Below are 101,359 nucleotides of genomic sequence, written 5' to 3' on the forward strand. Positions count from 1 at the left end.
CTTTTTTATCTTGTTACCGAAATTATAAATATTTTGGTATTTTATTATATTTATAAAAATTATTTTTTAAAATATAATAGTAGTAATAAAAAAAAAGTGCACTAAGGAAAACAAAAATCTAAAAAAAATAGGGGAAGCTATGAATGGGTGAAAATAATAGAAAAATTGAATACCTAATTTTGAGGGTGAAAATTATAGAGTTGTTGAGTGGAGAGTATATGGCTGGCGGCAGTGCCGCACGCACCGACGCAGTTTGGGGCGCGCACTAAAAGCTGTGCGTGGCGCCTTTTGGATGAGTTTTTATGAGGAAAAAAAAAAGAAAGAACCTTTTTCTTTGTCTTCTTTTGTTTTTTGTTGGGATGAGTGGACTCATTATTAAGTACTCCTACACTTCAACTTAAAAACACCCCTTTCGTGGGGGGATGACGATCTACCAATATCTTCAAACTATTATTCCAACTTTTCCTTTTTTTTTTAAAAAAAAAAACAAAATCCCATAAATATTTTACATTACCCTTTTTTAATCTTTTTAAATTTTAAACTAATACTTGTATCTATTTTTTACATTCTTGTCTTTAATTTAATTTGAATATACTCACATTTTTTTTCTTACATTTCATTTCAATACAGTGGATAACATGTCGACGTTTCAATTAATTTTCTAAATTAATTGTTATAAGTGAATCAATTTTGACAAAGTATTAAAATTGTATTTGAAAATTGTTGTTACGATCGGTTAGAACTTTGGGGTTGACTATATATATATATATATATATATTTTGTATGTGTGATTATTTGTGGTTGTTTGCTAACCTTGTTAATTTGTCCTATCTCACGAGATGGTTGTCATCTTGTTCCACTTTGAAAAAATAAAGTAGGTGGTCTAACACTGAATATAAATAATGTCAAGCATGTTGTCATACAATATGTATGGCAAGAGGCTAATAGAGAAGCAAACATAAATGTAAAGACACAAAGATTGATAATCCAGTTTGTTTGCAATATCACCTACGTCTTAAGCTTCCCCCACTTCCATAATAATTCTTCTCCAAGCTTTGTATGAGATCATCAATACTATAAATTTAGACTGTTCTAAATGGGAGATCTTCTCTCTTTCATCGTACTTAGACTCCCATTAAATACAATATAAAAGAAAAAACTTCATCCAGAGTTCTAAAAAGACTGTAAAAAAATAAAATTGCTCAACGAGAACAAATATTTTAATGACAGAACATGACAAAGGTTGAGGCTTTAAACAAACTCTAAGCTCAAAACGATTAATGTACACATACACTTTTCTAACAAGGAGACTAACTCTAAAACTGAATAAGTACATCATATAAATATGACTAGCTTTGAGAAGATATTCAAGGAGAAACTAAATCATCTCTGTAGAACAATAAACATTTAGAACACGAAATTTGCAAAATCACACTAACAAAAAAGGAAAAAAAAAATCCATATAATTCATTGTCCGTCATGTAATGATGTTATTGACAATATCTATACATGATATGTTGCTCAAGCTTTGCCTGTAATAAATCCAATGAATTACTATAGTAACGAATTTTCAATGTAACTATTTTTTAAGGTAAAACAAACCAACCAGTAATGCAGAACGGCAAAAGCTAACCAAAATAGACTAGAGCAATGATCACAAACCATCAAACAAAGAAATCAAACCAAATTAGAACAACCACACTCATTCTCCTATTTTGTTTGACTTAACAAAAATAACCAACCATCTTCATTGTGTTCAACCTTGGTGTCAAGTAAAACTTGATTGATTTAGTCATATGTCCAAATATGTTAATATATAAAATAACAATTTAATGTGTATATAGTTAACAATCTATTTTAACATTTTTTTTAGTGAAAAGGTTGCTTGAGAGAGTATTTTTATTAGAATAACTATAAGGGATAGAATTGAAAATTTTGAAATATTAAGGGCAAGATTGGGAAATACATAAATGATTGGGAGCTACTTTGATATATATACATAATCTAATACTTTTATGATGGGGTGGTGAAGTAGAACATTGGTGATTTAGTGGGATTAATTTGAAGGTGGACATTATCATAAGTTTTGTGGTTCCATTGGAATGATGAATGATATTTGTAAAAAAGAAAGAAGTAAAATGCAAGAAAATTAATTAGGTGATACCCATTAATTAAAAAGCTTAAAGAAACATATGAGTGCAAAACAAAATTGCAATTAAGTGAATCCACAAGTTATTGCATTCTTTTCTTGTACTATAATGAACTTTGGATCAGTCCTTGAAGAGTAAGTTTCCCTTTAGAAGAGTTAGCCTTGAAGGATGATTTGATGGACTTCAAAAAAAAGTTAAAAGAGCTCCAACTATTTTCTACTGTTTATTTGTTAAAATATTGAAAAATGTAGGATGATGTATAATTAAATTTGTATTTTTGCACGTCAATTTAAACTTTTGGATCAATTGATAATTTAAAATGAGTGTCGAAACATATAGTTCATAGAGATCTTGTGTTCTAACTTTTCAGTGCTATTTTTTCTCCAATTAAATAAAGATCAATCGAAGGTTTAAGACAAAGTTCTATAACTTTATTATTATTATTATTATTATTTTATCATTCATTTTCATTTTTTGATGATCAGTTTGAGTTTGAAACATATGCTCATAGTCTCTCTAGTCAATCAACACGAGTACTTGGTATGAATCTTGCAACATCAAATCGTTAATTGTATTTTATTTAATAATTTCGACATAATTTTAGTATTACTTAATTTTATTCTTTTTATGACATATTAAGTAGATTTATTTCATCATTTTAATATGATTAATGATGTGGTATTAGAGTTTTCTTGGGAGGTGATCTAAAATCCTTCCTTCAAATTGTTTAAGACATGTGAGATAGTTGTACCCTAATTTTTTTTATGGAAACTTCTTTTGTGTCCATATTTAACACATATATTTAATTTTGGTTATTTTTTTAAAAAGGAAACTTGTGTTATAAAAGATAAAAATAGCAACCATAGCACCTATTTTATTACATAAAAGTAGTTGCAAAGGCTGAGGATAAAGCTTAGAACAAAAAGCTTTAATATTTAAAGAGATTGTGGTTTAGCTATAATCCTTGAAGAGTTTGCTTCTTGAAGACCAAATACCTATTAGATTACAGATGTTTTCCCACGTATTCTCCAGGCTCAAGCTTTTTTGTCCTTTGAAAATTTGGTTGTTCCTATTTGTCCATATTGTCCACATTGTAGCCATAGTTGTATTAAACTTTATAATGTTTTTTGCATTATTGCTTTGAAGCCCACATAGAGTTAGACAGAGATCTTTGACACTAGATCTAATCAAGTTGGAACCTGCTTCCCATTGAAAATTGTTCCATAATCCTTGTGACTTGGGACAATCTATGAACAAGTGATTTAAGTCTTCATCAGAGGCCTTGAAAGATATACACCAATTTGGATTGAGGTAGATATTTGAATTACCCTTCTGAAAGGTGTCTATTGTATTGATTCGTTGGTGTAAGATCGTCCAGATGAAAAATTTGCACTTACGAGGAATAAAAGGTTTCCAAAGGTTTTTTAGCTCTTGTGAAGGAAGACTAACTATATTGCTTCTTGAGTCATTGATGTAAGCTCTTTTCACATATGCAATTGAGAATAGCCCTTTACCATTTAGTTTCCAGCAAGATTTGTTATGCCCCTTGTCAGTTGCGATCTTTGGGAGGGAAACTTTTATAGCCTGCCACAATTGGAGCTCTCTGTCATTGAAAGGTCTCATCGGTAACAAATTCCAATAATCAATACTCTAATCCCAAGCTTTCTTTACTGATGCATCCTGGAGATTAGATAATGCATAGAGTCTTGGAACCTTGTGGATAAGAGGAACATCGTTACACCACTTGCTGTGCCAAAAAGACAAAGAATCACCATTATTTAGAATCCAATAAAATTTTGTATCAAACCAATCATTCAATTTAATAATAGCTCGCCAAGGAGTTTTTGCACTGTTAAACTTCCCTTCAGTTGGAATGTCACCATGAAACTCTTTTTTATTTTTTTCATCAATACATCTTTTCTATAAAGAACCATGCTCTGAGTGGTACCTCCAAAACCATTTGCTAAGGAAAGCTTGGTTTGTATCTTTAACCTTAGTTATGCCTAATCCTTCCAGATCTTTAGGAGAAATACATATGATCCGATTCACCAAATGAGATTTATGTTCATTAATGGTCACTTTCCATAGAAAGTTTCTCCAATGTCTCTCAATTTCCTTGTAGACATAGGTTGTAGCTTTGAAAGTTGATAGTTGGTAAGTAGGCTGGCTTACTAAAGAGGATTTTATGAAAGTGAGCTTTTCTCCTTTAGAAATCTAGCTGTACTTCCACCCATTTAGTTTCTTGTGAATACTATTAATGGTTTGGTTCCAAAAGGATTTGAAGTTCAGCTTGCCTCCTAGAGGAACCCCCAGGTAGTTGACAGAGAGAAATTGAGTTGTTAAGCTACAAAGATTTACAACACTGTCAGCTCTATCAGCAAAAACGTTGACTGAACTTATTATGGATTTTGACATGTTGAATTTAAGCCCCGAAGCTAATTCAAAGAAAGTAAGAGCCACTAGGAGATTTTTGATATAAGTGTCATTGTCTTCCACAAAAATGAGGATGTCATTAGCGATAAGAAGGTGGGAGATGTTGCAATTGTTATCTAAATGTACACCTTTGATGGCATTTCTCTCTTCAAGATGCAGCAACAATCTACTTAAGTAATCAATGGCTAGCACAAAAATGAAAGGGGAGATCGGGTCTTCCTATCTAATGCCTCTTTGTGAGTTAATTCTGCCATTTAGTTTGCCATTGATAAGAATGGAATATTGACCACTACATATGCACGTGTTTATCCATCTCTTCCATTTGATTGAGAATTTTTTATTCTGAAGCATATAGTCAATAAAGCCCCATATGATTTTGTCCAAAGCTTTTTCTATATCCAACTTAAGGACAAAACTTTTGATTTTTTTGGTTCTTTAAAAGTTGATAGCCTCATTTACAATGAGAATTGCATCAATTATTATCAATTATTGTCTGCCCTTTATGAAAGCCATTTGATCCTCTGTAACCGTGTTGGGGAGAGTGATTTTGAGCCTATTTGTAAGGGTCTTGGCAATGATCTTGTATAGGGAAGTTGTGAGATTGATTGGTCTGTAATTTGAAGGTGACAAACATCTATCTTTTTTTTTGCCAATGAGAGCAATGTAAGTGTTGTTGACATTGTTGTTGATGATACCATTTCTGTAGAAGTTTTGAAGCATTGTCATTAGGTACTCCTTTAATAGATGCCATTGTTTTTTTGTAAAAAAGAAAGGTGAATCCATCAGGCCCCCGTGCTTTACCATTGTTGAAGGACATAATGGTGTTTTTTATTTCACTCTCCTCAAAAGGATTACATAACTGAGAGTGAAGGGAAGTAGAAATCGACTTCCAATTTAGATTTTGAATCAAGACTTTCCCTGAAGTTTTCTTTGTGAAATGATTTTGAAAATGATCAGAAAAACTTTTGTAATGGAATCACTTGAGTTTTGCATAGAGCCATTTGGGTCTTTGATTTTTTTGATTCGATTCTTTCTTTGATTGATAGAACACATTCTATGAAAGAACGCATTGTTTTCGTCCCCAAAGAAGTTCCAGTTCTGTCTTGACCTTTGATGCCAAATATGTGCTTGTTTATTCTCAATGTTATGAAGGTCCGATTTGAGGGAGATCCTCTTTGAGTGATGAATTTCTGTCATTGTGCTATGAAATTCCAACTTGCCTATGATGTCTATTTCCTTTAGAATTTTATTTTTAATGACTTCATAACGGTTCACTTTGTTGACTTGCCATGTTTTGATGTAATTAGCCAAAATTTTTAGCCTTTGAATGAAGGAGTATCCAGGATGACCACTCTGTATTGAATTAAGCCACCAACCTTGGATATTATCCATAAACTTCTTTTGTTTTAGAGAGGCATTATTAAGCCTAAAAGGACAAGAGCCCCATTTGATTTGAGGAGAATCCAAGACAACTCGAAAATGGTCATAGACCGTTCTTTGAAGAGTTTTAGAAAAATGAGGCTTGAAAGCTAATTCCCAATCATTTGTATATAAGAATCTATCCAAGCGAGAGAATGTTGGATTCACTCTAAGGTTGGACCAAGTAAATCTGTTGTTTGTTAGAGGAGGATTAAGTAGGCCATTGTCTTGGATGAAACTATTAAAATTTGAGCTATTTCTGTTGTCAAATTTTTTACATTAGTCTCTGATCCCCATCTAACAATGTTGGAATCCCCTATTAGTAGCCAATTTGGAAGACAAAAGCTTGAAGCTGATGCAACTCATTCCAAAAGTCAATTAAGTCATTACTATTTGTAGGTCCATAGACAAAGGTTAACCATCAACACAAACCATCAGAATTGCTAAAATCTATAGAAAGGGAGAAAGTTCCTTTGCTGAAACCACCAACATAAACCATCATTCCACATAACCAGAATGCCACCCCTAGCAGCCAATTGAGTTTAGAATTTGCCAATTAACATAATTTTTGCCCTAGAGAGATTTGAAATTAAAGGAGTTCAAACTGTGTAGTTTTGTTTTAGTTAGGATAGTATTATCAAGATCATAGGAGGAAATAAAAGTTTTTATTTGGGCTCTTTTAGAGGGAGAGCCTAACTCTCTTACATTCCAGCATTAGAGCTTCATGTGTTACCCTTTTCCTCTAAAGGATCGTGGCCAAAACCATCCACATTTTCCATATTAACAATTACAGGAGTGTTAGAAGTACTAGGAAAGTCTAAAGAGTGTTTTGGTTACAACTTGAGTTCATTATCCTTTAACCAAACTACAAGTTTTTCTTTGAATGTCTTTTCTTCCTTTTGCTTTAAATCAACATTGGCTTTATCTTTGTCATCATTTGACTTGCAATCTATATGTTGGTCTTCTTCCCTTGATTTTCTTTCATCACACCGTTTTCTGTGTGTTCTGCATAGTTAATCAACTTGTTATCAATGCTTATGTCGAGGATTTTTTTTGTTTTTTTTTTTCGTAAGTTGGTTTCCCTCATAACTAAATATGGAATCCATTGGAGATAATAGCCCAAGTTCCACGATGAGATTCAAGGGCTTGTTCCATTTTTCGTTATCAACCAATGATTGCTCTTGATCTTCATTAAAAGCTTGAGGTTTTCTTTTGATTTTATAATATTTCTTTAGAGGAGGTTTGATTTGGGAATCCTTTTTGGCAGCATTAACTTCTTTATTCTCCAAGATCTCCAAAGATTTGCTTTTAATGCTAATAATATTTTTTTAGCTATACCCGAGCTGTGAGAGGTGTTGCAACTTGGAGACATAAATGAAACCTTTCTCTTTGTGGATCTCTTTGACTTTTTGGAATAATGGGAAATGTCTTGTTCATTTATGATCATTACTACTTTTCCTTTCTCTTTTCTTCTATCATAGATTTGTTGATCAAAAGGGTTATATTCGGAATCAGATGAGCTGTCTTTCTTGGCTTGTGTGGAATTTGATTCAGATGGCCTGTCAGAATTAACTGACTTGATTCTTGTTTGTGATTTGGTAGTTTTCAGTGGCACAACATGAATTACGACAAAGAAAAAGGCTTCTGCTTAAGGATCGTGTTCATCAAATTCATCAGCTGCTTCAATTTGGAACGATCCATGGAATCTAACATTCCTTTCCACAAACCATCTACCATCAGGTGGTGGAACTGTGTAAATAACATCATCCATTCCTTGATCATTAAAGATGAGATCGATGCTGGGACAAATCTTGTGTAGTTGTACCTTACCTTAACCTTTGCTTCAATAAAATTTTTTATCTCCATTGTCTCTCTTGCAATGACCAAAAAACCATCACAAGCCCTACCAATATGAACAAAAGTGTTGTAGTTGCAGCAGTGAAGTGGTATCCCGCTGAAACGTAACCAGCCTCCATAACTTGAAATCAATGAATGAAAAGCATGTAATTTAGGATCTCACTGTTCAAACCGTACATAGTAGTTCCCCATTGTCGTCCACCCATTTGTACAATTGTTGCTACAAAGCAACTTTGCATGTTATGTTGTAAGAGAGAGGATTGTTTTATCAGCTTGAAAAGGTTGGTAGTAGAATTCCAGTTCAGATTGTCTCTTTTAAGGTTAACATAATTCTACTCCAGTCGTCATGAAAACATCTTCTTGTAAAAATGACTATTTTTTCTTTGTCAAAAGCTTGACCTGTCATAGAAAGCTTTCTAAATTCAGTGGTATAACTTTTCCTGCTTGTGCTTTAATCCAAGTGAGCTTTATATCTTTTCTTGTTCTCATAATCACTACTATCAGATAAAACTTTTAGTTATGTGATATATCTGAATCATCCTCGCGAAACATAATTCTTTCTAAATTTCAGAGAAAAGTCTTTTGAAGGGTTGTCTTTTTTGAATATGATCATAGCAAGGAAAGACTTCCAGCCAAATTTGTCAGGACCTTCAGGGACTAAAATGCTGCATTTCCTTCCTTTGTTGTCTATTCTGAATATCTCAATCGTAATGCCTGTTTTGCTCTTGTTTTTTTTTTCTTTCTTTTTTTTTTGTATTTCTCACCCACATACAATTATCTTCTTGTCTTCTTTCGGAGAAAAAAATGTCTTGAAGGGGAAGTATCAAGCAGAGCTTTGAAACAGTTTCTAACCCATTCTAATGTGTCTGGAGTGATGTCCATCGAGAAAGATTTGTGTTGACAAACCTCAGTCAAACCACATACGGATAAAACTTGTCTTATTATCCAACAAGAGGATAAATTCCTTTTTCTCAATTTGGAAGGTCTTAGGAAGTTGCTTTAGAAAAGACATATTGTTTCAAAATAGAAAGATCAAAGGTTGGAAAGAGATTAGTAGGTTACCTTTTTTGAAGAGCAACTGTCACTTTAAAAGGAGAGACGAACGTGAATTGAATGAAAATTGATGGAAGTAGGTGTGGTAAGTTGCCTCAATGAACTCCCAGCTGAAAGTAAACTAAAAACTCCAAGTGTTATTGTTGCAAACTTCGAAAGTTGAGAGAAAAAATTATTGTAGCAACAATCGCCATTTTCTATCTTATAACTTGATTAACTTTGGTTATTATATTGTTCTTCTCTCATTTCGAAATTGTAGAACAGGTCTACGATTTCTAGGTCAATTTTGCCAATATTACATGTTTGATCAGAACTTGTGAGCATGGTCTACAATTTTACGGGCCATGTGAGCTAATTCTATAAAATTGTGGACTAGTTTAGAATTTTTCCATCTATTTTTTAAAATTAATTTTTACTGATTTATCATATTTTTTCCTTATTTATTAAAATAAAATTACTTTTTTTAAAAAATATTAAAATTAAATGAACTCATGTTTTCACTAAAAACATATTCATTTTTTTTTAAAATTTTTTTTCCAATAACGACGATTTTAATTTGGTTTTCTTTTTTTGAAAAGGTTTCATATAATAGAGTGGATGAATTTGAATCCAAGACCTTTTGTCTACAAATACAAACAGGTGTTGATTAAATTTGGTTTTCGAAAGGAGTAACATTCACCATTTTTTAGAAAAAATTGTATCAAATGACAAAAAAATGTAACAAATTTAGAAAAAAGTAGCTCATGGTACATTTTTTTTATATATATTACAAATATGACAAGTAATTAAATGAGATAGTTGCAAATGTAGTAATTAATTTAAAATAATTAAGTATATAACAACATTTTAAAAAAATTGCAAATATAGCAAAATCTGTCAAAATCGTTCAATGATAGGAGTCTGTCATTGATAGACCATGTAGCAAATATTGGTCTATTACTGATAAATCATAAGTGTCTATCAATAATAGAAGTTTATCACTGATAGACTTTGCTATATTTGCAATTTTTTTTTTAAAATATTGCTACATACTTAATAATTATTCTAAAAATTGCTACTTTTTATAATTACCCTAATTAAATATATCATACCACTATTAGAGAGTTATTAAAGGATTATCAGAGGGCTACTTTTACAATTTAAAAATGCTGTGACATGAATTCTATTATCATAAATTTTTGCAAATGACCTTTTTTTTTTATAGGTTAGTTTAAAGGGGGAAATGATCAAAAGGAAGATAATAATAATACATTTAAATTTTATTTGATTATAGAATTCTATTGAATTCTTTTTACTAATACATAGATGACCGAGTATATTATTTATTTGATTTTCTCAGATTATGCTATATAGTCTAGAGAAAATAAAATCACAATTATTGATATGAACTTAATTAATGTTATCATTAATTATTTCCATGGTTTATCACCACATTGCCATGGAGGACAACTCTCTTTAGCAATGTCGTTGATCTGAACTCCAGTATCGTAAATGGCTCCACTTTTCCAATCAGCAGGAAGTACGGACTTTGCCCAAACCCATTTTCCATCATATCCAGAAGTCACAACCATCCTCAATTGTAATGAACCTTCAGGTATGTTGTTTATTTCCCAAACAGCTCCATAACTTCTCTTCATATGGCTCCACTCTGAGGTACCTACTTGAGCTATATCCACAGCTACCATGTCTGTTTGGCCACCTTGGTACAAGAATTTAATTGCCAAGTAAAATGGATTGTAGCTAAATTCTTCCACTTGCACTAACAAATTCTTATGTTTGTATTCACAAGCCACCCTGCAAAAAAGACAGAAATCAAGTCCTTAATTATAATGATTAATTTTAACTCATATATATAGGATTGATTATATATATATATGTAAGAAAATATTGTAAAATTCTACCTCTTGTATTCAACATCAACAACTCCAAGATTCAAGAGGTCTGCACCTTTGCCATTTAGAGCCATTGTAAAGAAAGCTCTTTTACTAAGAACAAGATCTGTCGCATTATCATTATTTTGATCCGTCAACACCACTTTAGTCCCTATGGTGTTACAAAGCCTTCTGTTTTTGCATCTCACCTAAAACAAAATTAACAAGATTTAATTTCCACGAATGAAAATTTAAAATACAATAATATCGATATCTCGATGGTTATTTTCGAAAATAAAATTAAGTAACAAATAAACGTTTCATATGTCAATTTATGTATTAAGAAATGCTATGTTTCATTTATTTATTTTTTAACAATATAATAAGAAAAAATGTCAATGTCAAGTGAGTATCAAACTTAAATGGAAATTTAATACCCTTTCTAGTATTAGGGCATATATATAGCGGAGTGATTTAAAACAATAGTTCAAATCATAGTTGTTATGAATTAAAACATGGTTGAAATAAAAAAAAGGGTTAAAATTACTTTTGACAATATGAAGAATTGCATTAAAAAAATATTATTAAATCAAACACTAAATTGATTTTGAGTGAATAAACGAACACATAATTGGTACCGACGACCTATTCAAGTTTTAACTATTTTTAAATCATTTTTAAAGACACGTGTAGGACTTCGTACTAGTAGCTAGTTGCTCAGCTTATGATCATACAAAAAACATATATATGAAAAGGAAAGAAAAAATGAAAGACCTGATAGCAAGCACCACAACCAACTCCTTGTCTGTAAAGGGAAGGGACAGCAGCTGCAAAGTAGCCATTAGAGAACTGCAAGGCCACATTGCCATAACCACATGCTCCTCCATCTGTTCCAAATGGATAAATTAATATAAGAGAAACCAATATTAATCCTATGACAAAATACTTTCATGCAATTATTATTATTCTAAAAAAAGGTAAAAAAATAATAGAAAAAAATTATTATTATTATTTTTACATGTAGTAGGTGAATCATAAAGGTGGCTAGCTTTGGATTGATAAACACAACGATCGCAAGCATTAGCAGAAGAAATGAAATAGAGGAAGAGAAAACCAAGAAACCAAGCCATTCTTTTCCTAAGGAAATTGAATATTGATCGAGTATGATTGTGAGGAAGAAGGCATGAGGATGATCATATACTTATACAGGGTGCCTCCAATTTGGGAATTGGCCTAATTATAAGATAAAATATAAATATATGGGACTTGCCTGATCTTTAATTTTGTGTAAATGGGTTTTTGAAGTGCTCATTTGTAGATTATTATTTTTTAAATGGATGTGAGGATCGAAGAAGATGGACCATTGGCTAGATATTGTGCATAGAAAAGAAAAATAGGAAAAATAATCTTTAACTGATCCTCTCTATCAGTCTATGAAATCCATTGTGTTTTGTTTGGGAAAAACTTCGTGTAAAAGTCATTATTATATATTTATATCAGTTAAAACCCTAAGCCTTCCTAAATGAATTCGTTTAAATCTTAGCCAAAATTTCATTTGAAATTTGTTCATGCAATATCATATTACTCAAATTGTTCCTTCTGTTAAAAGAAGAGATAATATATAGATATTTTCATATAGTAATCCTAATAAAAGATTTAAATTGATTAGTTTTTTTTAAAGAAATTAATATTTATGAAAGTTTTGGAATTTAAATTGATATAATAATTAAAAAAAATTGTTTTAAATGACAAATTTTTTAAATAAAACGTTAGTGAGAGATAATATGTAGTAGTTTATTATCAATAACTATTAATAATCAATTTGGTTCATTTTGTTAGATTGTCGATACAAACTCCAAAATTTAGGACATAAATTGATATTTACAAAACAAATTAAGAAAAGAAAAAAAAAAAAAGAGTCAGATGGTGTCTCTACACCTAATCAGATTTGCTTGGGACTTAGAAGTAAGAATCCATAATCTTGAGCCATCAGATTTACTAAAGTTCTGATGTTTAATTGCATTTCCTCCTACCTTTAATTTTAAATTGGCTTTCAACTTTCTTTCTATGGTTGTATATATTTACTTAATCATAAATTTATGATATGAAATCATATATTTATCAAATTATTTAGTTTATATGATTAATTTTAAAATTTAAAATTTAAAAACACTCAAAAGGTAAAGAGAAAAAGAAAAAAAAAAAAGAAGGAAGAAGGCATTTTCAAGATTTTAAATATTTGAGAAAATATAAGTCACCAAAATAGATATTCCATTAAATCTGAAAATAAGACAAACTGATTTGACAAAAAACAAAAAGGTAATTTGTGAAAGAAAAAAGAGAATATAATAATTGATAATGGTATGTTAGGCTGTCACATATTGTCGATCATAGTTTGACAATACCATGGTCTCATCAGTTTGTTTGTTTATTATTATTACTCTACTTTTTGGTTTCAAAATCATATAATATTCATATTTTAATTATCACATTCATGAATTTAATGTTAAAGTATAACTAATTGGAAAAATATGGGTCTCTTTATTTTTTTTTTTTTTGTTCAAGAGGTCATTTTTTATTTTAACACTTGCCACATAAAGCTTTTATAAGAGTTTGTTCGGTTTGTTACATAGTGGAAATGTTTCAATGGTTGAGTAGCTCCTTTTTATTTTTACATTTTTCCTAGCATATGATTAATGGATCAGGTTGGTCATTAGAGTCGTTGGATGACACAATTGGTTGATTGAATTGGTCGCTGGACAATTAAAAGGTGGCTGTTGAACTAGATGATCGATAGAGTTGGCCATTGGAGTTGTTCGCTAAAGATTGGTCACCATCAGTAATTGACTAGTGGTACTTGTCATTGTTGAAATGTTGAGAATTCCACATTAGGAAAATTGTAGAAAAGTGACAAATATTTAAGTAGGTTTAAAATGTGTTTTTTAAGTTAAGGGCAGAATGCTAATTATGACTCAATGACATTTTTGTAAATATTCTTATCTTCTTCGTTTAAGTTATTAAAAAGAAAAGAAAAAGAAGATTCGGTAAGATAGAGGCAGCCGAAAATACACAGTAGAGAAATGGAGAGGGAGGGTAGCCACATGACGAAAAGAAAAAGAGAGAGTGAGAGACTTGTGGCAACGATTGACAGTGGGCTTTTTTCCGTTTGTCGTCCGACATTTTCAGGTGAGGAGAGAGCAGTAGTGTTCTGTGGTGGTTGGGTCATGTTTTCTGGCGAAGAGACAGAGTTTTCGGGCATTGGTTATCGACGAATTTTGTGTAACGTTTGTTCTGGTTTTCACGGGCAAAGTCGACGAGCTTTGACGTGAGATCTGATGGATTTGAGCTTGTTTTAGGTTGGGGTTTCAACAGCGTTCTTCCGCATTTTCGACGCTTCTTGCCGACGGTTTTAGGTCATGGGTTCTTTAGTTGTGCGGTGCTTATTTGACACATGAATCTCCTGTCAAAAGAGGCAGTTTTCAGTGGGTTTTGAGTCTCGGTATCAAAGGAAACATCCGACGCGTGGTTCTCTCAGTGTCTTGGTGTTTGGTTGACAGTAAAGTCGGGTACGATGCTAATATTACAAATTGCATATTACTTCGTTGATATCTGTAGTTTGTATCTTGAATTTACTCTTAATAAAATCCCTTCAAGCTGGTTCTCAAAGTGAATGTGGACCGACTTGGTCGAACCACTATATATTTTTGTGTCGTTTATTCTTTTATCGCTTTCTTTGTGATTATCTGCTATTGCGTTCTTGTTAGTTTGGTGCGACATACTCTAATTTATTGTAGGAATTTGTAACAAAAATGAAGCCTTACACTACAAGAAGTGGGGAGATTCTTGACGCACAAAAACGCCGACGGAAGTAGAAAAGACGTCAGGAAACAAATTCTTGACGCAAAAAGGAACGTCGGGAGACCTTTTCTTGACGTGTCACCAACAAGGCTTCGGGAATAACCTTCTCTCGACGTTTTCTTCACTGACATTCTTGATGCGTCGGGAGTAAGTAATCCCCGACATCGACATTTCTGATGTCATTGGTGCGTCGGGAATAACTACTTCCAACGTGTATATATCTGATGTTGTCTATGCATCGAAAAAACTATTCTCGATGCGACATTTGTAGCATGTTCCCACGTTTGTAATGCGTCAGAAAATATTTTTAATATGTAACTTTTATTTTTTCCTAAAATATTTTTCTGTAATTGAAGCTCTACTGTGGATTGTGGACAGGACGTCGTGGAACTGCTCGCACTCGTCGTCTTGCGGGCCTTCAGATTGGGTCCCCAACCAAGGCCTTTTGTCCTAGAGAGTGGCTGATTACCCTCTGAGGTAGGCTGAGACTGGAGCTCTAGTATTTGATGCTGTAACAAATTTAGAAACTATCTTAATAAGTAAAAAATATAATATATATTAAAGAGGACAAATGAAAGCAGAAGTGTTGATTAGATAACTTAAATGTGCATCCTCTGAAGCCTGGGACACGAACGTTCCGTCTCGAATGTATGTTTGTCAGAATAACTCCACACGATTGACCGGATCCCCTCTTTGCTTAGAGAGCTCGTGCTATCGTTGTAGAAACGACTTTGATCTGCTACTATGATTATAAGGTTGCTTCTGTCTAGCAGCCTTGTTCGTCCATGATTGATCCTGCATGAAAACAATTATATTGTTTATTTCTTACACATATTAAAAGTTGAAATCATAATTAACCATAACAAAGAGTTCAATTGCTCACTGGAATGTACGACTTATGTAGTGGTCACAGAGGAAGTGTCAATTCTCATTAATGTCCCACCAATAGGTTTGGTGGGTTGGCACGAGCCTCCTCGGGGTTGTTGTACTTTTTGATGAAGTATCTGTGACAGTCGCCTCGAAACTCTTCAAACTCTTAGAAATACAAACAAATTCAAAATAAAAAATGCTACGATAACTGTAGGATAGTCATCCCTAATCAACAACAAAGTTATTCAAAACTACTAAAAAGTAAAGTATTAGAATTGAACTAAAGGCTACCATAATTGTAAGATAGCCAAAACGAATCCTAACACATATTACAAAATTTTTAACACAATAATAATTGTTGCCCTCCCCCCCACTTAAATTTTCAACCATAATCCCTCACTTCAAAATTTCAATTCAACATTCCCTCTTCAAAATTTCAATTCAACCCCCCTCAAAATTTCAATTCAAACCCCCATTCTCTTCAAAATTGCAATTCGACCCCTCATCCTCTTCAAAATTGAAATTCAACCCCTCCCCTTTAAAATTTCAACCCCCTCCCCCCTCCTCAAAATTTCAATCTAACCCCCTCCCCTCTAATTCTCAACCCACCCCCTTCAAATATTCAATTAAACCCCACTCCCCTTCTCAAATTCAACCCACACATTCAAAATTTCAATTCTCCAAATCATTTTCTCAAATACCCCCCCAACCCACATTCAAAATTCTCATTTCAAAAACCAAAATCTATTCCTAAACAATATCCTACAACTAATTCATCATTAAAATCCAAAAACTAATTTTCAAAAACAAAAACCTAAACTAAACTAACATTTTTTTTTAGATTTAGGATTTTAAACTTACCTCAACTAGGAATGTGTCGTGGCAGACGACGGGAGAGGGATGATGGCAGGCTCATGACGACGAAGGTAACGGCGGTGACAGCCAGATGCTTCTCTTCTCTTTGATTGTCGGCGAAATTGATCTCTCGTCGCTTCTCTTCTCTTTCATTTCTGTTATGTGTTTCACAGAACTGAAACATCAATTTATAAGGGAACTCCTGACACAACACGAAAATGTCGGGAGATCCCCTTACTCCTGACGCAATAACTAATGGCGTTGGAGATCTCGCCTTACTCCCAATGCACACAAATAGTGTTGGGAGATCCCCTTACTCCCGACGAAGTCCCCGACGCCATGCAGGATGTGTCGGAAATATCTGTCTAACACAATTAATGTTCGATAATTTCTGACTGATAGTTCTCGACGCTTGTATGCCGCATCGGGATAAGTTATTATTCCTGACATTTATATCACGATGTCGAAAAAATGGATCTTTCCCAACGTGTGTAAATTGGTGTTAGGATAATGGGCTTTCCTGATGTTTGTTCTTTCAACGTTTTTTTTTGCGTCGGGATAACCTCGATTGCTTGTAGTGTTATAAGATATATGTGCTACTCCTCTCATTTTTGATTGGTTTTGAGATGAAACTCCTATTAAATAAAAATGGTATCAAAGCCCATTAACCCTAAGAGGGTATTCGGTCCAGTAAAAAGAAATTGTGATACGATCAAGAATGGGTAAACCCAAAGAATCAACACTTAAGGGGGTATGTTGAGATGTTGACGGTTGAGAATTCTACATTGGAAAAACCAAGGGGACTAACTCAAAGTGTCTTTAATTATACAAGATAGATGAGCTATTTCTCTTACTGACAATTGGTTTTGAGATGAAATCCATACTATTTTATATGGTATTAGAGCCTATAAAGTCCAAATGGGTATTTGATCCAATAAAAAGAAATTGAGATTCGGTCAAGATGAGGAACCCAAGATAGACACTATCTTCAAGGAGAATATTCTATGATAAACACTTCCCATTTTCTCGATCAACATCTTCAAGGAGAATGTTGAGATATTAAGAATCACACACATTGGGAAGGCCAAGAGAACTCATACTCCTTATATGATTGATGGACTACTTCGTGAGGGAGCATGTTGAGATGTTGAGAATCCCGCATTGGAAAGACCAATGGGACTCATAGTATACTCCTTATAAGATATCGTACTAATTGTGATTCCTTATAAGATAGATGGGCTACTCTTCTCACTGTGAATTGGTTTTAAGAAGAGACCACATATTATCAAATATATATAGTGTCAGAGAAACACAAAAGCCTAAACGGGTATTCAGTTCAATAAAAAGAAATACAAGTTAGATCAAGATTGTTGAGCCAAAAGATGCATCATCTTGAGGGTGCATGTTGAGAATCCCACATTACACTACAAGAGACGTGGGTACTCCCGACGCACAAATACGTCGGCGAAAATGCAAAGTACGTCGGGAAAGGATATCCCGACGTACAAAATGGCGTCAGGAAGAACGTCGGGAGAAATGCGTCGCGAGAGGCTTTCCCGACGCCGTACCAAATCGGCGTCGGGAAAGCCTTTCCCGACGTCGGGAGATGCGTCGGCATCGACGGCGTCGGGAAAACCTATTTTTCGACGTTTTTTTCCCGACGTTCATTACGTCGGGAAATATTTTTATATCGACACTAAAGATGCTTTTAATGTTGTTTCTAAACCGACATTAAAGATCTCTTTAATGTCAGTTTAAAAACGACATCTTTGCCTTGTTCTGGGCCTATTTTTTTAATTTTATTTTTATTAAAATGTTTCATTATTGTCCATTTTTTATAAACCGACATTGAGTCCATGTAGATAAATATTTTTTTACCCCAATAAATCAATAAAATTAATATTATTTTAGAAACTATAATATTTGTCTTTTACATTTGTATACACAAAATGGAATCTTATATTATGTTTATATATTCGACAACGGTACATGAAACAAGATCCTAATACAAAACTTAAATAAGAAATCTTAAACGCCTTCTCAAACCTTCAACGATCGTCTGACTTTCTACACAATTGCTTAGCTTTCAGTTTGATATGACTTCAATCATTCTACAAGCAATATCAAGAACACCCAACACGTGGATTTTGAATCTTCAACTGGCGCAACTATGATCAGCCTTGTTGTGGAACTTGGTTCAGTTCGTAATAATTGCAATTTCCCCGACTACTGTATCAAACACCTACAACACCATTCAAACATTTTCTTTCACCAAACTGAATTCTCCTACTTAAACCATTAAAATCAGTTTGCATAAGTAAATCTCACCCTCTATCAAACACTTTTAACTTTACCCAATTGAATTCCACTTTCATTAGAGCCAAACACTTTACCTATGGGTGAAAATGTAATGATATTCCCATTTTCTTTTAGAAATTATTCACTGCCTTTCCAACAATCCATACTGAATCATAGCCAAAAATCAAGGCAAATATTTAAAATAATGCAAGGAAATAACAGGAACCTTAAATTTTGCAACAAACTTAATCCAAAAGAAGTAAAACTTGCAGAAACTATAATCGACAATGAAAAGAAAAGAAAGAAAGAAGAAATTGCTCACCACTCCAAGAACAAACCCAAGCAAACATAGAACCAGAACCAATATTTCCCGATACTTCATCTTCCTTTCCTATTTCTGCAATATTAACCACATAAATCTCAACCAGAAACAACATCCATGCAAACAATAAAATCATCAACAACGAAATAGAAAATCAAGCCAATTTTATAGCAATTGCAACAGAATAAAGAAGAGAAACTGCAGACCCTACTCACATTTTTTATTTGAACAATGTAAAACAGAGTTAATCCGATCATAGTATTTTTTGGTCAGCATGATCTAGCACACACCTAAACTAATTTTCATAAAAAAAAACCCTAAACTAATTTTTATCAAAAAAAAAACCCTAAAACATAAACTTAAACTAAATAAATTTACATATTTCACTTACCTAAAGTGGCAGACGGCGACGAGGAACAACGGCGAGGGCGGTCGGCGACGGACAGCGGCGGAACAAAAGGATTATGCACGGCGGCGACTTCTTCTTCTTCTCCTTTCTTTTTCTCCTCCTCTTGGTTTCGGTTCTGTGAATACAGAACTGAAACGAATTTAAAGGGGATTTCCCGACGCAGTGACGTGGCGTCGGGAAATCCCTCAAAATGCGTCGGGAAAAGGGGAATTCCCGACGCTCATTAAACCCCTTTTCCCGACGTTTCACGCGGCGTCGGGAAAAACCCCTATTCCCGACGCCTCTCCCGACGCACTGTTCACGGCGTCGGGAAAAGGGGTTTTTCCCGACGTATTCTTGCCGACGCCTTCGTGGTGCGTCGGGAAAGATGGTTTTCCCGGCGCAGCTCCCGACGCGTTGTTGAGGGAGTCGAGAAAGCCCTTATTCCCGACGTTCTTTATGCCGACGTGATTTTCGACGTCGGGAATGCTCCATTTTCTTGTAGTGTTAGAAAAACAAAGGTTGGACTCAAACTCTTTATAAGATCGATAGGTTACTCTCCTTATTGCCAATTGTTTTGAGATAAAATACCACGTTGAGAATCTTACACTTGAGAAAGCCCTTATAGGATAGAGGAAAACCGGAAAGACTCATACTCTTTATAGGATAGATATTTTACTCATTTCATTACCAATTAGTTTTGAGATGGATGAAACTCCATACCATCAAAAGGTTAATCGTCATTAATTGGAGGTGGCTAGAGGTAGCCTAGCTATGGTGTAATTGACGTGGAGGAGTAGTGAGAGTTAGTAGCTATATTTGGTGTAATTGAGGTTGAGAAGAAGTGAGGGTGTTTTTGGTGATTTAATATATTATAAAATTCGTATTTGATATATGTATTATTTAAGTGTATTTACGATTACGACTTTAAAGTTTAGAAAAATACACTATATAAACTTTCAAACCCTTGCAACACCACAACTTTGTATTCTGTAATAATATTCTCTCTAATAGAATCGTTATTTCTTTTGCTCTATGATTGTCATAGCTAACATATTGTTCATCAACCACATAAATCTATATGTCGATTCTTTTCCTTTTACCTTTTTTTTCTTTTTATTTTTTTGTGTATTCTTTATTTGCCGATCAATATTTTTTTATACAAATAGGTTTATAAATTCAAATTTATGTATAATGAATAGCAAATATGAAGCTCTACTTCAAGATCATTGACAAATAATCAGAGAAATAACTTACATTTATTTTATAGATTATCAAAACCGATTGACAAATAGAGAAGTAATCCATATATATCTTACCCCATATATATCCCATATATATCCTACGTATAAAATGTAAGAATCAATTTAAGATTAAACAATTTGGGTGAATAATAATAATGTAGGGTTAAAAAAGATCTATTATATTATTCACAAATTATTGATATTGCATTCCATTTATTTCATATTACAACAATTACATTAACATTCCACCAAACACCAATACACAAATAAAAGGGAAATATGCACACATTATCATATATTTGTAACTAAAACTTCAATTAATCATGAATCATATATATATATTTGATCATCGATTAATTCCATGGTTGGTCACCACATCTCCAAGGATTGCATGCTTCAGTAGCAATATCTTTGATTTGAATTCCAGTATCATAAATCTCTCCATTTTTCCAATCAGCAGGAAGTGCATAATTTATCATTATCCCTCTTCCATTCTTGTAACCTGAAACTACAATCACCACCATCTTTATCGCTCCTTCTGGCACTTTATTTGTATCCCAAATAGCTCCATAGTTTCTTTTCATGTACTGCCAATCTCCAGAACCATCCTATATATGTTTATATATACACAAAGTTTATCATTATTGCATACCAAAGTTACTAGATTTTAGCTAAATATTCTTTTAAGTTACGCAAATTAACTAAAACTCAAATTAAAATAAAATTTTAGCTAACCTGAGATGCTAGACTGACTGCAGTTATGTCTGTTTGGCCTCCTTGGTAAAGGAATTTAATAGCCAAATAATATGGATTGTGGCTCCATTCTACTACTTGTATTAATAAATTTTTATTGTATTCACAAGGTATCCTACAACCATTAAAATTAGTTAGCCCTTTTCAATGGTATAAAAATACCAATTATTAATTATATCTACACACACACACACACACTATATTATGATTCACCTTTTGTATTCAATATCAACAATTCCAGTTTTCAAAAGTTGTTGGCCTTTGCCATCTAAAGCCATAGCTGAAAATGCTTTTCTACTAACAACAAAATCTGTTCTGTTATCGGAATTTTGATCTGTCAAAACTACTTTGGTCCCAACTGTGTTACATAATGTTGCATTCTTGCATCTTATCTGCAAAAAGAAAAAAAGAAATGCTCATAGTTAATAAAACACATTTTCTTTTAAAACATTCAAATATATATATTTCTTTTGCTACACCTTTTGAAAGAATATGTACACAGGTACAAAGTTTTACTATAAATAATGTATAATATAAACTACAAAATTATAACGTTGGAAAGAAAAACTAAATATACTAATAACATTTTAAATTTAGATGAATATTTTTTAGAAGAATTATCAAACAAATAAACCTTTCTCGCTTTTAAACAAGTTAACATATATTTATTACTTGCATTGTAGTCATATTAGTAATATTTCATAGATTTTTTTACCATATATAATGGAAATGGTGTATATCACATCTATAAAAGTATAAAAATATTGATAGATCAACAATGTCAATATATGTATGAAATTTTACCTGGTAGCAAGCACCACAACCCATTCCTTCTCTATAGATAGAAGGGACAGCGGCTGCAAAATAGCCTTTAGACATTTCCAAGGCCAAATTTCCATACCCACATGCACCTCCATCTATAATAATATTTCATATAACTCAATCATACACATGATAAATTCATCATTTAAGTTACATTCGTCTTAGGACTAAAATTTTCTATGATATATATAAATGATTAATTTTGGATTAGCATAATTCAAAATGAAAAAAGCATAGAAGGTAAAAATAAAATTAATTAAAGACACATTTTTACATGAGGTTGGAGTATCCTCGTAGTAATGAGCTGCCTTAGATTGGGAAATACAACGATTACAAGCATTAGCGGAAGAGACAAGAAAGAAAAGAAGAAAGGTAAAAAACCAAGCCATTTTTACTCTCTTTGGTTGAGAAACTATGATAAGTTAAGTATTGAGATGATGGGTTATATATAGATTTGTCAAATTAATTGAAAGAAGCATATGAATGGACAATTTGATAACTACTAATTGGGTCAAATATATTTTCAAGAAGGCAAATCTGATTTGAATTCATTATATATATAATATTTGGTACATAGGATTTGAATTGATTTACTTTAATGGATAAGGAGGAAAAAAAGACAAAATGCTATACTGATAAGTAACTAAGGTTCTATGCTTTTCATTATTATACTTTTAATTCATTTAACGAATTTGATATATTTTAATTTTTGAACTTTTAAATATTATAACTATTTTGATGGAAAGGACAAAAATGATTATTTTTGAAAGTAGAAGAATAAAATGAAATATTTTATAAATATAAAGGCTAAAAGATCCAAATTATTATTGCATTAAGTAGACTGCTTATAATAATAATAATAAGATCATAATTAATAACAAAAGGGTCACCTTTTTTCTTTTCTAAATCCATGTCCATTGAATAAAAGTGAGAACCCATGGATTAGTATAACATGCATATGGTTTATATACATGCATGGCTTTCAAACAATTAAAGATTCAAAAACATTAACCAAACTTGTGCATGGGTTTTTCAGCCTTTTGGCATAAGATGATAAGCTTGAGAATGTGAGGTGTCATTATTATTATTTTATAAGATGGCTGATTTAAATACTCTTTTAGTTTTTATTTTTTATATATTATATATAAGTTTGTTATTTTTCTTTTATTAAAACACACTTAGTTTTAGGGCTAAACACATAGTCCAAAAGATAATGTAATTGGAATAATACCTTCCTTTAAAATAATACCATTTTTGTTCGGGAGAGCATGACTTAACTAGTATAATGCTAGTATTATTATAATTTAAAGTTAAAAGCTAGTTTTATTTAATTAATATGTTGAAGGTGTTAGAATAAATAATGCGTATAGGTAAAGTGTAAGCTATGTATGTATATTAATAATTTATCACATTAGGTTATTTTATTTAATTGGATTTACTATGTGATATATTTAATTAAGGCTTAGAATTCCTAATTGAGTATGAATTAAATGGATAGAAACTTATTCCTAGATTGATTAATCTATTATATAGATTTAAAGTATTTATTATAACAAGTGGTACCAGAGCATGAATTTCATGTTAAATTGTTGGAATTTGTTTGTTTTCTATTGAGTTCTTCATTCAAGATTTGATTAAACATATTGTGGTTTTAAGTTTAATTGATCTTGATTCAAGATTTGATTAATCATATTGTAATCATGTTGTAGTTTCAAAAATTTGATAAATCATATTATGCTTTTAAGTTTAATTATTTTAGATTCAATATTTGATTAATCATATTGAGTGTTTGAGTTTATTTATTCTAGATTGAAAGATTTGATTAATTAATCATGTTGTGAATTTAAGTTTAATTGATCATATTGTAGATTCAAGTTTGATTAATTAATATGTTGTGAAAACAAGTATAATTGATCATGTTGTTAATTCAAGATAAATTAATCATCTTGTGGATTAAACTTGAATGCTGAATTTTTTTTGGATATTAATTGTATTTTAATGTACCCAATTATTGGGTGAACACGGGTAAAAATTGTTTTGTATTCTTCCTCATTATTTTTTGCAATAATAAAATTATTATTGTTGTGTCTTATATTTTAGATTGAATTAGTCAAAATAACATGTTGCCAAAGTAGCATATGTTATCTAGATTAGTTTAATTCTAAAATATAGGATGTGCATATTCATTGATTTATGCAAATAATTATCAACCCAAAGGAAGATAATTATTTGGCCAAATTATGAATATGCGTGTGGCAATGAGTAGGTGACAGTTATAAGGATTGCTTATGTAAAAAATAGCTAGTGCAAAGAAAGGCTAATTTTTTGATAGAGTTTATCGTCAATACTTTGATTACTACATTGAGAGTACCGTTTACAGTTGATGTCTCTACCCAAAGGTTGAACATCAATGTTGTGTTAGGTATCTTGTAAAAGGGGTCCACCATATATGTTAAATTATTTTGTCATATTTTATTTTATGACACCTATTAATTGTGAGTATATAATTTATTTGCTTGTTCTTTATTTAGATACGTTGGTCTTGTGCAAATATCTGGTATCTGAATTCAATCCCTAAGTTGAATGGATCGAATTTCAAGATTTGGAAGGAAAGCCTAGAGATACTTCTCGGGTGTACGGATCTGGACTTTGCATTAAGGACCGATAAACTTGCTTCTAGTAGGGAACAACTGAATACGACTAATATTGAGAAGTGGGAACGGTCAAATCGCATGTGTCTGATAATTATTAGGCACTCAATTCTAGAGTCTTTTCGGGGTTCTATCACTGAAAGTGAAAATGACCAAAAAAAAGAAAAAGTTCCTCGCTGAAATTGAAAAATATTCTGCTAAAAATGAAAGAGGGGAAGTAAGTCGTAGTCTTTTGACTACTTTAACTTCCATGAGGTATAAGAAAAATGGAAACATCAAGGAGTACATTATGGAAATGTCCAATCTCGTTGGTAAACTAAAGGCACTTGATATCGAGATAAATGAAAATTTACTCGTACTTTTAGTACTTAACTCGCTTCCTGCACAATTCACTCAGTTTAAGATATGTTATAATACTCAGAAGGATAAATGGAGTACTAATGAGATTATCTCACAATGTGTGCAAGAAGAAGATAGGATTAAGAGAGAAAGGACATAAAGTGCTCACTTGACAACTAACTTTCATGGTAAGAAGAAAAGAAAACCTACGGATGTTGTAGAAGAGACATCTCAGTAGAGTAAGAAACAAGCTATAGAGAATCTTTGTTTCTTCTGCAAAAAGAAAAGTCATTTCAAGAAAGATTGTTCTAAGTACACCAAATGACGTGTAAAGAAGGGTAAACTTCTTACTTTGGTTTGTTCTGAAGTTAATTTAGCTTCTGTACCTACAGATACTTGGTGAGTAGGTTGTAGTGTTACTACTCACATAAGTATATCCATGCAGGGTTGCCTGTGGAGTTGACCGCCAAATGATGCTGAAAGATTCATCTATGTGGGAGATGGCAAAGCTGTTGAAGTTCAAGCTATTGGCAATTTTAGATTACTTTTAAAATTGGTTGCTTTTTAGATTTAAATGAGACTTTTATTGTATCGTCATTTAGACGAAACTTAGTTTCTATTTCCAATTTGGACAAAATTTGATTTTTCTTGTTCTTTTGGAAATAATAAAATCAGTCTTTTTCAAAACTCCAAGCTTATTGGTACCAGTTCTTTAATTGATAACCTATATATGCTTGATTCTTATGCTTCGTCTAACAAGTCCTTGTTGTCTAAATCATGTGGTATAAAACATAAATTAAATGAGAATTATGCCATGTTGTGGAACAAGCGTTTATGTCACATCTCTAAACAGAGAATTCAGAGACTTGTGTCAGAAGAAATTCTTGATTCCTTTCATTTAAGCAAATTTGAAGTCTGTGTGAAATGTATTAAGGGAAAACAAACAAACATAAGAAAATTAGGTGCCAACAGATGTTCAGACATTTTAGAACTAATACATGCAGACATTTGTGGCCCATTTCGTATGGCTTCTTGGAATGGACAACAATACTTTATTACATTCATAGACGATTATTCAAGATATGGGTACCTATATTTAATTCATAAGAAGTCTCAATCTTTGGAAGTTTTCAAGTGTTTTAAAGCTGAAGTTAAGATTCAACTTGGAAAGAAAATTAAGACTGTCAAGTTTGATCGTGGTGGTGAATACTACGGTAGATATGATGGATCAGGTGAACAACATCCAAGACCCTTTGTCAAATACCTAGAGGAATGTGGAATTGTCCCGCAATACACTATGCCAGGAAAACCCAACATGATCGCTGTAGCAAAAGGTCGAAATAGAACACTTGAGGATATGGTAAGAAGTATGATTAGTCATTCTTCTTTACCAAAATCCTTTTGGGGTGAGACACTAAAGACTGCAACATATATCCTCAATATGGTACCTACTAAAGCAATAGTTAAAACCCCTTATGAGTTGTGGACAGGAAAGAAGCCCAATATTAGGCATCTTCACGTCTGTGGTTGTCCAGCTGAGGATGTTAAGTATTAGCTGCTATTTTGTTGGGTATTTTGAGCATTCTCGCGGTTTCAAATTTTATGATCCCACTTCGAAATCGTTTTTTGAGATTGGAAATGCCAAATTTCTTGAGGATGTTGAGTTTGAAGGGGAAGATAACATAAAGAAAGTTGTCTTTGAACAGGAATTAATTTCTCTTCCTAATGTGGCCATAGATGATGTTCAGACTCCAATTTCTGAGTTCACTATGGAATCAATTATAGAACAAGACGACAATGGAGTCCCTAAAGTGCAAACTCAACAATCTTAAGAAGGGCCATTAAGGCGAGATCCACTCGAGAAAAGAGAAGTGCAATTTCAGATGATTATATTGTGTTTCTTCAAGAACATCAAGATGATATTGGCATAATGAAAGATGATCCAATCAACTTCCAACAAGTTCTACAAAGTTCTAACTCTCAAAAGTGGACAAATACTATGGAAGAGAAAATAAAATCCATGAAAGACAATGACGTGTGGGAACTTGTCGAATTGTCATCAGGAGTGAAACCCATAGGTTGTAAATGAACATTTAAAAACCAAAGGGATTCATAAGGAAAAATGGAAATATATGAAGTTCATATTGTCGCAAAGGGTTTTACTCAAAAGGAAGATATTGATTACAAAGAGACTTTCTTTCCGATTTCATTGAAAGACTCTTTTCGGGGTAATCGTGGCATTAGTAGCTCACTTAGATTTGAAGCTACATCAGGTGGATGTGAAAATTGTGTTTCTCAATGGAAACATTGTTGAGACGATTTATATGGTACAACAAAAAAGCTTTATAACTAATAATTTAAAGTCTATGGTGAGCAAATTTGAAGAAATCCATCTATAGTCTCAAACAAGCCTCTCAATAATGGTATCACAAATTTTATGAAGTAATTACCTCTTTTGGTTTTGAAGTGAATATAGTAGAAGATTCTGTAAATCACAAGTTCAGCGGGAGTAAATCTATTTTCCTGGTGTTATATGTTGATGACATACTCATAACAAGTAATGATGTAGGTTTATTGCATGACACTAAGAGATTTCTCAAAAGAAATTTTAAGATTAAGGATCTTGGTGATGCTTCTTTTGTATTATGAATAGAAATACTGTGAGATTGCTCAGGTATTTTGAGATTATCATAAAAGAACTACATTAAATTTTTTTAAGTAGATTTGACATGAAAGATTGTGCACCAGGAGATACTCCGTTGCTAAAGGTGATAAATTTCATTTAGGTCAATGCCCTGACGCCACACTTGAGATTAAGGAGATGCATAAGGTTCTTTATGCATTAGCTATTGGAAGCCTAATGTGTTCATTGTTGGAGTGTTAGATAGATATTTCAGCAACCCGAGGATGGATCATTAGAGAGCAGTCAATCGGGTTATAAGGTATTTACAAAGAACAAAAGGTTATATGCTCATTTATTGGAGATTATTGGCTATTCTGGTTCCGATTATGTTGGATGCCAATATAGTTTGTGATCCACTTCAGGCTATAACTTCATATTGGTTGAAGGAGTTATATTTTGGGAAAGTGTTAAACAAACACTTATGGCTTCTTCTACTATAGATGTGAAGTTTATAGCATGTTATGAGGCATCTAGTCATGGAATATGGTTGCTAAATTTTGTCACTAGGCTGCAAATAGTAGTTGACAAAGATCAACAAAATTATTTTGTGACAATAACTAGTAGTAATGTATTCTAATGACACTTGAAGCAATACAAAGTCGAAGCATGTAGACGTAAAGCTTCTAGATGTGAAAAAAAAAGTTCATAATGGTCAAATTTTTGATAGAACACATAAAGAACAAACTCGATGCTGACAAATCCATTGACTAAAAGTACACCACTAAAGTTTTCCTTGAGTATGTTGCTCATATTGGTGTTAGTCAATTTTCTGATTCCATGGTTTAGTGGGAGTTTATTATTAAGGATGTTTGACCTTAATTTGTTTATTTTCTATATAGAATAAAGTTGATGGTTTATGTTTTGTTATCTGAACTTGTTTATCATGCATGCAGTTTTGCGAATGTGGTTTAACATAAATTTTTCAAGAATGATCTCACTGAAGAATTTGTTGGATCAGTTGGAAACAAGCATGATCTAGATCACTTTGCATGTAATTTCCATGTTATCCATCCATACTTGATTTACATCATTGAATGTATTGGAATTGGTGATCAAGGAAGGTTTAGTCATTACAAGCAGAATGAAAAAGCCACCTTGGTTCCATGCTGATACAGAAGATGGACTAGATTGAACTAAAGAGGAATTCTATTAAAATAACATGTTTATGTGCGCTTAAGGTTTATGTGATTTAATTATATCAGAAATACAAACATAACCCAACTGAGAGATTGTTAGATGTATTTAAATAATATGTATAATTAAAGTGTGGGCTATGTATGTAAATTAATAATTTATCACATTGGGTTATTTTATTTAATTGGGTTTATTGTGATCTATTTAATTAATGCCTAGAATTCTTAATTGAGTATGGATTAAATGGGTAGAAGCCTATTCCTAGATTGCTTAGGATTTAATGGGCACCTAATTAAACTAGAATATAAAGAACCTTAAGGCTATGGTGATCCCTAATATACCAAAATAATAAACACTTTGTCTTTCTTTTATCCCATCAAGAGAAAGATCTCACTAAAAGCATTCAAGGTTTTGGTTGAGAAAGACAATAGGCATTTTACAGCTATCAGATTATAGCCATCATCACATCAAGGAGATGGATTCTAGTATGTAACTTATTCTTGACAATGAATGATCTTGGGTTAATCTATTATATAGATTTAAAATATTTATTCTAACAGAAGATATATATAAACTATGGTTTAGTTTTAATATAGATCCTCCTAAACTTGCCGTGATACTATATTATTTATCGGTGATTGATCACCCAAAAGCTTAAGTTGGCAATGAAGACATTTGGAATTATATCATTTAACACTTATTCCTGCTTATGGGCTTAAAAATGTGTAGAATACACATAATTAATTGGAGAGAAAATAATATTGCAAAAGTTTGTATTTATAAAATTTTAGCTATAAAAAGAAAATAATTCTTAATTTTTTTTAAAAAAATTTTAGTTGGGAAATTAAAATAGGTTAGCTTGAAGAGATAAAAACCATAGAATCATATAATGGGTAATTTTTGAAGTGATGAAAATAATGGTTAGGTTGTTATCAAACATTGTTCATACCTTGTAAATGTGGTAGGCAATCATGTGTGTTTGGAATAACTTTAGAAAATATAAAAGAAAGGAAAGGAGAAGGCCATTAGAATATATGTCATCTTATCCAAAACAATTGTCTCTTGATCAGGATTGTTAGGGTATTGATCTAACTAAATTTAGAAAAAAATATACTAATTAATTAATTACACTTTTGATAACCGAAATCTTTCTTGGTCAAATTTATTTTAATAGGAAATGAAGTGTTTGGTAGTACGTTCAGGAGTAGTCTCAATAAGAGACAACCTTAGATACTATAAAAACACTTAAGTTTAGAGCTAAGCCCATAAAGATAAACTGTTAGTTGATACAAACATTTAAGTTTAGAGCAATTGTGCAAGGCGTGTAGTTCTTAAACAGATGATGTGTCTACAGCACCACGTACCTATTAAGTTACAAATGTCTTCCCAAGTGTTCAAATCGCTCCTTCATTTATTATCGAAAATGCAGTTGTTTCTTTCTAACAAAACAGTTCATAGGAAGGCCGCTACTGCATTGAACATGATGATATTTCTCCTATTAGTAAGCTTGATTGAGCAAAGAGACAAACATGGAGATTTGGCCCTGTCTTCTGTAAGGTTTGCTCCAATTTGGTTGTGTAGTTTGTTCCAAAAAGACTAACAGAATTTTACTCATAAGGTTTGTTTTTGGTAGCACTACTTAATCCATTCTTTAGTTTTTCCATTAATTACTGACGGAAAGTTATCCTGACATGTTTTTTCACTAATATATAAAATGCAGACATTGAAAGGTAATTTAATTTAAAGTTATTGTGACACATAAAAATGATTAGAAAAAAATTATCTAAAACACATATACAACTTAAAATATTTTATTATTTATTTAATAAAAAGAGCGAATTCTATTGAATTCTTTTATTACGAAACAGACGAGTCATGATTTCTCTCGTCGTCAGTATTATTATACAAACATACACACATATAAATGTAAAAATTACTTAATCAGTACTGTTTATCATTTCCATGGATTGTCACCACATTGCCATGGAGGACAACTCTCTTTAGCAATGTCCTTGATTTGAACTCCAGTATCGTAAATCGCCCCAGCTCTCCAGTTAGCAGGAAGTACAGACTTTGCCCAAACCCATTTTCCATCATATCCAGAAGTCACAACCATCCTCAACTGCAATGCACCTTCAGGTACATTGTCTGTTTCCCAAACAGCTCCGTAACTTCTCTTCATATGGCTCCAATCTGATGTCCCAACCTGAGCTATATCGACAGCAACCATCTCTGTTTGCCCACCTTGGTACAAAAATTTTATTGCCAATTTGAATGGGTTGTAGCTTGATTCTTCCACTCTCACCAACAAATTCCTATAATTTGGATATTCACATGGCACCCTGCCAAACAACAACATACACAATATTTGTTTTTATTTCTTCTTATTCATTAAATTTATTTAGAGTATTTAATTAAAAATATTTGAAATTATATTATATACAGCTCATTAATTCAGTACCTCTTATATTCAACATCCACCACTCCAAGATTCAAAAGATCTGAACCTTTACCACTGAGAGCCATTGTAAAGAAAGCCTTTTGACTAAGAACAAGATCTGTTACATTGTCATTATTTTGATCTGTCAAGACCACCTTTGTTCCTACTGTATTGCAAAGCCTTCTATTTTTGCACCTTACCTACAAATATGTATATATATAATATAATGCACCATAATTATTACCCACACATATACAAGTCAACATGAAACTATATTTAATTAAAAGAACCGATTAACATAGATATATACTTGATAGCAAGCCCCACAACCAGCTCCTTGTTTATAAAGAGAAGGCACAGCAGCTGCAAAGAAGCCATTAGAGAACTGCAATGCCAAGTTCCCATAGCCACATGCTCCTCCATCTATGTCAAATAATAGTACAAATATTATATATGTATATTTTCACATTTTAATTCAAGAATTAACGAGAAATGAAAGGTGTAAAAGAAAGTTAATATCTGAATTATTCATCTTAGGCTACACCCATCCTTTTGTAACTCACCCAAACTACATTACACGCAGTAAAAAAAACTTCAAAATAGTAAAAATAAAAAATAAAAAAAATGATATGTAAGTTTCTTCCATTTAGATGCATCCTACTTCAAATAAAAAATAATAACACACAAAAAAAAAAAAAAAAGATCTAATTCTTTTGTAACATGACAAGTTTCGAAACACATGCACGCAAGGATTTTTGTCGAAAAACAAAGTTAATATTTTATTTACATGTAGTAGGGGATTCATAGAGATGACTAGCTTTAGATTGGAAAACACAACGATCACAAGCATGGGCAGAAGAGATGAAAAAGAGAAAGAGAAAGCTAAGAAACCAAGCCATTTTAGTTGATAAAGAAATTGTTTAGTAATGGTTTGTGTGAGGAAGAAGGGGATGAGGATGAAGATACTTATATAGGCGAATCAAATTAATAGTAGTGGATAACTACTAGGAACTGCCTAACTTAAGACCAAATTGAGGGTTGCTTTTGCCTTTTTGTGTAAATGGATTTTGAAGTGTTATTGATTTGGAGATTTAGATGAGAATTAATTAGGAAAAGACAAAGGATTATTGTTTATCATACAGTAATGTGAAGAAAAAAAAGGAACATTACAAATATATGCACCTAACCTAACTTAGCTAAAGAGAGTTGTTTATTGTTTGAACTTTGAAGTAAGAATCCGTCTTCTTTGAGTAAGCAGATTTCTGTAAAGTTCTACGGCTAGTTGATTTCAACATCACATTTCACATTAAATAAATAAATAACAAAAGTTTATATATATATATACACACACACACAGACACTAAAAGTTGTAATCTAATATCAGATGGTTTTCATTAATTAGATATTAATTAGTTTGTAATAATTTCTATTTGATTCGCAAGTGATTGTTATTATTTTTTTTATATATGATTATTATTTGTGAATATTATTTTATTGATATATTTTCATTTGATTGGTATGTGGTTGTTCATTAGATGTTAAGTACTTAATGATTTTTATTTAATGCATTGTGAGGGCTATCTACTACATTTAAATACCAGTTTCGCTACAGCACCTGCTGGTTTCTAGCTAATTGTCCCTCCTTCCCAAGTGTGATTTCTATGTTATGTATGGTCGTGCCTAAGGGCATATCGGTTGAAGTAGATTATTCTTTTTGATCAATCAAAACCCCTTCCCAAACTGTACAAGCTTCTTCCAAAGCATACGACTTTCTGGATGTAGATGATGATATCTATACATATGGATCTTATGTATATGGTACAATAAAGTACCAAATGAGTGGGATATATAGGAATATTCCGAATCTGCCGAATCACTCATGTTATGATCTTCTACATCCTAGGTCTTCCTATTCCTTCATCTGGCTTATGTTCTTCATGTAGCATTCGATCCAATTCAAATAAATAAATGATATATGTTTCCATCCATTACCAAATTGTTAATAAAAAATGTTAAAACAATTACTACAAAAAAAAAATTAGATGACAATGAGAAGGTAACTATTTCAAAAAGCTAACTAAAATTGGAAAAAGAAAAATTGATAATCAACAACAATCAAATATCAATTGGACAGTAATCATACAACAATCAAATAATAATTGACATCATTGATAATTAGTGGTAATCAGATGATAATCTAATAATAATCATATGATAATTGTAACACCCCGAGCTTAGGAGGGGAACATGAATGAACCGATATCACATCTGAATAAGAGGGATCCTTAGGACTTGAAAGCAAAGTTAAGAAAGACTTAAAAGAATTAAAAAGTTACTATTTATATCAATAAAGTACGTCTTTGTTTTCGGTGGCTTGATCATAGAAATTTCAAAGTTAAACATGCTTAGCTTGGAGCTATTCTATGTTAGATGACCTCCTGAGAATTTTCCTAACATGCATGTGAGTGGGGACAAAACATGTTGAAAGAACTCGAGTTAGTTTGTGGGGAGGACTTTCACTCTAATAAGCCTTTAAGACAAGTAAGGATAATATTGCCAGGTCGTAGGGGATGCAGGAGAATGTCGGGGATCCGAATTTCGAATCCTAATTAAAAATGGAGCGTTACAATAATCAAATGTAGTTCCACATTTGTAATTATAAGGACGTTTATTTTGGTCGTTGTTGTTGTTGAATCCCCTAAGTTTACAAATGGGGGAAAAAATCAAATACAAATTATGTTTTATGTAAAAATTAAGGGATTGAAAGGTTGGAATGAACCTAAGAAATGTCGGGACGAGTGGTTAGCAATTGCAGGTAGAACGAAAATAAGATCGTAAAGTGTAAAAGTGGTGAAAATTAAAATGTGTTGAGGTTGAAAATGTGGGATTGGGATGAGTTTCGTCGTACAAATCGAGGCTAAAACGCTCAATTTCAACATGAATTTTGGATTATATCTTTAAGTTCATTCCATTGTAAAGATTCAAATAACTCATAAAGGGAAAGGACAAAGATAGAATAATATAATAGTAATAATCAGCTAATACCATACTACCCATGGGAGCCGTGGTTTGGTAATTGTGAATACCATGCTCCATATCCTTTTTCTTTTTCTAATTATATTGTTTTTTAATGGTACTCTTATTTAATTAATTCTTTTGGGTTTAAGTTTTAACTTTTTCTGAAATTATTATTATTATAATTATTTGTTCAAAAAGTGGTTATAATTTAAATATAATTCATTTGTATTTTTTTTTCTTACTACAAAATATGCATACTAGTTAGTAAATTAAGTTATACTCAACTTTAACTCCATTATTTAAACTTAAAATCATAATTCAATCAGTTAAAGGTCAGACTTTCTTTTATCGTCGGTTGAAAATTAGAGGTTCAATTGTTCAAATCCGACCAAGTTAACAAAATAAGTAACACCTGTTTGAAAAAAAATTATACGAATCGTTAGATTACAATTCTTTTTTTTTTTAAAAAAATAATTTTAGGGTAATCTAATCAGATATAACAGATATGTTGAAATCTCAAATGATGAAATGATGAATTGAATGTTGTTGATGAAAAGTCATGAAGCAAAGTACAGCTCCTAAAGCCCATCCTTTGTGCGTAATTAATCTCATATTCCTTCCAAGAAATTGCAACAATCAATGCAAATTTTCTTTTACTATCTTACTCATGAGGAAAGATGCAAGTAATTGGTTAATTGTGTATGACCCTTTACACAATTTCCTTTTCCTTCCTTTATTATTTCCTTATTTGTAATTTCATCATTGTTTTGTAATAGACATAGTCGTTTGAGTTTAACATTCCATTATGTATAGATTATCATTCTAATCTTACTTGATCAATAATTTGGTGGAGGAGGAGGAGAAGAACGATTTTCAAAAAACCTGCTTAATATGTTTAGTATTTAGGTTGAACGAAATTTTAAATATGTAATTTCGTGAACTCCAAATCTTTTTGTGCGGTGCGGTTCTTTGTTTGAGAGACTTTAAGCATCCAATCTATATATTATTTTTGGGGATTTGAGTTTTCTGATCTTCTTCTGCTTTCTGTAAATTTTAGAAATTATAAATATAAGGACTAAAGGACTAATATTTTGATAGGAAAATTAACTGATTATGCTTCAACTTAAAAGAACCATACAAATATGTATTAAATAATTTATTTTATATAACTATTAAATTCTTTAAACACTCAATATATGTATATAAAAATTTAGAAAATAAACAAACAAGTTTTTAAGAAAATGCAGGGGAATTTCCAGTTTAGCTATGTGTTCTTTATTTCCATTGTCCATCACCACCACATTGCCAAGGAGGGCAATATTCATAAGCAATATCATTAATTTGAACTCCAGTATCATAAATTTCTCCATTTTTCCAACCAGATGGGAGCACAGAACCTGCCCAAATCCATTTTCCATTATCATATCTTGAAGTCACTACCATTCTCAATTGTAATCCTCCTTCAGGCACACCATTGATATCCCAAATAGCTCCATAGTTTCTTTTCATTGGGCGCCATTTCGGTAAACCCACCTACAAAAATCGACATCATGTACATACAGAATATCTAAATCAGCATTAATCGTAACTTGTTATATATATCAAGAGTCTAATTTGAACTGACTTTTTAAGTGTTTAAAGTGTAATTTTTAGTCCAACCTTAGCTATGTTGACCGCTTGTATGTCAGTTTGACCACCTTGATATAAGAATTTGATTGCCAAATAATATGGTTTGTGGCTCCATTCAACCACTTGTACCAATAGATTTTTATTCTTGTATTCACAAGGTATCCTGCAATTATTACACGAGTTGTAATTTTACAATCCAAAAAAAATCATCAGTTGATATTTTGTAATTAGTTTTATAATATATAACTAGTAATTAACCCATAGTTCAATAGAGATATTGTATTTGCGTCAGTTATTATAAGGTTTGTAGTTCAAATCCTCATACCTCTTGTATTCTACATCGACACGTCCCGTATTCAAGAGTCGTTGAGCTTTTCCTTTTAAAGCCATGGCAGAGAAAGCTTTCTTACTAAGAACAATATCTGTTGTATTATCATTATTTTGATCTGTCAAAACTATTTTAGTGCCTGCTGTATTACATAGATATTTGTCCTTGCATCTTACCTACAAAGAATTAAACAATTCTCTTACACAATCAATAATGTTTTAAAAGGGAGGAAAAAAACCACCAAAAGAAAGAAATTAAAACTATAGAAAAAAAAGAATACTTGATGCACTCATATTTTTTTAAGCACACTCAATGGTCCAAAACCACATTTTATCATGTGGTGAACATTTTTGTTTTATATAAATATTTTTGAGTTTTTTCTGCATTAGAGTTGGTTAGAAAAATATAATGAGTATAACTCAGAATGTGCACGTAAGTATCGTTAAAAAATTCATACCTGATAGCAAGCACCACAACCTGCTCCTCCCTTGTAAAGGGAAGGGACAGCAGCTGCAAAATACCCTTTAGAGATTTCCAATGCTAAATTTCCATAACCACAAGCACCTCCATCTACATCAAATCAAGCAAATCCAATAAATTCATTAGTTGCAAGAGTGAACTTAGTTATTAAACTTCCAAAAAGAATAATTAAAATGAGATAATGAAAACTAAAGCTTTTACATGAAGTAGGCGAATCTTCGTAGTAATAAGCAGCTGTGGATTGATGAACACAACGATTACAGGGTGGAAAAGAAGCTGTAGTCGAGGAGACGAGCAAAAAGAGGAAAATGAAAAACCAATACATTTTTCTTTGAGAAATGAGATGCATATGAATTGTGAGAAAGAAGCAAAAAAATGATGCTTATATAGATTTTTCAAGGATTTCTTTAAGAAAAGGTAGCCATAGATTATAAGTAATAATTAGTCAATGTTTTGAATAAGGCATGTAGGATTTGAATTGATAATAATATTTAATACCCAGGATTTGAATTTGCTAACGTATGCGTGTGGGAATAAAAATAAGTAAAAGACTAACAGATTAGAGAAACAATGTGTGTTTAACGTTCAACAACTGTACTCTGAAGCGTTTTCGTATCGATCCATATTCCATCGAGCAAAGTTCAACTACATAAACCATATACTTTTAACTAAAAATATTAGCTGAACTAAAAAACAAAAAAACTAGTTTGTTTCGTCTAGTAAACTTTCGTCACAGCCTACTATAACGTCTAGCAAAAAAAGCTCATTCTCGATCTCTTCTACGTATCGATATTTGTTTTTTGCACAATCTGTCCAAAGATGAACAATATCTACTCTGCTCGTAATCGTTGTCGTTTCTTGCTAAATTCTTCGGCTTTGATTCTTTTTTTTTTTTTTCCCTCGTTCTTTCTTTCAAATTCTGATCACTTCCATACGGAAAAATTTACACAGGTTGCTATAAGATATTATATCACTGGTGCAGCACGGGAAGAAAGTCGAGTCGTTCATACCTAATTATACTGTTGACGATTTTTTTGGAGGAGTTGGGGCCATTTTGCCAATTGAAAATTGACTGAGAAATTGAAAGGAAGAAAGAAGAAAAAAGAAAAGAACTCCCATAAATTGTTGAACATAATTACTAACGTCTAAATGTCGATGCCAACAAAAATTTTGGAAAAGTTGCACACATTTATCTTGAACGAGTTTTTAGAGTTCTTTTGAAATATTAAATGGGTAGGAGGCGATGGTTGATTTAAAAAAAAAAAATAACAAATAGAGAACTCCATCCCTTGTCGAAACATTAGAGGGGATTGATTGGTTTCACACAATAGTCTTCGGAAAATTAAACCACACACACGCACAACAACCACACATAGACAGATGTGATCAACGATTGCTTTGAACAAACTCTTCTCTTATCACAAAGATGAATAACAATTAAAAACATGCGGTAACCCCTAGCACATATAGACCACACCTTGAGCTTCAATAGCATGACCAAGGCATAGAAAGAATCCTCAAAAGAAATCGGCATAGAATAAAAAATGAAATAATCCATGCGGGAGTCAGTTAATTAGCAGAATATCGTAGATATGGAAAGAAATAATCTGCTTAATCCATAAACCTTTGAGACAACAACCGATGTTGAACCATCCTAAGACAACAACGAAACAACTAAAGACTAAAGGCTAGAGAACTTAAAAATATATTTAGCCAATAAAAATGGCACCAACAAACTTCTCTCCATATATATATCGAGGGTTTGAAAATCCTAAAATACAAAGGAAATATTCAAGAAGAAAAATACAGATGGTCCTTTTCTTGTAAATAAAGACTTTAATGAACTCATCTCACAAAGGAACTAAAGAACAAATGTTGTCGTTAATTACGTTATATTCCTCCATAAACCATCTAAGAATGACAAAAAAAATTCAATTGGAATGAACAAAACAAACAAAACACTACAAAAAAAGTCGAAGGTTTGCCGACGTCCAAAAAGGTATCGGGAAAAGTAATGTCATAAGTAGAACCTTTTCATGACGCCATGAAGAAAGCGACGTCAATATGGATCTTTGGCGACGTTGCATAAATAACGTCTACAGAGGGTGAGGCTTCCATGATGCCGCATGAGGAGATGTCGCAAAAACGTTTAATTTAAATAATAATATAGACTTCACGACGCCATATATGTATGTGTCATCGTTGCCTCAATTAGTGTCGACGTTGCATGCAAGGCGTCATGAGAGGTCGACCTTTTGCCGACGTTGCTTTGACGGTGTCAACAAACGTTGAACATTTAAAAAACTATGACAACCATATCATGACGTTCGATTGCATGGCGTCGTGAGAGGTCGAACCCTACCGATGAGAGGTAGGTAACATCGCGAGATGTGTGACATTTTGACTGCTTTTGATAGGATTCTCACGATGCCATGAATGATTGCGTTGCGAGCTGGGGATCCTATGCTGACGTCATAAGTGAAACGTTTGAAGTTTCTCTATAAAAAAACCAACTTCACGTTCTGTAATTCATAAAACTAAGAAGGAGAAGGTTGAGAGAGAGTTAATAGAAGCCAAGAGAGAGTTGAGAGAGGCCGAGAAGAAGAGCAATCGTCACTGCCCACTCCATTCCATTTGTCGCCATCTGCATCTGTCACTTTTCATTCCGGTAAGTGGTTTTGTAACGCCCCAAAAATTAAGAAAATTTTGGAGTTAGTTATCTTAATTTTGTTTAATTAAGATAATTTATTGGGCGTTATTTTGAATCCATTTAATGAGAATTATTTGATTTATGTGGGAATTAAAATTAATTAAATATTTCTTGGATGAATATTTAATTAATTAGAGGTTTTGACACGTGGTGTTTGTTGAGTTTTTATTAAATGATAGGTTAAGAGGATTAAGTAAAGTTGTGGATTTTTAGTGTTGTTGAACTTGAATTTAATTAAATAATTATGGATGTTATTTAATTAAATTGTCGGGTGAAAAGTTTGTTGGAGATTTGATAATTATAAGTATATGTGGAAATATATATATATATAATTATTATGTTAATGGAAAAGATAATTATATTTGTTGAAATATAATTATTTAAGGAAAAGATAGTTGTATTTTGGGGAAAGGATATTTATTAAAGAAGAAAAAGTAAAATAATTATATTTTGGGAAAATATAATTATTTGTAAAAGGATAATTAATTACTTTGGAGAAAGATAAACAATAATTAATTATTGTGGAAGATAATTAATTGTTTTGAAGAAAGATAAATAATAATTAGTTAATAATTAGTTATTGTGGAAGATAATTAATTATTATGTAGAAAGATAAATATTGTTTATGGAGTGAAGTTGTTACGGTTGAGTTAAGATAATTCATATTGGAAGTTATAAGTGATTTATTGGAAAAGATTTGATTGATTAAATTAATTGAGGACTTAAGTTAATTTGAGATTTTGGAGGGAAAAGTTAGTTTTGGTGGAATTGTAATTAATTGAGTATATATATATGGATATATATATTTAATTAATAATTTAGAAAAGTGTAGTTAATTATATTATGGAATATAATTATATTTATTTGGAAAAGAAAATAATCCATGAAGAGAAAGATGGTTGATTTTGATTGGACGAAAAAGATATATATTTATAAGAGAGAATAATGGTTTAAATAAATATATATTTATTGTAGATTTTGGTGAGAGAAAAATAATAATAATAAAGAAGTATTATTATTATTACTAATGGTTATAAATGTCTAAGATTAAGGCATTGATTTAGGAAAGATAATGGGAATAAAGATATATGTATATTTTTTTGGTATTATATATATATATCCTAAAAGGAAAAGGAAAAGGAAATAATAATAATAATAATAATTATTATTGTTATTATTTGGGTCTATAAATAGCATTGGAATGCTTAAGATGGAATTAAAGGAAAAAGAAAAAGGTTCTTTATCTTCTTCTCTAAGATAACCCTCTGCTGTCGCCGCCTCAGTTGAAGTTAAGATTGGTCTCTTTGGAAGCTTGAGGATTTAAAGTGATGAATTAAGAGGATTTTTCGACCTCCATTTGAGTAACCTTGGTAAGCAAATAAAATTAATTTAATATTTTATTAATTTAATTTTGGATTTATTTGAGGTTTCTTTAAAGGTTCAATTGGCTAAACTTTTTAAGATTTAAATCTTGGATTTTTCCCAATCAAGGTTGAATTGGTTTCAACCCTTTTTTTTTAGAAAGTTAATTAATTTGAGAGAATTTTTGGAGAATCAAGTTAATTGGAGAATTTTACTGTCAACTAGGGAGTACCTTTGTTTGGCTAAAATCTCCAGGTAAGAGATTCTCCTACTAGACCTTCGAACTGAATTCAAGAGACCGAATGTAATTATGATTATGAATTGATGGTAGCTAAAATGCATAATTTGATGATAATGATTATACTGAGATTATGATGATAGTTGATGTTGATGATGATGACTGAGATTATTATGTTGATGATTGATGATGATGACTGATGTTATGTTAATGACCGATAGTATGTTGTTGATGACTGTTGATGATTGTTAATGCATGATATATTAATCACATGATTAAGGACGTTAAGATTAATACTCATGCCATGTTATGATGTTATGTTATGCTACATGCTATGGATAGGGTGTTCTGTTAACTTTGTCTATTAGAGTCGTACCTGCATGGGTGTCATTCGGGATCACCATCTATTTAGGACTGTGTGGTCCGACGGGACGCCAGTCTAGCATGGATATAGATATGATTCGAGTGATTCGACGGGGTTCTCGCATCCCGATTGTCTTAGTGTTACCCCCAGGTTCACTACAGACCAGCATGTCCTAGGTGCTCCCTCGGGACACCGAAGACCAGATTTTCGTTCCTACGGGAGCGCATGTTGCACGTGTTCGGGAACGTGCCAGAGATTGGGTACCATTTTCAGGACTCTAATGGGAAGTTAACAGACACCTAGCGGGACTAGTAGTAGGTCCCTTACTGAGTATATGTTTATACTCACTCTTTCTATGTTTAACATTTCAGGCGAAGGTAAAGGTAGAGAAAAGCTGGCGAGCGACAGAGAAGGATCCGTGACATGCCATATGGGGACTCAGTTTTGCTTCCGCGTTTATGTTTCAGTGTTTTAATATTCCGTTTTTAATGAAAATTTATTCTTCCCTCGTTTCAAAAAGTGTCTTTTGTCATTGTTTCCTTTTAGTAACGACCTCAGCTTAGTATAAAGAGTTGGGTCGTTACAGGTTTACTTTATTTTACTTTTATTTTAGCTAATTAGTTTTAGTATTTATATTTCAAATTAGTTTTAGGTTTTAGATTTTAAATTAGTTTTAGGTTTTGGATTTTGATTTAGTTGTAGGTTTTAGTATTGAATTCGAATTTAGTGTTCTTAGGATGTAAGATTGAAGTTGGAGATTGAAGTTGCCAGTACCATATTCTGCCAGCCATGTATTTAGATTTTGATTAAAGTGATAGCCACATACATAATACTTATATGATTGCATGCTTAGGTGAATAACGGTAAAGTTACTGATTGTAAAGAAGAAACAATTACCTTTGCAGTGGGATGTACTTTTGCTGATGGATGAATGTATATTGTATGTATGTTTGATATCAAACTTGTTGTATATTTCAGAATTACAATATGCTATATTGAAGCAGCGAAGAAAGAAAAGTAGCAATCAAGAGTTCAACATGGACTGTAGCTAGTATGATCATAGAGACATGGACAAAATGTGCAAAGAGGGAAGTTGGACAGAATGTAGCGTATGATCATAGAGACATGGACAGACTGTAGCTAGTAATAATGTTCAACTTCCCTCTTTGCACATTTTATCCATGTCCCTATGTTCATACTAGTTACAGTCATGTTGAGGCAATGTGAAGAAGTTGAGAAACTGACGTCAACACTTATAACTATGTTTTAAGTTTCATTTTTACTTTTTATTATTCATGTAATTTATGAACATACAAACGTGTAGATTTTTAATATTTTAATTAATATTAATATAAATTCGATTTGGTATTTTAATAATTTCTTTTTAATTTTACGTTAATTGTAATTCAATTTGGAATTTTAATAGTTTTTTTTATTAATTTTATGTTAATTGTGTTTTTAGAATGAATTTAAATCAGATAACACTCCCGATGCCGCATACTAGACGACGCTGACGTACTTGACGACGTCGACAGTAAGGTATTTGCGACAACGTTAACAAACGTCGGTAGTTTTCCACTACTAACGTGGTAACCATGTCGACGAACAGTGCATCGGTAGTAACCCTTTGCTAATGCCATACTATTTGCACGTCGGGAGTGCCTTTGACGACACTCTCTCATGACGCTCTTGCCGATGTCCATTTCTATGTCGATGTAGCCTTTCCTGACGTGGATCTAACATTTGTTGATGCATCTCTGCGTCGGTAGAACCCCTTCTTCTTGTAGTGAAAGAATTTGAGAAACCGATCACATAATAAGCTATATAACAAGCAACTTCAATTACATATACGAGAGTAAAAAGAAAAAGGGACAATTTCAAAGTGTCTTGTTGTAATACCAATCTCATCAATTGTGTTCTTCACCTTAGCTAGTTAAAACAAACGAGCAATTCTTAAACAAGTTAACCACATGTAATACCCCAGGCCAAGGATTCAAACCAGGATTTGAAATTAGGATTTAGCAATCGACATCCTCGATATTTCCTTGCATCATTTTCGACCAAGTTACATCATCCTTACCTGTCTTAAAAAGACCTTCAGAGACTGAATATTGTCAATCACCATAGACCAACACGAGTTCTTTCAGCATGTTATGTCCTCACTCACATGTTTCCTAGAAAAATTTTCAAGAGGTACTACAAGAAAAAAAATCTTTTTTGATACTAGAAAACATCGCGTCGGGAGTTCTTACTAACTCTCGATGCTATATGATATCCATGATCGGGAGCTAGTAACTCCCGACGCTGTATGTTTGACATCCGTCGAAAGTTCTTTTTGAAACCCCTCCACTTCAAATTAGCATGGTGACTATCTCCCGATGACATATGTTTGACGTAGGGAGCTCTTTTTAACTTCTGACGATTATTTTATGCGTCAGAAGTTCTTTCTAACTCCCAATGGTTATTTTACAATGTCGGGAGATTGTTTAAAAACTCCTAATTTCATATCCATACCTACACAAAACCCTTCTCTTTTTAAAACATTTATCTCATTAACATGCTTTCTTTTCTCTCTCTCCCTTCCTCTCCATCTTCCTCACGTTACTACGTACCATTATATTTTATATTCAAATTAAATGTACCATTTATATCCTAAAATCAAGACTAAGACAGAAAGAATAAATCGTTTTTCGTATAAGAAATGATGATTAGGCCTTACAAAGGGGAGAAGAATAATACATACGTTATTGAAAAATAAATTGTTTCTTCATAAGAGAAAGAATAATTAGGGCCTTAAAAAGTGGGAGAAGAAATGACATATGATTAGGAAATTAAAAAGGAAGAAGAAACAAGTTATTGAATGGTAGTTTGGGAATAATAACAAGTTTAAGATGGAGAGTATTTTAAAAAGTGAGAATTTTTTCATATTTGCAAAATACTAAAAATAATGTGTTATATTTACTCAATGATCATCATATTCTCAAAAGGCTACCCACTACGATTATTCTTTTTTTTTTCTTTAATTTTTGGTCGAAGAAAACTATAAACTTTAAGAGATTTAATTAATTATGAGGTTTTTCTATGGATGAGTCAATCATATCATAGTGATGTTAATATGAAAGGATCAAATCTTAAAAACTAACAAAAATTTAGTCTTCTGCTAACGTCACTAAGCCATCGTTTTGTCTAGAATGCATTATCACATTAGAGATGTTTCACTCTATGGTGAAATGGTTGGAACCCTCGTGCGATGCTCCTTTCAATCCTATTAAACTTAATTTGTAAAAATCAAATAATTATCAAAGGAAACGTTACTAATACAACTAATTGTGTCAATATTAGCCGAACTCAAATAGTTAACACCTAATTATATCCTGAACTAAAAGATGCAGAAATATTGAAAACCTCATCAAACTAATTAAAAAACAGTTATTGATCATAACCACGATATCTATTAAAAGGAAAAAAAAAAGTGTGTAAATATTTTATTTATTTAGCAATAGAATTCCCATTGAATTAATTCTTTGGGAGTAGATCGGTATACAAGCAAGGAATACATACTTCCCTCACAATAAGTTGTGTAGAGAAAACTTATTCAAAATTAATAATAGTATGAAGAAATTTTTATAAAAAAGTATATGTAAATTGGTATTAATTAAATTCACTATACTTAATTAATCAATTAATTCATTTCCATGGTTTATCACCACACTGTGATCTTGGGCAACCTTCTTTGGCAATGTCGTAAATTTGAACTCCAGTATCGTATATGGCTCCAACTTCCCAATCGACAGGAAGAACATATTCTGCCCAAACCCATTTTCCGTCGTATCCTGAAGTAAATGCCATTCTCATTTGTAATGCTCCATTTGGTACTTTATTTGTATCCCAGACTGCTCCATAATTTCTTCTTAAGCTCACCCATTCATATGAACCAACCTGTAGTCATAACAACAAAATCATCTTTGATCAGTATTATTCTCTATTCTCAAGTTTTCGGTTTCGTTTCGGAGTGATAATGAAGGAGGGCCTCACAATTTTGATAACAAACACGGATTACTCTTTCTCATTTGTCAAACCAAATCATAAAAGAATTTTTTTAAGGATTCAAAATAAGTTTTGATGCTATAAAATCACATCCAAAAGTAATTTTAACCATTTAAAAAATTACTCGTATACAGTGATTTTGAGTTTACCTCAGCTATATCGACAGCCACAATCTCTGTTTGGCCACCTTGGTACAAAAGTTTAAGAGCTAAATAATTTGGATTATAACTTGATTCTTCAACTCGTACAGCCAAGTTTTTGTTTTTGTATCCACAAGGTATCCTACGATAATATCAGAAAATTAATTGAACACTCACAATTATATCAATATAAATATTGTTATTATAAAAATATAATTGATCACCTCTTATATTCTACATCCACAATTCCAGTATTCAAAAGCTCTTGACCTTTTCCTTTTAAAGCCATGGCAGAAAAAGCTTTTCTACTTAGAACAAAATCTACTCTGCTATCGTAATTTTGATCTGTCAATACTACTTTGCTCCCTGCTGTATTGCATAGTCTTTTGTCTTTGCATCTTACCTACAAAAACAAATAATACATTTACAATAGATAAATTTTCAAGAAAAGGAAAACCTCCCAAAATTAAAGAGAATTTTTTTAAAATTGAAAAAATTAATAGCTCTTTGTTTTTAAAATTTATGCCTTTTTTCCCCCTTAACTTTTTAATCAAATTTTCGAAGATATTAGCACAATTCTAAAAACAAAATTAACTTTTTAAATGGGTAATCACAGTAACAATTTTAGGGTTAATAATCAAAGGTATATCAACGTTTAAAAAGATTGCAAATATAGCAAAGTCAATCAAACTAATAGACTCTTATAGTCTATAAGTGATATTAATATCTCCAATATGGTCTATCAGTAATAAACTTCTATCATTATTAAAATTATACATAGTGTAATATAATCTATAATAGGATAGACTTAGAGAATTAAAATTTAAATTTGTTTATATATATCTATAAATTTTTCTATATTTATTGTGGTATATCTATAAATACTTGACGATGAGAATTTACCTGAAAACATGCTCCACACCCAGCTCCTTGTTTGTAGAGAGAAGGTACAGCAGCTGAAAAGTAGCCATCGGTAAATTCCAATGCCAAGTCTCCATAACCACATGCTCCTCCATCTACATCAAATTATAATACCAAAATAAATTAGATATGCTACCATATCTGGGGATTATCACAAACATATGTAAACATAACTATATGATCAAAATATTTAGCAAATAAAAATGAAATTGATCAAAATAAAACAACTATTATTTATTTATATATATATTTTACATGAAGTAGGTGAATCTCCATAATAATGAGTAGCTTTAGACCGATGAATACAACGATCACAAGCATTAGCAAAAGAGACAAGAAAGAAGAAGAACAAGCTAAGGAACCAAGCCATTTTTGGAAGAAATTAATTACTTAATTGTTAACTATGAATTGTGATAGAGAATATTTAAGGAGAGGATGAATGTTCTTATATATATATATATACACTGTAATTGCTAGCTTCTTAATAATGTAAAAAGATTGGTGAGTGTTGTGCCAAGATTGACTTTATAATAATTTTTAAATGCCCTTGGAATTTGAATTACCAAACTTAATTCGGTTGAGAGAATTGAAAAACAATGGGATGCTTTCAAATTTTAAAGATTGTAATTAAAATGAGTGGAAATGGTTTTTTTGAACATATATACTTCAAACAACACAACAACAATGTCATTAGTTTTGCAAGCTTATTTGAAGTTTTCTCTGTTACTCAATTTTCAATTTGGATTTGATTTAAATGTATATTTTATATTTTTAAAATCACTATAATAATACTAAAATTTGATTGGTTGAAACGACTAGTTAGCATATTTAGTTTTTAATATAAAAAAAATGGTAATCAAATCAAGTCCTAGGTTAAGCAGGATATATTTGATGCAATCTATAATGTTAATTTAACTTTAGTAATATATATAGAAAAAAAATATATAACTTCGTTCCTTTCTTAACCTTGATATATGATATATATATATATATATGATTAGCATTATTAGTAGAAATTTACATGTTTACGGTAATGTAAATATAGATCAACCGTATGTCAAATCTTCATACCTTAAAAGAAAAATATATGTCTACCTAATTTAATTTTTAGAAAATCAAATAAGTAGCATAAGATTACGAAAATAAGGATCATAATCTTAAGAATTTCAAAGTGATTCATGATTAATTTAAAATATATATTTTCAAAATTACATGAATAAAATATTATTGTTTATGATCAATTAATTAATAAAGTTCATTTTCTTGAAAAAAAACAAAAATTGTGTATGTGAATGAAGCATATATACCTTGATATAGTGAAAAAAAAAAGAAGGTATGATGTATTAATAATCAACATGCATGTCAAAGCCAATAGAATGGGTACAATCTTATCTTTATTTGTTTAAGCCAATAGAATGGGTACAATCTTATCTTTATTTGTTTAATTGTATTATAATAATAATAATAATCAATGACTAATAATGTAGGAATGATAAAATTCATATAGATGTCAAAGGTGTAAATAATTAATTGAATTAAAAGGGACTTTTGTGATATAACGCACAAACTTGACCATAGAGTATTAGAGAAATTAACAAAGGCCAGCCGTTGATTCATGAGATTGTTTGTACTTTTGTTGAATTTTGATGCTATTCCAATAGGTGACGAAGTTAGTAAAACTATTGGCAATTGTTGTAATAATGGTAAAAAGAAAAAGAGTCATTTAGTAATTCAGACTTTGGCTTTGAACTTATCATCAAATGAAATCATTGTTTTGACCAAGAGATTGAATTTCATTAAATAATATATGACAAAAATTTGCGACTTCAAATGTTCTTTTTCTCTAACATTACTAAAATGTACATGGCTTATTATAACGACAAAATTACCTTTTTAATCTTTTAAGTTTTGATGAAATATGGGTTTTATCTCTAAGTATTAAAAATGAACATTTTAGTTTTCATGTTTATAATAATAGATCTATTTGGTTCTCGATTTTTTAAAATGTACTTTTTTAATCTTTGAATTTTACAATATAGGTTTATAAGATCCTAGAAGTATTTTATCTTTTATTTTTTAAAACTAATTATGTGATATTTAAAATTTTAAAAAGTAATTTTAGAGGGGATATATGATTTCTCAGAAGTTATTCCTCTAATTTAAAATGTTATATAATTATTTAAAATAAAAAAATATAAAGTTATTGGAAGGATCTTTTAAACCTATTTTTTAAAAACTCGGGTACTAAAAAATGTACATTTTGAAAACTTGGGGACCAAATGAGTCTATTCTTATAAACTTATGGACTAAAAAAGTTTATTTTTAAAGTTCAATGGCCAAATACACACATCAAAACTTAGGAACTAAAAAGTTGTTTATCCCTATTAATTATTAACTTTACAAATTTAGGTTAGGAACTAAAAGGTGGCATTCACCTCAATACATATATTCAATTTACATTAGGGTATTAAGAAAACCATCGACAAAAATCCAACTCAACCTGTGCAGTTTGGGTTAAATTTAAATAAATATTACTTTTGGATTAGATTAGTTCAAGAGTTCACCTAAAGTAACTCAAATCAATCTGAACCTATCCGAACTTATTATTAACTTCAATATGCACATATTTTTTTTTTTCACTTATGATATAATTGTATAATACACAAATTTATTTTTGTTTTTGATAGTTTATTCATCAATTAACTCCTAGAAAATAGTGTTCAACACTTTAAAAAGAAGAGAATGACATAAATTGAAATTGAGTTGTTGAGCTTAATCAAAAATATGAAATTAATCAAGTTCAATTTCTATGTATTAACATTTTACGTCTTTTAGAACAAAAATTTAGATAAAAGTTGTGTTTTGAGTTCACTCAAAATAATTTGAATCAATTCAACCCAATTATTTCATTGTTGGGGTTGAGTTGGGTTCGTGTTTTTTGAAAGTTATTTAGGTTGAAGAAGTTCGGAACCTAGACGACTAGATTGATTCTAAATAGTACTCCACATTTTTCCCTTGCTTCGACTTTCTTGCTCTCTCTCGTTACATTCTTTTTACCATTATTATTTTAATTCCTTTTTGTCTTGCTATCTTCGGTCTCATTTTGGCTTTCGACCTCCCTCTCTCATTTGCTCTTATAGAAAATTTCTCCTTGCTTTGGCTTTCTTGCTCTCCCTCTCTCGCCCTTTGCAACTATCAACTTCAAATTTTGAACTTTTTTTTAAAGAAAAAGCACAAATGTGACCGTTGGCTCCTTTTTTCCTTTGCTCGCACTCTCTCTCCCCTTTGAGAAATTTTTAAGAACAAAAATGGTCATTTGCCCTTTTTCCTCTCTTTGTGCCTTTCCATCTCTTCCATTGTTTCTTATGAGATTTTCAACTTAACCGTTGGAGAAAGTTTTAAGAAGAAACTCAAAAGACTACTCGTCAATTCCTTTTTTTCTTTTCTCTTTTTTTTATCTCTTCTATCTGTGTCTTTTCCCTCTCCCTCTCCCTAGCAGAAAGAAACTCTCACATAAAAACTCATGGCTAAAGCAAAACTCATGGTCTTGTCAATATATTAGGGTTTTGGGATGAAGTTCTATGTTTTTGTCTAGCTCAATTCGCATAGAAAATGTGCTTCAAATCTCAACAAAAAAGTCATAAAGTTTGAGACCTACGAAAACTTAGATACGAATACGAAACAACAGTTATACAGTGCAATGTCATTTTTTAGAATCTACGACACGCACAATAAAGACATGTTTATTACATTTTTAAAAATATATAAACATATAATATCTTTATAAAAGAAATCAAAGGGGATGGATTGATGCATCCTATATCCTTAAAGAACTTGACTTGACGTACTTTACACTAAAAATTTTTTCTTAGTGTACCCAATATGTATGTCTAACATATTTGTTGCACTAACAAAAGTTTGATGCGTGTCTAACAAGAATCGAAGTATTGTCCAAGTGTCCAATGCGTGTTGGACAGAGGCACGCTGGCCAAAATTGAAGTGTACTTTGTGTCCTTTGTTTGAGGTCTGTGTCGTGGACTAAAACGAATCAAAGAGACATCATGAACAGGTAGATCATAATGATAAAGAGAACAAAGATAAAGAAACAAGAGGGGTCATAAATATATTTTTGATAATAAAAATTTAAAGAACCATACCATTTATTATTTCATAATGGAACAGTAATGAGCTTTTATTAAAATTTTGAATACAAATGAGGAATGAACACACCCATTTTCGATGTTGGATTGCTAATTCGAATTCCTGTTTCATGCAATAATGAAACTTATTGAATACATATGTAATATATAAGAAGGAATTTTTGGATTACTTCCATGGCAAATCACCACACTGGTTTCTTGGGCAAGTTTCTTTATCAATGTTATTAATTTGAATTCCAGTATCATAAATCTCTCCATTTTCCCAATCTTCAGGAAGATCATTAACTGCCCAATATAAGTTTTCAATTTGATTGTTCTCTGAAGTTACAACAATCTTCAATTGCAATGCTCCTTCAAGTTGTTTGTTTATATCCCAAATTGCACCATAATTTCTCTTCATGCTTTCCCAATTATCTGAACCAACCTATTAAATTTCATGCAAAATTAAACAATAATAAACCTCAATTTCATTTATTTGATCAAAACCAGCTCTTATTCAGTTATATATCAATTAATGAAGTTTAATGTGTTATTGGTTTTGTGTTGAATTTTGAAACTTACTTCAGCTATCTCAACTCTTGTTATTTCTGTTTGGCCACCTTGGTAAAGGAATTTAAGGGCTAAGTAGAATGGCTTTTGGCTCCATTCTTCCACTCTCACTAACAAATTCTTGTTTTTGTATGTACATGGTATCCTGTGCCAAAACATATCAAACTCACCAAAGTTAGTTGATATATATTTTTGTATATGGAAGTGATCATAATATATATCATTTATGATTCATATTATTATTAAAAAGATCATGAAAGTGTGAGCTATATCTTTGAAAACCACTATTTTAGAGTTCAAAACTTGGTTTGATATTTTGAAAACGCGAGTGATAGAAAAAAAATAAAACCTAGAGGTGGAGATTAGATATGTTTCATAGTTTAATTTATCAAAATCCAAAAACATATGAAAAGGAATTAACTTTATTATTAAAGCAATGCTAATAATTAATTAAATGGTCACCTCTTATATTCCACATCAATAGTGCCAAGATTGAGAAGTTCGTTAGTCTTATTCTTTAAAGCCATTGAAGCATATGCTTTCTTGCTGAGGACAAAATCATATCTGTTATCATAATTTTGATCTGTTGCAACAACTTTAGTTCCAACACGGCTGCAAAATCTCCTGTCCTTACACCTTACCTTTAAAAACCCAATACAAACACTTACTATATTAAAGGGATAAAGTTAAAAGATTTAAAAGAAAAAATATATATAAAAGAATGACTAAATTATAAAATATTTACTTGGAAACAGGAACCACATCCAGCACCCTGTTTAAAAAGGGAAGGAACAACACCAGCAGCATACCCATTGGATAATTCAAATGCCAAAGCCCCATATCCACATGCCCCATCTGCATTAGAAGAACTAATTAATCATACATATATTAAATGAAGAGTAACGGTTAGATGTAACCTAATATACATATATCTCATGCAACTGCTTTTTATCTACTCTTTGAGGAGTGTTTTCAAAAGATCGAGCCAACATTTTTTTTTAAAAAAATAAAGTTGGTTTTCGGGTTTCAGAATTTGGTGTAAGAAAACATTGAAATACATAGTAAAAAAGTTGTAAAGAATACAAACACAAATTTTAGAACCTACAAATCAAATGGTTATCCAGCAAGACATGAAATATTGTATCTAAACATATATTTGATGATCCAAAGACCATCAAGATCTTAAGAAAAAAAATGGCAATGAAAGTATAGAATCTTTACATGGAATAGGGGTATCATCATAGTAATAAGCAGCTTTAGATTGATGAACACAACGATTACAAGTAGCTGCAGCTGAAGCTGAAGCTGAAGAGACAAGAAAGAAGAGAAGAGCAAGACAAAGAGCCATATTTTGGTAATCAAATAATGATAATGGTGAGAAACAAAGCAACAAGAATGATGGTTATATAGGGTTTCAAAGGTCAAAAAACAGTGGATAGAAATTAAGTTGTGTGGTTCTCCTAAAAGGCCAATTGATTTTTGGATATGTATGATGGTTTTTTTTATTGCATTAGGTATACTAGGAGGGAGAATGTAAATCATAGAAAGATTATTTTAAAGAGCATTAAAGATGGAAGTAAAAATCCATGTCTCTCTCAAACAGTAGAATCAATGGAATTTTTGTATGATATGGTCAAAACTATGTGGCCATATTTGATTATACCCAACTGCACTTCAGTACAAGTTAAGTTTTGGGCTATTTGTTTGATTGTTTTTTGGGATGAGTTAGGCTGCCTAATGAACTTATTTATTTATATTATTTTGTTAAAATATATTTTTTTTAATTTTAGTTTTCAATATAAATCTTAAAATCTAATATAGATGGTTTGTTTATTGTAATTTTTTTTTGTTAAATTACAAAAATAGCTCCGTCGACTAGATGATGAGATAGTTATAGTTATATACTTAAATATAGAAATTGAGCCTTGAAACGTACATGATTATAGAAATTATGACAATTACATGTTTGAGGGCTCAATTTTTATCATTTGAAGCCACTTTTTACAACTATATAAAGTTTGAGGGTCCAATTTTAACAAATTGAATAACTTTGACGAGTTCATTGATGGAGAGAGAAAAATAGAAAAAGAAACATATATTGAGGGAGAAAATTGGTAATTCACACAATTCAGAGTCGATGGTTAGCTGAATGCGCGACAAGGTTACAAACGGTCGATGGAGGTAAGCAGAGGGAAGGTGGAGGAATGGCTGAGATGGAGCTGGTACATGATCAACATGAGCTGGTTGGTGAAAGGAGACATTGAGAGCGAGAGGTTTCGGTACGTGTGAAGAAGAAGTTTAGTAATTTTTTTTAACTATACTTAGATACATATTATATTAGAAATGTATCGTTATAAAGTATATCAATGATATAAATTAGTATATCATTATCAGGTACAACAATACTATTTTAGTCAAGTTTTCACCATTTACAAACAAGTACATTATTGTGGTCAAATTTATCAAGAGTATATTAGTCAAGTGTATCAATAATATAAATAATTGTTTCATTTTCAAGTTTATAAATAGTATATTTATAACGTCCCAAAATTTGAAATTTAATTTTATTATCTTAAGTGTAGTTATTGAAATTTTGGATGTTTTAAATTAAGTGATTTATGAATATTTGATTTTTATTAAACATTAAGAAAATACCTAATGGTGATATTTTATTTGAGAAAAAGATTGATGTGATTGGTTGGTTTTGAATTTAAAATGGATATTTGATGGGTTTAAATGAAGAAAGAGATGGAGTGGTTTTATTTGAAGTAAAGGGAAAAGGTAAAAGAAAAATAATAATAATCATATTATTAATTTTTCTTTAAAAAGGTCATTGAGATTCGTGCATCATTAAACCATCATCTTCTTCATTGAGAAAGAAAAGAAAAAAAACCGTAAATCCTTTTAGAAAACTCTAGTCGTCGCCTAGTTCAGTCACACCGCCGCCTAGCTCCGTCGCAACCCGCAGCCCTAGCAGCGGATCTACTAGTCTTAAGCCGCCGAACGTCGCAATCGGTCATCGTCCGCTCTCGCCGCCGCCGAAGAACGCCGTGGTATGAGCAGCCACCGAGTCGATCCGTGCACCATCCTCCGTTCGCAACTCCGAGCCAAAGCGACGTCGTTTGAGCCGCTTCCGTCGTCATCTGCTCCGATCCGTCATCACCGCCTCGTTTCGTCGTCGACCATTAGAGTTCACCGCCACCTGGTCAGCGCCGCATCGTCGAAAGATCGAGCGCTCAGTCTCCATCGTGAAACCCGACCCGCGCCCTTCGCCGTTAAACTGGACCTGACCCGCGTCTCTTCTCCGCAATCCGACCCGCGCCTTCGACGCAGACAGTCGAACCCGAACCTGCGCCTACACCCGAGCCTGCTCCAGCCACCTGCGTAAGCCACGCGTGCCTTAGCTAAGCCGCACACCTGCGCCTGCCTCCAACCGCGAGTCGCGCCGTCCAGTCGAGCCATCAAGCTATTTTGAGCCACAAGCCTATTTTTTTCCTTTTCACTTGTTTTGGTAAGTTGATTGGGTTTTGGAATACCCAATTAAGATTAAAATTTTTGGATCTTAAATAATTTAATTTTGGGTTAAATTAAGTTATTTCTCTTAAAGGACAGTTTGGACCAAGTGATTTTGGAGTGTGGGATTTCTCCACTTAAAGACTTATTCGTTGCAACCTCGACCTCGGGTAAGTTATTTCAACTGAATTCTTGGGTCCTTGGTCGTTTGATGATTAAACTATGAAAATTGATGTTTTCTAACCATTTAGGACTTCCCTGCTTGGAAAGCGTTATTTTGCTGTTAGAACTCGTTTGAGCAAATCTCCAGGTAAGAGATTCTACTACTAGACCTACGAATGAAATTAAGAGGTCGCATATATTTTAGTTGTGCACATTGATAACTAGATTGCATAACGGCATGGTAATTATAATGATGATATGACATGACATGATGTTATGATATGACTTGATGATGTGATGATGATTTGTTACGTGCATGTTATGGTTAGGGTGTATGTTAGCTTATCCTATTAGAGTCGTACCTGCATGGGCAGAGGTTAGGGTGTATGTTAGCTTATCCTATTTGTTACGTGCTAGTTTTTGGGTACCACTTTCAGGACTCTAATAGGAAGTTAACAGGCCCCTAGCAGGACTAGTAGTGGATCCCTTACTGAGTATTTTATACTCACTCTTTCCATTTCTAGTTTTCAGGCAAGGGCAGAGGTAAAGGCAAAGGCAAGCTGGCGAGCGACCAGAATTGACCGTGGCGAGCCATAGGGATCTTTTGCTTCTGCTTTATGTCATAGTTCAGACTTTAATGTTTGCATTTTAGTTTATTCTTTATTTGTTATTTTATTTCTTTAAAATTAGATAGTTATTTTATTTCTTGAAAATTAGATAGGGACCGAGTTAGAGTTTTATTTTTATACTTATCACTAAGCACATTTGGTTATGCTTTTAAATGAAAATTTTGAGGTTTTGTTTTATTTTTTCATCCAAACTTTACAAATTTTATTTATCTTTTAAATTAGTAATGGTTTCAACTTAGTATAAGGAGTTGGGTCGTTATAGTTGGTATCAGAGCCTATGTTTTAGGTTCTGCAGACTGACTTACAACGTAATTCTTTGTTTTGTTTCGTTTTACCCCTATGGCTATACAGTCCTTCGTCACTCGCCTGAATAAAAATAGATAGTATGAATGTTTTGATTATTGTGGTGAAAAGTTTCTACTGTTGAAATTTAAGAAAAATGTCGCCGCATAGAGGTGCACGTCGAGGGGGTGGTAGGGAAGGCAGAGGAGCTGGACGTACCCAGCCGAAGGAGCAACCTGCTGTGCAGGCAGCCAACCCTACCGCACCTGTCACCCAGGCGGATCTCGCCGCGATGGAGCAGCGATATCAGGACATGCTACAGACTGCTTTAGCACATTTCATGTTGCCTAGCAGACCTAGACCGCCCCTCCTCCAGCCCCTGTGGAAGCTCAGCTCGCGCCAGTTCAACTATCGACAGAGGCCAAACATCTGAGAGACTTTAGGAAGTACAATCCTAAAACGTTTGACGGAGCCATGGATAACCCCACCAAGGCCCAGATGTGGTTGACCTCTATAGAGAAGATCTTCAGGTACATGAAATGCCCTGATGACTAGAAGGTTCAGTGCGCAATTTTCTTCCTGGACGATAGAGGCACCGTGTATGGTGGGAGACTGCTTAGAGGATGTTGGGTGGAGATGTCAGCAAGATAACCTGGGAGCAGTTCAAGGAGAGCTTCTATGCTCAGTTCTTTTCTGCCAACGTGAAGTACGCGAAGCAGCAAGAGTTCCTGAACTTGGAGAAGGGCGACATGACGGTGGAGCAGTATGACGCTGAGTTTGACATGCTATCCCGCTTTGCCTCTGATGTTGTGAAGGATAAGGATGCTAGGACCAAGAAGTTCGTCAGAGGTCTCAGACTAGACCTCCAGGATATTGTTCAAGCTCTCAGGCCAACCACTCATGCTGATGCTTTACGCCTGGCACTAGACTTGAGTCTGCATGAGAGAGCTGATCCGTGTAAGGCTACCGGCAGAGGATCAACCCTTGGTCAAAAGAGGAAGGTTGAGTCGCAGCCTGACGTGACACCGTAGCGAAATCTGAGGTCAGAAGGTGTCTTCCAACAGCATCCTCAGGAGCTTGCAGCAGCTGGGAGAACCTTGAGAGAGCTACCCATTTGTCCTAGTTGTGGGAGAGTTCATAGAGGTCGTTGCTTAGCCGGCAGCGAAGTTTTCTTCAGGTGCAGACAACCAGGGTATATCTCTGACGCTTGTCCTTGAAAACTCATTGAGACTACCCTGCACCAGCCTCCCACTTTCCAGTAGGGAAGAGTTTTTGCCACTTCTCGTCAGGAGGCCGAGCGAGCTGGTCCAGTGGTGACAGGTACGCTCCCAATCTTGGGGCACTATGCTTTTGTGCTGTTTGACTCTGGGTCATCCCATTTGTTCATATTCTCTGTGTTCGTTCAGCATGTTGGTTTAAAGGTAGAACCGTTGAGTGGTGTTTTGTCTGTTTCTACTTCATCTGGGAGGTTTTGTTGTTTAAAGAAAAGATAAAGGCATGTCAGATAGAGATAGCAAACCAGATGTTAGATGTGACCTTACTAGTGTTAGACATGCAGGATTTTGACATAATCCTAGGCATGGATTGGCTGTCTTCTAACCATGCAAGTATAGACTGTTTCCATAAGGAAGTTGTTTTTAACCCTTCCTCTGGGACTAGTTTCAAATTTAAGGGGGCAGGAATCAAATGTATACCCAAGGTCATCTCCGCTATGAAGGCTACTAAAGTATTCAACCAGGGTACATGGAGCATCTTGGCAAGCGTATTAGTGGTAAGGGAGTACCCTAATGTATTCCCTGACGAGCTTCTAGGACTTCCACCTCCTAGGAAGATAGACTTCGCCATTGAGTTAGAGGCAGACACTGCTCCTATCTCGAGGGCCCCTTACAGAATGAGGCCAACTGAGTTAAAGGAGTTGAAGGTGCAGTTGCAGAAGTTGCTGGACAAGGGTTTTATCCGACCAGTGTGTCACCTTGGGGAACACCAGTGTTGTTCGTGAAGAAGAAGCATGGGTCAATGCGCCTTTGCATTGACTACAGAGAGTTGAACAAGGTGACAGTCAAGAACCGCTACCCCTTGCCCAAGATTGATGATTTATTCAATCAGCTGCAAGGAGCCACCGTCTTTTGTAAGATCGACCTACGATCAGGCTACCACCAGCTGAGGATCACGGATAGTGATATTCCTAAGACCGCTTTCCGTTTCAGATACGGGCATTACGAGTTCATTGTGATGTCTTTTGGTTTGACTAATGCTCCTATGGTATTCATGGACTTGATGAACAGAGTGTTTAAGGATTTGTTAGACACGTTTGTTATAGTTTTCATTGACGACATTTTGATTTACTCCAAGACTGAGGCTGAGCATGAGGAGCATTTGCATCCGGTTTTAGAGACTCTTCGAGCTAATAAGTTGTATGCCAAGTTCTCCAAGTGTGAGTTTTGGCTGAAGAAGGTGACTTTTCTCGGCCATGTGGTTTCCAGTGAGGGAATTTCTGTGGACCCAGCAAAGATTGAAGCGGTTACCAGTTGGCCTCGACCGTCTACAGTTAGCGAGATTCGTAGTTTCCTGGGTTTGGCAGGTTACTACAGGAGGTTCGTGGAAGACTTCTCTCGTATAGCCAGTCCCTTGACTCAGTTGACTAGGAAGGGGACTCCTTTTGTTTGGAGCCCAGCTTGTGAGAGTAGCTTCCAGGAGCTTAAGCAGAAGCTTGTGTCTGCACCAGTCCTTATAGTGCTAGATGGATCTGGAAGTTTCGTGATCTACAGTGATGCCTCAAAGAAAGGACTAGGTTGTGTTTGATGCAGCAAGGTAAGGTAGTTGCTTATGCCTCCCGTCAGTTGAAGAGTCATGAGCAGAACTACCCTACCCATGACCTAGAGTTGGCAGCAGTGGTTTGCGCACTAAAGATATGGAGACACTACCTGTACGGTAAGAGGATACAGATTTTCACTGACCATAAGAGCCTAAAGTACTTTTTCACCCAGAAGAAGTTGAACATGAGACAGAGAAGATGACTTGAGTTGGTGAAGGATTATGACTTCGAGATTCTGTACTACCCAGGTAAGGCAAATGTAGTAGCTGATGTGCTGAGTAGGAAGGTTGCACATTCTGCAGCGCATATCACAAAGCAAGCTCCCTTGCTCAGAGATTTTGAGAGAGCCGAGATCGCAGTCTCGATAGGGGAAGTTACCTTACAGTTGACTCAGTTGTTAGTGCAGCGGACCTTGAGACAGAGGATTATTGTTGCTTAACTAAATGATCCTTATTTGGTCAAGAAGCGTCGTTTAGTAGAGGTAGGGAAAGGTGAGATTTCTCCATATCCTCGGATGATGGCCTTACGTTTGATGGACGTTTGTACGTGCCGGAAGACAATGCAGTCAAGACAGAGCTTTTGAATGAGGCTCACAGTTCTCCATTTACTATACACCCTGGAAGTACGAAGATGTACCAAGACTTGAGGTGTGTCTATTGGTGGAGGAACATGAAGAGAGAAGTGGCAGACTTCGTCAGTAGGTGCTTGGTATGTCAGCAGTTGAAGGCACCAAGACAGAAGCCAGCAGGTTTGTTGCAACCCTTGAGTGTACCAGGCTAGAAATAGGAGAGCGTTTCGATGGACTTCATTACAGGACTATCCAGGACTCTAAAGGGCTATACAGTCATTTGGGTTGTTGTTGAAAGACTCACGAAGTCAGCTCACTTTGTTCCAGGGAAATCCACTTACACTGCCAGTAAGTGGGGACAGTTATATATGACCGAGATAGTAACACTGCATGGAGTACTTGTATCTATCGTTTCTGACATAGATGCTCGTATCACATCGAAATTCTGGAAAGGACTTCAGCTTGCATTGGGCACGAGGTTAGACTTCAGCACAGCCTTTCACCTTCAGACTGATGGTCAAACGGAGAGGTTGAACCAGATTCTGGAGGACATGCTGCGAGCTTGTGTGCTAGAGTTTTCAGGGAGTTGGGACTCTCATTTACATTTGGAGTTCGCCTTTAATAACAGTTATCAGGCCACCATTGGTATGACGCCGTTTGAAGCTCTATATAGTAGGTGTTGCAAATCTCCTGTTTCTTGGGGAGAGGTAGGTGAACAGAGACTGCTAGGCCCTGAGTTAGTGCAGACCACCAATGCAACCATACAGAAGATTAGAGCTCGTATGTTGACAGCACAGAGCAGACAGAAGAGTTATGCTGATGTACGGCATAAGGATCTCGAGTTTGATGTGGGAGACATGGTCTTTCTGAAGGTAGCACCTATGAAGGGTGTTCTGAGGTTCAAAAAGAAGGGGAAGCTAAGTCCACGTTTAGTAGGGCCATTTGAGATACTGGACCGGATTGGCCCTCTAGCTTATCGTTTGGCGTTACCCCCATCATTTTCTGCAGTACATGATGTATTCCATGTCTCCATGCTGAGAAAGTATGTCGCAGACCCGACACATGTAGTTGACTTCCAGCCATTGCAAATTAATAAGAACTTGAGCTACGAGGAGCAACCTGTTGAGATTTTGGCAAGAGAGGTCAAGATGCTCTGTAATCGAGGAATTGTATTGGTCAAAGTTCTTTGGCGAAACCACGAAGTTGAAGAGGCCACATGGGAGACAGAAAAGGACATGAGAGCACAGTACATCGAGCTGTTCGAGGATTAGAACTTTTGAGGACAAAAGTTTTTCAAAGGAGGGAAGATTGCAACGCCCCAAAATTTGGAGTTTCATTTTATTAAGTGTAGTTATTGAAATTTTGGATGTTTTGAATTAAGTGATTTATGAATATTTGATTTTTATTAGACATTAAGAAAATACCTAATGGTGATATTTTATTTGAGAAAAAGATTGATGTGATTGGTTGGTTTTGAATTTAAAATGGAGATTTGATGGGTTTAAATGAAGAAAGAGATGAAGTGGTTTTATTTGAAGTAAATTAGGGAAAAGGTAAAGGTTCGGACTCATATTCCTTTAAATTCAAAGAAATTTCACATTTGAACTCGCAAAGTGGGATTTTAGTCATGGAGGAGATTCCATGCTGTCGGGATTTGATGTCTGCCACCTCATTCTTTTCAAGCCTTTCTGATCATAGGCTTTCTCTTTAGAAGTATACCGCGTGTTGTTGTTTAGGGCCAGCATGTTCCCATCTTTATGCCTTTTTGTACATAATCGCCACACATTCTCTTTCTTCTTCCTTAGTTCAATTTCTTGTGGGGAAACTTCCAGCCTTTCCCCCTTTTCCGCGTGAGAAAGAGTAAGAAATATGATTATTATTATTTTTCTTTAAAAAGGTCATTGGGATCCATGCACCATTAAACCATCATCTTCTTCATTGAGAAAGAAAAGAAAAAAAAAACCTTAAATCTTTTTAGAAAACCCTAGCCGCCGCCTAGTTCAGCCGCGTCGTCGCCTAGCTCCCCCGCAATCTGTAACCCGAGCTGCAGGTCTGTTAGTCTTCAGCCGCCGAACGTCGCAATCGGTCATCGTCCGCTCTCGCAACCGTCGAGTTGGTTTGTGTGTTGTCCTCTGTTCGCAGCTCCGAGCCAAAGCGACGTTATCCGAGCTGCTTCCGTCATCATCGGTGTCGATCCGTCATCTGCCAGCCCGTTCCATTGTGATCGATGGTGTTCGCCGCCACCTGGTCAGCGTCGCGTCGTCAGAAGATCGAGCGCTCAGTCTCCGTCGTGAAACCCGACCCGCGCCCTTCGCTGCTAAGTCAGACCTGACCCGCGTCTCTTCTCTGCAACCTGATCCGCGCCTTCGACCCGGACAGCCGAACCCGAACCCGTGCCTTCACCCGAGCCTGCTCCAACCATCCGCGTGAGACGTGTGTGCCTTTGTCGAGCCACACGTCTGCGCCTGCCTCCAGCTGCGAGTCACGTCTACCTCCAGCCGTGAGCCGCGCCATCCAGCCAACCTGCACCTGCCTCCAGTCGGGAGCTGCGTTATCCAGCTGAGTCGTCAAGCTATTTTGAGCCACAAGCCTATTTTTATCCTTTTCACCTGTTTTAGTAAGTTGATTGGGTTTTGGAATACCCAATTAAGATTAAAAATTTTGGATCTTAAATAATTTAATTTTGGGTTAAATTAAATTATTTCTCTTAAAGGACAGTTTGGACCAAGTGATTTTGGAGCGTGGGATTTCTCCACTTAAAGGCTTATTTGTTGCAACCTCGACCTTAGGTAAGTTATTTCAACTGAATTCTTGGGTCCTTGGTCGTTTGATGATTAAGTTATAAAAATTGGTGTTTTCTAACCATTTAAGACTTCGCTGCTTGGAAAGCGTGATTTTGCTGTTAGAACTCGTTTGAGCAAATCTCCAGGTAAGAGATTCTACTACTAGCCCTACGAATGAAATTAAGAGGTCGCATATATTTTAGTTGTGCACATTGATAACTAGATTGCATAACGGTATGGTAATTAATGATGATATGACATGACATGATGTTATGATATGACTTGATGATGTGATGATGTTTTGTTACGTGCATGTTATGGTTAGGGTGTATGTTAGCTTATCCTATTAGAGTCTTACCTGCATGGGTGTCCTTTGGGATCACCACCTTTTTAGAACTGCGCAGTCGGACGGGACCGCCAGTCTGGCATTAACATAGACATGGCTCGAGTGGTTTGACGGGATTCGAGTGGTTTGACGGGATCCCTTGCAGCCCGATTGTCTTAGTGTTTCCTCCGGGTACACTATAGACCAGATTGTCCTAGGCGTTTCTTTGGGATCACCGAAGACCAGTTATGTTCCTCCGGGATCACATGTTGCACGTGTTTGGGAACGTACCAGTTCTTGGGTACCACTTTCAAGACTCTAATGGGAAGTTAACAGGCACCTAGCGGGGCTAGTAGTGGGTCCCTTACTAAGTATTTTATACTCACTCTTTCCATTTCTATTTTTCAGGCAGGGGCAGAGGTAAGGACAAAGGCAAGCTGGCGAGCGACCAGAAGTGACAGTGGCGAGCCATAGGGATCTTTTGCTTCCGCTTTATGTCATAGTTCAGACTTTAATGTTTGCATTTTAGTTTATTCTTTATTTGTTATTTTATTTTCTTAAAAATTAGATAGGGCCCGAGTTAGGATTTTATTTTTATACTTATCTCTAATTGCATTTGTTATGCTTTTAAATGAAAATTTTGAGGTTTTGTTTTATTTTTTCATCCAAACTTTACAAATTTTATTTATCTTTTAAATTAGTAATGGCTTTGACTTAGTATAAGGAGTTGGGTCGTTACAATATTAGTCAAAGTTCATTCAACAATATAAACATGTGGTACATTATTTTCAAGTTTATGAACAGTGTATTAGTCAAGTGCATCGACAATGTATAATTAAACAAATGGCACATCATTATCAAGTTTATCATCAATATATTAATCTAGTGTATCAACGGTATATCAGTCAAGTGTATCAACTATTAAAAATCGATATTGGTTATATTTATTAAAAGTTAATTGACGTTTATCTATATTGGTTTGTTGGTTGTCTCTATAAATGTTCCACAAGATGTCTCTAGAAATACAAATCTTGCATTTGTTTTTTATTTGAAAAATTCCACGTGTGATTTTGAAAAGGGCTATTTTTCGTTACCTAGAAATGTCCTACAATCTATTTCTTGTCTCTGGAAAATTTTCTCGATTTTTTTCATTTGTTAAGCTTTTGTAAATTTTCAATGGAGTTGTTTTTCCTTGGTCAATGTGCATATTCAAGGGCAAAGTTATATTCTTGCAAGGCATCTCTGCATGTTTACGACATGGAGCAGTCGACTTAGTTTCCAACAGGAGTAAAATTGAAGCCGCAACAAGAGTATAAGTTTAGAAGGTGTTATTGAATATCCAAATATATGCTAAAATGGTATACAAATAGAGATAGTTTTGATTAGTCATCCAAATTGGATCATCATTTTTTTTTTTTTTGTGGGAAAGGTATTATATAGTACCCCACAACACTTTCGAAAGAAAACGACCTCGAAGAAAAAAGATGATTTTTATGTTAGTTTTAATTTCCATATATGTTATTGGTCAATGTTAAAATAAATAATAATAGACAATAATTCTGAGTGGCCAAAGAGCATTAGAAATTGAATTTAATTTTACCTTCCAATGTAAATATAGGGAATCAACTTCTTGAAATCTAATTTCATTTCCTAATTACCATCATAGGAGGAAAATTTTACTAAAGAGATTTGTGAAAAATCCTTTACAAAAAAAAATAATTCCAATAATTTTTTTATTATGAAATCATTTATTTTTTTAAAAAGAAAATGTATGAATTGAAATTTTTATTATTTTTAGTTGTAGGAAAAAGAAAAATGCACATTTTACAAGAAAGTGGATTTTTCTAAATATATAGGAAAAAAAGGAAAGGATATGCAGTGTAGCAACTTGCAAGTACAAAAGGTTTTCTATTTTTCACGTGAAGGTGCTCCCAAGATTTTTCGTCTTCCTCATGTTTAGGAGAGTATTCTTTACGAAGTTTAAACTATTGAACAAGATGGGGCATTGACACAGCTTTAGCAGTAGTTATGTTGAACCTCTTTAACACTTTCATAGCATAGTCATACAAAAGTTAACTAATTAATTGGCTGAACGATTTCTCAAGATCTACATCTCAAGTATTCTCAAAGGGTCAGCTTCAACTAATTTCTTTTTAACTGATGCCGTGTCAAAGATATCGTTAGAATTTAATTTCCAATTAGGCCAAAAGGCTCCTCTGTCTGATAGTGGCACTGTAAGGGAGGATTTGATATCCATCCATAACTGATTTTCATGTTCTCGGAGAAGGCGGTTGATTTGGATATCCCAATTATTTGTGATTGGATTCCAAAAATCTTTGATGCTTCCATTTTTATTTTTGGAAAGAGCATATAGGCGAGGGGCATATAATGATAGGGATGTTGGGTTTTATGTCCTAAAACTCGTAGATAGTAAATATAATCAATTGACTGCCATTAATCAAGTGTTTTATTATTATAATTTCAATAAGTGTTATTGATTATATTATTAGTTTTGTCTTAATAACCTAAATCCAATAAACTAACATCCTAAGCTGTTTGATGAGTCTTGAACATTATGTAGAGACATACAGGGATCAATGTTCAAGATCAGCTTAAAGGGTCTATAGTATAGGGTTAAGGTTGGATACCTTATCCTGTTAAGGTTGTAGATCTACCTGAAGGGGTAAAACCTATAGGGTGTAAATGGATCTATAAGAGAAAGAGAGATTCAGCTGGGAAGGTACAGACCTTTAAAGCGAGACTTGTAGCAAAAGGGTATACCCAAAGGGAAGGGGTTGACTATGAGAAAACTTTTTCTCCTGTTGCTATGTTAAAGTCTATAAGGATTCTCTTGTCCATCGCCACATTTTATGATTATGAAATATGGCAAATGGATGTCAAGACTGCTTTTCTGAATGGCAATCTTGAAGAGAGTATCTTTATGTCTCAGCCCGAGGGGTTCATAACCCAAGGTCAAGAGCAAAAAGTTTGCAAGCTGAATCGATCCATTTATGGGTTGAAACAATCATCCAGATCTTGGAACATTAGGTTTGATACTGCGATCAAATCCTACGGTTTTGACCAAAACGTTGATGAACCTTGTGTATATAAGAAAGTCAACAAAGGAAAAGTAGCTTTCTTAGTACTTTATGTGGACAATATCCTCCTCATTAGGAATGATGTGGGATACCTTACTGACGTTAAAGCTTGAGCCCAATTCCAAATGAAAGATTTAGGAGAGGCACAATATGTTCTTGGGATCCAAATCATATGAGATTGTAAGAACAAAATGCTAGCATTGTCTCAAGCAACCTATATCGACAAAATGTTGGTTCGATATTCGATGCAGAACTCTAAGAAGGGTTTATTACCTTTCAGGCATGGGGTTCACTTGTCTAAGGAACAGTGTCCTAAGACACCTCAAGAAGTTGAGGATATGAGACGTATTCTCCATGCCTCAGCTGTGGGCAGCTTAATGTATGATATGCTCTGCACTAGGCCAGACATTTGTTATGCAGTAGGAATAGTCAGTAGGTATCTGTCCAACCCAGGGTTAGACCACTGGACGGCGGTTAAAATTATTCTCAAGTATCTTAGGAGAACGAGAAACTACATGCTTGTGTATGGAGGTAAGGATTTGATTCTTACATGATACACTGACTCTGATTTCCAAACCGATAAGGATTCTAGAAAATCTACGTCGGGATCAGTGTTCACCCTAAATAGGGGAGCTGTAGTATGGCGTAGCATCAAGCAAGGATGCATTGTAGATTCTACAATGGAGGCTGAATACATCGCTGCTTGTGAAGCAGCAAAAGAAGTAGTTTGGCTTAGGAAATTCCTACATGATTTGGAAGTTGTTCCAAACATGAATTTGCCCATCACTCTATATTGTGATAATAGTGGAGCAGTAGCCAATTCTAAAGAACCCCGAAACCATAAACGAGGGAAACACATAGAGAGGAAGTATCACCTGATACGGAAGATTGTGCAACGAGGGGATGTGATTGTCACCAAGATCACTTCGGAGCACAACATTACTGATCCATTTACGAAGACTCTCACGGCTAAAGTGTTCGAGGATCATCTAGAAAGTCTAGGTCTATGAGATATGTACATTAGGTAACCTAGGGCAAGTGGGAGATGTGTAATGGGTATGATGATGCCCTAGTTTATTGTATTTGTATATATACGTTTTATGTAATATACTTGTACATTTTACCATTTCCAATGTTTGAGGATTACTTCATTATGTACATCTCATAAGGACTAGAGTTTTAGTCCAAGTGGGAGTTTGTTGGGTTTTATGTCCTAAAACTCGTAGATAGTAAATATAATCAATTGACTGCCATTAATAAAGTGTTTTATTATTATAATTTCAATAAGTGTTATTGATTATATTATTAGTTTTGTCTTAATAACCTAAATCAAATAAACTAACATCCTAAGTTGTTTGATGAGTCTTGAACATTATGTAGAGACATACGGGGATCAATGTTCAAGATCAGCTTAAAGGGTCTATAGTATAGGGTTAAGGTTGGGTATCTTATCCTGTTAACACTATTGATACGTCTCACTTTGTATTTGATACAAACACATTGATCCAATGTGTTCATGTATGCGACATGCGAGTGAGGGTATCCTATGCAATGAGTTTGCATAAGACTGGATCACGAAATAGTAATCACTAGATGTAACTCCGTTAACTAGTTGGATTTTTATTTCATTAGGATGACCTAGGTGACTTAGTCTTAATCTTGAGTGTATTATGAACTCCTGTTTGCGAGGGATTGTCCTTTGATTTATATGGGTGAGAGTGGTCAAATTGCTGACTCAATATGCTTATCATTTTGGGGACAAGACCGAGTGGGGAGCTGGGAACATAATCACACAAGATGGAATTCACTCCTTCCCACCTTTAGGGTAAGTAGATAAGTGTTCCCTTAAATGGTGTCTCCGGGACTTGAACAAAGGGCTCTACCCTCTCTATAGCACAAGAGGGGTTTCTGTTTAGTGGTTGGACCATAAACAGATTGTTCATTAGAGGAGCACTGGTATTTAAGGACTAGAGGTAACCTAGGGGTAAAACGGTAATTTGACTCAGCTTGTGTTACGAACACTTGTAAAGGACTAACTTGCTGGTATTGGTCTATATCCGTGGACACAGAAATATATCTACAGTGAGAATAGTTCAGCTGTGAATCTTTAGTGGAGTGTACACACAGTTAACAAATATTTATTAATGAAGTTAATGAGTTTAGCTAATTAATCTCATATGGTTGTAGCTTCTGATCCCCTTCCTAACTCATAAAGAGTAATGAGATTTATTTATATTGGTTATAATTTGAAATGTTCAAATTTACTTTGGGAATTAATATAATGTATATTGATACATTATAATATAAAGTTTATATGTTAATTAGACTTTATTATATAAATTTAATTTTGGATATGATTCAAAATTAAATTACGAGAGAATAAAATATTTGAATAAGTCCAAATATTAGTTTAATTTGAATTAGAATCATATTAAAACTATAAGTTAAAATTTAATGTGTATATGATACATATTAAAACTATAGGTTATGAGAGAAATTTATATTTGAATATGGTTCAAATTATGGATTAAATTAAATATAAGATATTTAATTTAGAAATTAATTAATTTGAGAATTAATTAATAGTTTAGTTTAATTTGATTTAATTAAATTTGATTTAATTAAATTAATTAAATTAAAACTATAGGTTATGCTAGAGATATTCATTTAAATATGATTTAAATAAAAATATTAATTAAATATGATTTAATTAATTATTAAATTATTAAATTATTTAATTAAATTAATTAATTAGTTTAATATATATTAATTTAATAATTATTATTAAGTTAATAAGGAATGTGGGTGGTTTTCCCACGTTCCTATTTATTATCTCCAACTTCCCCTTTCTTTCGTCAGCAGAAGTGGGAATTCTTTGCGTAACAATTACAACCGTGAGTTCTACGAAGGAGAAGACTCTCCATTCTCTCTGAAAAAATTCTCTTCTAGAGAAAAATTCCCTTCTTCCAATTTTGGTTCCCACAAACCATCTCAATCAGAGAATAGGAAGGTTTCCAAGTGGTGGTGCCCTAAAATTTGGTGATTGGTAGATTCAGAGTCGTCAACGAGCATAAGTTTTTTCTTCTTTGTATTTTTCCAAAGCATGTTTAACCATAAAAATTGTTTTTCTATTTTTTGCCAATGTATTGGTATTTTTAAGGTTCCAATTAAAATTGAGTTTCTGTAACTTTTCTGCTGTAAAGGGTTTTCATCCCTTCAAGGGGAGCTTTGCTGTTCCAATTATCAAGCCAAAAGGATATCGAATCCCCATCATTCACCTTCCAATCGATGTAGTTATTAAACTAGTTAGCATAGCTTGTTATAGCTCTCAATGGGGCCTTGTTGCTGCTAAATTTTCCTCTGGCAGGTATTTTACCAACAATATCCTGGTCATAGTTGGCTATAATCAGCCTTTTCTAGAGAGAATCTTTTTTAGACAAGAATTTCCAGAGTCATTTGCATAAGAGAGCGAAATTAGTATTGTGGACTGTATTAATTCCCAGGCCTCCCTTTTCCTTTAGTAACGTTATTTTAGACCATCTGATTAGGCTGATGTTATGCCCACTGGATGAGCCTTTCCACAAGAAATCCCTCCAAGTCGATTCAATTTTTTTAGCTATGCCCTTGGGAACTTTGAACACCGATAGTTGATAAGTGGAGAGACTTTCTAAGGTGGAGTTAATCAAAGTGATTCTACCACCCTTAGATAGGTGAGAATATTTCCAGCTGCTTAATTTTTTTTTATCTTCTGTAGGATATTTTCCCAAAAATTTAGAGATGATGGGTTCCCACCCAGCGGCATTCTAAGTTAATTAATCGGCAAAAAATCCTGCCATAACCCCCAACTTTCCACAACCCAGTTTGCTCGACTAGCAGCCACATTTATGGGAGATATAGTGGATTTGTTCATGTTGATATTTACGAAGAGATAAAGAGCCACCTTGAGGTTTGAAATGTACTCATCGTTATCCTCAACAAAAATGAGAATGTCGTCTGCAAAGAGAATGTGGGTAAGGTTAAGATTTGGGCCCAAGTTGACACCTCCAATTTTCCCCTTTCTCTCCAAATCATTGATAATTCTACTGAGGTAATCCATGGCCAAAACAAAAATAAAAGGAGAAAGGGGATTTAACCTGGTTGGTTGGTTGGATTCTACCCCGAGGTTTGCCATTAATAAGGACAGAGTATTGAACGCTAGATATACAATTAGCAACCATTTTCCTCCAATCTGAAAAGTAGTTTTTTTCATCAACATAAAATCAATGAGACTCCAACTGATTTTGTCAAAGGCTTTTTCACTATCCAGCTTGATTACATAACCTTTGGCTTTTTTGGCTCTCCAGAAATCAATTGCTTCATTTGTTATCAAGATGACCTCTGTAATTTGTCTTCCTTTAACAAAAACCATTTGGAACTAGGATATAGTGTCAGGCAATGTAGGTTTCAATCTTTCGACCTTTACCTTGACGATTAATTTATATAAAGCAGTAGTGAGGCTAATAGGCCAGAAATCTGATGCTATCTCACACTTTTCTTTTTTAGCTATGAGGGCTATGTGAGTTTCATTAACCGCTTTATTGAAAATTTTGCTAGAGTGGAAATTCTTGAAAATATCCATAATATTTTGCTTCATGAGTTTCCAGGCTTTTTTCAAGAATTTTATGGTGAACCCATCCGGTCTAGGGGCTTTGTTTTTAGCAAAGGATTTCAGCGAGTACCAGACTTCTGTTTCATCAAAGGGTCTGTCAAGCATAAAGCTACTGTGATTTGTAATTGGATACCAATCAAGATTGTCAATGAAAATTTGATTTTTCCTCTCATCAGAATATGTCTTTTTGAAATGATATACAAAGGTCTCTACTATATCACTGTCTTTTGTACATATCTGCCCAAGAGAGTTGATCACATTTGATATTATACTTCTTCGTTATCTGGCTGAACATATTTTATGAAAAAAAAGTATTTTCATCCCCTTTATGGTTCCAGACTGTTTTACATTTTTGAGCCCACATCTGTGTTTCTATGAAAGTAGCTTGGGAGAAATCAGCTTTTAGAGCCGTTCTTTTGTTACGGTGCAATTCGGTTAAATTTCCTTCGGCCTCTAATTTATCAATCAGATCGATCTCTTTAATCCAAGCCTTCTTATTCTCCTCAACCTGTCCCTTTTTAATTTTGCCCCACTGTTTAATCTTGATGGCTAATTGCTTGAGCCAACGCATGAAGGAATATCCAGCATACTCCTGTTGGCTTGTATTGTTCCACCACAATTCTACATTTTTCTTAAAATCTACATCATTAAGATAAGGGTTGGTGAATCTGAAGGGGGGAGGACCCCAAATGAAAGAGGAAGATTCAAGAGCAATGGGGAAATGGTCAGAAGTGATTCTGGATAGAGTTTTTGTATAATGACATGAAAAAGGGTTTTCTCATTCAGGTGAATACAGAAATCTGTCTAATTTGGATAATGTGGCCTCTGCTCTTAGGTTGGACCAAGTGAATTTTGCATTGATGAGGGGAGGGTCAATTAAATTGCAACTGTTTATGAAGGAGTTGAATTTCTTCATACTTAATGTAGCTGGATTTTTTGCAGAAGTTTCCCCATTCCATCTAACCACATTAAAGTCTCCCCCAAGAATTCAGTTAGGAAGACATGTGGCTTTGAGGTTGTCAAGTTCCTCCCAAAACATCGAACGATTTTTTCTTTTTGCTGGTCCATAAATGGCAGAAAGCCACCAGTTAGTACCATTTTGATAGCAAACTTTGGCCGAAATGGAAAAGTTTCCTTCAATAACCTTTTGAATGGAGTGTCTAAGGTCGTCCCACATTACAATGATTCCCCCTGATCGGCCATTAGATTTTTAAAAAAAATCCATTTAATGCTAATTGAGCTCCAGAGGGATTTTATGATTTTTCTTGTAACCATGGAGAGTTTGGTTTTAGTTAAGGTAACAAAGTCCGGCAGTAGGCAAATATAATTGCTTTTATTTGGCCTCTTTTTTAGGCCGAGCTTAGCCCTCTAACATTCTAGGATATCATCCTCATGGCAAAACAGTCTGCCCCATGGTGTCTTGCTCCTCACCATCTATTACATCGTCATTCATTTTTTCAAAGTTTAAATTCGGGGGAACAATTTGTAAAGGGCCTACAACATCATCACAGGTAGAATTAAATTCAGAAGACAATCTAATATTAGTATTTTTCAACCACTTAGTCAGTTTCCTCTTGAAATTTGCTTCTTCATCATTCTCTTCGCCTTGTTTCTTCAAGCTCTGTTTTTCCCATTCTTTTTGGTCACTCATGACCATATTTCCCAAGCTATCCTTCATCATTTCGGACTCAATTGGTGATAATGGTGATGGTGTGTATGATGATCCCTCAGGACTAGAAAAATTTGTATCAGATAGAGGAGATATATGGCCAAGATCCATGACCAAGTTTATCTCATTAAGTTCTTTCCTTCCCTTCAAATTCTGCCTTTCAGCCTTAGAAGCTTCTCCTTCTGTTTCCCGATTCTTCACTCTATAAACTTTCTTTTTTTTTAGAGATTCAGTCCTTTTAATTTTTGCTTCCCGACATTTTTTGGCATAACCCATTGGGCTTCCAATCTTCAGAGCTTTTGTGGGGGCGTTTTGGGTATAATGAAAATTTTCATTTTTTGGGAGCTAAAAGAGACTTTTCTCTCTGTGTTGATAGGGGGAAGCTTAAGAGGAGATTCATCATGACAGATTTGTTTCCCTTTTTCCTTATCAGTCATGTCAACTATCAGCTTTATCATCACTTTTCTGATTGGTTACTGTTGTCGCTGTCACCCTCATAATTCAAATTCAAAAAACTTACAGCATTGTTCAATTTTTTATTCATTTTTGTAGGCCCAATTTTTGTGTTCATCTTGTAGTTTCTGCTCTTTGATGTTTCCGACGAGTCTTTTTGACTTACAACAGCGAGATTCCTATCAAAGGTATATTGTTCAGCTTGTGGGTTGTATTCATTGAAACTTTCAGCAGCATTTCTAGTAAAGGAACCATGGATTCTGGGGTTCCTTTCTCTCAACCATCTTTCTTCTAGATGTGTTACTGTATGGATAGTGAAATCGCTTCCTTCTTCATCATAGATTTTAATAAATGCTGGTAAAAACCCCGTGTAGTTAACCTTCACCTTAATCAAAACTTCAGTCAGCTCTACTTTGTCGACTGTTTCTGGAGCCACTTCAATAAACCCACCACATGCTTCCCCAATCTGTACAAAGGCAGACATATTCCAAATGTATAACGGTATACCTCTAAAACGGATCCATCCCCCATAGCTGGGGATAACTTTTGGATCGGTATGTAAAACTTTTGACCACATCTCAAATTTGACATAGAAGGGGCCTACCGTGTTCCATCCTTTATTTTTGCATAGCAACTTTGCTAGATTGTGGTCTTTGATAAAGAGAAGAGCCTTATCTGCATGAAAGGGCTTATAGCGGAAAGCCAAATCCTTTTAGTCAGTCTGTTCTTTGAGCTTGTCTATGATTTTTTCCCAGTCATCGTGGAAACATCGTTTTGACAAAATAACCACTTTATTCCTGTCAAAATCATCCTTTTTGCCCTCTTTCTTCACTTCAGATCTCACTGTTGGAGTGAAGTTTTTTAAAGAAGTTCTGTTGGTTGCATAAAAATATTCAGATTCTGAGCTGGTTGAACTTGAGACAACTTCAGCATATGACTTTCGAAGTGAATCTGAGTCAGAGGATAAGGAGTATTTCTTTGTGCTTTTATCTCGGCAAGAGGAGAGTCTCAAAGCTGGCTCTCTTCTTTCTAAGTTCTTTTTGCAAGTCAACATATCAAAGAAATGGGCCCAATCAGATTTATCCATACCTTCCGGGACAAGAATGCAACATCTACGACCCCTTTCGTCAACTCTATAAATCTCCGCTATGTACCCTTTTCTATTGTGAATTTTCTGGACCCACAGACAGAAATCAACATACCTTTTTTTAATGAAGAATCTTGTGGTTCGTGGGGTGTTCAAAGTGCTTTGAATGTGTTTTTCAGCCATTCAAGAGATTCCATAGTAATGGCTATGGAGAAGGATTTGTAGGGGCGCACCTCTATTATCAACAGGTTTGAATCTCTTGATCTTTTATCAATAGAGAGCACAAATTCTTTTTTCTCCACAGTACAGTAACGTGGGAGTTGTTTCAAGAAAGCCATTTGCCAAGAACAATAGAGAGAGGGTAGTAGAAAGCAAAAAGAAAACAGGTGAAGGGATATGAAGGGTACCTTTGGGCAAAAGAGTTAACGTGAATCTCCAGTCGTAGCTATTGGTTGTTGGGAATAAATGATTCTGATGTGAAATCATCATAGTTCAGGTGAAGGGTTGCAGTTGTCCGGTGACTTGAAACGATGGTAATGAAGACAAAGGGACGAGTGGAGGGAAGATCGTTTGTGGAGAGAGAAGCCATTTTTTACTTAGCAGTAGCTATGTTGAATCTCTTCAACACTTTCATAGCATAGTCATACAAAAGTTAATTAATTAATTGGTTGAACGATTTCTCAAGATCTTCATCCCAAGTATTCTGTTTGTTAACACCAAGTCTTTCATATCCAATTATTGGTTGAGAAGCTTTGTGATGTTCATGGGTCCTGTCATGGATTTTCCAGCTAGCAACATATCATCCACATAGAGTAACAAGTATATTATATCATCACCTTTACCTAATTTTCTCAGGTATACATAAGGATAATAGTTGCTGCGAATGAATTGAATACTAGTGAGGTAGTCAACAAACCTCTTATACCAGCATCTGGGAGCCTGTTCTAAATCGTAGAGAGATCTTTCAAGCTTGCAAACTAACTTCCCCTTATGTTGTTAGCTTCATAACACTTAGGTTGTTCCCCACATATATCAACTAACTTTTTTCCTTCAACTTAATGCAATTAGTTGATAATTCAATTGGCTCTTCCAATTAAATTGGTCGGGTGAAAACAACCTAAAAATTTAGTAATGATAAAAGTATGATCGAATACATTAACGAAGAATTCTATTTTAACTCAAGCTAGGACTAGCTTTGTTATCTTAGGTTGGAAAATTTTTTACTTGAAAAACTAACATGCTCCCTGAGACTTACCACCGAGACTAGCTCTTGCTACGTAATTGGTTAAATATTTGATACAAATTAGGGCGACTCCTTCGAATATATAAACTAAAATTGTAAGAAGGGGTTTCCTTTTCACTTCTATGAAATTGCACACTTATTGGCTTTTCTTTTTTGTCAAGAAAGATACTCAAAGTTTCCTAATTCGTATTTATGATTTTCTTTGTTGTTTTTTATTTTTATTAAATAAAAAATCAAAATCCTGTTTAATAATCTCTCTCTCTCTCTCTCTCTCTCTCTCTCTCTCTCTCTCTCTCTCTCTCTCTCTCTCTCTCTCTCTCTCTCTCTCTCTAAGTTACGTTGAATTTCCTCTCCATTTTTTAACTGTGTTTTTTAAAAAAAAATTATAAGTTTTGATTTTTTTAGTTTTCAAAACTCCACTTAGTTGTTAAAAAAATCGAAAGAAAGTAATTAACAAACTACAGAATTTTATTTGTAAAAGTAGTACTGTTTATTAGTTTAATTTTCAAAAATTGTAAACCAAAAATCAGACAGTAATCGAAATGGTAGGAGAGAGGAAAGAGCAAAGAATCTATTAAATATTCAATGTTGCATTATTATTATTATTATTATTATTATTATTGAGTACCAATTGTTTTATTAATTTCATAGAATTCTATATTGAATCCTTCTATTTATAATCTTACTACAAACATTAATTTAATAAGGAATAAATTTCCTCATCAAAACTTCTAATTTATCCATATAAATTTTTTAGACTATATATCTGGCAAAACTCATTTCCATATTCTATCCCCACATTCTCTTGGAGAGCAAGATTCTTTGGCAATCTCTTCAATTTGAATTCCTGTGTCATAAGTTTCTCCACTTTTCCAATCGGCAGGAATTTCATAATTTGTCCAAATCCAATTCTCATTATCATATCCTGAAGTCACCACAAGTCTTAGTTGCAATGCTCCTTCTGGTACTTTACTTGTATCCCAAATAGCTCCATAGTTTCTCTTCAAACCTTCCCAATCTGAACGACCAACCTATATATATAATTGGAACAAACCCGATCAATCAACCAAATATTAGATGAATATATCGAGTTTCAGATTTACTGTTCTTTGTGTTGGATCCTAATTTTGAATTTTGGGACACTGACGCCATATTTTAGATAAACATATAGATTTGTTTTGAAATTTTGAGGTACAAATATGGTATCTATTATGAAATAAAGCTTATTTTATATGGTAATTTGAGTTATTTTTAACTTACTTGAGCAATGTCAACTGATTTTATTTCTGTCTGGCCACCTTGGTAAAGGAATTTCATGGCTAAGTAGTAAGGCTTGTTGCTCCATTCTTCAATTCTCACCAACAAATTTTTGTTTTTGTATCCACAAGGTACCCTAACATATGCAACATATGAAAAACCCACACATCAAAGTCACTAGCTAGGACATTTCTAGCACAGTCATCATAGTTTTGAAAGCTCTAACGAGTTAATTATTTGTTGATGATATATTCCACGTGTTGAAAAATAATCAAAGGAACCTCACAATATCTACATATGTATCATCATCTAACTTCATGCATTGTCAATTAGATTTAAAATACCAAAATGAGTTCAGACACAGTTTTCCTAGAGTCGAGTTTCAATCACCACTCGGTCGTTGTCGTATGCACAAAAAGAAAAAAAAATGGCTTTAAATGTTGTGGGAAATCTTCCTCATCTTTCCTAGGTGTGAGATTGATCTCAACTTACCCTCCCTAAGGCCAAAACAATAGTCTTTTAGGTTCACTAATTTTTATGGAATTTTTTTCCAATTAGACAATGTTTGGGCTTCAATTGTGGAGTGGTTATAATGGCATATAAAGTTGATCTCTATTTTAGAACAAATTGACAATAAGATGAGCAATAAGTTATAGGCATGTTATAAAAACAATGAGCTATATTCTCATCTTTCCACTATGAGATTTTAACAATTGCTATGAAATGGAAAGACACTTTACCTCTTGTATTCGATATCAACCATTCCTAGTTGCAAAAGTTGTTGAGCCATGCCCCAGCGAGCCATTCCTGAGAAAGCTTTTCTACTAAGAACAAAATCAGTTCGATTATCATAATTTTGATCTGTCAAAACTATTTTAGCTCCTATTGGACTGCACAACTTCTTGTTCTTGCACCTTACCTGAAACATAAAATAATACTGATAATAATAGTTGAAGGTCTCGTCTCGTAATCATTTTCTTCTTTTTTTTAAAAAAAAATGAAACCTATAAAATACTATTTTCATCTATTGGTTTGTATTTATTATTTGCTACATATTAATTGAAGACTTCCTTTTTTCAATCTAAGCTAATATTTGAAGGCTTAAATCTGGTTGAAAATTCATAAGTTTACTGTGAAAGTCGTCTGATAAACAAATTGTGTAAAACCAGAGCAATTTTAGAAAACAAAAAATGAGACGGTCATAATGAAACAAAGTTTATAATAGATTAGAAGAATATATATGTGTATACTTGAAAGCAAACACCACAACCAGCTCCTTGTTTGTATAGCAAAGGCACTGCACCAGCAATGTATCCATGGAAAGATTCATTTGCCAATGAACCATAGCCACATGCCCCATCTATATAGATATGTATCAAAATTAATTAAAACCCATTCCATTAAAAATCACTTTAAATAAAAATATTATTAAAAAAAAACACCTAAAAAACAAAAAATATGAAATGTTTTACATTGAATAGGATCATCACTGTAGTAATAAGCAGCTTTAGATTGATGGATACATCGATCACAAGCATTAGCAAAAGAGATCGTAAAAACAAAAAAGCCAATAAAGATCATAAACGAAGAATCCATCTTTTGTCTCTAGAGAATATAATATTTGTGTGACAAACAATTGATAGGATGATGATCTTATATATAGGATGAAAGAGGGGTTGGCAATTCCCATATGGAAAATTGGGAAATGGCATTTATGAATCAGTTGAACAAAGAAAGGACATGGATTCTTACAAGAGAACATAGCAAGAGCCATAGCCCATTGGTTTTATTTGGTGCCAAGCTACTGATCAAGTGTAGGAGAGAGTTCCAATAATATTTTCCCTAATGGCCCTCCACCCACCCAACCCATCTTAATTTTATAGGTTCCTATATAAACACACTATTTTATATATGCAAAAAGATTGTCACTAATATTTTATAAGAGTAAACGTGTTGATGGGACAAGTTGGGAGAGATTCGTAAATTATAATAGGTTAAATTATTAAAATATATATATATATATATATATATATATATATATATATTTGGGTGAAAAATACACATAAAAAAAATGTCCTTGAATTTTGAAAAATTGTTCAAAAGTACCCTCGTTAGTTTGGTTTTAAAAAATACTCTTAAATATTAGAAAATTTCATACATACACTTAAACTCAAGAGAAAAGTAAAAAAAAATACTCTTATTAATTCAATTTTTACACTAGATTTCTTAGCACTTAAAATAAAATCAAGATTTTAAGTTAAACTCATAGTTTTAAATTTCTATGTATATGTTGATATTTTCTACCAATATTTTTACATTTCCATGGGTTCGACATCGACAAAAGGTGTGAATCAATATTTTTATTACATCGTAGAAAAATTTATAAATCACAAAAAATAAACCTATAAAATGACATTAATATAAATATAATATATAAAAAAATAAGAGGAATTGTCATAAATAGCAAAAAAATTGAAACTATTTACAAAGAGCAAAAAAAAAAAAAAAACCCCAAGTTGAGCTGTAGAGAATTTGATGATTTTGCTATAGTTTGTAAATAGTTTTAATTTTTTTGCTATATTTGAAAATGCTCCTATATAATAGATATGTTTACTTATTTGAAATAATAATTTATATATTTATTAATTTTAATTTATTTTTTGAACTTTTTGTTCTTATAATTCTTCTAGAATTATCCATCAAAATCAAAATTTTTGTAAAATTAAGACTTTGATTTATTCACCAACATCAATATTTTGAAGGGGTATTTTAAAAAATATGACAAAACGGTAAAATATTTACACTGTATAGAATAATTCTAAAAATAGAAAAAGCTCAGAGACCCACAATAGAAAATACAAAAAATGCCCCGTCAACCACGCCGTCAACAATGCGAGTAATATGTTTGCTACACGATTGTTTATATTTGGCTAATGTTTGATACACGATCGTTTAGATTTGGTTGTTTATATTTGGATAGCTAAATATAAATGATTTATTTTTTAAATTGTCTATACATGATCGTTTAATTTGGTTACATGATCATTTAGATTTAGTTACACGATCGTTTAGATTTGTTTAAATTTATTTTTTAAATTCTTTGTACACGATTGTTTAATTTGGTTACACGATCGTTTAGATTTAGTTACACAATCGTTTAGATTTGATCCCAAATCGAAACGATTCATTTTCAAGATTTGGTACACGATCGCTTAGATTTGGCTAAATGATTTTTTTAAGATTCGTTGGTACACGATCGTTTAGATTTGTTTACACGATCGTATTTTTTTTTACACAATCGTTTAGATTTGACTACCCCAATCTAAACGATTTTTTTTAGGATTTTTTGTACACGATCGTTTAGATTTTGTTTTTTTCTTCTTATACGATCGTTTAGATTTGGCCACCCAAATATAAACGACACTATTTTTTCAGCTTTTTATATTTAATGCACGATCTTGAACAACCAAATAAAAGTTTAAAAAAATAGATCTTTTATATTTGATACACGATCTTGAACCAAATAACAATTTAAAAAAAAAGACGATGTAAACAAAAAAAAAAATCAAATTGCAAATGAAGAGGAGAAGAAAGACGATTAAAGAGAAGGACAAACCTAGAATATTTAAAAAATAGCTTATTTCATAAGTTTTGTTACACAGATCGTAAATATTTTCCCAATTTGTTATATTTATGAAAATTTCCCTATTTTAAACTTGTGTTAAAACATAAAATTCTACAAATTAATCTCACAAAATTCCAAAATAAAACTTTTCCCTTAAAATATACTAAAACAGTAACTAGTTAAATAAAAAAATCTCAAATTAATAGATATATACATCAAACTATTACTATTTATTAATAGACAGATACATTTTTTTTATTTGATAATTATCTGTATGTTAATTATAACAATAACTATTGAGATTGACTCTGTTTGTGATCTATTAATATGCCTTCACAATGAAGTAAATCTAAAACTAGCTATGACTTTAACTTAAGATTTTGGTTTTTATTTTGGTTTGGTAAGAAAAATGGTGTAAATTTTGGATAGTGTTCTATTTTTTTTAAGCTCAAGGATATGTATGAAACCTTTCAATAGTTCGGGTATTTTTTTTAAATAAAACTTTGACAATTTCCATCCAAAATTAACGGTAAAAATATTTTAAACCATTTTTTAAAATTGAAGGGCATATTTGAAACTTTTAAAAGTGTACGGATATTTTGACACATACTACAAAGTTCTGGGGCTGTTTTGTAACTTAACCATTATAAACCTATTAATATATTATTGTGACACTTGTGTACTAAATTAAAACAAATGAAAATATCTCTTGGACACATGGATTTCATTTATATATTTTGTAATCAAAGAGGTGAATATAGATATTAAATATCCATAGATATCTTCGATATGAATATAAATACTATATTTTTTTTAACATAATATTAGTGGGGGAAGGAGTAAAAATACTAATAATAATTTGATCAAAACAACTGCATTATTGATCTAAATAAATTTCGTGACTTACAGAAATATTTATTGTAGATATTTTATCAATACAAAAGATTGAAATTTCAATATCAATATTGAACATTGATAGTTTAATCCTTAGTTCTAAGTATCTTTCTCAAAAAAAATTACTCCTTAGTTCTAAGCAACTTCGATTTTTGCCCCTATCTACATTTGAAATTCATATCGAAGTTTTAAATCAAATGTCAACGTAAGAGTATCGTGTCATTCCAATAAAAAAAATTGATAACATATTGAAGTCAATATATAAATATACTAGAGAAATTTGTGAACGGAAAAAAGTATACATTTAAGTACACATATCGATATCTGCAACCTCACATGCATATGATCTACCAAAAAAAGTCTATTCAAGGACTATAGCCATGCCACAATTTCTTTAAAATCAGTGCTAGGGCTATCCTCAAGTCTGTGTAATTTCATCTAATATTAATAAAATCAATGCTACGGTTGCTTTCTTTAGCTTCTGTAACACACAAGAATCCTTATAAAAAAAAAAAGTACATATACCGATATCAAACCTATATAGAGATATATTGATACAATTACGTTGGTGAAGCCTATTAGACTGATGGTCAAAGAAAAAGAGAAATCTATCCGTAAATTGAGGAACAGCTCTTGAAGAAACAAAATTCTACTTTAAAATGATATTTCAAAAAGTTTTATCTATTACGACTTAAAACAATTTTGAAACAAACCTAACAAGTTAGGAACAACACATTACTCCATTCTAAAGAAATTTAAAAGAAAAAAAAGACCTAAGAGATCATTATTATAGGGATTTATTTAATTATAACCAAAAACATGCTAAAAGAAAACCTCAAATAGACGACCATTATTTAATTGTCATATGGTCTTGTGTTTTTTTTATTTTGTCCATTAATCACCAATGCCCTTCATCGCATTGTTTACAACTCTCTTGTCCTTTGGCAATGGCATCTATCTGAACTCCAAGGTCGTAGATCATCCCTGGCTTCCAGTCTGGCGGTACCACCCGCTCCGCCCTGATCCACATCCCGTCGAACCCCGAAATCACCCTCATTTGAAACATCACTGCCTCTTCCGGCATCGTGTCGATTTCCCATACCCCCGTGCCATGTCTTCTGCTCATGAACGCCGTTCTTCCCCCATTCACCTTTTAACACCAACATTATTCATCAACTACTTAGTCTATGGTTTGGTCCACAAAAGTTTGAGTTGGTCTCAATTTTTTATTTAATATATATATATATATATTATATATATTATGCTTACTTCTCTATAAGTTTTTAATTTGAATGCTTTTTCAGCAAAGATTTGAACCTCCAGGTCAAGTTAATATATATTTACTTTGTCAATACTTTATTTTTTTTTTTTTTTCTTTTCACATTTCTTAATAATACATGTTAGTTCTCAACCAAATTTAAATACAGAAGAACATTATTTAAAGATTGGTTTTACTAATTTTACCAAGTTTGAATTATAAACACAGAAACAAGAACGCTTTTTTTTCTTTTTTTTTTAATAATGTTATTTTAAAAATTATTGTCAAAAATAGAGTAAGAGTGAAACAATTGACAAAAATATGATAGAGAAGTCGTGGACGGAAGGCAAAGTCATAGACGAGGTCCACGACTTCGCTGGTGTCGCCACTCGACTTCCATATCAATCACGCTTATTTTATTTTATTTTTTATTTTCTTTATATATAATCATTAATAAATCTCAACCTCCTAAAAATATACCATTAATAAGTCTCAACTTTATAGAATTATTTTATTTCTAAAAATATCATTCTTTAATTATTAAATTAAAATATTTAATTATTTCTTTTCTAAAAATCTTAAATATGAATTTAAAATAATTATTTAAAAATTTTCTTATTGAATTAGTAACGAAATCCCTTTTATTAATGAAATTCAAAATTAGAATAGGTTCATAATTCAAATAAGGAAAGTTTTAAATATTAAAAATAGAAAGAAAAAAAGAATAGAAATTATACCTTATTAAAAAATAAATAGTATAATTATATCAAAATAAATAATAAATATCGTTGATATTTTTACCAAAATAAATACGTTATTGGCATTGGTATAACTATATATTATGGTATAAAAACGTGGTTGTGTACTTGTAGGAAAATTAAAGGAGATGGGCAGGAACAGTTTTCAAGTTTTAAGAGGTGGGTTTCTTCGAGAAATAATTTGATGCGATGAATAATTGAAAGTTGGGACAATCTCAAGATTTTAATTAAGGATGGAGACTTTGACCAAAGTAGTTTGGGGGTTGATAAATAGGGGCCAGGGTGGGAAGCAAAAATGGCAGAATCAGTCCTCAAAATGGAGTCTAAGGAAAGATGGAGCCCAAGGTGAAGGAGATAAGAAGTGGATTTCAGTTTGGTGGAAGTTAAGAATGCTATTCTTTTCTGTTAAGTAGGAATAATTGCTAAGCTCTCGCTGGATGGCTGCAACCTTTTTCTCCAAGATAATTAGATAATGTCAAGGAGTACATAACGGTGAGAACGTATCCTATATGGCTCCCTGGAATATATTGCCTCCGTTGCAGATTAAGACAAACAATAAACCAACTCTAATAAATCAACTTCGCATTCGTAGACTGAGTGGCAGGCCTTCCTGTTTAATTAATTTAGTTTGCTATAATTTAAAAGCATTTTGTTAATAATTCAATAATCAAATTTTTAAATAACTATTTTAAATTTTTTTAGAAAGAAAAATAATCAAATATTTTAATTTAATAATTAATTAATAATATTTTTAGGAATAAAATAATTTTATTAGGTTGAGATTTATTAATGGTAAAATTTTTAGGAGGTTGAGATTTATTAATAATTATATATAAAGAAAATTATATAAAAAAAAAAAAAAAAATCGATTATGTACACGACTTTAGTGGCCACGTCAGCAAAGTCGTGGACCCTGTCTACAACTTTGCCTAGTCGTGGATGGGGTCCACGACTTTCCTACCATATTTTTGTCAATTGTTTCTTTCTTACCCCACTTTTGACAATAATTTTTAAAATAACATTATTAAAAAAATGTTCTAGAAGCAACAACAATATTAAAATGTAAACAAGATATTAACTATCATATAATATATGCTAATGAACAAGAAATGTGTGGTTCAAATCTTTCTATCACGTTGTTCTAAAAAAAAGTAATGGTATTAAAATTTAAAGATGGACGTAATGTTGTAAGAGATTTTAATAAAATACAAAATTCATAATGACCTTTCAAATAAAACTTTTGATGATGTTTCTTTAGATGCTCTTCAATAATGTTTGGTTTTATTTATGGGATAAAAGAATAAACATTTATTGTTGAGATATTGTATCAAATCACAAAAATATTAAAAAAAAAAAGAGTATTTCGTAGCACATCTTTTTTTATATTGCAAGTATAACAAATATAACAAGTAATTAGATATATGAACTATGGCTATTAAAAAGACCATCAGATGACAATCAAAAGGTTATCTACTTCTAAATTTGTTACTTTTACAATTTAAGAAATAGAGTAATATGGGTCCATTATCATACATTTTGAAATGCACCTTTATTATTTATAACAAAAACTTATTACACATATTTTTGGAGGAAGCAAGAATATTTTGTTAGCTTTACCAACTTTTGCAATAGTCCACAATGGGTAAGGATTCTTGTTAAGATTTATTTGGAATACATTTAAACCATTTGTATACATTAATTATATAAAATATATATATGTGTATAATATTCAATTGATGGGGAGCCAAAAAAAAAAATGATGAATGGAATTAGTTAATATTGTAGGTGTGGTGGGGGTTTTGACAGCAGACTTACCGGATGAAGATGAACCAAAACTATATCTGTCTGCCCACCTTGGAATAAGAACTTGAGAGCCATGTGATGAGGCTTTTTGCTCCACTCTTCAATTCTTACTGACAAATTTTGTTTTTTGTATTCACAAGGCATCCTGCAAAAACCATGCTCCACCCATATTCATAAACAAACTTCTCTTTCTCTTTATATATATATAATCTCTATGTATTTCTGTATATATATATACATATTTACATGCATATCTATGTGTATATATGCATACTTATCCCTTTTATAAATAGATATATGCACACTTATCTATGTGTGTATCAAATATATATATATATGTGCATACATATATGTCTATCTCATATATATATCCATACATATATGTATATCATATATATGTGCATATAATAAACATACATATGTTTTGATTTATTTATTATATATTTACATATTTATAGTCTTGTGTTAAATTGAAAATTTTATTTTTATGGCTTACAAAAAATAAATGATAGAAACTTATTGGAAAATTGTCATTAATGGGTTTTGTTTCGTAAAACTAACATTTTTTTAAAAACAAAATGTTTAAACATCTTTTCTCGGTCCATCTTGAACGAGTGAGATCGATCATCGAGATTTTTCTAAAATATTGTAACTTTTTACCTTATTGATTGTTTTGGTTATTTTGGGTTTTCCTGGTGCATCTCGGTAGATAAACAGAGATTCTATAAATTTTCAAATCTTTTCTAAATCTTAACTAATTTCTTTTATTTTTTTGAAAAAAAATTATGAATCTCCATTCATTTCAAGTAAAATTGTAACGAAAAAGCCTAAAAAATCAATGATTTTGGGTTTTTTTAGTACAATTTTATCCCGGATGAACCGAGATCAACTAAATTTTTTTACCGAACACTTGTCAAATATTATATTACAATCTTGCCAAATTTTATAAAAAATTATTTTTGTAAATAACATTTGCATGATAATCTTGTCAACATAAATATGTAACACATCAATTAGAATATATAAATAATTCAAGAAAATTGTACAGAAAATTAGATATGGAGAAAATAAGATAGGAGTTGGTAAAAAATTGAGAAAGATTATCAAAGAATAATTAGTTATATTCAAATTTTAAAAATTGGCATAAATCTATATTTCCAAATTTTACAGATAAAAAATTAAGTTAAGATTTGGAAAGATTTAAAAAATTGTTAATTTCGGTAGAGCTGGGTCTAATATTAGATTATGGAAAAACCCAAAACAATTGATAAGTTGGAAAATTTTAATATTTTAGAGAAACATTGGTGGTGGGTCTGGTTGATTTCGTTGGGATAAACCAAAAAAAGATGTTTAAACGATTTTTAGACAAAGAAACTATTGTACGAGATAAAACTTATTAAAAGTTATTTTTGACCAATTTCCAAACTTATTCAACACAAGAAAAGAAAATATATATAATAGGTGGAAAGTTTAAAGATTAAATATTGAATTGATAAATTAATCTTCTTTTCGTAATAAAGTGTATGGAGATATATTCTTAAAGTCATAAACATCTTTAATGATCATGATTGTAAGGTTATTTGATAATCATTTATTTTCTGTTTTTGAATATATTGAACATAACCTAATTACTTATGTTATAAAAATTAAATATAATTGTGAAAACTTAAATCGAATGGTTTTCAACTATCTTTGGTAGAAGATACTAACAACCATAAATTTAAATTTCAAAAACAGAAAACTAAAAAAATTTATTATCGAAAAGTTTTTTTCGAAAATGCATGTGACTCATCTTTTATTTTTTTTTTCTTTTTTTTTTTTTACAAAACCTACTTTTTTAAGTTAATATAAATAAAAATTATATTTAAAAATAGTATTTAATTATAAACTTAATTTTCAAGACAGACAAACTAAAGAAACAAATGTTTATCAATGGGAGTAGAGTAGATCAATAGATTCAATAGAAACAAAAGGAAGAACCATAATGTAAAGGCTAACCTTTTGTATTCAATGTTAAGAGTCTCATGTCTCAAAATAGTCTTGGCATGGCCCTTCTGAGCCATGGCAGAGAAAGCTTTCTTACTCAAAATAAAATCAGTTCTGTTGCTTTGTACATTTTGATCAGTCAATATGACTTTGGTCCCTCTTCTGCTGCAAACTTTCTTGTCCTTACACCTTATCTACAACATTGTATTTTTTCATCAAATCATTAAAATAATGTTTAAAGGTTGTTTGTAGAGCTAAAACATAATCCACTTCAAAACTTGAATAACAAAAAATGGAACGAAATTGAAATCGCGAAGCATGAAGTTTGATTGAAAATTGTTGAAACTAATTATAAATGAGTTAATATGTATTATAAGAATCCAAAATGTTTAATTTGAATAATATGAATTTAGATTATATTACGATAGATTACAAACTCTCTCGTATTGTGTGCTACCAAAGATTCCTTAGATGTATTCATATAATTACAATCTCTCAACGAAGTGTGATTAAAAAAAATAACTTCAAAATCATTATAAAGTAGGTCTAGTTTAACGTTTGGTTTCACAATTTTAAATTGGACTCTTGTACCATCATAGTTGAATTAAAATCGCTAAAACAATAGTTAAGTGAATGCATTTTGGAGTGGATGAACAAGTACTGCAGCACAAAATGCAAGAAAATATTGCTGCCATTAATTACTTGTTTCATATATATATATCAATCATCCTATCAAAACAAACCCACTAAATCATTTAATTTTACCTGATAGCATGCGCCACAACGAACACCTTCTTTGTAAAGAGAAGGAATGCCCGAAGCCAGGTGTCCGTTAAACAAGGGAAGAGCTAAAGAGCCATAACCACAAGCGCCAGCTAAAACTCAAATACACATTATTCTATAATTAATACAGTATTATATAAGAGAAGAAAAAACGTAGAAACAGAGAAGAAGATAATTAATATAAAGATTCGACATAACAGATAACAACGTACATGAAAGTGGCGAATCATTTGAGTAATAGGCAGCTTTGGATTGGTGAACACAGCGATCACAAGCATTAGCAATTGAGGTGAGGAAGAAAAAGAGAAGGAAAACAAACAAAGCCATTTCAAATGCCAATGAGATTATGAAAAGAGGAGAAACATCAAAGGTGTTGTTTATAAAGGCCCCATTGGATAATGGTTTCCCAATGAGTTTGGTGTATTATTCTTTCACGTGGAGAGAGATTATACTTTGTTCCCACCGACTCCTTATCTCTCCTTTTGTATAAAATTAAATATAGTATTTCTTAGGATACTTCTTGGATTTTAGCATCAACGTGCGTTGAGAAACTTTGAGAGAAAAAAAAGATTAGAATGTGAAGAACGAGTTTGATTTAAAATGTTGTTTTTGTTATGGGGGTAGTGTGTCTTTCTCAATTGTAGTCGGTGGATTTACAAGATTGTCACATTTGTTTTTTCTGTTTTACTGATATGACAAAAAAAATCCAACTCAAGTAATACGTATATATACTTGATAAACCTGATACACATATATATTTAATGTACATAAATGTTGAAAATAAAAAATATCAAAAGTTTTTAAGTTAATAACAATTAAGTAAATATGTCGAATGTCATTTGAGTAAATACACAATATGACATATTTTTTTTAAATAATTTTATCTTTATCAACTTTATAGCAAAAAAAACAGCATTTGGAGCAATGAGTGAGTTGTTATAGTTGAGTTACGATAGTTTGTGTGTTTTGAGTAAATTATTTAAGTTTTGATTATAATAGTATGTGTTTGAAATATATATTTTTACAATGATATATATTTTTCTATTCTCAATTATTTTAGTTTTGGGAATTACTTAAATGCGGTTAGGCATGATTATAAGATTGCCCTTTAACTTAAATCATCTACATATTTTGCAATTTTCAGCCCTTTGTTTTTAATTTAGCTTCTGATCATTTATATTTGATTCATATTTTATATTTAATAGTGTATTATTTGTATCTAATTATCATCATTTTTATTAGATATTAAATAATTGGAATGTAATTGCAGCTTATTAATTTCTATGTAATTGTCATGTGATTGATATATATTGATGTGATATGTGATTTCTAAGAGATTTTGATTAGATATTAAGTCTATATGATTTTCATGTATGATTAATATCTGATCATTAAATACAATTGTTATCGAATTTTCATGTAATTTTCATTTTTATATTCGATGTAATGTGATTATAACTGTGAGTTCGATTTATAATTTCTATTTAATTACCATTGCTGGTATTATTTGATTAAATCTTCTTAGAGCTTCAACTTCGCACTTCTCATCTAGAATTCTTTGGATCTTTAAAGAAGTTTGAAAATTAGGCATTTTGGTTACTCAATTTCTTGCCTCAAACTAGGCCTCCATTTGAAAATCCGCTCATCATTTAGATTTGGACCAGACAAAAAGTTGGGTTTTGGATTCGATTCTTTATTTACATTCTTTGCCTGGACGAGAGATTGCATGTGATAGTCACTTTTTTAAGCCCAGAAATAAGGGTCCGTTGGATAACGTTTTCATATTTTGTATTCTATTTCTCGTTTTTTGTTTTTCTTAGTTTTTTTAGAATAAAAAAACATTACTACGTTTGATAATTATTCTCATTTCCTGCACTGACCTATTTAGTATAGGTCCAGTTCACTCGACCCCTCAACTTTATAGTATTTATATAATATATATATAAAAAACTATTTAATTTTTAATACTTGTAGGTAATTTAGTGGTTACTCTTTTTGTCAGCTCCCTTACAACCCATATCCATGTTTCTTAAAAAAAAACAGAAACAGAAACTTGCTCCTACCATTTTCGATTAGTTTAATAAAATTTAATTATGTAAAAATATATAGAATTTATTAAAATATGAAAAAAAATAATTATAAAACAAAATTAAACACTATAATACAATAACTTTTATTAGTCATATGCTGCTAAAATTTGATTTTAAACATTATTTCTCATTCAATTGATCATTCCTCTTAAATGGTATTGATTAAAATGCAACTTAATTATATTATTATGTAAATGTCGTGTTTGTAAAATATCAAAGATAACCTAAATGATTATCTTAGTAAAAAAAAGTATATAATGTAAAACTTTAATTTCGATGATACTAAAAACAATAATTTATGTAGATACCATATTTTGGTCATTTATTTTTATTTTTTATATTTACTTTATTTTATTACCTTATTTTTTTTATTAAATTAAGTTGATTTGAATTTATTTATTTATTTAAAAAAAAAGGGAAAAAACAATAATGAAATCTCACATCTTCTCTCAACCACTTCCTCCATAAGTCCCACGATTCCCTCTCCCTTTTCACGATTATTTCCACCTTCTCCACTCTCACAAACACAATCCTGCTTTTTCTCAACAGTCTAAAAGAAAGCTATCATCTCAGTGCCCTATAAAAACAAATGAGGAGATTTCCTTAAAAATCAAAAGAAAAAAAAGGACATTTTCTTGGAAGAAATGGAGATGAATTAAAAGGATTAAAAGAAAAGCGAAGAAACTATTGTCCCAAAAGGTAAGATTTTTTCCCCTCTTTCCTCTTTTTCCCTTTTGATTATAACGTAGATTTTTTTTCTTTTTTTCAAATTTGTTTTGTTTTTAATTCGATGAATTGATTTTACCCTGCCTTAAATTTTGTTAGGTTAAGCCAATTGAATCTATTTTTTCATCAAATTTTTACACTTTACTGTGTTTTAATTTTTTTAGGTTAAACCAATTGAATATTGTTGCATCAAATTTTTGCCTATGCTCTTTATGTTTAGGGCATTTTAATTTTATTAGGTGTAGGCCATTTGAATATTGTTGGATCAAATTATGATTTTTTTAATTTTGTTAGGTTAAACCAATTGAATATTGTTGAATCAAATTCTTGGCTTAGGGTTAGGGTGTTTTAATTTTGTTAGGTTTAGGCTATTTGAATGTCGTTGCATCAAACTATGTCTCTGCTTTTTAATTTTGTTAGGTTTAGGTCATTTGAATGTTGTTGCATCAAACTATGCCTTTGCTTTTTAATTTTGTTAGGTTTAGACCATTTGAATACTATTACATCAAATCTACTTTTGTGTTTTAATTTTGTTCGTTTTTTTTTAAATCATTTGATTTAAATTTGTTAGATTTAGGGTTTAATTTGGTTGTTTTTACTGTTTATTAAATATGTTGGTATTAATTGATTAAATTTGTTGAATGGCAGAATACTTATTTCACCACCTGCATATTATTGATTTTCCAAACATTATTTCTCAAACTATTTATATTTCTAATATAGTATATTATTTCCACTATTTTATTTCCCAACATGTATATATTATCTCCAACCTGTATTATTTGGCAACCTATATTGTTTGATGTATTATTTGCCACATTTGCCAACTGTTTTATACTGTATTAGTTCCCAACATGTAATTCTCCTATTTCTTGACACCTCGGTGTAGATTCATGTTCTCGAAGAAGTATAGACATATAGCAGAGTTGATGTACATACCGGTGAATTATTTTGCCTTACACTCTTGGCATTGTGCATTTACGGAGCGGTGATTTTTCCTAAGGCATAGGGTTATGTTGATAAGAAAGTGATCAGTTGTTTTTTGAAATAGAACGAGGAGTCAATCTTATTATACCTATACTAGCTGAAATTTTTCGATCTCTTAACTATTGTAGAAATAAAGGGGAAGGAAAATTGAATTGTTGTGTTCCTTTATTATATATTTGGATACATGGCCATATCAAATTTCCTACAGAGTTTAGATGTCCAAGGTTAGATTTCAGTAGCCCAGGGAACTTAATGTGCAACACAATCAGTGAGTTTGGTATGGCAGTTTGGGATCCAACATATCCAAGGAAGGAGGCTTGGTTGTCTTTCTTTGCAAAACTGACTTCTGAAAATGTCATATGGAGGGCTCAATTGATGCCTTTGAAGGCGGTGATATATAGATGTAGAGATTTTACAGTGTGCTTTTATTGGGACTATGGGAGGTCTTAACTATACACCATTGTTAGTTTTGTGTCAGGTGTGGCTCAAACAGTTTAGACCACCAACTCATAATGTGCAAGAGTCTGACTTTTCATACGATCCTGAAGATTGTTAAGGGAAAAAACGTCAAACAGTATGCGCATGAAAATCTGTAAGAAAGATAAAAGACAAAGGACATTACGAAGGAGTTACTAGTGGGTACGAGGCATGGCTGGCAAACAGAAGGAAAAATATAATACTTATCTCAAGGGAGGTAGTTGAAAGGGGAAAAGAGACAAGCTTCGAACAACCAAATCAGTGGATTGAGAAAAGTATAGAACTAGAAGAGAAAAATTAACTGTTAAAGGAAGATAACGAGAAACTTCGTAAAGAGACAAGTCAATGGATGGATGATGCAACTTATTTACAGAACGAACTCGAAAAGACTAAGAGTTTCTTAAGAAGTCAAGATAAGTTAGAAAAGAATCTTGAGACAATAGATAAGGAGATGTGACAAATGAATAAAGCAAATAGAAGTTTGAAAAATGAAAAGACAACATTACAAGCAACAGAGGGTTGCAAGATGAATATATTAAAGATTTAGAAAGTGGGATGGAATATTTTCTCGAGCTGGTCAATGATTTGAATACATCAATTGGGAAACGAGAAACACAAATAATGGATTTGGAAGCACACAATCATTCTTTACGTCAAACTGTTGATAGCCTACATCTGAAGATGGCCGAGCGCTCTGAAGAGTATGAGATACTGAAAAATTATGTCAATTCCTTACACTATCAACTTACTGCATTTCAAAATTCAAGTGAGAGGATAGTGCAAGAATATGAGTCATTAAAGACGGATTACATGCAAATGAAGTTTGGTTATGATCTGCAAATGAGAGATTTCCAAGTGCTAGTGAAACATGTAGATCATACGATTGAATTTCTCAGAATGGTGTCCAAAAGAGCAAATGGTTTTGCAGAATGGGCAGCTAACTTGAGGGTTAATTTTTTCTCGATGCAACCTCATGCAGATGATCTGCAGCTAACTTGAGGGCATCTAACTTGAAGATGATATGCAGAGAAGTCAGACATTTTGGTCGTTTTCATTATATGTTCATTTTGCTATTGACAATAGGAGCAGTGTTCATTACGTTTTGTTTGTTTCTAGTTTTAGTTTGATTTCTTTTATTATGTCAAGTTTACATTATGTTTGTTTCATTTTATTAATGTATTTGAATTTTATATACTAAGATTTGCTTCTCTCTCTCTCTCTCTCTCTTTCTCTCTTTCCTCTCTTCTCTTTTACTTCAATTTTTTTTAAAGGAAAATATAGCTTGTCCTACTCCAATTCTCCATCCTTACAATACTAGGTATAAAAGTCGAATCATGGAAGAACAAGATAAGGACATGGATAAAATGAGACAAAAGATTAATAATCTTGGGGAACAAGTTTCAAAAATACTAGAACTGCTTTCAATGGGGAAAGGAAAAGTCGTTGTAGATACAACACAATCAAGCAATCTAGTTCAAGACACCGATGATCCCATTTATCCTCCAAGATTCACTCCATGCCACATGAATGTTCCGCAGTCTCAAAACACTCAACACTATGTTGCTACGAATCTGCTGTATGTTGTTCCACCTCTTGTTCTAGGTATAGAACATTTAGAAGCTCAAGCTAAAATTCAAGACATGGGACAAAACGAGAACACTTCGGCTAAGCAAAAGCTAGATGTTTTGGAAGAAAGGTTGCGAGCAATTGAAGGGACTGATGTTTATGGAAAATGCAACACAATTGTGCTTGGTGCCAAGCTTGAACATTCCAGCAAAGTTTTAAGTTCCTGAATTCGATAAATATGATGGATCATCGTGTCCAAGGAGTCATCTTATAATGTACTGTAGAAAGATGGTGGCGCATATTAATAATGATAAATTGCTAGTCCATTGCTTCTAGGATAGCTTGACTGGTCCAACTAGTAGATGGTATATTCAATTAGATAATGCACACATTCATGTTTGGAAGGACTTAGCTAATGCATTTCTAAAGCAATACAAACACAACATTGATATGGCTCCAACCCATTTAGACTTGCAACAGATGGAGAAGAAGAGTTCGGAAAGCTTCAAAGAATATGTTCAATGATGGAGAGATATGGCTGTCAAGGTTCTGCCACCGTTAATAGATAAAGAAATGACATCTATATTTATGAATACCTTGCGGGCTCCATTTATGATTGAATGATTGGTAATGCATCAACAAATTTTTCTGACATTATTGTTATTGGCGAAGAATTGAATATGGGATAAAACACGGGAGGTTAGCAGAGGCTACAACTAAATATGGTGGAATAAAGAAAGGAACAATATCTAAGCAAAAAGAAGGAGAGGTTCATACAATTGGTTGTCCTAATTCAGGGAAGCACAAATCAATTTTTGGTTAGAGAAAATATGAGCAAAACTTTCCGTCATATATAAGCAATGTTTCTCATATCCCTTATAATAGCTATGTACCAGCCCATACCTTCTCTGAAACTCCAAAACCCGTTAACTCAAATTCTCGACCATTTGTACATGGTCAAGGTAGCAAAACCAATTCAGATACATGACGGTTTGATCCAATTCCCATGACTTATACAGAGCTTTTACCGCAACTAATTCAAAATCGACAGTTAGCTCCTATTCCAATGATCTCTATACAATCTCCTTACCCAAAATGGTATGATTTAAATGCTCAATGTGATTATCATGTTGGAGGAGCGGGACACTCAACTAAAACTTGTTTTAGCTTTGAAAAGAAAGATGCAATCTCTAGATAATGCTGGATGGTTAAGCTTCAAAAAATCTGGTGAGAAGTCGAATGTCAATGAAAATCCAAAAGTAAACGCTATGGATGACCTTGTTGAAAAGTGCAAAAATGAAGTCCAAGAGATAATGATGCCTATGGAAGCACTTTTTGAAGGTCTTTTTAAAGCAGGATATGTTAGTCAGGAATATCTAGACCCCAACATAAGATATGGAGGGTATGATGAAAGCAGACATTGTATATTCCATCAAGGAGTTGCAGGCCATGTTGTCCAACAGTGCCAAAAATTTAGATCCAAAGTACAACAACTTATGGATTCAAAGATACTCGCGATACATAGAGGACAAGGAAAAGACGAGATGAAAGACAGTAAAATATGTGCTTTAATGGATGAAGTTTCAGAAAAGGATGATTCATTTTTACCAAGACTTTTGATAGTCTTTTATCAAGAAAGTCGTAATGAGTCAACCTTCTACAATCCTAAAAAACTCACGATCCAAGTGCCGAGTCCTTTCAAATTTAAGGATCTAAAAGCAGTGTCATGACGGTATGATTGTCAGGTCATAATAGGTCCTTCATTGATAACACTACAGGAATCAGCGGGATAACTCGAAGTGGAAGATGCTACAAACCAAATAATTTAACAGTCCCTTCAGATGGTCTAATACTGGAGCAAAGTAGGAAAAATGAGAAAAGAAATGTGAAGGAGCATTGCAAAGAGTAAGATGTGGAGATGCCTATTATTGCAAAAGATATAGAATACAAAAAGCTTGTCACGGATGAGGAAGCAAATGGATTCTTGAAAATAGTAAAACAAAGTGAGTATAAGATCATAGAGCAAATGCATCATACTCCAGCTCGAATTTCTTTATTATCGTTGTTTTTTAATTCAGAGCCTCATCGCAAAGTGTTATTAGATATTTTGAACAAGGCACATGTCGAACATGACATTTCAGTGGAAAAGTTCAATGGAATTATTGGAAATATTACATCTTCAAATTTCATAGTCTTCACAGATGACGAAATTCCTTCTGAAGGCTTAAGTCATACAAAAGCCATGCATATTCAAGTGAAGTGCAAAGACTACGTCATTACAAGAGTTTTAGTGGATAACAGATCAGCTCTCAATAGGTGACATTGAACTACCAATTAAAATTGGCCCATGTATTTTCAATATAGTCTTTCAAGTCATGAAGATAACACCCACATACAGTTTTTTATTAGGACGTCCTTGGATTCACTCCGCAGGAGTGGTGCAATCCACGTTGCATCAAAAATTGAAATTTATTGTTGGGAGTAAGTTGATTTGCGTGCTGGGAGAGGAAGATTTCTTAATAACAAAACCGATCTCAACCCCATATGTTGAGGCGGCAGAGGAAGTATTAGAGTGTTCTTTTTGCTCATTTGAAATTGCTCATGCAACTATGATGGAAGCAACTGCAGATGAAGTGATAAAGCCACACATAATTAAAGCCAACTGAATCTATTCTTTCATTAAATTATGTCTCTGCTGTGTTTAATTTTGTTAGGTTTAGGCCATTTGAATACTATTACATCAAATCTGCTTTTGTGTTTTAATTTTGTTAGGTTTTTTTTTTGTTTAAGTCATCTGATTTAAATTTGTTAGATTTAGGGTTGAATTTGGTTGTTTTTACTCTTAATTAAATATGTTGATATTAATTGATTAGATTTGTTGAATGGCAGAATACTTATTTCACCATATGTATATTATTTATTTTCCAAACATTATTTCTCAAACTGTATATATTTCTAATATAGTATATTATTTCCACTATTTTACTTCTCGACATGTGTATATTATCTCCAACCTGTATTATTTGACAACTTATATTGTTTGTTGTATTATTTGCCACATTTGCTAACTGCCTTATATTGTATTATTTCCCAACATGTAATTCTCCTATTTCTTCTTCTTATTATTATTATCATTATAAATTTGAGATGGGAAAGAGTAATGTTCATTTATGGATTTTATGGTTAAAATTCCAAAAATACATGAAATTTCTCATTTTTTAAAAATTACTTAACAAATCATTTTTAAACAAAATATATTAACAATTTTATATTTTAAAATGGGACTGAGTAGCGTTTTATTCGGAATTCATTAATTCTCTAGATACATGAAATTTTTCATTAAAGGCCCTATGATGGAGATCAAAATACCAAAGTTTGATATTTTAATATTCTTAAGGTAAATAAAAAATCTTTTTAAACAAAAATCAAATTCCATTTTTCTAATAGCTCTCATGCCACTCATATAATAATCAATTCATGTATAGTTTTTTTTTTCTTAGATATGAAATGATAACCATGGGACATTTAAAAAAATACCAAATAAAAAACTTTATTTTGTGAACCTCTTTTATTTAGTTTAAAAGATATATTTTGGTACTCATTTTTATAGATGTTGTAAGGTGCTAACACCTTCCCTACACACAACTGACTCCCGAACCTTAAATTTGAATTTATGTAGACCAGTGTGTTTTTTTTATTTTTGTGACCAATCACACCTTAATATGATTGGTGGCGACTCCGAACCTTTTAAATATTAAAGATTAAATGATTGAAGACATCGGTCGTTCCGCGTCACGATCACGTCGCGACAATTTAAAATTTAAAATAACATATAAATAAGGCTATTGCAAAATTTGAAATTTGAAATTTTAAAAATATCTAAATAAACATATTCACAATTTAATTTTGAAAGATGAAAATAATATATATATTTAAAATATTGAACAGTTTAAAATTTAAAATTAAATTAAACATATAAATAAATATTCATCATGATAAAATATAAAATAAATATAGCTAAATAAAAAAAATTCAAAATTAGATTCAAATTTAAAAATCAAACAATACATTAACCTAGATATTGAAATTTTAAAATTCAAAATTAAATTAACATAAAATTATAAAAAAAAAAAAAAAAAGCAAGAGAAGAAAAAAATAAAAACAAATTAAAGCATATTAAACATATATTGATGAAAGATTAATAAAGAAAGAAAATTTTAAATAAATTAAAATTAAATTTTAAAAAAAAAAAAGTTAGAAAATATAAAAAATCATAAGTCTAAAATGATATACGCATGTCTCTCCAACAATACACACCAATGAGAGATTTTAAGATATAAGGAAAACATAATGATATAAAAAATGAAAACACAAGCGGGAGAAACTGTTTCCTATTATTTTGATCAACTTCAAAAAAAAACGTTTTTTAAATTTTTGGAATGAATAATAAAAATGGTTATCAAACACGTCTACTTTTTTTAAAAGAACATAAACGTTATCAAATTAACTCTAAATAATCCGATTTTAGTTTTTGTAACTAAATTTATAGATTGGGTTGCAACATTTTCGAGTAATAATTGCAAATTAATTGTGATATATACATATAAGATGTAGGATATTTTATAAGTATAATTTTAATTAGAGTGAGACATTTATTCTTGTTTGGGAATCATTTCAAAAGTATTTTCACCATCACCACACACTCCACCTCTAATGCTTTGCTAAAACCACACACCCACACCCCACTCCACTCCACTTGTAGCACATGCCTTTGCCTCTCTCTGTCTTCCCTACGTCTCAAACCTTTTTAAATTGGTAACATTTATAAAATAGCAAGAATATTTATAATAATAGGATTTATATTACTATATTTTTTAAATTTGCTACAAAAATAGCAAATTTAAAAGTAGATAACCTTCTGATAACCGTTTGATATATCATTAATTACCTATCATATTTGTTATATTCATAATATGAAAAAAAAAATACTTTAAGTTGTTTTTTTCTAAATTTTTTTGTCTTCTGATATAATTTTTTTTTAAATTTTTATAAGTAATTTTCCCAAAATACACAAATGGACAAAAACAATAATAAAATTAATACCCTCCAAAAAAAAAACTCCAAACTTTAGATAAATGCGGCTGTGCATTGATTTTAAATGTGAAGCATATTGCAATTTTTACATCCTATAAGTTGTTATTATTTGGAAATATTTATTTATTAAGAAAAAGACATTGTTTATGGGTCTCGTTTTTAATTTTAAATTAAAGAATTTCATGGCCAAAACAAAAAGATGAAGAAGTTTGAGGTATTAAAAATGAAAAAAAAAAGAAAAAGAAAAAAAAAAGAAAAAACAATTAAATTAAGAATGGAGTGTTATTGGAGACACAAGTAGATTTGGGTTTGGGTGTGGGAGGAAGGACAGAAAGGAAGATCGCTAAAGACCAATATGATGCTGGGAATTGTAACGACACACTTTTAAGATATTGCCATACCCTCACTCTTCTGTTTCCCATTCTAATCTCAACTACACATTTTTCTTTCTTTTGCTTCTTAATTAGGTTAAACTTCGTCCTGAATGTTTTCTAATATCTCTACAAAATTTGCAACTATATATCACGTTTGCTTTTTGGCGCAATTCCGTAGAAATCATTTTTATTTTAAATCCATTTTTAATTATATGAAATTTATATTTAATTTAAATAAATTTGGATATGACAAGACTAAGTTATACATCCATTAACTTAAACATCGATCAATATCAAACGAATTTTCTTGTTTTTTGGTAGTAGACAGTTTTTAAACGTTCCCTACCAACTTTTACATTCTCATAAAATGATATTTTAAATTTTACAAAATTTTCAATTTTCAAATTTATCATTCAATATTAAGATTTGCTTTGTATATTTAGTATATCATCCTCACATAACCAAAATATATTCCCTAAACCTTTTTATAAGTTGAATGTAATCCACTTTCTCAAGTCATAACATCTTGATTAAAAACAAAAACAAATAAGAACCATTTTTCTCAATATTTTTCCATTAATCTTGGGCAACAAAATATTAAATTTTAATTAAAACAAATTTATATGACAAAACTTTTTAAAATATTTACAAGTATAACAAAGATCACTCTATCACCGTCTCACAAATCGATTGTGATATTTTGTTATATTTTATACATATTTTTATTAATTTTTCTATATTCGAAAATTGTATTTTTAAATAATTATTTTAAAAAATATCTAAATAATAATAATAAAAAAAAAGTAAAAGTACTAATTGTTGGTTTATTTTAGTTATTATATCTAAAATAAAATAATTTAGTATTTATTATATCAAACGTTACAATCTAGCTTGAAATAGTCAAAAGCTTAAATTTAGTTAATGCTAAATTAACTTCGTATTACAACTAATTTTTATATGGAAAACATAATTGTCAGCAATTAATTTAAAATGCTATATATATTGGTCCCAATCTTGATTTTATTTCGAACTTAAAAAGATTTACTGAGGTTCAGTTCACGATGAATTTGGAATAACAAAGTCAATCAAAATATTCACAAAATGTTATCGATATAAATTACGATAGATTAAGATAGACTATTATATATGTCTATCTCTATTATAATAGACACATAGTCTATCTTGATTTGTTTATCGTAAATTTATTGTGATTTTTCTTATATTTTAAAATATTTTAGAAGTTTTGTTAATCACACTAATTTTTCTTTAGTTTATTAGGGATATTTTCCTTTTTGGGCTAACAAGAAAATAACAAAATAGAAGGTTTAGTTTGATTCAATAACAAATTTTTATTTAAATGGATAAAAATAGCAAAATCAGAAAATATGAAAAACTAATTGATGGAATAATGTCTTAAATGCCCCTACCTAACTGAAAAAATTGAATCCTAAATACAATTATTCAAAAAACTACAAATACCCTATAATTAAAATCAAATTCCCGAGATATGATTAACACATCAAAATAAAACTTTCATCAGTTACAGAAATTATTTGAGCTTTCAACTCGTCTCCTTCAAACCTTTCAAAGTCTTCATACTTTAATTTTCTTCTTGTCAACTCCTCTGATTGGAGACTTTGGGATTTTCATCTTGCTTGTGGCTAAACCCGTGAAAGTCGACTAAACCCGACTCCAATAGACGTCGAAACGTTAGAACCTGCCGCAAACCCACGACCAACGTCGGACGCCGTCAAACGCTGCTAAAAAAAGCCCATTGTCGCTGATGTCGAAACTCCAACGCCTTCCTCTAACAGCTAAACCAACCTCTGACGGCTCCAAAACAATGATTAAACCAGTCGTTAAACACGTTGTGAAGCTGTTGAAACGAACGTCAGAGCTGCCATAAACAGCGCAAAATCGTCATCTTTTGTCTGCCTCGAAGCCCATGACTAAACCTCTAACGTCTTCCTCTCCATTGACCAACGTCTTTCTTCCTGTTGGAGTGTCGAAAACCGTCATACCACACTCTTCTCTATCAATCTTTTTGCTAGAAAAAACTCTTTCTACTGTGTTTTTTCCAACTTGCAGCTGCCCCCTCTTCCTATTTTTCATGTTTCTTTTCTTTTCTCTAATTTAAGTTAAAAGACATAAGGAAGAAGATTCAATTAATAGAAAAAACACCATTGAGGCATATTTAAGGTCATTTAAGAAATTTTAATAATTACCAATATTATTAATAAATTATTTAAAATATAACAAACCCCAGAATCTTGTAGATATATTTGCATCATTTTAGAGACAATGTATAAAATTTGAATTCAAAATAACAATTGTGTATTATGTATTATTTATGAAATTGTTGTTAAATCAGCAAAATTTGGGGATGAAAATGCTATAAATGAAGTTTGTTATTTTAGAATTATTTTAGGAATGATAATCTAACTCAAATTTAAGTTCGGTACCTTTAGCATAATTTTAGGGATTCAAACTAACTATTTAAAATTAAAGTGTAAAAATTGGATTTTAAAATAAGGTTAAAAATTGATATTAAAACTAACTGTTTTATGGTGAGATATATATATTTCTAAACTAAAAAGGTTAATAAATATCAAATATGTATTATGTATTATTTATGTCTATTTTTTGACAAATAGTATGAAGAATAAAAAAATGTGAAATAGTTAAATTTATCTTTGTGTTATTTTAGGGATACGAGGTAAAATTTGAATTCAAATTGATGATTTTAGGGGATGATATAAATAGTAGATTCAAATTGTTATTATAATTTTGTAATAGGTATTATTTAATAATTTTTTGATAAATAATATGAAATATAAAAAATTGTGAATTAATTGATTTAAATACTAATAATTAGGGGATGTTGGAACTAAAACCATATATTTAGGAGATGGTGAAATCTTCTGTAGCAAGAGAATATTTTTTGATTTAGTTAAGATTTACCAAAAGTGAATGTGTTTACAAATATATTGTATTCGTACTCTATGATATTTTATTTGATT

At 32.3% G+C, this 101,359-nt stretch overlaps 9 protein-coding genes and 1 long non-coding RNA gene across 12 annotated transcripts; all 10 read right to left on the minus strand.

The window, feature by feature from the left end:
* Positions 1-10,150: 10,150 nt before the first annotated feature.
* On the minus strand, positions 10,151-11,938 carry LOC103490240 (expansin-like A2). Its single transcript, XM_008449670.3, has 4 exons — positions 11,802-11,938; positions 11,558-11,670; positions 10,814-10,992; positions 10,151-10,706 (listed from the first exon to the last, which is right to left on the minus strand). Exons 1-4 carry the CDS (start codon positions 11,911-11,913, stop codon positions 10,322-10,324), a joined length of 789 nt encoding a protein of 262 aa, XP_008447892.1. The 5' UTR covers positions 11,914-11,938; the 3' UTR covers positions 10,151-10,321.
* A 6,304-nt stretch (positions 11,939-18,242) lies between these two features.
* LOC103487309 (uncharacterized) lies at positions 18,243-19,511 on the minus strand. Of its 3 annotated transcripts, XR_007823646.1 has the most exons (4): positions 19,378-19,496; positions 18,987-19,061; positions 18,695-18,830; positions 18,343-18,608 (listed from the first exon to the last, which is right to left on the minus strand). It is a non-coding gene; the product is annotated as an uncharacterized LOC103487309 (long non-coding RNA). The 3 variants fall into 3 exon arrangements; XR_007823647.1 differs by lacking the exon at positions 18,695-18,830 and having other exon boundaries at positions 18,243-18,608; positions 19,378-19,511; XR_007823645.1 differs by lacking the exon at positions 18,343-18,608 and having other exon boundaries at positions 18,617-18,830.
* Positions 19,512-20,778: 1,267 nt separating this feature from the next.
* Positions 20,779-22,590, minus strand: LOC103490239 (expansin-like A2). The gene is made up of 5 exons (XM_008449668.2): positions 22,468-22,590; positions 22,176-22,288; positions 21,585-21,763; positions 21,354-21,486; positions 20,779-21,226 (listed from the first exon to the last, which is right to left on the minus strand). The coding sequence occupies exons 1-5, from the start codon at positions 22,580-22,582 to the stop codon at positions 20,972-20,974; spliced, it is 795 nt and encodes a 264-aa protein (XP_008447890.1). The 5' UTR covers positions 22,583-22,590; the 3' UTR covers positions 20,779-20,971.
* An 8,208-nt stretch (positions 22,591-30,798) lies between these two features.
* LOC107990293 (expansin-like A2) lies at positions 30,799-32,365 on the minus strand. The gene is made up of 4 exons (XM_008449665.3): positions 32,228-32,365; positions 31,751-31,863; positions 31,462-31,640; positions 30,799-31,342 (listed from the first exon to the last, which is right to left on the minus strand). Exons 1-4 carry the CDS (start codon positions 32,337-32,339, stop codon positions 30,955-30,957), a joined length of 792 nt encoding a protein of 263 aa, XP_008447887.1. The 5' UTR covers positions 32,340-32,365; the 3' UTR covers positions 30,799-30,954.
* Positions 32,366-35,733: 3,368 nt separating this feature from the next.
* LOC103490238 (expansin-like A1) lies at positions 35,734-37,220 on the minus strand. The gene is made up of 5 exons (XM_008449667.2): positions 37,097-37,220; positions 36,873-36,985; positions 36,413-36,591; positions 36,118-36,250; positions 35,734-35,991 (listed from the first exon to the last, which is right to left on the minus strand). Exons 1-5 carry the CDS (start codon positions 37,218-37,220, stop codon positions 35,734-35,736), a joined length of 807 nt encoding a protein of 268 aa, XP_008447889.1.
* A 7,803-nt stretch (positions 37,221-45,023) lies between these two features.
* Positions 45,024-47,090, minus strand: LOC103490237 (expansin-like A3). Its single transcript, XM_008449666.2, has 5 exons — positions 46,933-47,090; positions 46,660-46,772; positions 45,981-46,159; positions 45,766-45,898; positions 45,024-45,508 (listed from the first exon to the last, which is right to left on the minus strand). The coding sequence occupies exons 1-5, from the start codon at positions 47,045-47,047 to the stop codon at positions 45,257-45,259; spliced, it is 792 nt and encodes a 263-aa protein (XP_008447888.1). The 5' UTR covers positions 47,048-47,090; the 3' UTR covers positions 45,024-45,256.
* A 3,746-nt stretch (positions 47,091-50,836) lies between these two features.
* Positions 50,837-52,756, minus strand: LOC103490241 (expansin-like A2). Its single transcript, XM_008449671.2, has 5 exons — positions 52,608-52,756; positions 52,132-52,241; positions 51,849-52,027; positions 51,399-51,531; positions 50,837-51,261 (listed from the first exon to the last, which is right to left on the minus strand). The coding sequence occupies exons 1-5, from the start codon at positions 52,732-52,734 to the stop codon at positions 51,004-51,006; spliced, it is 807 nt and encodes a 268-aa protein (XP_008447893.1). The 5' UTR covers positions 52,735-52,756; the 3' UTR covers positions 50,837-51,003.
* A 16,613-nt stretch (positions 52,757-69,369) lies between these two features.
* LOC103490397 (uncharacterized) lies at positions 69,370-69,969 on the minus strand. The gene has a single exon (XM_008449887.2). The coding sequence runs from the start codon at positions 69,967-69,969 to the stop codon at positions 69,370-69,372; it is 600 nt and encodes a 199-aa protein (XP_008448109.2).
* A 5,468-nt stretch (positions 69,970-75,437) lies between these two features.
* On the minus strand, positions 75,438-77,514 carry LOC103490398 (expansin-like A1). Its single transcript, XM_008449888.2, has 5 exons — positions 77,391-77,514; positions 77,169-77,278; positions 76,659-76,837; positions 75,922-76,054; positions 75,438-75,692 (listed from the first exon to the last, which is right to left on the minus strand). The coding sequence occupies exons 1-5, from the start codon at positions 77,512-77,514 to the stop codon at positions 75,438-75,440; spliced, it is 801 nt and encodes a 266-aa protein (XP_008448110.2).
* Positions 77,515-81,211: 3,697 nt separating this feature from the next.
* Positions 81,212-87,465, minus strand: LOC103490243 (expansin-like A3). The gene is made up of 5 exons (XM_008449672.3): positions 87,238-87,465; positions 87,008-87,117; positions 86,255-86,436; positions 84,269-84,401; positions 81,212-81,587 (listed from the first exon to the last, which is right to left on the minus strand). Exons 1-5 carry the CDS (start codon positions 87,350-87,352, stop codon positions 81,336-81,338), a joined length of 792 nt encoding a protein of 263 aa, XP_008447894.1. The 5' UTR covers positions 87,353-87,465; the 3' UTR covers positions 81,212-81,335.
* Between the last annotated feature and the right edge of the window lie 13,894 nt (positions 87,466-101,359).

This window comes from Cucumis melo, chromosome 1 (genome assembly GCF_025177605.1).
Source record: "Cucumis melo cultivar AY chromosome 1, USDA_Cmelo_AY_1.0, whole genome shotgun sequence".
NCBI classification, from domain to species: Eukaryota; Viridiplantae; Streptophyta; class Magnoliopsida; order Cucurbitales; family Cucurbitaceae; genus Cucumis; species Cucumis melo.

Coding starts and splice junctions, on each gene's coding strand:
- LOC103490243 (XM_008449672.3), bottom strand. CDS start 87,352: ATGGCTTTGTTTGTTTTCCTTCTCTTTTTCTTCCTCACCTCAATTGCT. Junction 87,118..87,237: donor AAATGATTCGCCACTTTCAT/GTACGTTGTTAT, acceptor TTTGAGTTTTAG/CTGGCGCTTGTGGTTATGGC. Junction 86,437..87,007: donor GTTGTGGCGCATGCTATCAG/GTAAAATTAAAT, acceptor ACAATGTTGTAG/ATAAGGTGTAAGGACAAGAA.
- LOC103490239 (XM_008449668.2), bottom strand. CDS start 22,582: ATGGCTTGGTTTTTTACCTTTCTTCTTTTCTTTCTTGTCTCTTCCGCT. Junction 22,289..22,467: donor CGAGGATACTCCAACCTCAT/GTAAAAATGTGT, acceptor ATATTATTATAG/ATGGAGGTGCATGTGGGTAT. Junction 21,227..21,353: donor CAGTCAGTCTAGCATCTCAG/GTTAGCTAAAAT, acceptor AAACATATATAG/GATGGTTCTGGAGATTGGCA.
- LOC103490237 (XM_008449666.2), bottom strand. CDS start 47,047: ATGGCTTGGTTCCTTAGCTTGTTCTTCTTCTTTCTTGTCTCTTTTGCT. Junction 46,773..46,932: donor TGGAGATTCACCTACTTCAT/GTAAAATATATA, acceptor AATTTGATGTAG/ATGGAGGAGCATGTGGTTAT. Junction 45,899..45,980: donor GTGGATGTAGAATATAAGAG/GTGATCAATTAT, acceptor ATATTATCGTAG/GATACCTTGTGGATACAAAA.
- LOC103490397 (XM_008449887.2), bottom strand. CDS start 69,969: ATGGTTTTTGTTAAAGGAAGACAAATTACAGAGGTCATCTTGATAACA.
- LOC103490240 (XM_008449670.3), bottom strand. CDS start 11,913: ATGGCTTGGTTTCTTGGTTTTCTCTTCCTCTATTTCATTTCTTCTGCT. Junction 10,993..11,557: donor GTTGTGGTGCTTGCTATCAG/GTCTTTCATTTT, acceptor ATTTTGTTTTAG/GTGAGATGCAAAAACAGAAG. Junction 10,707..10,813: donor GTTGATGTTGAATACAAGAG/GTAGAATTTTAC, acceptor TCTTTTTTGCAG/GGTGGCTTGTGAATACAAAC.
- LOC103490238 (XM_008449667.2), bottom strand. CDS start 37,220: ATGTATTGGTTTTTCATTTTCCTCTTTTTGCTCGTCTCCTCGACTACA. Junction 36,592..36,872: donor GTTGTGGTGCTTGCTATCAG/GTATGAATTTTT, acceptor AATTCTTTGTAG/GTAAGATGCAAGGACAAATA. Junction 35,992..36,117: donor AAGCGGTCAACATAGCTAAG/GTTGGACTAAAA, acceptor CGATTTTTGTAG/GTGGGTTTACCGAAATGGCG.
- LOC103490241 (XM_008449671.2), bottom strand. CDS start 52,734: ATGGCTCTTTGTCTTGCTCTTCTCTTCTTTCTTGTCTCTTCAGCTTCA. Junction 52,242..52,607: donor TGATGATACCCCTATTCCAT/GTAAAGATTCTA, acceptor CTTCTAATGCAG/ATGGGGCATGTGGATATGGG. Junction 51,532..51,848: donor ATTGATGTGGAATATAAGAG/GTGACCATTTAA, acceptor GTTTTGGCACAG/GATACCATGTACATACAAAA.
- LOC107990293 (XM_008449665.3), bottom strand. CDS start 32,339: ATGGCTTGGTTTCTTAGCTTTCTCTTTCTCTTTTTCATCTCTTCTGCC. Junction 31,864..32,227: donor CTATGAATCCCCTACTACAT/GTAAATAAAATA, acceptor TATTTGACATAG/ATGGAGGAGCATGTGGCTAT. Junction 31,641..31,750: donor GTTGTGGGGCTTGCTATCAA/GTATATATCTAT, acceptor ACATATTTGTAG/GTAAGGTGCAAAAATAGAAG.
- LOC103490398 (XM_008449888.2), bottom strand. CDS start 77,514: ATGGATTCTTCGTTTATGATCTTTATTGGCTTTTTTGTTTTTACGATC. Junction 76,838..77,168: donor GTTGTGGTGTTTGCTTTCAA/GTATACACATAT, acceptor TTTATGTTTCAG/GTAAGGTGCAAGAACAAGAA. Junction 76,055..76,658: donor GTTGATATCGAATACAAGAG/GTAAAGTGTCTT, acceptor TGCATATGTTAG/GGTACCTTGTGGATACAAAA.